This window comes from Bradysia coprophila, unplaced genomic scaffold (assembly GCF_014529535.1).
Source record: "Bradysia coprophila strain Holo2 unplaced genomic scaffold, BU_Bcop_v1 contig_94, whole genome shotgun sequence".
NCBI classification, from domain to species: Eukaryota; Metazoa; Arthropoda; class Insecta; order Diptera; family Sciaridae; genus Bradysia; species Bradysia coprophila.
Genome location: NW_023504022.1, coordinates 656,742 through 800,920, shown reverse-complemented (window position 1 = coordinate 800,920; position 144,179 = coordinate 656,742). Strand labels below are relative to the sequence as shown.

At 38.1% G+C, this 144,179-nt stretch overlaps 8 protein-coding genes and 4 long non-coding RNA genes across 13 annotated transcripts; 7 read left to right on the top strand and 5 right to left on the bottom strand.

Moving 5' to 3' along the window:
• Positions 1–2,128: 2,128 nt before the first annotated feature.
• LOC119085540 lies at positions 2,129–21,073 on the top strand. The gene is made up of 3 exons (XR_005089311.1): positions 2,129–2,140; positions 4,379–4,387; positions 20,990–21,073. It is a non-coding gene; the product is annotated as an uncharacterized LOC119085540 (long non-coding RNA).
• LOC119085535 lies at positions 17,895–18,557 on the bottom strand. Its single transcript, XM_037195951.1, has 2 exons — positions 18,382–18,557; positions 17,895–18,309 (listed from the first exon to the last, which is right to left on the bottom strand). The coding sequence occupies exons 1-2, from the start codon at positions 18,511–18,513 to the stop codon at positions 17,905–17,907; spliced, it is 537 nt and encodes a 178-aa protein (XP_037051846.1). The 5' UTR covers positions 18,514–18,557; the 3' UTR covers positions 17,895–17,904.
• Positions 21,074–25,377: 4,304 nt separating the features above from the next.
• Positions 25,378–26,531, top strand: LOC119085537. 2 transcript variants are annotated; one of them, XR_005089308.1, is made up of 4 exons: positions 25,378–25,435; positions 25,493–25,635; positions 25,830–26,007; positions 26,074–26,531. It is a non-coding gene; the product is annotated as an uncharacterized LOC119085537 (long non-coding RNA). The 2 variants fall into 2 exon arrangements; XR_005089307.1 differs by lacking the exon at positions 25,378–25,435 and having other exon boundaries at positions 25,482–25,635.
• Positions 26,532–39,050: 12,519 nt separating this feature from the next.
• Positions 39,051–58,386, top strand: LOC119085534. Its single transcript, XM_037195950.1, has 6 exons — positions 39,051–39,162; positions 39,220–39,363; positions 39,590–39,767; positions 39,834–40,215; positions 41,795–41,797; positions 58,376–58,386. Coding segments are annotated over exons 1-5 (747 nt in total). The 5' UTR covers positions 39,051–39,120; the 3' UTR covers positions 41,796–41,797; positions 58,376–58,386.
• LOC119085533 (probable cytochrome P450 6a13) lies at positions 40,842–46,001 on the bottom strand. Its single transcript, XM_037195949.1, has 7 exons — positions 45,396–46,001; positions 42,634–42,821; positions 42,444–42,571; positions 42,154–42,375; positions 41,316–41,460; positions 41,164–41,253; positions 40,842–41,105 (listed from the first exon to the last, which is right to left on the bottom strand). The coding sequence occupies exons 1-7, from the start codon at positions 45,903–45,905 to the stop codon at positions 40,904–40,906; spliced, it is 1,485 nt and encodes a 494-aa protein (XP_037051844.1). The 5' UTR covers positions 45,906–46,001; the 3' UTR covers positions 40,842–40,903.
• Positions 58,387–69,019: 10,633 nt separating the features above from the next.
• On the bottom strand, positions 69,020–80,421 carry LOC119085530. The gene is made up of 3 exons (XM_037195945.1): positions 79,809–80,421; positions 69,273–71,081; positions 69,020–69,199 (listed from the first exon to the last, which is right to left on the bottom strand). Exons 1-2 carry the CDS (start codon positions 80,202–80,204, stop codon positions 69,345–69,347), a joined length of 2,133 nt encoding a protein of 710 aa, XP_037051840.1. The 5' UTR covers positions 80,205–80,421; the 3' UTR covers positions 69,020–69,199; positions 69,273–69,344.
• On the top strand, positions 71,343–72,065 carry LOC119085539. The gene is made up of 3 exons (XR_005089310.1): positions 71,343–71,602; positions 71,653–71,814; positions 71,874–72,065. It is a non-coding gene; the product is annotated as an uncharacterized LOC119085539 (long non-coding RNA).
• LOC119085538 lies at positions 77,431–77,949 on the top strand. Its single transcript, XR_005089309.1, has 2 exons — positions 77,431–77,634; positions 77,710–77,949. It is a non-coding gene; the product is annotated as an uncharacterized LOC119085538 (long non-coding RNA).
• Positions 80,422–86,218: 5,797 nt separating the features above from the next.
• LOC119085531 (sphingomyelin phosphodiesterase-like) lies at positions 86,219–88,741 on the top strand. The gene is made up of 9 exons (XM_037195946.1): positions 86,219–86,518; positions 86,587–87,041; positions 87,105–87,154; positions 87,217–87,433; positions 87,531–87,546; positions 87,608–87,848; positions 87,907–88,088; positions 88,150–88,279; positions 88,343–88,741. The coding sequence occupies exons 1-9, from the start codon at positions 86,268–86,270 to the stop codon at positions 88,679–88,681; spliced, it is 1,881 nt and encodes a 626-aa protein (XP_037051841.1). The 5' UTR covers positions 86,219–86,267; the 3' UTR covers positions 88,682–88,741.
• A 21,824-nt stretch (positions 88,742–110,565) lies between these two features.
• Positions 110,566–114,328, bottom strand: LOC119085560. The gene is made up of 2 exons (XM_037195989.1): positions 113,685–114,328; positions 110,566–112,490 (listed from the first exon to the last, which is right to left on the bottom strand). The coding sequence occupies exons 1-2, from the start codon at positions 114,078–114,080 to the stop codon at positions 110,760–110,762; spliced, it is 2,127 nt and encodes a 708-aa protein (XP_037051884.1). The 5' UTR covers positions 114,081–114,328; the 3' UTR covers positions 110,566–110,759.
• A 7,298-nt stretch (positions 114,329–121,626) lies between these two features.
• LOC119085470 lies at positions 121,627–123,628 on the bottom strand. The gene is made up of 2 exons (XM_037195887.1): positions 122,573–123,628; positions 121,627–122,501 (listed from the first exon to the last, which is right to left on the bottom strand). The coding sequence occupies exons 1-2, from the start codon at positions 123,615–123,617 to the stop codon at positions 121,681–121,683; spliced, it is 1,866 nt and encodes a 621-aa protein (XP_037051782.1). The 5' UTR covers positions 123,618–123,628; the 3' UTR covers positions 121,627–121,680.
• Positions 123,629–138,017: 14,389 nt separating this feature from the next.
• Positions 138,018–142,002, top strand: LOC119085484 (transient receptor potential cation channel protein painless-like; the record flags this gene model as incomplete). The annotated part of the gene is made up of 3 exons (XM_037195900.1): positions 138,018–138,767; positions 139,497–140,083; positions 141,756–142,002. Coding segments are annotated over 3 exons (1,584 nt in total), but the record flags the coding sequence as incomplete, so codon positions are not given.
• Positions 142,003–144,179: the final 2,177 nt, after the last annotated feature.

Genomic DNA, 144,179 nt, shown 5'->3' with positions numbered 1-144,179 from the left:
TCACTCACCGATAGCCATTCGGGAGGAGTGTCGCCTGGCTGAGCTTGTCGTAATTGTTGAAGCTTTGTACTAATGTTATCAGCAAACGTCTCCGCTATCCGTGTATCCTTTAATTTCTCCACCGCAAAACGCCTCACAGTTTCACTACGTCCATTATGAAACCGGGCTAGATGTGCTCTCAACGTTGACACAACCAGATAATGATCAGAGTCGACATTTGCTTTCCAACATGATTTGACGTCAATGACGTCGGTGAGGTGCCGCCCGCTAATCAGTAGATGGTCAATCTGATTTGCTGGCAAATTGTCATTGGGATGCTTCCAGGTAGCCAGGTGTCTGCTTTTATGTTTATGGAAAGTACTTTTCACAACCAGGTTCCTTTCGGCAGCGAAGAAAATCATACGCTGACCGTTCTCATTCGTATTTTCATGCAGACTGTACCTTCCTATTGTTGGTCTGTACACTTCCTCCTTGCCTACTTTGGCGTTGAAATCTCCTATAACGATTTTAATATCGTGTGCCGGTAATTCATCGTAGGCTCTTGCAAGCGCTTCATAATAATCGTCCTTATCACCCTCCACCGATTCATTATGAGGTGCGTGTACGTTTATCACGGAGTAGTTTTTGAAACGGCCTTTCAGACGTAACACGCATAGGCGCTCGTTGACCTTTCGGAAGTCCAGTACCAGATGTTCCTTTTTTGTGGCTACCATGAAGGCAGTACCAAGTACATGGTCTCGACTGTTGCTGCTATGAAATGTGGTATAGCCATTGAAGCGGGAAGTTTGTGCATTTTGATTGTAACCGCTCTCTTGAATAGCAGCAATGTCGACTTTGGCTTTCTTCAGTTCATTTGTCAGTTTCATCAATCCTCCTGGCCTGTAAGTCTGACATCTTACATTCCAGGATCCAATTCTCATGTCCTTTAGGCGTTTCCGGGTCGTTACCGAAAGCCTCGAGCAATCTGAATGAGGCTGTGTTGCTCCGCTTTCGCTTTTTTCTCTTCCTTTCGTTGCAATCGTTTTTCCACAATCGCTCGCAGTCATGTGTCTCAGAGCCAGGTCGCAAGCCTCGGCTCAAACCCCCTCTTCATCGGAGGACCAATTTGTTTTTGATGGTAATCCAACTGACTAGGATTGTGTATGCTGCCGTTGTCTCTTGCTGTTGAGATCATCCGCCACCATACTAGGCCGCTATCCCATCTTGATAGTGCCCAGCTGTCTCCGGCCCTATCTATACGTAGCGTTAAGATACTACCCGAAGACAGCCCCCCTCATCCTTATGCTAAGTGACCCACACTACTACATCAGGGTTGGTTACCTGATCGTTCATGGGGTTGCTCACTATAACAGGTGTCACCACGGGTAGGATAGGATGTAGGAGTTGGTGAACAGAGGCTATGGTACATAAGGAGTACTACGATGCGCGTGAAACACCCTTTGACACCCTACTTCTCTACTTTGACATTCTCTACTGACAAGCTATTCGCCCTTTAAAATCACTTACATTATCTTTCTTTGCCTTGTTAGCATACACAAATAAATTGCCGGAGGCAATATAGACAGATCCGTTCGAAGTCAACTTTCATAAATTCCTATTTAAACAGCTATATACCGCTATATTTACCTATATTTTCCTATAAATAAACATTTCACAGATGAATATGCTATTATATAGCTCTATATGCCTGTATATAGCTTAATATAGGCGAATATAGATATATATAGATGTCCATATATGGAATGCCTGAAACACCCCACACACATACCAAATTATTTCCATGTTAACAGAAACACTCTAAGTACCATTTTTCCCAATATATATCACTTTTATTAAAATCCAATATGGCCACCGGCAGCCATTTTGTTAGGAAAATACTCCACGTTCACTGTACGGCCGAGTAGCCAGATAAGAGCTCACTCCAAGAGACCTAGCTCACGCTCCGGAGAACATAATTTCAAAAACTTTTTTTCCCTGATTGGTACGGTCAATACCTATCTAATAAAGCTAAAACAGTCGAGATCCGTTCAAATGTGGCCGACCTACAAGCAAAACCTGCTTGCCGCCCTGTGCCTGTTTCACACCACACCAAGGGGTCTAACTCACGAGTCGGTCATCCGATTTTCATAAATTTTTTTTTGTCGATCGGTATTGTAAATACCTTTTAATTGACGTATCAGTTACAAGTGTAACGTTTGAATGTCCGGAGATATCTTCGAAAAACCGTAAAGCACTTATTGGGCCACAGCTCGGGAGGGGTCGATCCAAAATCACTCATCTTCGAACTTAGCCTGTCTTTTGACATTACCAAACGGGAAAAAAAAGAATTTTCAAAATCGGATGCGTTTTACTCAAGTTATCGTGCAGACGGACAGACGGACAGACGGACATTTTTTTTCACTGATTTGGCATCTCTAGACAACCACAATAGGTTTCCCCTTACTCAGGGAGTCCAATTCGACGTGTTACAAACGTATGCGTAAACCTATAAGACCCCAGTACTTCGTACGGGTCTAAAAATGGTTTCTGAGGTATCAGGGCGGCATGTGACTTACTTTTCTCACTAATTCTGACTTTTTTTTAAAGAAGCGATAGTGACTTACTTTTTCTTGATTTTTTTACTTTTCTCACTATTTCCAACTATTTTGGAAAAAGTATTGGAAATCGGAACCATTTCTTGTTCCAACTTAATATTTATTACAAAAAGACATCATAAAATTTGTCTGCGGCGCAAAGATGTACGTAGTATATGAAAATTTTCCGATTTTCCTACGTATTAGGGCAACTCAGTTTTTCACTTTTTTAGTCGTACAGTAGGTTACGGTTTATGTGAAAATAAAATCCGCAGAGATTTTTTGTTTAGTCGAACAGAAAGTAGCCTAAGGTAGCTGTATTCTGGGACTAGTAAGACGACCAGTATTCTACAGATGTTTCTGCAAAGGATTTATTCTGAACGCAATCTAGAGGTCCCCATAGGACATTCAAACAATAAAAGAATTGACAAAAAATATTAAGAAGCAGAAATTTAAAATATTTTAAGTTTTTGTGTTGACAAGGTTCAAAAATAGGGTGAATATACAGGAATGGAGAAAATCAACTCCTGGAAAACCTCCAGCTGATGCGATTTTTTGACATAAATTCAATTGTGAGTATTTAACAAAAAACACATTTAATACAGTGAAAATCAGCTTTTGGGAGCGATTTTTTTTATGCTTAAAAATGATCAAAGGTTCGCCCCTATTTTTGGACCTTGACAATACAAAAACTTAGTTTCTGCTTCCAATGCTTCTATTACTACATAAGGAATTGACCTCTCAAATGAGCTATTTTCTGCTGGTGCCAGCTACGGCTCTTCTCGTAAGTTTTCGGAATAAAATTAAAGCAAAATAAACTGATCGAGTCCACTTTTTGACAATTGAATTTCGACTGTCAAAAACCAGATTTGATCATTTTATTTTGCTTTTACCCGCACAAGCTTCGACTAAAAAAGTGTCTCTACGGATATATAAACTAAAAGTGGAAAACCGATGTACGTATCACAATTGAAAAACCTAATCTATCGAGGTCCTCGATTCGAGGAATCATGTTCAAAAAAGGAACGTGAGGTAAAATTAACTTTAAATTTTAAATCAAGTTTTTGAGTAAAATACCTTACTTGGCATTGCCAAGTTGACAATGGAACAAATGGTGGAAATGGCAATTCTTGTGTTTCGGCTACGATTCAATCGCCAAAATCCACACAAGCAGTGCCATTTCCAGCATTTGTTCCATTGGTAAGTAATTTACTATTTGAATCAAGCGAAGGTGAACAATTTTAAAGGATTAGTCACTCTTGTTTTTAGCAATCTTTCAGTTTGATGAAACGAGAAATAACTTCGATATTTTACTTTTCCTATAAACAATTATAAATTTTTATCACCTTCCTTTACTGTCCTTTATGGTACATTCAGATATTATAGATTTAATAAAAGTGTCTTTTTAAACATGTGCCGTTGAGTGTTAAGTATTATGGAGTTCTTTTGATAACTCATCGTCTCGTAGATATATTTGCTCTAAAAAAACGTTTGTAAAAATAAAATTTCATTTTGTTTGAGTCATGTCAGTTTAAGGGACAAAAACAAGTAATCAGATGACAATAAGTTCTTAGGGCCTTCAAATCGCCAAAACTAAGTTTATTATTATTTTCTGATCTCCCAATCACACATGGTGATATAGAAAAAGGCTTTGTCTCAATAAAGTAACCAATAAATCATAATCGAATTTCGTGCTCCTTTTTCAAGATTTTAAAACCTCCCGCACGCTGCCAACAAGCGCTAAAGTGTACTTTACTTTTTTTAGTAGAAAGCGAAAGTGTGTGCTTCAAATTAACGATTTAGAGTTGGTTTTTGTTCACTATTCGGTCACTTTTTATAAATCAATCAATAGTGAGAATACCAACTATTTTCGGAAAATTTGATCACTTTTTCACTATTTTCTGAAGAAAAATCACATGCCGCCCTGCAGGTATTAGTTTCACTGAGAATGTCTTGGACCGCTTTTTGTCAAAACAAGAAATTGAATATTTAGCGCCGTATAGCGCCGATTTTCGCGCCGAAATGCGCCGCCGCCGGTTAAAAATTGTATTACGCCGAAGCGAGCCGCCGAAAAAAAAAAACTTCAGTCGATTCACGCCGCCGCCAATACTCTGAAAAATGTTTACAGCCGCCGCCGAACAAAAGTTGACCGGCGCACACCTCTAGGCACGACACCTGGGTTCTAAGCTTATCACTGTGGACTAGATTTATCACTGAGGTTCTAAGTGAGGAGCCTTTCACTAGAAAGCTAAATCTTTCACTGGAGTGATAAATTTCCTTACAACAAGAAATTTGCGTCACAATAGGCAGATGATTCGGTTTTCTTTCGTTTAAATTCTTTCAGTACATTTTTCAACCATTTTTCTAACAATACGTTCCTCAACATCTGCCACCTGTGACGCAAATTTCTTGTTGTAAGATTTTCTTTCACAAATTTTTTGAGTCAATTTTTTGTTGATGAAACTTTTGCGTACGACGAACAATGCGTCACCCTCAGCGATATCAGTTATTTTGTAAGTAAGATAAAAAGGACTTGCGTCACATTTACCCTTTAAGGGTTTTTTGACTGATATCACCACTTTTGTAGGTATGTCATTTTTAAAACATCAAAAAACCTTATGGAAATTAAAAAATGCTAGAGAAATCAGTCTGAATCCCAAAATCCGATGGAAGTTAGGAAGTACTAGAGGAATCACCTGTCATCCCAAAATTTAGGAACCAACCTTCGAACACCTCACTCATGTCGAAAATAACACAAATTCATCAAAAAATCCGATGGAAGTTACGTAGTGCCAGAGTAATCATCTGTCATCCCAAAATTTATAGAACCAACCTTGAAACACTTCACTAATCTCGAATCCCAAATCCATCGAAAAATCCGATGGAAGTTAGGTAGTGCCAGAGGAGCTGTCATCCCAAAATTTAGGAACCGACCTAGTGAAAGTTAATACTTAGTGATCCCAACAATTCCCAACAAGAAATACATCCCAAAACAACACCACGGTGAGGCTTAAAATTTTTAAATAAACGTGTAAGTTAACATCCAGGTTTTTTTCATAAGTGAGTTGGGGGAGGGAAGCACTTAAAGTAAATTCAAGTAAACAAGTTTTAGCAAAATCCCCTTAGCTGTTCCTGAGAACCAGCACCAGCGTCAGCCAGGGCTTGTGGAACAGTGAGGACTTAAGATTTACATTGGAATTGGTAGAGGGACAAATTCTAAGATTTACAGTGTAAAAATTATGGCTCTCGATAATTTCTACATTGGGCAATAGTAGCTAAAAGTTAAAATTTCACCATTTTAAAAGACTGATATCTCCTTTGTGAAGCAACCGAGGAAGCTTTTGAATGGTGATCAAAGTGATCAAAGTGAATCAAAGTTTTCTGTTACATTTTCAGAAATTGCACTTTTAGGCTACCCTCGGTGAACTTTGGACGCTTCAATACCTTACTAGTATAAGTATTTTCCGTCAACGTGGTTGCTTATATGGTAGGTTAGAGTCTCAGCATGCCATACTTTATCCTGTACAAGAAATATTGATGAAAAAGTTTTGCATCGAGGTTGTTCTACTCGCAAATCAAATAGGAAGAATCGAGAAAATATTCCTCCTTCGTGATGCAACTTGTAGAATTCTAGAATTTTCAGAGATTTACCGTTTTCTCCGGTTTCCTTCTGGACTTTTGGGATTAATAAGGTAGTTGATTCCAATAATTTCATCACTGTCACTGTCGATGGTATACCATCTTTCCAGTATTAGAACTGAAGTATTGAAGTGGACCAAAACGGTCAAAAACTGAAGCACTGCACGCCAAACTTCCCCCCCCCCCTCTTTTCTCGAAAACTGACAAGATTTCAGTCTGGCGCCCCAACTTTTCGTAATCTGGGTATAAAGAGCTTTCCAAATCACCCAAGACATCCCCTGCACCTTTCATGGACATGGGATGTTCTATGGCTACTGCATTATTATCTTGAGCAGCGCAGCAGCTCAGCACTGTTCATGATAAACATGATTTATACGTGAACGGCGTTATCCACTAACCGTACTTAAGATCTTTTCTACGCCGTTCACATATATGATGTATGCAATGCGCGTTCATTATTAATTTGAGAGAGATATCTAAGTGAATAACTTCCACTGTCTGTGTGTGTTCAAACTACACTGGGCACAGGCTCAGGCTATTATATGTCAATGGGCTGTTGTCAGAGAAAATTGATAGATGTCGCGTCGCTTTGGTAAAGAACTTTGTGCGTGGTATTCGTACGTAAGCTGTGTTTAGATGTCGCTACAGAATCTCAGCGAGGAGAATAGCTTTAATCAAACCTTTACCCAACCGTATCTAAGGTCGCATGAATTCAAAGATGGTTTGTTGACAATAGAATTCAACTTGAGAAAAGTGAACAGCATCAATTCGAATTGTTCCTCCTTTCGTTCTCCGCTCCAGTTTTCCAGTTATCAATCCAGCAATCTAGTCGTAGTTCTTCCGTTTACATGCAGCAGATACCAGATACTAATAACATTTTGCGAGATAATCAAGCGAATGTTGTCGTTCCTTAAACTTTATTCGAATAAAATGAAAAATCTGAAAAATGATATGTTTCCGGCAACAAAAATGTTGTCCGACGTTGTCTTCTCTATTCCGTATCGGTGGAATCCAATGCGTTCGCTTCGGCAGCTCCACATGTTATGCAACATCGTTGACAACTTCCATTCGAACACGAGCATCCAGTGTCCCATAATATGCTGCGATAGCCGGATGGACACTGTAGACCATATGGGGCGCAATACGTGTTACCGTTGGGACATTGACTTTGGCAATGGATTGCCGTCCGTACCACAGACACAAAGCACATCAGTGCTAGGACAACCAATAATTGTTTCTTGATGGCCATTTCGTTTGTTTTTATTTTTGTTTTAATTTATTTTAACTTTTGAACAAATGTGAGCAGAATTGATGAGAATTGTATAACTGATGCCTAACCACTGCCTCGACCACTGGCTTATATACTCCATCACCGCTATCTTTTAAAACGAAATCAATGCATCACGTAGAGTTCGTATCTTACAGCAGCGATAAATAAAATTCGACAAACGAGGAAATTGTTTTTGTCAAATTATCTTCTTATCACACCAATGAAAGTACACATTTCATTAATTCAAAAAGAAAATCAAATAAATTCGAAAACACTTAAAGGTCAATTCTCTTGTCACCGTAAAGTCAAGATTCTACCCACGACAGATTAAGTTAAGCCAGGCACGAGTCCTCAATTAGACTAAGGATCTGAATTATCTAGTAGCCTTATAAGTTGCGGACAAATCGCTTACGACGAGTTCGCCCCAGACGATATTGATTAAGATTGGCTCTCCTAGTTCGTGTTTATTACGTAGATTGAAGCATGGGGTTTCAGGGGGTTTAACAAAAAATTTTCTCAGTTTTCTCAGGGCTGGTGAAACTGCTACAACCAAAATTCAGGGATTCCACGCACTCACTTTTCTCACTTTTTCCAACTATTTTCAACATCTAAAAAAGTGAGGAACTATTTGCTTGATTTCTCGCTTTTTCCAACTATTTTCAAATTCTTTACTCACTTTTTTATAAATCAATCAAAGAAGAGTAAAAAACAGGTTAGAATTGTAAAATTTCGCCTGCGGCGCTAGAAAATTCCTCCTAAAAGTTTCTAGTGTAGTATAGTGCATTGCAAAAACATTTTACAAATCTATTCTCCTATTTTAGTGCATCACCTTTTAACTATGGTTTCAACATTTATATTTTGAGTGGCTTTCACTCTAATGCGAAAAATATAGCTTCCAATGGGTCGACCGGCTAAACAGGGGCTGCAATGTTGTTCGACCTGAAAGTTCAAATCTGTACAGGTAGAGTATGGTTTCGCTCAAACCTGTCAGGTCAAGTTTCAGGTAACCTGAAACATCCGTACAAGCTTTCCAGCTCAGGTCAAGTGAAAGTTGCGATATGACTTTAAAAAATACCTGAGCCCTAAAAATGGTTAGTTTATTGAAATTTCTTTTAATATGCCGTTTTGGAATCCTTATCAAGGAGGATGAAAATCTTCTATACAATACAGTGGATAGTAGAGAGATAGCCAACTGAAAGAGTTAAAACTGTATGGTATAGTGCATATCCTTTTAATTTTACTAGAAGGATTGCACAAATGACTTAGTCGAAGTTATAAGTTAGGTGCTGCCTATAAGTTTTAAGTCAGGCTCTTAAGGTTAAAACATCTAAAAACTTTGATTAACCTCAACATTTTGGATATTTTTTAAGTTTTCAAAAATTTGGTTGTAATTTTTGAGGGAAGGGGTACATTTTTTTTGGAAATTCTCATCCAGATTTTTGAGTTACCGCTTAACGTATAACTTACACGAAAGACGAAAGTCTTTGAAATAGTGTTAACATCATTTTGCAGATAGATTTAAAAACAAAAATAGAATTGACAAAAATTACACGAACAAAACCTCATCCCAGGCATGATTCTGAAAACGAAAATTCCGTCGACCTAGCCTCTCCCGTGGCGCCGAAACTTTTTCTACAATTTCCGCCAGAAGTTTTAACCTCCCACGTATTCAAGACAGTAACAAAAATGCAAGAAGAATGACGGTGGTGAAGCTCTGTGTGCTCTTTGTTTGCCGATGACCTGAAGGTTTATCGCGAGGTGAAATCTCTCAGAGATTGTTTAGCTCTTCAACGTGATCTATCTGCGATTGATCGGTGGTGCAGAAGGAACTCTCTCGTGCTGAGTATCGAAAAGTGTCTAACTATGTCGTTCTTCCGTATACGCAACCCGATTCGATTTCGTTATGTGTTTGGTGAATGCGTGCTGGAAAGAGTAACAGAGATTCGAGATCTTGGCGTCACGTCCACGGAGGATTTGTCTTTCGTCAGGCACATAGAGCTTATGTTCGCTAAAGCATACTCGATGCTTGGTTTTGTGAAGAGAATTTGTCGTGACTTTCGTAACGTCGAAGCGCTCAAGAGTGTGTATTTTGCGCCTTGAGTATGCGTCTGTAGTTTGGTCGCCGTATTACCAGAGTCACAGCAATGAGGTTGAATCTGTTCAGAAGAACTTCCTGTTGTATACCTTGAGGAGGTCTGCTAGGAGGGATTCTAACTTCAGGCTTCCGTCCCGCGAGAGCAGATGCTCGTCGATCGGTATTGAAAGATTGACACGAAGACGCTTTAATCTGGGAGCGATGTTCGCTTACGACATCCTGACTGGCCGTATCGATTCCTCTGGTTTGGTTTCGAAATTTGAGGTGAATGTGCCGATTAGGACGCTTAGGGAGACGAGTTTTATGTTGCTGGCAAGACATCGCTCAAATTATGGGCTCTTTGAGCCGGTGAATAATTTGTCGAGGGTGTTCAATGTGTCTCGCAGTGTTTTGGCGTCTCTGTCTCTCGGAACGTTTTTCGTGCTTTGGTGAGGGAATTTGTACTCACTGATTCGGTTATGAAAAAGCACGGGTTTTTGCTATCGCATCGGCGGGCTGACAATTGTATATATGTTCCTTAGTCCCTAAATTTTTTTTAAATTTTTTTGTAGTGTGGACTTGCGTCACGCCTGCTTACTAACGTGCAGGCATGATGTTGGCCGAATCTGATGGGTAAGTAAATTCGTTTGTCTTAATGCCTTTTCTGCGTTAAACGAGAATTCAGGGCAAGTTTAACTTTTCCTAACTTTTTGATATTTTTGCATTGTAACAAACCCTTAAGTACTCGTTGTACTGGCTGCTTTCAAACTCAATATAGTAACAATCACAATACTACGCACCAAGATGCCAATGCAATGTTCACTGGTTAAGTGGGCAGAGGTTTGATAAACATTTCCCGGAATTTCATTGCCAGTAGGTCAATGGTAAATTTTGAAAAACAATTCTCACCGGTGTAGATAATAACACATTTCGACTGTTCATAACAAATGAGTCAAGGTCGTAAAATTTTCCTTACGGAATTGCACAAGAGGGAAATGTCAATCCCCACTTCAACAGTTACGCGAATGGAAGATAATTTCACACACAAAAAATCGTTACCTCAAATATGCGAATTTGTTTTCGTCGCATCTGTTATCATTGTAATCATTCGCACTGCGTTGTAAGATTAATTTCATTAGTAACACTCGACTGAAATGAGTAGTGAATCATACATAAGCAATGGAACCCACTGTTTTACACAGAATCACCGAACTTTTATGATTTATATGAAGTTTTATCAGCTGCAAGATATGAGCATATATGCATCTTTTTGTTGTTTCGGAAGAAAGCAGTATGCGGTTGCGGTATATTAGGGACGTTTGATAAGTGCGTCCACTTTTGACACAGTCAAGTCGAAGCACAGCAAAATGGGGTTCATTTGAAAGCCACTGAAATTACCTTTCGATTGATACTAAGCACGATATAATTCATGGGTGGTCTCACAAATGGGGATGTTTTTCGTATTTTCGAAATATTTTTTGACTTTGGGCCAGTGCTGACGCCATGACATGAGCGGTATGGGACTTCTTCGTACTCTATCTTATACTTACATCTATCTTTGCGCAACAAAAAAATTATCACCACCCCTATTGATCACAAAGTCCAGTGGGCGTTAAGAAGCACCCGTGCTTTGCTGAAAAGCATACATTTGGGAGTTTTTTAAAAAGTGGATTTAAGTTTACTTCTGATGATATCTCCCCACCAGAATCCTTTTTCAAAAATGTACGACCGCAATAACGACCACGAATTTGGTAGCTTTAAATAAAAATTAATTTTCAGGGATTCCACGCAAAATTGAAAGTCAAAAAGTGGAAAAGTGAGTAAAAATAACGAATTGTAGATAACTTTATTTTAACGGATTAGTTTTTGACGACTTAGCAAAATATTTTCCAATAAAGGAAAGAGTGCATCCAATGAATTCCATAGACTATTATCAAGCGTGGGAGAGGAGGCAGGAGGATACGTCCAACTGATACTTTATTTATTTATTACAGTAAAGCCAACTGCTTCCGCTTACTGGCTTAATAATGAGCATAAACCGGAGGCGAGTGCCGTCCCAGTCGACCGGAGACGACCCTAGCCATTGCCCAAGTCCAAATTACAAAATTACATTTCATTTCATTTAACTTCATTGACTAACGTATGTACGATGGATCGCGCCTGTGATTGGATAGTGTACGCAAGGTGCAATGATGTGAGCAGGTGTAAAAGCGTGCGTATTATGTGGCAGTGCGTGCATGAAATTGAAAACGTATGCATAGCAGGATAACGCGGTCGTACGCAAATGGTGGCAGTGTCATGAAAATAGATTGAACAAAGAATGAATTAGCGTGACGTCAACTATAGTTCCTTAAATAAACGGATACCGAAATTGTCAGCCCGCCGATAGCAAAAACCCGTGCTTTTTCATAACCGAATCAGTGAGTACAAATTCCCTCACCGAAGCACGAAAAACGTTCCGAGAGACAGAGACGCCAAAACACTGCGAGACACATTGAACACCCTCGACAAATTATTCACCGGCTCAAAGAGCCCATAATTTGAGCGATGTCTTGCCAGCAACATAAAACTCGTCTCCCTAAGCGTCCTAATCGGCACATTCACCTCAAATTTCGAAACCAAACCAGAGGAATCGATACGGCCAGTCAGGATGTCGTAAGCGAACATCGCTCCCAGATTAAAGCGTCTTCGTGTCAATCTTTCAATACCGATCGACGAGCATCTGCTCTCGCGGGACGGAAGCCTGAAGTTAGAATCCCTCCTAGCAGACCTCCTCAAGGTATACAACAGGAAGTTCTTCTGAACAGATTCAACCTCATTGCTGTGACTCTGGTAATACGGCGACCAAACTACAGACGCATACTCAAGGCGCAAAATACACACTCTTGAGCGCTTCGACGTTACGAAAGTCACGACAAATTCTCTTCACAAAACCAAGCATCGAGTATGCTTTAGCGAACATAAGCTCTATGTGCCTGACGAAAGACAAATCCTCCGTGAACGTGACGCCAAGATCTCGAATCTCTGTTACTCTTTCCAGCACGCATTCACCAAACACATAACGAAATCGAATCGGGTTGCGTATACGGAAGAACGACATAGTTAGACACTTTTCGATACTCAGCACGAGAGAGTTCCTTCTGCACCACCGATCAATCGCAGATAGATCACGTTGAAGAGCTAAACAATCTCTGAGAGATTTCACCTCGCGATAAACCTTCAGGTCATCGGCAAACAAAGAGCACACAGAGCTTCACCACCGTCATTCTTCTTGCATTTTTGTTACTGTCTTGAATACGTGGGAGGTTAAAACTTCTGGCGGAAATTGTAGAAAAAGTTTCGGCGCCACGGGAGAGGCTAGGTCGACGGAATTTTCGTTTTCAGAATCATGCCTGGGATGAGGTTTTGTTCGTGTAATTTTTGTCAATTCTATTTTTGTTTTTAAATCTATCTGCAAAATGATGTTAACACTATTTCAAAGACTTTCGTCTTTCGTGTAAGTTATACGTTAAGCGGTAACTCAAAAATCTGGATGAGAATTTCCAAAAAAAATGTACCCCTTCCCTCAAAAATTACAACCAAATTTTTGAAAACTTAAAAAATATCCAAAATGTTGAGGTTAATCAAAGTTTTTAGATGTTTTAACCTTAAGAGCCTGACTTAAAACTTATAGGCAGCACCTAACTTATAACTTCGACTAAGTCATTTGTGCAATCCTTCTAGTAAAATTAAAAAGATATGCACTATACCATACAGTTTTAACTCTTTCAGTTGGCTATCTCTCTACTATCCACTGTATTGTATAGAAGATTTTCATCCTCCTTGATAAGGATTCCAAAACGGCATATTAAAAGAAATTTCAATAAACTAACCATTTTTAGGGCTCAGGTATTTTTTAAAGTCATATCGCAACTTTCACTTGACCTGAGCTGGAAAGCTTGTACGGATGTTTCAGGTTACCTGAAACTTGACCTGACAGGTTTGAGCGAAACCATACTCTACCTGTACAGATTTGAACTTTCAGGTCGAACAACATTGCAGCCCCTGTTTAGCCGGTCGACCCATTGGAAGCTATATTTTTCGCATTAGAGTGAAAGCCACTCAAAATATAAATGTTGAAACCATAGTTAAAAGGTGATGCACTAAAATAGGAGAATAGATTTGTAAAATGTTTTTGCAATGCACTATACTACACTAGAAACTTTTAGGAGGAATTTTCTAGCGCCGCAGGCGAAATTTTACAATTCTAACCTGTTTTTTACTCTTCTTTGATTGATTTATAAAAAAGTGAGTAAAGAATTTGAAAATAGTTGGAAAAAGCGAGAAATCAAGCAAATAGTTCCTCACTTTTTTAGATGTTGAAAATAGTTGGAAAAAGTGAGAAAAGTGAGTGCGTGGAATCCCTGAATTTTGGTTGTAGCAGTTTCACCAGCCCTGAGAAAACTGAGAAAATTTTTTGTTAAACCCCCTGAAACCCCATGCTTCAATCTACGTAATAAACACGAACTAGGAGAGCCAATCTTAATCAATATCGTCTGGGGCGAACTCGTCGTAAGCGATTTGTCCGCAACTTATAAGGCTACTAGATAATTCAGATCCTTAGTCTAATTGAGGACTCGTGCCTGGCTTAACTTAATCTGTCGTGGGTAGAATCTTGACTTTACGGTGACAAGAGAATTGACCTTTAAGTGTTTTCGAATTTATTTGATTTTCTTTTTGAATTAATGAAATGTGTACTTTCATTGGTGTGATAAGAAGATAATTTGACAAAAACAATTTCCTCGTTTGTCGAATTTTATTTATCGCTGCTGTAAGATACGAACTCTACGTGATGCATTGATTTCGTTTTAAAAGATAGCGGTGATGGAGTATATAAGCCAGTGGTCGAGGCAGTGGTTAGGCATCAGTTATACAATTCTCATCAATTCTGCTCACATTTGTTCAAAAGTTAAAATAAATTAAAACAAAAATAAAAACAAACGAAATGGCCATCAAGAAACAATTATTGGTTGTCCTAGCACTGATGTGCTTTGTGTCTGTGGTACGGACGGCAATCCATTGCCAAAGTCAATGTCCCAACGGTAACACGTATTGCGCCCCATATGGTCTACAGTGTCCATCCGGCTATCGCAGCATATTATGGGACACTGGATGCTCGTGTTCGAATGGAAGTTGTCAACGATGTTGCATAACATGTGGAGCTGCCGAAGCGAACGCATTGGATTCCACCGATACGGAATAGAGAAGACAACGTCGGACAACATTTTTGTTGCCGGAAACATATCATTTTTCAGATTTTTCATTTTATTCGAATAAAGTTTAAGGAACGACAACATTCGCTTGATTATTTCGCAAAATGTTATTAGTATCTGGTATCTGCTGCATGTAAACGGAAGAACTACGACTAGATTGCTGGATTGATAACTGGACAACTGGAGCGGAGAACGAAAGGAGGAACAATTCGAATTGATGCTGTTCACTTTTCTCAAGTTGAATTCTATTGTCAACAAACCATCTTTGAATTCATGCGACCTTAGATACGGTTGGGTAAAGGTTTGATTAAAGCTATTCTCCTCGCTGAGATTCTGTAGCGACATCTAAACACAGCTTACGTACGGATACCACGCACAAAGTTCTTTACCAAAGCGACGCGACATCTATCAATTTTCTCTGACAACAGCCCATTGACATATAATAGCCTGAGCCTGTGCCCAGTGTAGTTTGAACACACACAGACAGTGGAAGTTATTCACTTAGATATCTCTCTCAAATTAATAATGAACGCGCATTGCATACATCATATATGTGAACGGCGTAGAAAAGATCTTAAGTACGGTTAGTGGATAACGCCGTTCACGTATAAATCATGTTTATCATGAACAGTGCTGAGCTGCTGCGCTGCTCAAGATAATAATGCAGTAGCCATAGAACATCCCATGTCCATGAAAGGTGCAGGGGATGTCTTGGGTGATTTGGAAAGCTCTTTATACCCAGATTACGAAAAGTTGGGGCGCCAGACTGAAATCTTGTCAGTTTTCGAGAAAAGAGGGGGGGGGGGGAAGTTTGGCGTGCAGTGCTTCAGTTTTTGACCGTTTTGGTCCACTTCAATACTTCAGTTCTAATACTGGAAAGATGGTATACCATCGACAGTGACAGTGATGAAATTATTGGAATCAACTACCTTATTAATCCCAAAAGTCCAGAAGGAAACCGGAGAAAACGGTAAATCTCTGAAAATTCTAGAATTCTACAAGTTGCATCACGAAGGAGGAATATTTTCTCGATTCTTCCTATTTGATTTGCGAGTAGAACAACCTCGATGCAAAACTTTTTCATCAATATTTCTTGTACAGGATAAAGTATGGCATGCTGAGACTCTAACCTACCATATAAGCAACCACGTTGACGGAAAATACTTATACTAGTAAGGTATTGAAGCGTCCAAAGTTCACCGAGGGTAGCCTAAAAGTGCAATTTCTGAAAATGTAACAGAAAACTTTGATTCACTTTGATCACTTTGATCACCATTCAAAAGCTTCCTCGGTTGCTTCACAAAGGAGATATCAGTCTTTTAAAATGGTGAAATTTTAACTTTTAGCTACTATTGCCCAATGTAGAAATTATCGAGAGCCATAATTTTTACACTGTAAATCTTAGAATTTGTCCCTCTACCAATTCCAATGTAAATCTTAAGTCCTCACTGTTCCACAATCCCTGGCTGACGCTGGTGCTGGTTCTCAGGAACAGCTAAGGGGATTTTGCTAAAACTTGTTTACTTGAATTTACTTTAAGTGCTTCCCTCCCCCAACTCACTTATGAAAAAAACCTGGATGTTAACTTACACGTTTATTTAAAAATTTTAAGCCTCACCGTGGTGTTGTTTTGGGATGTATTTCTTGTTGGGAATTGTTGGGACCACTAAGTATTAACTTTCACTAGGTCGGTTCCTAAATTTTGGGATGACAGCTCCTCTGGCACTACCTAACTTCCATCGGATTTTTCGATGGATTTGGGATTCGAGATTAGTGAAGTGTTTCAAGGTTGGTTCAACAAATTTTGGGATGACAGATGATTACTCTGGCACTACGTAACTTCCATCGGATTTTTTGATGAATTTGTGTTATTTTCGACATGAGTGAGGTGTTCCAAGGTTGGTTCCTAAATTTTGGGATGACAGGTGATTCCTCTAGCACTTCCATCGGATTTGGGTTATTTTCAATATAATTGAGGTGTACCAAGATTGGTTTCTAGATTTTGGGATTCAGACTGATTTCTCTAGCATTTTTTAATTTCCATAAGGTTTTTTGATGTTGTCAAAATGACATACCTACAAAAGTGGTGATATCAGTCAAAAAACCCTTAAAGGGTAAATGTGACGCAAGTCCTTTATCTTACTTACAAAATAACTGATATCGCTGAGGGTGACGCATTGTGCGTCGTACGCAAAAGTTTCATCAACAAAAAATTGACTCAAAAAATTTGTGAAAGAAAATCTTACAGCAAGAAATTTGCGTCACAGGTGGCAGATGTTGTATTGTTAGAAAAATGGTTGAAAAATGTACTGAAAGAATTTAAACGAAAGAAAACCGAATCATCTGCCTATTGTGACGCAAATTTCTTGTTGTAAGATTTTCTTTCACAAATTTTTTGAGTCAATTTTTTGTTGATGAAACTTTTGCGTACGACGCACAATGCGTCACCCTCAGCGATATCAGTTATTTTGTAAGTAAGATAAAGGACTTGCGTCACATTTACCCTTTAAGGATTTTTTTAATTATTGAACTATACCTGCATGCCGAATATTGACTAAATGGTCCTATCGAACTATACGCAGGTCATGTAAACATAATTTTTTTAAGATGAAATAAATGAAATAAAATAAAATGAAATGAAATACCTGCATGCTGAATATTGACTAAATGAATAAAGTCGTCTGTATTTAGAATGGGATATGCAACAATAAATTTATTGTTGTTATATATACATTTATTCTCAAAAGAACAACACTGTCACTGTGTTCAGGTCAATTGACCCTCTTGTTCAAGAGTTGCCACCATCTAGTTTGAACTCTGCTTGGTGGAAGGCCAGATCCGTTCCTCAGCATGGTCTAACCTGAACCTAAACTAATTCCAGTTTGATCAACTGGTTTTTTACAAGTCCATCAGATTCTGCTGAGCATTTCTGATAGCAGTCAGCAGTCTTGTGACCCTTTTTTATGTGATTCAGCAATAATCAGCTATCGAACTCAATCCATTCTCATGATTAAGATTCATCCAACTATCACTTTTGGGTCTAAGTAACTTGAAGTCAGACTCAAGCGGAGTCAACAACGTATATCTTACGCAAACTTACACAAATGTTTCCTCTTCACCCGTTTCGTCCATTAGACGTTCAACTGATTCCAAATTGGCGATGTGTTCGTCGAAAATGAACAGTTTCACGTCGATTCCAATTTCCGACAACACCTCATCGATCCTGTCATATAAATTAGCTTCGCAGAAAAGAGCAACTGGCTGAATTTGAATCAAAATCCGTGCGATTTCATCCTTTGATAGCATCGGATGCAGTGGTACAATTGGACATATCAAACAAATCGATGCGACAAGAGCAGGGATTAGATGATCGTTGTTGTAAATCATAAAACAGAACTTTTGCCGAGGCTTAAATCCCATTTTCAGTAGATTTTGCGCGGCACGAATTGTATTTAACCAGAGTTCATGGTAGGTTACTTGAACGCCGGTGTCATCATTAATCTAATGAAATAAATCGAACGGGAAAAGTGAGTGGAAGCTACCAATCCGATTGATTTCATATTCGGACAATACCTGAGCTAGTTTTGAACCCCGTGACGACAGCCAATTTAAAATTACATGACCCAATGAGTGTTGTTTGGATTCTGATAGTCGTCGATCTGCAGCTGTCCATAGTTTTGTTTGTTCATCGTAGAGAGCACACATTATTTGACCAAAATGACCTCCTCCGCTGTTATTAGGGATTCCTGAAAGGAATGTTGCTGTCAAAATTCGAAAATCCATGCAGTAGCTCGCAAGTGATATCTCAACTCCCAAGGTAGCTAAGGAAATTTATCACTCCAGTGAAAGATTTAGCTTTCTAGTGAAAGGCTCCTCACTTAGAACCTCAGTGATAAATCTAGTCCACAGTGATAAGCTTAGAACCCAGGTGTCGTGCCTAGAGGTGTGCGCCGGTCAACTTTTGTTCGGAGGCGGCTGTAAACTTTTTTCAGAGTATCGGCGGCGGCGTGAATCGACTGAAGTTTTTTTTTCGGCGGCTCGCTTCGGCGTAATACAATTTTTAACCGGCGGCGAAAATCGGCGCTATATGGCGAATTGTTATTTCTTTTCGGAAAAGTTTTTTCGCTTCACTCTAGATTTATAATATTTCATTTGAAGACCATTCCTAAATATTCAATTTCCTGTTTTGACAAAAAGCGGTCCAAGACATTCTCAGTGAAACTAATACCTCAGAAACCATTTTTAGACCCGTACGAAGTACTGGGGTATTATAGGTTTACGCATACGTTTGTATCACGTCGAATTGGACTCCCTGAGTAAGGAAACCTATTGTGGTTGTCTAGAGATGCCAAATCAGTAAAAAAAATGTCCGTCTGTCCGTCTGCACGATAACTTGAGTAAAACGCATCCGATTTTGAAAATTCTTTTTTTCCCGTTTGGTAATGTCAAAAGACAGGCTAAGTTCGAAGATGAGTGATTTTGGATCGACCCCTCCCGAGCTGTGGCCCAATAAGTGCTTTACGGTTTTTCGAAGATGTCTCCGGACATTTAAACGTTACACTTGTTTTTTCTGCTGGCAACACTGCAAACGTCAACAAGTGTTTTGTTTCTGTGTCTGAAATTAATTATACTTTTTGTAGTCAGAACTGACCAGAAAAACGTTTCTGTTGGCTAAATCTCGGTTATGAAGTGCCATGGTCGCCGGTAAAGTTGGAGTTCTCGCATAATCATCCAATAAACCAACGTTTTCGTGCGGCTAATGATACGGTGCATAACCTCACAATGTGTACGCGTACCGGTGAAAAAATAGTGACAGCTGGAACCAACAGAAATTCACGACGAATATTTCGAGAACATACTTCGGTGAATTTTAGGACGCTGTGAGCGGAATTTCTTTGCGAGGAGACATTAGGAAGGCTTGGCGAGATTGGTACTCTTCTCAGTGGTGTGTCACTGCCAGGACTCTTAGTTGCTTTGTCTCACTCGCCAGCTTTAGCTCTCAGTTGGTTCATGGTCTAAAAGTTTACTCACTGATGTGGCTGGGTCCTATTTTGCTTCTATATGAGTAAAATGATCCGGACTATTCATAGAGCTTAGGCTTTCGGGCTATAGAGTGGACAAGGTCGACGGATGGATTGGTGGTGTTATGCCGCTGAAAGATGCTAGTTTTTCCTGGTTTTTAATTTGATTCCTCGCAAAGACAACGTACACTCGATCAGGGTACATCTCTCTGAATTTATATTCGAGGAATGTATTCCATGTCGTGCAAAACTCTTTGCAAAGGGACGATATGGTCGCCGTGTCGGGTCGTTGTGCTATTCGTCTGGAAACGCTGTCATTTCGCTTTTTGCACCGAAGGTCCTCGTCTCAAAGGTGGCTCGTCCGTCAGTCAAATTGGAAGTAAGGGCTTTTGGGCTACATAGTGGTAAAGTTTGGCGGTTGACCTTTTGCTGGTGCGCTGCTGAGTGACGCTTCTGCCTGGCTCGGCTTTCATATTGGCCCACTGCAGAGAAAGCTTACGTTCGAACGGGCTGGTCTTATAAAATATGAGACTGGACCAGGTCAATATCGAGCGGAATGTAAATCACAGGCTTTATCAATCCCAATGACAAGGACTGTGATTCGGGCGACAATGTTGCCTTACTCGCTGTCATTAGTGTAAGGCCTAAAGGGGGAGACACAGCTGTCCTCCCAGTGGCTTTCTAGAATTTACAATCTAATGAAACGAGGTTGACGCCAGTCACTCTCTGCTTTCTGCCCTAAGGATTAGCTATCATTTTGGGACCTAATCATAGGGATCAGTTTGCTCGCCTGGAGTGATTCGTGTAGAGCGTAAGGCAATAGGTTGAGAAGGAGATGAGGTCCTGAAAAGGGCTTCAAGATTTTCATGATGACAGGGTAGCACAAAGGATCCCATGATCTGTGTGCATTGATCAGAAATGATCACCCTAACTGATTAAATCTAATCTACACTTGTAAGTGATACGTCAAATAAAAGATATTTACAATACCGATCGACAAAAAAAAAGTTTATGGAAATCGGATGACCGACTCGTGAGTTAGACCCCTTGGTGTGAAACAGGCACAGGGCGGCAAGCAGTTTTTGCTTGTAGGTCGTCCACATTTGAACATATTTCGTCGGTTTTAGGTTTATTAGATAGGTATTGACCGTACCAATCAGGGATGCACAGGAACGGTCAGAAGTTCACCGAAATAATCAAACTTTTACCCATACTTTCAACTGCTCGTAACTCCTCAGGAGTGCCTTTTTCCCCCAAGATAGATTATTAGCTCTGAAAGTACATGCATTTACCTTTCTAATGACACCTCACACGACCTTGTACGTTTCGTGTAGCCGGAGAAATTTCCATTTTAAAAGAGCATGTTTTCGGTTTTCGATCACCTCTCGCTATCCACACAAGCATCGATGAATTTTCAAAAAAAAATATTTGGCTTCTAGGGACCAATACCTATCGAGGCACATATAAAAAAGTCCATTGGAAAATGCGTCCGATTTCGGCAGGTCGTTTTTCGAAAGAATCCCTCACAGTAACTTTTTACTATTAGCGTCTAGCGTCAAGGTTGCAGCGTATCACTATTGAAAATTTCGCTATTTCGCTAATAGCGTAGCAGCCATAGAGCGCATTATAATGAAGTATCGACTTGAAACATGTGCTTTAGTTCGCAGATCATAGATGTAGCTGTTAATCATAATTGTGACGTAATAGTATGTATTGTATTGTAATGTCTCAAGTTGAGACTCTCAACACTAATTAATGTCTATCAGCGAACACTTAATAGAAAAGTCAGTTTGGATTGTTCACCACGGGGATCGAACCCTCGATCATTGTATGAGTCCAACGTTCCCGACAGCGATCATGACTGTTTTTGTTTACGTGACAGTTCGTTAAAACAATAGAAAAAAGGCAGACTTTTCATTGTCTAAACAAACTGTCATGTAAAGTTTATATAGTTGTTGGAATTGTAATAGATTATGAATCGGAGCATACATATTGTATCACCACCACTATAGTCGTGTCAGTAAATAGAACGTATATTATCATTGTGATTGGCAATAATGTTCTCTTTCACTGTGTGACCACTTAACAGCACACTTTGATCCCAACAATAGTTAACGGATAAGTTCTTGAGACCCTAAGTTTTTAGCCCCGCACGAAGTAGTGTAGGAATATATTGGTACTTCGTACGGGCTTTCTTGATCGTGCTATGCGCAATTTTTAAGATGAACACTTTCATTAAAATTGCACATGCCGCACTTGGGCTAGGTGGGCAATAATGTCAAGAACGCGATAGGGTTACGGAAGAATTATGGATGCATAAGGACTACGGACGGATTAGGGTTACGGACGGATTAGGGTTACGGACGTACTAGGGGTCTTACGGGACTCAGTCGCAGCAAACACTCCGACTGTTCTGACGGCTTGTTTTTCTTCAAGTTGTTACAGATAGAATGTTTGCAGCTCGTATAGGCTGAAAGTCTATAACATTGGAAAGAATGGTATTTGTTTTGACGATACCGCCTTTATCTTCCGTTAATATCATCTGTAATTCGCGATATTTACTTTACTAGTCCAGTCAACTCACCATATCCGACTACCTCGCACATTTCTTTATGGCTAACCAACCCTCCAGGAAAATGCAATTGGTACCAAAGGAGGTGTGTCTTGCACTCAGGACAATTATTCCACCATCTACATACAGTACACAAAACCTGTGTTGCCCAGAATTATCACTTGAACCGAACTTTCAGAGAGATTGCCATTCACTGGACTACTAAAGAGACACCATATACGGAACTTCGGCATTTTACTGTTAGCAAATAAACCGAATTGTATTATTTCACGCACTTGATCTTTCCAGGAAACTGTTTACTCTTCTTGTGTATACTATAGTGCAGTCGTTTAGTGCTGATCACACAGACAGATTTGAGCCGATTGTCAGATTTAAAGATATAAATACAAAACCGGTCCAATCGGTTCAAGTCCAGTGAAAATGTGTGTAGAGCATTTTCGCATGGCCTACTGGCAATAGCATTGCTAGGAGGCGCTACTAGAGTCCTATACTACTTTCATTCCCAATAGGTTGTCCTATAAATGAAATTCGACAAAGTAAGCTCAGAAAACCACTTAAATAGAATCGCTTGAGAAACATTGCAGAATAAACTCAGCAGTTGAACAGTCGACATGCCCCAATAAAGGCTCGTTTTTGAGCTACTGATTTTGAGATTGACCTCAGCGAGAAGGGTCAATGTTCGTAAAGTTCTTTAAAGATGACATTACTTCGTCCAATTAAGTCCAGCATAGCCTAGCAACTGACTCAACTTTCTGAAGATTGTACCGCTGGTTTCCACATTGCTCTCAATGTTGATGAATAGAGCTGCCAATACATCGCTATTCTAACCAAATTTGCATAGCCTTCCAAAAACTTTTTCATATGCCCTTTCAAAATCTACAAACAAATGTTGCAAAGTAACATTGAACTCTCCGCAATTCTCCATGATCTGCCTGATGCAAACAACTGAACTGACGCCATGAGACACTGCCGTAAAATATCCGCAAACATCCGGTACACTGTGTGTTCAATAGATTAATTCCTCTGCAGTTCCTACATTCCAATCAGTAAAATAAACCTAAACCCCAAAGGGTGGGGTGAAAGAGACGCAAGTCCTTGTGTCTACATATAACTGATATAGGGTTCCCATTCGTCCTCTTTTTAGAGGACATGTCCTCTTTTTTCATCTCGTTCTTTGTCGTCTTTGTCCTGTTTTTTTGAACTCTTCTTTTTATTTAAGTAAATTTGATGCAGCTCATACCTAAAGAACGAAAAAATTTCGCTGCGCGGATTTAACTAATAATCTTCTCTGTCAGAAAATCTCTGAACGGTAATACGACGAAATCTTCATAACAAAAAAAAAATTCGCTCGCTCCACTCGCATTCTTTACCACCTCGTTTTCGTAAATTACACAATAGTTGCACAAAGAGCATGTACAGTTGCTGTAATTCCGTGTCAGAGATTCACTTTTAGTCCTCTTTTTTCAATGTCAAGGCGTCCTCTTTTGTCCTCTTCTTTGATGCCGAAATGTCCTCTTTTTCAAAATTGAAGAATGGTAACCCTAAACTGATATCACTGAGGGATACGCAATCTGCGCCTGTACGCAACAGTTTTATTAACAAAAAATTGACTCACATATTTTTGATCTTCCATACTTGGCTATTTGTAAGTGGCCAAAAGTCGAAATATGGGTATCGGTGTTCAACTGAGGTCCTCCCTCCACATTCATAATAAATAATAATTTAATCACATAATTGCATTAGTCGAGGCATTAGTGAGGTCACAGCTCTCATCAAAGTTCACCGAGGTTCTCTAGTTTCTGAGAAATTTTCCAGATGTCATATTTTCGGCCGTTTATCATCAAATTTTATGAAGTTAATATTTGCCCCTGTAGTACTCGACATCAGCTTTCCAACGAACCCATACACGCCCATGTCCACGCCACCTTACGGAAATGAAATCCGGACTACGAAACCCCATTTTTCGACTTTTGGCAACTTACAAACAGATGGAAAGATCAAAAATATCTGAGACCGGTTTTGGGGCCTAGGCACCAAGGCGTAACTCGGCATATATAAAAAAGTCCCGGAATAAATAGCGCCGATTTCGGTCAGTCGAAATTCAAAAGAATCCTCATCAGGATTAGCAGGCTGTCACATCAATGCAAGACTAGTGAATGCGTGTTTGTCTCGTACAAAAAGATACGAGATGAAATGTATGGCCACATATCGAAATTGCTCAGATCGAAAGGAGTCTCAGAAAATCTACACATCCTGATTATGAGTCTTCTGTCCAACAAATTTGTCGTTTTGTCCATTGGCAATGAATCATCGAAACCAATTTAAATCAATACAGGCGTTCCCCAAGGTGCAGCGTTATCTCCGATCTTGTTCAATATCGCAATTAACTACTTGTATGAAGAACTGTGTGAACCACAATAGGCACAGACCAATGGATTTAGTCTAACCGACAATTACGACCGGTTATGCCTAACAGGATTTGCAGACGATCAAGCAGTGACTTCAACGTTTAAAAGCAATGCGATAAGTAGTACGTACGACAGAATTGGTGAAGAATTTGTTGTTAAATCTCGAATTGAATATCAACGCGGCCAAGAGTCAAGCAATCATCATCAAGGCTGGCAAACTGATGACTAATCACATCAAGACGATGGGTTTGTAAATTTATAAAAGTGATTTTGAGATTTCTTCAACACTAACTGAATTGTCCATCCGGTCGGAATGAAAACAAAACATTTCATCTTTTCTCTATCTATAAGAAGATCGTAGGTAGCCAGAGGTTATTGCATTGTAAAAACGTTTGCACACTCTACTCGCATTTCGGGTCCCGCAACCTACTCTACTTTTATGTGCTTGCTAAGCTAAAATTGAGATGATGATGATGATGCAACAGATAAAAAATCTGTTGAGCAAACATTTGTCGACTTTGTTCCGTTGCGAAGATATAAAAGCAACGATCCTCGACTCTGGCATAATGAGTTGGTGGAAAAATATGTTCGTCTCGATTTTGATTTTTGCATTGTTGGTGGTGGTGGTGAGGATAAAGTATTTTTTGCGTTAAAGTGAATGGCTGCGAGTAATCCAAATTTAGTGTCCGTCAATAGCAATCACACTACCAAATGGATTCACGTTCAATGAAACAAAGTATTTGGACTTGAAATCAAGGCTAATTATGCACTGGAGAAATGCGAAGATGCTACAGCCGGATGTTCCAACGATTGTTCAGCAAAATTGGTAAAATATTGTTTAGGCCGAAAACGGAAGAGATCGCGTTGCTTCATTGTGTTCGGTCTGCTATAAATCGGATTGCCATAGGAAACGCAGCCAAACTGTCGGTCTTAGCAGCGCAAAATTGATCTTACACGTTTTCAGCCTTAAAATCTCAATCCGAGGAAAAGTAACGTTTTATTTGAATTAATCGAAAATAGATCTGCGATGGACGCTACAACGCCATTGACGCTTACCCGTGTGATTCGTTTAAACCCTACTGTGTGCAAAATGTTACCGACACACCGCTTTGTTTCGGCAACTTTCCAATGAGTAATCCAGCATGTGTAACACGAGCCATAAACAATTTCGTCTGCACAGAAGACGGACAGTTCCCTGGTAAAGTTTGCGAATTTTATTGCAGCAACAGAAATTCGAATAATTTCCTTTTCTCTCCGCAAAAAGATCCGACTGACTGCTCCAAATACCATGTGTGCAAAGGCAGTTCTCATTCTATCGAAGAGTGCCCAGCCAGTCATCATTTTATCTCAGACGGAAACATGGAAGATATGCACTTGAACCCCGGCAGTGGTCAATTTAGTTGTCGATTTAGAAATGAGAACGATGTTTGTTTGTGCCACCGATTTGAATGCGAAGCAGCACCAAACACATACGTCCTCCGTCCCGACGACTATTTCAATTACGCTTACTGTCTCCAAATTGGAACGACCAGCAAAGTTGTGATGTTTAAATGTCCGAGTGGAAGCAGACACCGTGGCTGGGACTGGAACTCACCAACGCCAGCTGTGGCTTCTGTTGAGTGTTTTCCACTTGGTACACAGGTCTAATTCGGCTCGTCCGAATAAATCACCAATTTCAGTTTTGGCGCGTAATTCAAGTTTATAGATGACAATAAAGATAGAGAAATCAACTCACGACACGTTGAAAAATATTTTTATCACTGAGACAGTCGAAGTTATTTACCATTCCTGGTATACTGCTGGGGGGAGGTGAGTTTTTCTTACGTGTAACGTCAATGTCGCGTCGCTCATATTAAGTATGTTCTGTTCCCATTGCCTTCTAGTGCGTGCTTAACTCTATTGCCTGCAAAGTCCCAGTGCGTCATTGACGTCACAACTAAAAATGAGATTAGATTAAGGGTGGGTGGGTGTTTGGTTGGGTGGACCCAAAGCATATAAATACCTTTTTGGATGGGGAACCGTTGGGTCTGTAGTGCTTGTCTAAGCGTTGTCAGATTCTTTCAGTGTTATTCATATAATGTAGGATGTACTTTGGGAAGGTGTTGTGGTGTACAGAATATAGCTAAATATCTAGCCATAGTGTTGTGTGACTGTTTAAGTTACAGTTACTCCGTGAGGTCTGCTGACCTTTTTAAATTTTTGTCTACTTAACGATTGGTCGTATTTTGTACGTATTTTGTTACTTATTCGGTTGACCATGTTTATCTTGGTAGGCTGAAGGAGGTCCACCGTCTTTGAAATATGGCAGCTCGTTCCGTCTTCCCAGTTGTTGGTCTTCAGGATTTTTAGGATTTTTTTGAGTTCCCTTCTGGACTCATTCCTACAATTGTATCACTCCGCATAGTTCATCAGCTTCCTATTTCGAGAAATTTATTAATTTAATGAATTTTTCATGTCTTTTTTGCGTTGGATTTTTGGGTTCACCTGATAAGAGTGATAAGGGGTCGTTCATAAAGTATGTCACGCTAAAATCTTGTCTTGAGCAATAATTAAGCCAGATTGAGTTACGGCGTACGCCTATTAAAGCTTGCTTCACTTGCTAATTCCACAAATTAAGTGTACTTCACTTGCTGATTATCCTTTTAAGCCTATGAAGGTGCCGATCTTTGCGAATTGAGTGTAGCGAGTCATTCTTTGTAAATAGAGTTTCAACGATGCTCTCATAAATGATGTTTCCAGCGAGGATTGGATAGTAAGGTGATCGTTTTGCTGAAGCATGAGTTCATTGTTGTTGAACGAATTTTCGACGTTTCTGTTGAATGTTTTTGAACGGAGATTGTGTTTTTGCTGCGTTTGGGTGTTTTCATTGCAGACTTCCCATTTTATTCTCGAATTTCCCATCAAGCTATGGCAATTTAATATGGAAATTTTATAGCTGTCTTGTTTAAGTTCTTCTAGCGGAAACAACTGAAGATAGTCACTCTGACACTCTTACACTCTGTTTGTTCCTATTTTTATTTTATTTTTAGTCCCGTACGAAGTACTGGGGGCTTATAACATGTGGAATTCGAAGCAGACGGTAAGGGCAAAGCATTTGTCTATGATTATAGATGACGAATCCACAATAAAAAAAATGTCTGTCTGTCTGTCCGTCCGTCCGTCCGTCCGTCTATCTGTGTACACGATAACTTGAGTAAAACTCAGCCGATTTCAAAAATTATTTTTTTCCGTGATAGGTAATGACAATGGCAAGACCCCATATGAAAATGGTCATATTCGGGTCGACCACTCATGAGCTGGGGTCCAATAAGTGTTTTAGAGTTTTTCGAAGATATCTACGGCATTTTAAACGCTACACTTGTAAGTGATATGTCATCAATGTAATGAAAGGTATTTACAATACCAATCGACAAAAAAAAAGTTCATGGAAATTGGATGACCGACTCGTGAGCCCATGATGTGAACCAGGTATAGGGCGCCAAGCAGTTTTTGCTTGTAGGTTGGCCAAATTTGAGCAGATCTCGACTGTTTTTGCTTTATTAGATAGGTATACCCAAAAATTCCCAAATATTTCCAAAAATTCCCAAATATTCCCAAAATTCCCAAATTTTCGACTGTTCTGACGGCTTGTTTAGCTTCATTCTAATGGGCGTTTAAGCTGTGGAATGAACGCCAGCTCGCTTTGATTCACTTAAGGTTATACAATTTACTGAGTTATATAGAAGTAAAGGACGGATTAGGCTTCCAACCACAAATGTATTGCAGCAAAAGAATAAAATCGATTAGGTCTTTGTCTCCCCTTGTCGTCTTCTGTGAAAATATGCATATTAGAGTTTGTCCTTCCTGTTAAAGTTTTATAGGATAGATACTATGTCCAAGGAGTTTTTTTTGTACGTGCGAGTCTATTTAATTTTGTTCATACTCAATTGATTGATTATGAAAAGTATGAGTGAAATACACGTCCGGATAAAGGATATTTAGAGATTGAACTTAACAGTTCAATGTCCGGGAGTATGTTCATACTCAAACGATTGATTATGATGTGATATGATGCTTGTACATGATAATGATATGAAATTTCTATACATTCAGATCGCATGTAAGAATTATTATATGCGCGCGCATATTCATGCTCGCGCATGCCCAATGCATTAACGATTTCGTACATCCAGGTGAATTCACTGGAAAATTATTATTTTTCTTGGAATGATAACATCCCTCGCAGTTTTGTATAATTATGTGAATTATGTATAATAGAATTGTTATACCTGAATCATATACGCGACATTATAACCGAATGTAAAGAATTATATGCGCGAATGTAAACATTGCAATCATTAACGTGTAATATGATATGCATTACGCGAAATATGTAGTAAAAGGATGCTAAATGATTTATGGTATACATTTCTTGGAAATGTTTATAATAAATTGTCATTCTTGAAACATTTATTCCAAATACTTTTGGAATAAATGTATTAACCAAATTGTGGAAAAGGATGAACGTCACATCCGGTGCATTGCTTAATTACTATGTGAACCAAGCGTTAGAATACTTCCCATGATAATTATAAGTGATTGTAATTATAACAATAAGTTCTTTGTTTAGATTAAGTATAAATACTGCATTCATTCAATGAATAAAGAGAGAGTTTAATCTGCACTTGAAGAGTGAACAAGTAAAACTTAGTTCCTGGCAGGCTTCTCTAATGCCTGACCAGGAACATACATAACTATTGAATATAAGTTGATTGTTAAATAGTACTTAAAAGTGATAAATAAAATGTTAATAAAAGCAATACAATAAGTGTTTATAAAATATAAAAATATCCTCTAAGGAGGTATGTTAAGAAAAAGCTCTTAATGGTTAAAAAATTGGTGACCCCGAACGCTTGAAATGAGCGCGAGTAAAAATTAAAAGTTAAATGTATCAGAAAGAATTGAACATAAAACAAAGGAAAATCAATCGCAGACTGCAGCCGTTGATTTATTAAACAATTAAAAAGTGTAAGGGTATTACGCAAAAAGTGCACTTAAATCAACACGATGTGTTAAAATAAAATAAAAAACAAATAACACGGTGTGTTATAAAAAATAAAAACTTAAGTTAAATCCTCAAGCAGCACGGTTTGTTAGAGGAAAAATAAAGTGACACGGTGTGTTGCAAAAATAAAAAGTTGAATTCAAAATCCACAAACGGCACTGGCTGTTAAAGTAGAAGTGGGAATTCTTAACAAAAAATAACGCGGCGCGTTAAAATAAAAATAAAGTAGCCTTGGAAACTACATATAGACATAGGTTGTCACAAAAAGTGAGAGTCCAAGCTATAATAGAAATAGAACTGAGACCCACAATAAAAAAAGAAAGAAAGAAAGTAGCCTTGCAAACTACGTATCGGCGCGGTGTGTCGAAAATGTTAAAAAATTATTGGTGGTCTAGCTAGAAAAGCCACAAATAAAGAAAAAACATAATAAATACTTGAGTACTACATCCAAAAAAAAAGGGGGAGTGCACAAGAAGAAATAACGCGGTGCGTTAATTTCACAAGTAACACAGGTTGTTACAAACAAAGCAAGAGGTTAAATCTATGAAAAATTAGAATTTGACTCTGCAAAATAACGCGGTGCGTTAAAAAATCGGTTAGTTGCGCAACAGAACCGATTTAAGCAGTATGTATTCAAAAACAACAGTTATGTTAAAGAATCAGATATGCAAAACCGAACGTACATTGATCGTAGTCGGAATAACAGGATAAAGGATCCTAAAACAAAAAGACTCAAGATGTCAAAAAATATGCATTGTGATCATGCTTATTCGCATAAGAAACAAGCGTATGCAACTGCGTTGAAAGCGAAAAAGGTCATAGGCGACAGGATTCACTTAAGATTGACCAATCATCAATTAACGGCTATTGACACGAAAATTATCAATATGTCCAGTAATTGAAACAAAAACCATGCATAGTGTGAACTGCAAGCTGCGGATCCAGAGTTGAATTCGGCAACCCTTACCATATGAATTATAAAGAAAAATGGTTAGGAAATTCAACTTAATACATCAGCCGTATTAAAATCCGATTTCTGGAAATGGCAAAAACTACAGCACCAGTCTGAGAAATGGACAGTAATAACAGAAAAATGGAAAAGTTTAACAAGCAAACGGAAACAACCATCGTAGGACGATGAGCACAATGACTCAACAAGTCATGCGTCATTGATGAAGTCAACATGGAAACCAGCTAATGAATATCTACACTCTTGCTGTATTTTGGACGCAGCTAAGTAACAAACCACATTGACAGTTTCGACAAGTGCATTGTGATATCTGATAATGCATTTCTAATATGATTAGTGAATATCTACACTCTTGCTGTATTTTGGACGCAAAATGGAGTAAGAAGATCGCAGGCATATTGGACGCAATATGTCGGATCAGTGGATGTTCGGTGGTCGTAAAAGAAATAGCACGATCTAGAATAAGCAATCACAAACAAGATTTTAATAAATGGCAAATCAGCTGACCAGTAGAGCGGTCGTTATAGTCGTTTATGGAACATTAGGATCTGGTATTCAACATATTTTGATTTTGGGGACAAGGCATCTGGCGTTAAAGGGATAGTAGAGCAGCCTTAATATTTGCTTTTCGTTCGATGTTAACTGACGTTCAATGGTAGTCTTGGTATTCATTTTTTGTACAATGGACGTGTTTAACAACATTGACATCTATAAATGAGACCATGGCAGCCAAGTTTCAAGAAACAAACAGCCTTGTAACCCATGCATAGTACAATCCTGACATTAGGAGTAGAATTGCGACAAGCATAAACCAAAAATGGTGAGTTGAAAAGAATTGTTATTTAAGGATTTATTGTAAACCGAAGTGACTATTGATATACCAACTAATGTGCCAGATGAGAAATTAAAATGTATTATTGCAAACTACGAATAAATGTTCATGAAAAAGATTGCATCAGAAAGAATTCCATAAAATTTAAATGTGACCTTAAAATTTTGTTATTCCTGTTCTTAATCGCTGCTGATTTCTATAGCGGAAACTTAATTGAAATGACCAAAGAAATGCATAAAATTAAAAACTTTCGGAATGAAACAATTGAGCAATATTATAATAATTACATTTGATCTTTCTGATGCATTCTAGGAACCAAGTAAATAACTTGTTTGAAGTTGAAAATATATGAAAATTGCCATTGTTGCAGTTTGCAAAGAAATATTCAATTATCAATCATTAATCAATATGAACACCGTGGATGGGTTCATTACAAACCTTTAACAAGAAACAGTAGTAATCACAATTTAGAACCCGGAAGTGTCTTTCGATATCTATCATTGCAATCAGAAAAGGATTTTATCTTTTATTCCGAAGTCAGGCAATTGAAAAACCGCACGAAAAATTGAAAGAAAATTGGCTGTTTAATGTCATTTGATTCCTAAGCGCGACTGTTTAGGAAATGAAAATGAAAAAAGTTTAAAAGAATAATTGATGGGGCAGCACGATATTTTTCGTGTATAAGGACTCTCCAATTTAAAATACGAATAAAAATTATAGAATATTTTGGAATAATTGATTAAATCTATTTGGATTTAACGGCCAGGAGTATCTTGCAGTTCTTTGTAAATAATCACTACAAAAAGATTTATTTTCGATAAAAAATAACCGCAAAGCGCTTCCACGCTTCCAACTGACCAATTCAAGAACTTAACAATTGTAAGAAGTGACCGAATTGACTCATAATATGACATGATTTAAGTATTGCTCTTCTTTTAATTCGGTAATGAACGTCGTCGAAATGAATTATTTGGATAATTAATTATTATAGTTTTTGATACTTTGAAGCACTTGTCTCAATTCGATGAAGTTATGAATGATATCTTAAACAGAAGCAATTTGAAATTCAAACTTATTCCTTGCATGAGTAAGGTTATATTTGTTTGTAAAAAAGGGTCGAATTATAATGTATTTCTGCAATTCATATGGAAAGTGCGTTGAAATTCAGTTCTTGCAATTTTTTCAAATCAATAAGCTTATTACTTTGAGAAAATATTGGGATAGTAAAATTTTAAAATTTCTACATTTTCTAAAAAATGGAAAAACTCACAAATAATTCATATGACGGACGTGTATCTTTGCAAATGAGAGACGCTAAAGATAATAAATTATGTCGTCTCAGTAACATACTGTAACATACAGAACGATATTCTCGTTTATTGTGTTCGGCGATTGGGAAAGAATTCCACATTAATGTGATGGGGATAATAGATTAAGATTGACTTGTTCGGTATGTGTTTTGTATGTAGATAGAAGCACGGGGTTTCGGTGGGTTTTGAAATTCAGTCTCTTTATGTTGTCCGCATTGCAATGTCAAACATATGTGCAAGGTCTTTAATTTGTGCTAGGTGAAGTCATTTTTCACCAAGCGACCAGCGTAACCTCCCAATAAAAATATCTTGAAATTGTCAATAACGTGTGGCAACATATAAAAGAGAAAAACCAAAACCCACAAGAAACCGGTGGCGAATCTACTTGTCAGCGGACAATACATAAACAAATTCCTTAATCTATTCTATGTAAAATTAAATTTTTTATATTTAATTTTGTCCGGGAGGATTTACCGTTCCTTATCAAACCATTGCCAAATACGGTAAGGTTTAGAACTCCGTTTTGATTGACATGAAAGATCTAATTAGAAGGCAGCGATCGAATTTTGAAGTCACAAACTTTTCAATGTCAGCATTGATAAAAACTCGTTTTTAAACACCTGCAATTTGTGCAGTTAATTAAAATGAAATTACATCATTCAAAATTACAAACTAGAGACAGTGGAATGATCTCATGATGATCTTTATTCCTACGAATGTAAAAATTACGTGATGGATAAAGTAACTTCACACATTTGCTCCTTATCATTATTAACAAGAATTTCCAAAATTGACAAAATAGAAATTCAATCAGTAAATCACAAAAGTTTGATTTTTAATAGAAATTTGTGTATGTTTATTGGAATTATGGTAAAGAATGTTTTTGCTTGCCACACGAAAATGACGTTAGATGACAATTTAATTGAATTGAAATAATACATTAAGTACATAATATGTGTTGAAATTGTAACAAGTCTAAGTAATTCAATTATCAATAGTACTCAATGACTGAATTTTCTTCTTGACAAAAGAATTTCAAAGGATTTTGTGTTTACTGATATTGCGAAAGAAAAGTTGTACACAATTTTAAATTAAAATCGAAAATTTCTCTAATCACAGAGAATACGATTAACATGAGAAAAAATAATGATCGTAACATGAAAACAATGTTTTTAATTTCCAATATTAAATAGATGAGATAGTGTCATAAAGAAAAAGGGCATTTTTCAATACATTTACAGTTCCGTAGTAGATTAATGGAAAGTAAAGATCACACCATTACTTACATTGAGTCAAAATGATTTAGTTGTTAAAAACATTTGTCAATCAGATACTTTGAAAGATTAATTAACTTGAATTATATAAACTCACAAAATGAGACAAAAATTTATTTCCCAAATAAAGGGCAAAAATGCTCAAAGACAAAAAAGATTATGATAAAATAATATAATGTAACAAAATGTATGATAATTGTTGAACATTGGTGGAAGCATTTGAAAAATGTGTGACGCAATGTCACATTAATGGCTAGCTCCTGCTAAAATAATGGCGAAATAAATTTATCTACCTATCGCTATAGCTGTTCCAAATATTGTTGTAAATGTGATAGAATAGATGTGACATATCGTTAAAAGAATGAGGATATCATGGGATTGACCTTAATAGATCAATGTCCGGGAGTATGTTCATACTCAATTGATTGATTATGAAAAGTATGAGTGAAATACACGTCCGGATAAAGGATATTTAGAGATTGAACTTAACAGTTCAATGTCCGGGAGTATGTTCATACTCAAACGATTGATTATGATGTGATATGATGCTTGTACATGATAATGATATGAAATTTCTATACATTCAGATCGCATGTAAGAATTATTATATGCGCGCGCATATTCATGCTCGCGCATGCCCAATGCATTAACGATTTCGTACATCCAGGTGAATTCACTGGAAAATTATTATTTTTCTTGGAATGATAACATCCCTCGCAGTTTTGTATAATTATGTGAATTATGTATAATAGAATTGTTATACCTGAATCATATACGCGACATTATAACCGAATGTAAAGAATTATATGCGCGAATGTAAACATTGCAATCATTAACGTGTAATATGATATGCATTACGCGAAATATGTAGTAAAAGGATGCTAAATGATTTATGGTATACATTTCTTGGAAATGTTTATAATAAATTGTCATTCTTGAAACATTTATTCCAAATACTTTTGGAATAAATGTATTAACCAAATTGTGGAAAAGGATGAACGTCACATCCGGTGCATTGCTTAATTACTATGTGAACCAAGCGTTAGAATACTTCCCATGATAATTATAAGTGATTGTAATTATAACAATAAGTTCTTTGTTTAGATTAAGTATAAATACTGCATTCATTCAATGAATAAAGAGAGAGTTTAATCTGCACTTGAAGAGTGAACAAGTAAAACTTAGTTCCTGGCAGGCTTCTCTAATGCCTGACCAGGAACATACATAACTATTGAATATAAGTTGATTGTTAAATAGTACTTAAAAGTGATAAATAAAATGTTAATAAAAGCAATACAATAAGTGTTTATAAAATATAAAAATATCCTCTAAGGAGGTATGTTAAGAAAAAGCTCTTAATGGTTAAAACAAATTTAACCAGCTGTTTGCCATTACGTCCTAATTAATTTTAAATCAAATACTTGGCAGCATGCACTCTAAACCTTGGGATGCATGCGCGAACAATATATATTTACAGTAGCTCATTACAGTGCTAAACGAAGCAATGTATTTCGCAACGCTTGAAACTGATAACAAAGTTTCTGAAATGTTGATAGTAGATGTAACAACACACGTATATCATTGAAGTGGTTTGTAAACCAGATGGAAATTTTTGTAGAGACTCCGCACTCTCATTATTTAAAATATGTACTAATCGGCAAAAAAAAGTTTATAAAATTAGGGTGACCGACGCGTGACTTAATGCCCTTGGTGTGAACCAGGCAAAGGGCACCAAGCTGTTTTTCTACATAGGTCAGCCAAATTTGAACATATTTCGATTATTTTTGCTTTATTATGTATTGACCGTATTAATCAGGGAAAAAAAAGTTTATGAAATTCGGTTCACCATAGGTCCCTTATATGTGGCTATTCGGCCGTACAGTGAAGGTGATGTTTTTTGCCAATATCTCCAGTAAACTTTGACCGAATTTCATGATTTTTTTTGTTTAATAGTATATTACTTCCGAGGTTCCAAGTTGTGTATTTGATAAGTGGGGTGTTACAGCCCGACCCAAAAGGGGAGGGCTGTATTCCCCACTTGTCAAATAACAACTTGGAACCTTGAAAGTACAATGCTTTACGTGATTAGGCAATGTAAATGAAAATGAAACATGCCGTAACACGTAAAAGGTATTAACGAATGCAAAGCGGTCGTACTATTTCCGTCTACTACGAACAAAATGGCTGCCGGCGGTCATATTGGATTTTATTAAAAACGATATAAATCGGTAAAAATTAAGTAAAATTCATACGATTTCTCCTATTTTTGTTCAATCTGACAGGTACTTGCACACCGAATAGCGTGTTGTAGAAAAAGTTCTAGAATTAGGTCATTGGGCTAAGGCTGCTACTGGGCCTTAAGTGTTTTTTGCACATAAATCGAGTAAATCTCATCCGATTTTGCTAGTTTTTACTTAATTTGAAAGGTAATTGAATAATAGGAAATTGGCAAAAAATTTGGGTTCCTGAAATTACGTCGTAAATTTTTGTTTTACTTGAGAGGTACTTCGTACGGGCTTTCGTAATTGCGCTAAGCGCAATTTTAAAGATGAAGATTTTTAAAGATCAGTAAATTTGCACATGCCGCACTTGGGCTAGGCGAGCAATAATGTGAAGTACTCAATAGGCTTACGGAAGCATTTTGGAAAGGGACGCATAAGGGTTACAGAAGTGTTAGGGTTACGGGCGTATTAGGGCTACGGGACGTAGTATAGCTACGGACGAAATAGGATTACGGGTCGTACGGGGCTCAGTCGAAGCAAACGCTTCGACTGTTCTGATGCCTTGTTTTATTCAATATTTTGTAGTTTGCAACTGCGTCACGGCTTGGTGCTAATCAAGTTATTACAGATATAATGTTTGCAGCTCGCATAGGCTGAAAGTCAATAACATTGGAAAGAATGGTATTTGTTTTGACGATAACGCCTTTATCTTCCGTTAATATCATCTGTAATTCGCGATATTTACTTTACTAGTCCAGTCAATTCACCATGTCTGACTACCACACCGACCATGCACTTTTTGATTTCGACCAGCCCTCCAGGAAGGCATAATTGGTACAAACGGGGATATGCATGCCACCATCTACTCTACATACATACAGTACAAAACCTGTATTGCCCAGGGTTATCACTTGAACCGATCGACAGGTATGTAAATATCGAGAGATTTCGATTCACTGGACTACTAAAGAGACACCATATACGGAACTTCGGCATTTTACTGTTAGCAAATAAACCGAATTGTATTATTTCACGCACTTGATCTTTCCAGGAAACTGTTTACTCTTCTTGTGTATACTATAGTGTGGTCGTTTTGTGCTGATCACACAGACATGTAACAACTCAATAGAGCGCTTGTTAATATTCAATGAACGTCAACACAAGGTATGGTCGAATGTTAAACTTTGTACGGAGCGATTTCATATAATATAAACAAACTCACCACTCACGAGATTTATATGAAATCGCCATGCCCTCCGGTTTGTATGAACAGATCATACCTGGTTTGTACATTCATGGTTAATATTAACTCGTCTGCTTTCGATTACTCGATTGAGCGTAGCAGTGGGAATGAAATTCAACCGCAGACATATTTGAACACACAAAAACCGGTTGAATCGGTTCTGGTCCGGTGAAATTGAGTGCTTTCTGGCAAAAGCGTAGCTAGGAGGCACCGATTTTGAAGTCTGATGTTAGTTTCATTTCCAATCCTGTAAATCAAATTCGACCAAGCGGGAAGGCCCTTAAATAGAATCGCTTACTGACTTTGCACTCTTCCCGTCAGGACGTCCGCGGTTTTTCTGGAATTTTAGACCCCCTCCCCCCTTGTCCGCACTTTTCCACTACACAAATGTATGGCGGTCACGCTTTGCCGAACACCCCTCGACCCCCTCACCCCTTTAATGCGGACGTCCTTCATGGATGGCCCCTCAATGTTCGTGAAATTCTTTAAAGATGTCATTTATCCGTACAATTAATTTCTATTGCTATACAAAGAGGCAATGCGGCATGTATTCTTGGAACTTTAGGAAGTAATAGAGCGGATGATTTTTATTTATTGTAATATTTGTTGATTGAAAAGATCGTTTTTTTATTGACTGCGCCGTATGCGAGCAGTCTTTTTTTTCGCTTTGAATAAATAAATAGATTTTAAAATTAAGTCTGGGTCGTCAGCACAGTCTAGCAACTGACTCAACTTTTTCAAGATTGCACCGCATTGCTTTTCATCTTCTCAAGAACAATGTTGAAGAATAGAGCTGCGAGTCCATCGTCATTCTAGCCAAATGTATCATTTTTTTGGGTACGCAAGTTCTACCACCGCACCAAACAGCTTTGTTCAAAGAAACTTTGTCATACTGCCGTAAAATATACGCAAATGTCTTGTATGCAGCAGTCAATAGATTAATTCCTCTGTAGTTGCCACATTCCAATTTGTCACCCTTGTACAATACGGGACAAATGATTGGCTGTGCATTCCAATTGTTGACCGACATATCTTTCTCTTTCAACTTTTCCATTGTCTGCGTAACCTCTTCATGCATACAACGGTCGCTATTAGTGGGTTGCTAAGGTTGATTTTTACATAGACGTGAAATGAACACTAACTGAATTGTCCATCCGGTTGATGACAAAACCTTTCACCATTCCTCTATCTTTAATAAGATCCTGGGTAGGCTGAGGTTACACACTCTACTCTATTAGAGCACACTCTACTCAATCCGTAACCTACTCTACTTTTATGTGCTTGCTAAGCAAAAATTGAGATGATGATGATGCAACAGATAAAAAATCTGTTGAGCAAACAATTGTCGACTTTGTTTCGTTGCGAAGATATAAAAGCAGCGATCTTTGACTCTGGCATAATGAGTTGGTGAAAAAAATGTTCGTCTCGATTTTGATTTCTGCATTGTTGGTGGTGGTGGTGAGGATAAAGTATTTTTTGCGTTAAAGTGAATGGCTGCGTCTAATCTAAATGTAGTGTCCGTCAATAGCAATCACACTTCCAAATGGATTCACGTTCGATGAAACAAAGTATTTGGACTTGAAATCAAGGGCTAATTATGCACTGGAGAAATGCGAAGATGCTACAGCCGGATGTTCAAACGATTGTTCAGCTCAATTGGTAAAATATTGTTTAGGCCGAACTCTACATAAAGCAACGCGAAAGAGACCTAATTCAAATTAATTCTTTTGTTCTACTGTCAACTTTGATAGAAGAACAAAAGAAAAATTTGAATTAAATACCTTTCGCGTTGCTACGTGTAGCTCTAGAGGAAGACACAAGCGCAATTTTGCGTTCCTGAGCTCGAAAATTACCGTAACGTTTTATTTGAATTAATCGAAAATAGACCTGCGATGGGCGATACAACGTTATTGACTCATACCCGTGCCAATCCTTTCAACCCTACTGCGTGCAAAATGTTACCGACACACCGCTTTGTTACGGGAATTTTCCAATAAGTAATCCAGCATGTGTAACACGAGCCATAAACAATTTCGTCTGCACAGAAGACGGACAGTTCCCTGGTAATGTCTGCAAATTTTATTGCAGCAACAGAAATTCGAATAATTTCCTTTTATCTCCGCAAAAAGATCCGACTGACTGCTCCAAATACCATGTGTGCAAAGGCAGTTTTCATTCTATCGAAGAGTGCCCAGCCAGTCATCATTTTATCTCAGACGGAAACAGGGAAGATATGTACATGAACCCCGGCAGTGGTCAATTTAGTTGTCGATTTAGAAATGAGAACGAGGCTTGTATATGCGACCGATTCGACTGCAATGGAAAACCAAATGCATTTGTTTTCCGTTACGCCGACTATTTCAATTACGCTTATTGCCTCCAAATCGGAACGACCAGCAAAGTTGTGATGTTTAAATGTCCGAGTGGAAGCAGACACCGTGGCTGGAACTGGAACTCACCAGCGCCAACGGCTGCTTCTGTTGAGTGTGTTCCATTTGGTACACAGGTCTAGTTCTAGAGCGTGTCCGAACAAATCACCAGTTTTCGATTTGGCGCGTTACTGAAAATTTTGTGTGTCAACTATGTGAATAACTGCAGAAATAAAGATAGAGAAACACGAGACGTTGAAAAATATTTTTATCACAGAGACAATCGAAGTTGCCATGCCTGATGATATACTATACTATCATATACCTATTAGGTAGATGAGTTTTTCTTACGTGTTACTTTATGTGAAAGTATAACTTGTCAAAGCCACAAAACTTTCGCCAAGTTAGATTTTCATACAAACAAACCAAGTGTCCCAGTCCCAGTGACAGTTCTGCGAACATTAAGTTACATTAAAGTAGGAAATTGTGTACTTTCAAAACGTTCTATTGCTCAAATCTCAGCGCCGTTATTGCTCCAGCGCCCTGGGCTCAGCCCACTTAGCCCATGAGTTAATACAGCCCTGGTTGGGCCAAATTTAACTAGATTCTTTCAGTGTTTTTGATATACTGAAGGAATCCTTGGTTGTTTTGGGTTCCCTTCTCGATTTTTGTGACTATTAACTTGTTAGTGGTGTCACCGAGGGGAGGGTCTCACAAATGTTGTAGAAGAATCAAATATCGCTTCCAAAACTACAAAAATCAGGTGAATAGTAGGTAAAATTTATTTTCATTTATTTTATGTTGCCCTTATAACTGGAATCAATCTCAAATCAGACCGTCTTCCGCGGAGTTAAAGTTAATTTGATTCCATTCATCGGAATGTTGAAGAACGACATCGGATGCATTTCGAACGGTTCATTATTCGGATGCAGTTTAACATCGAAACGACGAATGATTTGAAACAATCCCATTTTGAAGTTAAACATTGCCAGGTGCATACCGATGCACATCCGTGGACCGTCACTGAAGGGCCTGATAATAAAAAATCAAAATGAATCATCCCTGAACGATCAGTATCCACTTGGCTTACATGTAAGCGGATTTGAGACGTTGAGCCCTTTGCTCAGCTGAGAAACGCTCCGGATCGAATAAATCGGGATCGGGATAGTGTACTGGATCCCTGAGACAAAAACATTCATAAAGGCAAAGTTGAGTCAATTCCCCTGACTCGGAAACACTCACTGTTGCACTGCGTTGAACGGTATAACAACTGGCGTTCCAACTGGTATGGTTACTGGCTCAGTTTGTCCTGGAAGCAATGGCATTCGAAACGGTTTGGTGCAAAGTTTTTGAACGCCAAAGAATGTTGTCTGAATTCGCATGCATTCTAAATGGAATAAAATTTGTTCAGCGATCAGTGTCACTTCACATCGATTTTAGACCACCTACACCCATGTCTGTTTTCTTATACCATCCCCCTCCCCCGGAAAACAGACGTGATATTCGCTGACATGCCAAAGTTGTATTGAAACATGTAAGATTGAATTATAACCACTGAGCTTACGAACAACACTTTTAACACGCAATCAACAATATAAAAGTACCTTCTTTGAACATTTATAATGAAAAAAAATGATTTAAAAGAAGTTGTAAGGTTGCGTACAGTAAACATTTATCTAAACGTTGACATATAAATCGTCACAATATGGACGATGATGAAGAAAGTTCAATTGAAACGCGGCTGAGGCTCGAAAAAAAGTGAGCTGCCATATAACATATGTTTTTATGTAATACCCCCCTACCACCCCGTCGGCTTTCGTCTGATTTTCATTACCACCTCTCCGCACATTGAATGCTGACGTCATATATGGACGACCCCTAAGAGAACTCCCCCTGTCAACCGGGTTGACTCAACCCCACCCCAAATTATTTGTTTGTTTGTTTGTGGACAAGGAACGACAGGTTGTCATACCCTTTTGCATGTACAATTTCATCGAATCTTCAGTGTAATGAAAATAAGAATTTCGACGTATGTACCTATACCTATAGTCTCGAAATATTTTTACCGGAGTATTCTTACCGAATGCAACCTTTTCGAGGTATTCATGTTTGTGGATCAAGTCATAGGTAATTTCGTTGTCATTTGCAACGAATGACTCCTGAATGCGACGCGCTAATTCCTCTTGGATGTGATGATGTTTGGCCAAATTGTACAATGCCAGCGATAAAGTGTTTGCCGATGTTTCATATGCCTCAATGAAGAACACGGTACAGGTACCAATTATTTGAGTTTCGGTCATTTCTACAGACAAGACATAGTCAGGTGAGGTGGAGGTATAAGTATAATGTGCGTCGCAATGTTATACATACCAAATTTCTTGCGACTATTGAGTACAAACTGAAGCACATCTTCACAGTATACAGCTCCTGAGTCACGAATTTTCATTTGTTCTCGAACGATGTCCGTGAAGCGTTTAGCTAACAGTTTTGGGACTGTGCTGAAGGCAGTAAGAAAGAGTTAATGAAACTTGGCCGTCGTTGTGTGTTTCAGACAGCTTACGAAACTTTTATGAACTTTTGAAGACTGGGAACTAGGAACACAAACATTGATTTCATAGCCGTGATCATGTCGGGATTGAAAACCGATTTCCCCATGTCTAAAAATTCGGTTCGGTGGCTTTCGAATGATTTCCCATCGATGCTGAATGTACATCTCAACATTGTTTCGGTGGTGAATCGCGAGCAAATCTGTGTAAAGATTTTACTTTTAAATTATTCCTTTCTCTCGAACCCTGAATCGGTTTGCGATGCAACACAACTCAATTTCGGGTTCGACCGAATATGACCTACACCTGAATTTTTACTTTCGGGTTTTGACCTAAGCCTGATATTTTTCAGTTCATATAAAGTCATGTTCGGGTCAACAGAAACTTTTGCACCAAAACCACCCAAAACTTCAGTTTACCAGAATCCTGATCGGCATGGGCACGCTCACGCGTGTGCGAGATTCCCTCCTTAAGGGGGAATCTCGCACATGTGCGAGATTCCCTTATAGAGGGAAATCTCGCACACAAATTTTTGTGTTTAGTGTGCAAATGGTAAAAAGTGTGCGAGTTTATGGAAGTGGTGTGCGAGTTCGTGGAAGTTGTGTGCGAGTTCGTGGAAGTTGTGTGCGAGTTTATAGAAGTGGTGTGCGAGTTCATAGAAGTGTTGTGCGAGTTCAGAGAAGTGGTGTGCAAGTTCAGAGAAGTTGTGAGCGAGTTTATAGAAGTTGTGTGCGAGTTCGTGGAAGTTGTGTGCGAGTTTATAGAAGTGGTGTGCGAGTTCATAGAAGTGTTGTGCGAGTTCAGAGAAGTGGTGTGCGAGTTCAGAGAAGTTGTGAGCGAGTTTATAGAAGTGGTGTGCGAGTTTATTGAAGATGTGTGTGAGTTCATAGAAGTGGTGTGCGAGTTCATATAAGTTGTGTGCGAGTTCATATAAGTGGTGTCTGTACAAGTGGGGTGTCGACCGACTAAGTCGATTGTTCAATCAACTAAACGTTTGCACAATAGATTAATTAATCACCTGAACGTTTGCACAATCGAATGAATATATTGCGCAATCACTTAAACATTTGCACAATCGACTAAGAGGATTGTGCAGTCACTTAAACGTGTGTACAATAGACTAACTGGATCGTGCAATCACTTAAACGTTTGCTCAATCGACTAAGAGGATTGTGCAGTTATTTAACGTGTCCACAATAGACTAACTGGATAGTTCAATCACCTAAGCGTTTGCACAATCAATAAAACGTTTTGTTCAATCACTTAAACGTTTGCACAATCGACTAGGTACATTGTGCAATCAACAAAGTTGATTGTGCAATCACGTAAACGTTTTCTCAATCGACTAAGTGGATTGTGCAGTCACTTAAGCGTATGTATAGTAGACTATCTGGATTGTGCAATCACCTAAACTTTAGCACAACCGGATGAATATGTTGCACAATCACTTAAGCATTTGCACAATCGACTAAGAGGATTGTACAGTCACTTAAACGTGTGTACAATAGAGTAACTGGATTATACAATCACTGAAACGTTTCCACAATCGGCTGAGTGGATTGTACAATCACTTAAGCGTTTCCACAATCGACTAACGGGATTGTGCAATCACTTAAACGTTTGCTCAATCGACTAAGAGGATTGTGCAGTCACTTAAACGTGTGCACAAAAGACTAACTGGATTGTGCAATCACCTTAACGTTTGCACAATCGAGTTAGCACATTGAACTTTTACTTCAATGATAAATGCACAAAAAACTTCAAAATACAAAGACTTTATTGTATACTTAGTTGTTTGTCCAAAATCGATTAATTTAACCAGTTGAAGTGATTGCACAATCCTATTAGTCGATTGATAAAACGTTTAAGGGATTGCACAATGCTCTTAGTCTATTGTGCACACGTTTAGGTGATTACACAATCCAGTAAGTCGATTTTGCAAACGTTTAAGTGATTGCACAATCCAATCAGTCGATTGTGCAAACGTTTAGGTGATTGCTAAATGAGTGCACATTCGAAAACTCACTCACCGCTTCCAGACACTCGCAAAACACTTCAAAAAACTCGCACACCACTTATATAAACTCGCACACCATTTTCATAAACTCGCACACCACTTCCATAAACTCGCACACCATTTCCATAAACGCGCACACGGAATAGTTTTTGTGCGAGATTCTCATCTAGAGGGAAATTCGCACTGTGCGAGATTCCCTTCTTAGGGGGAATCTCGCACACAGTACAAAAGATCAGTGTGCGAGATTCCCCGTACTCTCCTGATCTGACCTGACAAATTTCAGGTTCAGGTAGAACCATTTATATTCAGGTCGAACCTGTTCAGATTCAGTATGAAATATTACAGCTCTGGGTCGAACCAGCAGGTAAAAAATTTCAGGTTCTTGTCGAACCGTTTCAGTTTCAGGTTCAAAGCGAACCGTTTCAGCTTCAAGTCGAAGCATTTCAGGCTCAGATCTAACAAATCGAACAGTTTCAGATTCAGTTCAAACCGCCTCAGGTTCAGGTCAAACCGTTTCAGGTTCAGGTCGAATAATTTCAGGTTCAGATTGAACAATTTCTGGTGCAGGTTAAATCATTTCTCATTCAGGTCCAACCGTTTAATGTTCAGGTTGAACCATTTTATATTCAGGTCGAACTGTTTCAATTTCAGGTCGAACCATTTCACGATCAAGGTCGAACCTGAAATCGTAAATTCAGGTTCAAGCCTGGTCAACACGAACATGTTCCGTCAACCTATCAGCACATCCTCCACACTTACATCCTTAGCGTCGACTTCAGCATTTTCCCCTAGCGTGCGAACATACTGTTCCCATTCGTTACCCACTGTTAGCATGGCTGGAAACACTGCCTTGGTTTTGTTGGCCGATAGGAAGGTGGAAAACAGTGCTCTTCCATGACGCCATTCTTCTCCTGTTACAAAAAATGGATTCGATTTCAGCAATTCATCCCCATCGGAGACAGTTACGTCATTCGTTTGGAAATTCGTGAATGCCTTAACGAGCATTTCTCGCTGCAATTCCGGATCGCGTATCATAACGGCCGGTTGCAATAATTTATAGAATCCGACGTATGAAGCATTGTTGTATGTGTTGTACCACCGTTGATAAGCAAGACCAATGTGCTCGCGAAACGTTAGTTGCTTCAATAAATTGCCGAACAGGAACACTGGCTTTGGTCCGCGTACTTTGCGCCGGTCCCAATATGAGTATCGATTGCGTAGCCATACGTAGCTCAGACTCAATAACGCAAGCACAAAGACAAGGAACATTTTCTTTTTGTCCCGATATTTTTAGATTAAAACTAACGTTCGATGATAGAGCAATAGTAACGAGAGAATGATTGCACTCAGTGGAAAATAAACTACGCGACTCGAAGCATTTAATATCTTGGAATTGCAAAGAAAAAGTGTTCGTTATCAATAAAATCTGTTGATTTATCACTTCAATTCACAAATATTTCTCGATTTTCAATGATTCCATTTGTGATTTAAGTGGATAATAACGGTATTATGCGAAAAGTCTTAGGTAAATAATAAATATTTAGATTCGCTCCATAAATGCTATCTGATGTGATAGCCTTGCTGAAGCGAATCGATTGTGTTGTCTTTCAGACGGACAGTCTATCTGTCACAAAATCTTTAAAAGTTGAATGTGACGCAGGTCCATTCGTCTCAACTTATAAAATGTCTTTTGTCACTACGAGACCTACAAGAATCACAAGAACAGTAAAGGGTATTTTATGTTCGAGAAATGGTATTTGCCATTTCGAGAACATAAAACACCCTTACAGTTCTTGTAGCATAAATAGTTTTATATATTGAGCGCTTAAACACGCATTTTACGAACAAAGCACATCACATTTCAACCATACAAATCTAGTGCGACCGTCAATTTTAAATCATAATTTGAAACGTTTGACCGTACCAATTGATTGGAACTTGTTTTGCTTGGAATCGAATTTTGAGTGATAATTTAAAACGTTTGATTGAATACATACGTAATGCGTACATTGTTTTTACTTGATTTCCATTTTCTTATAACATGAGTTTCCCTACTTAGGTTGGGAAAACATTTTCCCTCCCTAGGTAAGTTACGCGTTTTCCTTCGCAGTTTATCTTGTTAAAAATGTCCCAAAATATCCCTACCTGATATACATGCTTTCCATAGGGGGTAAGCTCACTTTCCGGAGGGTATAGGCAACAAAATAATCATATTCCTTATTGAATGAAACAAGTTTACCAAAATTTCCATTTCAATTAGGGATTGCAAACCGGTTTAAACCGAACTGGTTAAGTGTGCAATTTTAGCCAAATCGAAACCGCGGTTTTTGAGCATAAAAACCGGGGTTTTCGGTTTTTAAAAGTCTCTCCGAAAGTCCAAAATTTAGTTCAAAGAGTACTATGGCAAGCTTGTATTTTGCGCCTCTGTAGTATTATTGGAGTTATTCTTGTATCCTAATTATGACATGAGGAATGTGTGATATGAGGTGCAAAACATTGGTCTCGGAATTTTGTCATTTTTAAAAATAAACATAAAAAACTTCAAAAAATCGAAGCCGGCGTTGTGGTCCTTGCATAAAAACTCCTCATGACATGTGGAATGTGTAGTAGATAAATAAAAGCACCGAAGGCACGAATAAGGCGGAAAACAGAAGTTAGCGACAGTACTCATTCATGGTAGACAAATGGTAGTCGCGACATCGAAAATGTTATTAAACACAAGATGGCTGTGTTTGAGGACAGAATCTAGAGACTGTTTATCAGCATTTCTTATGTGTTGACAGTGTTGACGCTGAGACAACATTTTCGAATGCTGGACTTTTATGTACAAAATTACGTTCTAGATTAAGTGATACGAAAAGAATGTCAAGTAACATATCTGCGCCGAAGTCACGAGATGCAATCCTCAGAGAGGATAAACAGTTTTTCTGCAGAAACTTAAGATATTTTATGTCTCGATGCTGATGCAAAGAAAAACCCAAATTCCCTCTCCAAACAGATAGTAAACAAATTCATTTCATTTCATTGAATGAAATACTGCGTCATAAACGCGAAAAAAGTACTAAAACTGTTAAATTTAGAGAAAAAAAAGTTTTTTATCTTAGCGTTGAAAAAACCGCGGTTAACCGGTTAACCGCGGTTTTCGGTGAAAAAAAAAACCAAAACCGCGGTTTTTGAATTCGAGTTCGGTTTGCAATCCCTAATTTCAATCAAGTACTCAGTTTGTGAATAAATTTTAATTTTTGAAACGTCAATTTCTCTTTCACTTGTGCAGACGTACGTAATTCTGTTGAATTCTTACAATGGAAAGGGGTAATTATTTGAAATTTTTTGTTGTCCAACGCGATTTTGTCTTAAATATGTTCGATTAAAATTGAAATTCCTTCACAGTTTTATCTAAATTTTTGTCTATCAAACTCAAGCAGTGTTTCTTACGTAGATATCGAGGAAAACAATTCGAAGAAGTTTTGAAGTTCCATATCTGGGAAAGTGCTGCAGATGTTTCAACGCCACCTAAACACCGAATCCGGATTCGAAATTTGATTTCAATATCTGGATTCCATTGAGTGAAAATGACGTATACGAATCTCTGAACTATCAGTTGGTGTTTGGTAATTAAATCTTCTAAACTTTTCTTCTTATTTTTTCGAAAAATAAATGAATTACAGCAAACAAAAGGCGCTCCGATTTCGCGTTTCCTTTAAGTCTATGAAGAACATGTTTAATTTCCATATCGTTGATGTCAGTGGTGAAATTACCGTAAAGTCATTTCCAAACGAAACGATAAAACATTCGAAGTGACTATTTGCACTTAAGTGCAAATAGTGTATAAAAAGACTATTCGCACTTAAGGGCAATTAGTGTTCTAATAGACTATTTGCACTTAAGTGCCAATAGTCTTCCTATACACTATTTGCACTGAAGTGCAAATAGTGTCTTAATGGACTATTTGCACTTATATGTTTTTGAGAAAATGAAAATATAAGTGGAAAGTAGTACTGTTTTTTCCGCGAAATGACTAAAGGCAGTCAACTTCCGTTACAATATAAGTGCAGTTTCAAACAGTTAGACGCACAAACTAATTTTTTTAATGAAATTTGAAAAAAAAAACCTACAAAAACAAGTTCAGATTAGGTTTAATACGCCATCTAACGGTTAACGGTCGGCAACATAAGCTTACCAAACAGCTCGTAAACGGTTTGTTTCGAAATAACTATTTTGGAAATAGTCTTCTAATAACTTGATCGTCTGCTGAGAGTAGAAAGATTAGAGAAAATTAGTACAAACTTTAACATTTCAAATGTCTCACTGTCATTTTTTTCATAGAATGTCATTGAGAATTCGCAACGACACAATGAAATTCTCTGAAAATTTTGATAGTGAGACATTTGAAATGTTAAAGATTGTAGATTAACGCCGATATTAACCTTAATTTTCCTTATGCAAATAGCCACGAGCAAGAGTGTTCCATCGACAAAACTTGATTTTTGCTTCCACAAATGGTCAGAAAGAAGAGTTTTACATCGGCAACACTTGATTCTTACTTCTACCAACGCACTCCAAAACAGGCACGACAACACATTTAATATAAGAGGCCTACTCGACGCAGTAGTCAGAATTTTTCATATAAATTTAGTTTTTTATGTTGGTACCAAAATAAGAGGCTTTTTGACCGTTAAAAAAATCTGCTCTTGTGCTTGTTCTTGGAGTGCGTTGCTTCTACGAATGTCCAAAAGGAAGAGTCCAATTGAAAGACTAACTACTGTTCCGGAGTTCTGAGGTCATTTGCTATACGCTAACACTTTATTTGACTAAAATCCTCCGAGAACAATTTGATAATTTTTCTCTTGATATTACTAACATTGGATCTGACATATTCGTGACATATCGAAGCGTTTTTCTATTGATAAGGTAAAACAATAGTAGACGATAAAGAATGACTGCCATAGTACCGTTCCAGATGCTGTTCCAGCTGTAGAGCCCTCAGAAAGAAGAAAAAAATCTGCATTTTGGCACCAACTTTTTTTCTAACACTTCTGTGGGCTTGCAGCACAAAAGTACTGGGCTCATTTATGTGTGGAACGATAGTGGGTGAGGCCAGCTACAACACCCCATACTTAGTTCCGTGGAACAACGAAGCTGCAGAGAAGCAGTACTCTCCGAACATTCACTATATTTTAAGTCATAGCTCTCGTGGATCAACTAGCACCATGCAGTGCGTATACTCTATCTGTAGGTCTTTCCAAGGCCGACAATCGTACAACATTACAACAATTTAAAATAATTTTTTCTTGAGTTATTGCCGAAAAACTGTTTTCGGTACTCTCTGACATGTGATCACTTTTGAACACTTTTCACAGAAAACAATTTTTTTTTAGAAAAAGTGAAAGATACGTGTTTCCTAGAATTGAAAGACGAATCCAACGAGCTATCACTCATTAAAATCGGAGTCGGCTTGTTCCCCAATCACCTGAAGTCTTGGCGATATGACTCTTAAGAGTCATATCGCCAAAACTTTAGGTGATTTTCTTAACTTTGAGAACAAGTGGTCTTCGATTTTAATGAGTGATAGCTCGTTGGATTCGACTTTCAATTCTAGGAAACACGTATCTTTCACTTTTTCGAGAAAAAAAATTATATTCTGTGAAAAGCGCTCAAAAGTAGAGACATGTCAGAGGGTACCGAAAACAGTTTTTTGGCAATAACTCAAGAAAAAGTTATTTTAGATTGTTGTAATGTTGTTGTACTAATGTCGGCCTTGAAAAGACCTTCAGGTAGAGTATACGCACTGGCTGGTGCGAGTACATCCACGAGAGTTATTTTTAATAATATAGTGAATCTTCGGAGAGTCCGCCTTCCCTGCAGCTTCGACGTTCCACGGAACTGAGTATGGGGTGTTGTAGCTGGCCTCACCCACTATCGTTCCACATATAAATGAACCCAGTACTTTTGTGCTGCTAGCCTACAGAAGTCTTGGAAAAAACGTTGGTGCCAAAATCCTTCTTTCTGGAGGCTCCACAGCTGGAACAGCATCTGGAACGGTACTAAAGCAGTCATTTTTTGTCGCCTACTATTCTTTTACCTTATCAATAAAAAGGCGCTTCGCTATGTCGCGAATATATGTCGTTAAAACAGATCCAAAGTTAGCAATATCAAGAGAAAAAATGTTACATTTTTCTCGGATGATTTTAGTAAAATAAAGTGTTAGCGTATAGCAAATGACCTCAGGACTCCGGAACAGTAATTAGTTTCTCAATTGGACCAACATTTGCTACGCGACAGGAGTTTGGAAAAAATCACATCAAAAAAATCTAAGCAATGAGGGAGGTACAAAAGAAAATTTTTTTCCAATTTTTTAACGTTTTCTTGAAGAATTCGGAAAATAAAAGGACCCGTGTTTTTGTCTTTTTTGATTCTAGCAATAGTGCTCTCTAAAGGACACTTTATACTTCCCATGTAGATGACGATTACAACAACAATTTGTATGGCGGGTGTGATCGGGTGCGAAAATTTTTTCACCTTCAAACAGTGATAATTTTTGGAATTTTGTCTTTTTCGAGAGAAGAAAAAACACGGGTCCCTTTATTTTTCAAGAAAATCAACTAAAAAGTATATGCGGTACCTCAATGGAGAGAATCGTAAGGATACGTACTTTTCGGTCATGTGACATTTGAAGGAACTTTCAAATTGTTGAAATTGAAAATTAAGAAGTTTATTTCTTCCCATACTTTAATTGAAGTTAATTATAATGTTCACTATTTGCACACAAAGACTATTTGCCCTTACACAGGTTAGCAGTCGCTATGTAACACGATTTTGCGCAGCGCAAAATCGTGTTACATAGCGACTGCTAACCTGTGTAAGGGCAAATAGTCTTTGTGCTAATTTAACTTAAGTGCAAATAGTGTATTAGAAGACTAATTGCACTTAAGTGCAAATAGCGTATTAGAATACTATTTGCACTTAAGTGCAAATAGTGTATAAGACTAATTGCACTTAAGTGCAAATAGTGTATAAGAAGACTATTTGCACTTAAGGGCAAATAGCACGCGCCTAAAACATTTTAATGCAACTGAGGTTAGCATGACCGGTAGTTTTATAATTCTATTTTGTTAAATATTTCTATTTAATCAGTGCTATGAAATGGTAAATTTCAACATAAAGATACAGTCTGACGCTTTTCCAGTCTTTGTCTTAAAAATTGATGATGAGAGACTATTCCAGAAATATTTTCAATTTCGTCAAAGTTGACCAGCTGCAATCTTTGGATACAAAGTCTAAATGCGGGTGACTCCATTCTAATTTTTCCTTATTTTCGATTTCAAAATTCTTTTTTGCAGATTTGGTCGTAATAATCGCTAAAAATTGTTGTGTTGAAGTCGTTGGCGACGGCATTAACTAAGTTCGAGCTGACAATAACTGATCGGTCAAAGGAGTGCGTTGTTCTCAGTTTATGGGGAGAAACATATGAAAATTTTGTGTCTGAAGGCAATGCCGTCGTAATTCGTAACGGTATCATCAACGAACATGCTGGCGTCAAATCGGTCAACTGCAGTCCCAACTCTTTGTTTTGGAATAATCCGAACTCGAAAATCACTACTGAGCTGAAGGAGTGTAACTGGGTTATGTTTGAAGTTTGAAAGAGACTCCTTGTAAACCATCTGCTTTACTATAAATTGTATTATAAGCGTCTCTATGTTTGTCATGTTTCATGTTGTACGCTCTATCGTCTCCAGCAAGTTTTATTTGTTTGCCAAAGAAACTCAGGCGTCCGCTGATAGGTGATTTTTCAGATTTTGAAAATTTACCATGAGTTATAGCGAACCGCCGAGTTATATAGGAAAAATTTAAAGCTTTCATAATATGGCTCTTTACAATTTCTAAGATGAATACTTCCTGCAAAAAATATACTTTTTTCGCGCTGAGGCTTTGCAGCATGCATGCGTAAGATCAGGAGGTTTACGCGCGAAATAAGTCTGACATTATCTCTTTCACTACATATTGACAAAAGTACACCTCATTTCGCAAATAGCTATCACATTGTTATGGTAGGTTAAAACAAACCGTTTTTGTAATTGGAGCCATCGAAACTGTTATGATTAGTCATTATTCACTAGACACCACCGCCATGAATGTTGTCCTCAACATGTCAAGAGCCGGTATAACTGTATACTATTCCACAGTAGATCATGAACGGTTGAAGCTCTTACAGTTTAAATTCTTAAAATTTATTTGTCTAAAATCTTATCTATTGTTCTACTTGCTGTTGGTTAATCATAAGAATTGATTTTGCATTGCTTTACAACGAAATTTCTTAATGCTGATAGCAAATTAATTTACTTGTAACAACACAGCGATAACGGCAATTTCGATAAATTTTAATTATTTCAATTGGAAATGATGAAATGACGGGCGAGTGCCAATCACTGGGGCCGTAGCGCCAAAAAAACATGGCGGACATCTGTAACTCTAGCAGCATTTCAACTGAGCTTGCGTCCCAGTGATCGGCGTAACCTCCTCATAGAAAGCCGTGGGCCGGGCTGCCACCAAAAATTTGTCTCGTACAACGTATTTGGTGCTTATAGGACTGCTATGCCGGCTATGCCGCTTGTAACATGTCAAGTCGAATAAGTTCGGAGATATGGTGACAAAAGTGCTATCTTGGAGGGCTGGTCAAGTTTTGTCGCATGTATTTATGGAAGTATAGAGTGTTTATTGATGAGGCAAATGAGAGGCATTGACAGCAATATCAAACCATTTTCGGTTCACTGGATCATGAGATGAAGCCCTCAGAGTCAGAGTGAGTATAAATCTTGCTACTCGGCCGTAGAAAGGTTTTTGCATGCATCTGAAGGAAAACACAGAGTTTCATATAATATGTTTCAGCTTTTGAAATTATTGAGGTGGTATTTGTGTTGGTTCCCAAATTCAACTATATAGCACATCATCTTCCATCCATGATCTTCTGTCCACTTGTCTGAATTCAAGGAATTTTTAGAGATTTTTGAGTTTTTTTTTTGGGATCCCTTCATGAATTTCGGTATTGTTGAGGTGGCCATGAGTTGGTTACCAAAATTCGAACAGAGCACATGTTCTACAATCTTCCCAGTTAGGGAGTTCAAGGATTGGTGAGCTATCTGGACTTTGGATATGGCTGAGGTGGCAGTATGTTGGTTCTCAAAAATCGAGTAGGCTGGTTCCTATGATTTCACATACATTTTTGGACGTAGCACGATCAGGTACGTCATAGGGATACTGGGACACTGGGGTTACGTGTACGCAATAAGTATTCGGGTTTGTACGGGGCTTACGTTTCGTCTGCCACATTCTACACTCGTTTCGTTATCTAGCATTTAAAATATGTAATTGCTGCGAATCTAAAACGAAAATCAGTTTTTCTTCGCGCTTCAATTGAACAAGTGATTCCGGCGGTGAATTATAATGGAATGAGTATTCACAATCAAAGTGCTAGCTAAAATCTACTTGTTAAACAAAAGAACGCTTATGGATGATTGAGCAGAACGTTACTAAAGAACGTTGGAGTGAGAAAATAAAGTCTAAATGAAATGAGAAATAATCGTCAGAGAATCCTGAGCGTGCGACAGCAGCGACTCGTCGTCTTTTTCATAATTATTCTAAGTTTCCTTCTTTTTTACCTTTTCTTCTTATCACCAGTTGATAATATTCAACCGGCTTATCGACTACTACAACCGGATACGGACTATGAAAAGCTAGCTAAATTATATCCAAATATTGAACCCATTTATCCAAATCTCGTTCCCGACATTGTTCACTACATGCAATTTCTCCATTCGGACGTGGATTTCTTCTTCTATTTGTCCGTGAAATCGGTTATGAAATATCATAATCCAGCCCTAATTATGATACATTGCGATTGCGACAATATGACAGGTAACATATAATTGTTTATAGCCGTTCGCCTAGCGAATTGACCTGTAGAGGCGCCACATCTTCGTTCGTAGTACTTAGTAGTATTTTCTGTATGTATTAGAATTTGGAATCAAGCAATTTAGCCACAGCCAAGTACGTAGAAATCAAGAAGAATTGCTCGGACGACTCATCTCGTATTGTTCAGAACAATTTAATAGTACATTACTGCTATAAGGTTGTATATAAGACTCTTATAATTAGAGACGTGTACGTATAAGAGCGCTTGCGCGAGTATTAGTACGAGTCTCATATATACAGCCTTACATCAATGAGGTATTTTATCGCAGTAGGCTAACTTCTCTTCTTCTAGTGATATAATTTTGCTTGCAAAACCTTTAGCTCTCTAGGGTAAATCTGTTTACTCTTATGTACGTCGTGTATATAGCGCACAATTCACACACACCGTAGGCGATAATAGTTATTTGTGTATCTGTTTTGGACAGATACTCAAAAAAATTTTCATGTAAGGGGTCGAAAACCAGAGAAAAATCTCAAAACTCCCTCATTTTCGGCCCCGACACATGAAAAATTTATTTAAAGTCTCCGTTCAGTGTTCTTTTCGGTTTTATCGGTTTTTGGTCGAATTCCAGTTGAAATGGAAAACACTTAAAATGTAAAGTTTCTGTAGAAATACAAGGCTGTAAACTTTGGGGAGGTCACGCAGATACAGATACGCGGGTGACACACACAAAATTTGACATTTTCATAGAAGATGGATTCTCAAATTGGACAATTTCATAGTAGGTGAATTCTATTTTGTGTGTTCCCGCATATCTAATAAAATGGCGGTCGGCGTGACTTCACCAACAATATAAATAGCCTTGAAGAAATAGGCAAATGCCTAAAAATTCGTCTTACAGTCAGAGGCAGTAAAATGTCAGCATGAATCTGCTTCAGCTGTTTTTCAGATGATTCACACATACAATCAAAACAGTACCACTGTGACAGAGAAATGTAGAACGACTGTTACACAGTTACTGATACTATGCAATATTGCGAGAAGAAGGATCTTCCATACAATATTGCGAGAAGAAGGATCTTCCATACAATATTGCGAGAAGAAGGATCTTCCATACAATATTGCGAGAAGAATTTTCTAGGATTTTTTTTTATTGGATTTTCTAAGATTTTATGTTTAACTTGTTTAACTGTATAAAGACGTACAAAGAGCGATGATTGTTTGTGTAGCTCAGATGAAAAATAGCTGAAGCAAAGGTATGGTGAAATTTCACTGTCTATAAGTGTATCAATATTATAAATAAACAAAAGCTCTTAAAAACTCCTAAAACGTGAAACTAAAAACCTCCTAAACCTCCTAAATTTTAGGACACAAAATAAGAATTTTAACCGGGGGATGTCTAGCCCCATTTTTCTGTCAGAAAGGGCTCAGAAAGCGGAGTTTGAGTTTTTAACAGAAAATGAAATTAGACTTTTAGACTTTTCACTACTAATTTCCTTAATTTTTGAAAAAAATCCTAAATTATTAAAGAAAACTTTGAAAAAACTCAGAGGATTTCAAGGAAATTTCTTAAAATGAAGCCTTTGGGGAGAAGCTAAGAAGGATTGATATTTGAGACTATCATTGAACTGAAAATGCTGAAGAAATGAAGAAACACTCAAGAAGTTAAAGAAACTTAAAAAAATTGATAAAAGTAATTCCTTGAAAAAACATTAGTCCTGAGTTTTAGATCATGTATACCTTTACCTTCATCTTGAGCTGACATTTTCAAAAAATCGACCATTTGCGTTTCTAACGCTGACCGAGCCGGGATCTTTATCGATAAAGGTGTAATCGTTTTACAAGAAACCCACATCCATAGTCGAAGAGTGTTCGGTTTTTACGAGCTGATGTTTTCATATGACTCACCACGGAAAATCAGCAATAAATGTTCCCGACCATGCTTTTTTCCTTGCAATTTTCGTATGACAATAAAACCACGCCGCAACGTCTGAGCTGATCCCTTCACATAAAACATTTTTTGAATTTCGATTTTTTTAAGAATTTTGTATGGATTTTCACGGCAGTCATCAATAGTGGGAATCCAGAATCGTATTGGAAAATAAAAGTTTCGAGAAAGTTGGCGGACCCCGGGGAAAACGAACCTATATGACCCACTGATAAAAAATGTATATGGGGCCGATGTGATCCGAGTTGATTTATGGGTCGCTCAAGGACGAAATATGTGAAAAACCACGAAAATGAGGGTTAAAGAAAAATTGAACGTAACTAACAGATGCTGAGGTCACTTCTTAAGGTGAGTTGGATTATTTCACTTCAGAATAATCCAAAGAGACCGATTTGTAAGTGCATTCGCATCTCCTAAGTCAGTCAAAGTTTCCCAATCTGTTCACCCAGTCTTTGGGTTCTTCCAAAACATTTATGGGATGTGCATCGGATATATTCATATCTAATGAGAGCTTATGGCATAAACTTTCATTTCAAAAAAGAAATTTTTTCGAAAACAATTTTTTGAAGCTATATAGAAATCGATTTTGGTGCAAAAATGTCAGGGTCGTGAACTCAGACAATTTTCAAATGACTGTTACGTCAAGACACCAACTTGAAACTTATTGTGTGTGGGCTCGTTAGAAAGCCACTGTCATTACCTTTACAACGACACCTAACACTTAATTTTAAGAGTGACTTCGCCTGACTTTGTATTACTTGGAAATTATCTGTCGATTTTTGTATATATCAATATTGTTAGGTGTGCCCAGACGGTATAAAAATTCCAAAAAATGAAAACGACGCATTTTTGTTGCTCTTGCATCTAATCTAAGTTGTCTGGACCAAAAAGTTTGATATTGTTGCAAAAAAATTTTTTCCATAGAAAGTAATGGAAAAAATGTATGGAAAATCACAGCGTTTTTTCACATATTTCGTCCTTGAGCTACCCATAAACCTCGGGGTCCGCCAACTTCATCGACACTTTGATTTTCTGGACCCAGTCATCAAGCTTTAAAAAAATATTTTGAAATGGACTCCTCCAAAAAAGAGGACTCAGAAAGCCCGTTCCACTATATCTGAGCTAGTCCTTCGAAAAAACTTTTTCTCACTTGAGGGCTACCGTGACTCATGATCTAACCATTCGTGCTTTCAACGCTAGCGTATCACCATTACAATCGGAAACGGGTATTGGTTTTACTTTCAGTCAAGCTTTGAGCAAAAATACGAAAATTTGGTTCAGCTCTTTATTTAGAAATAATTTTTGATTTTGACCTTCTTCATCAACTGAGAAATCGAGTACACTGCCATTAGTGAACTTATGGTAAACGTAAACAACTTGAACTTCGTTAGATTAAAGTTTTGTTTTCGGGGATTTGTGGGAGTTTTAAAAACCGGGGGGGGATTGAAAGGGGACTGCTAGCTTATATGTCACTTTTGGCCCTGCAAAATATGAGGATTTTTAAAGTGTGTGAGGCTCTCAAACGCAAAAGTAAGCATATGCTACGCTGAACCGTACAAGATCGTTTTAAAAGCCTCTCAATTATTCATCTGGTCTTTTATTCATCTCCTCTTTTCGTCAACGTCTCTCTCTTTTATAGAATCTCTTCTACACCTCCTCTCCTCCGTTTCATTTACATTTCGTTAAAGTTACCTCAGGCTCAGGATGATGGGCTGGAGAAAAAAGTTTCTTCGGTAAAAAACTCGAAAAACTTTTTTGCTCGTCCGCAGCTCTATAGCGCATAGCGGGGAAGTTTTATCGCCTTAACCTCCTCTGAAGCATATCAAAAGTTTTTTTAACACCATGTGGCAATTTTTTGAGGCCTGGCAGCCATTTTGTTAGGTTCTACAAATTAGCTACCAACAAATCATAGGTGTTCTCCAATCACTCCTGACAGTTGTAAGTGTCTACGTATTTAACGGCTGTCGGCCATTTTGTTAGGGAACTGAAAACAGAAGTCGAACGCAAATCTATAAGAACTTGTACTTCGTACGGGTCTAAAAACACTTTGGGTTTCATAGCCTTCCACTCCTAGGACCCTAAATTGTTTACCAGTGCCGAGCCGGCACATACAGCGAAATGGGACAAAACTGGACGGGGTGGAGGATATAGAGGGGGACGGGCGTCCAAAACCGAACGTTTAGTAGGAACTACTATATCTGACACATTTAAAAGTCAATGTAGAGTACGCAACAATTCAAAAGGAAAAGATCGTCTTGTGCCTTGGAACGTTTTCAAGTACTATCAACGAACATTGTGGGGCGAAAATAGCTACTTTCACCCCGCTAAAGAATATAAATCAACTTTCGCCAACCTCGGCATGAAAAGTTCGAGGAAAGAGTTTTCTTTTCTTTAATTCAAAATGAACTTACAGGAAAATACTGGGACATGCTACTGTCCGAAAACATAAACTTTGCTATCAATAGAGTTACGATGGTCACAGAAATAGGTGGCCAGAAAATAAATGAAGGCTGGCTCGGTCCACAGAACAAAGACTACCAAATCAATTCAATTTTCATCGAATACGGAGGATTTTTTATAGACCAAGACATTTTCTTTTTCAATTCGTACCAGCAATTCAGGCAGTACAACTTTTCGTTGAAGGTGAGTTTTGGCACTGCGTGGCAATTTTGTTCTCGCTAAATTTGACCGAATTATCTAGGTTGATTCTCCCGATGTGTTCGGTTGCAATTTGATTATGACTGCTAGGAACTTATCGTTTCACAAACTGCTGCTTGAAGAGTGGAACAACGACTACCAGTAACCCAACTTTAATTTAATATTCTCGGCAAAATATTCAAAATTTGCATCTTTATTTATCAATAGTGTGGATGGATGGACGTATAACTGTGCTGTTGTGTCCAGTCAAATAGTAAACAGATATCCAGCAATGTATCCGTTCAACCTACGCAGCAAACCGGAATTCGTTGACAACTTTGAATGTGACAGCATTGCAAATCTATTATTCAGAAGTACCGCTGATTTGGACGAGGTGTACAAGTTTTATTCGGTTCATTTGTGTCACAGTTTCTTGAAAAGTTTCTACATGGAAGAGTTGCAGAAGATGGATGATATCGATCACATTTGGGAATGTGATGAGACGTTCTGCAAGTTAGCGAGATTTATTTTGCAATAAAAGCATTTGATTGAGACGTGTGCCTAACGGTTTGTTTGTCGGCAACAGTCAACTTTGTTCCCAGTCTAGGCCCAGTAAGTACGACGTAGTCCTAGTACGGGTGACGTAGCCCTATTGCCATACGGAAATATCTTATACCCACCCTGCGGATGCCTTTATGTAGTCTATCACATAATTAATCATAAAAACTAAGCTACACGGAAAATTCGGCAAATTCGACATTTGTTGTGCGCTGCATATATTTGCTGCAGACTGAATAATGTTCCCGTGTGTTGTATTACAATAAACATGTAATATGAATATTTTCAAAATATAGTTCCGGCAACAATATTATTCAGCTCGTAGGAATATTGTGAGGTTCCCAGGTATATATTTGCTGTGTGCTGAATTATATCTTCAAATTAGTTGTGGGATGTATTACTTAACTTTACCTGCATGCCGAATATTGACTAAATGGTACTATCGAACTATACCTGCATGCTGAATATTGACTAAATGAATAAAGTCGTCTGTATTTAGAATGGACTATGCAACAATAAATTTATTGTTTTAATGAAATAAAAGGAAGATCTCAAGAACATACGCATAAAGATGATTATCAAATCTAATTTTATTCCTTCATTTAAAGTTATTTCTATTTTTACCGAATTAATATGTAATGATAATGTTACATTTATGTATTTCAATAGACATTTTGACGAACGAACTTTTAAATCCATTTTCGGTGTTAAAGGCTTTTGAAATGTTAACAGAAATAGTTGGTGGTATTCAGCAATAAATGATGGAATTTGTTAATGTACTGTCCGTTTGACAAGAGGATCGCCACGGTTGAGCAGGGGGTTTTGAACATTTGTTTTTTACACGTTGGCACACGTGCTCTTGTCAGATTCAAGATTCTTTTTATACTTTGTGAAAAAGGCCAATACCTTGCAAATATGTCACATCTTGGACAGAATTTGACACTGCAATATCTGCAACATGAAAAAACTAAATGTTCGAAACCCCCTGAAACCCCGTGCTTCCACCTACGTTACATACACAAACTAGGTGAGCCAATCTTAATTTATTAATTCGCGTAATAGATGCTCACTATTAATGTGAACAGTTTTTTTGTAGAACGATTGAAAAAACCTCTAATTCAGAACCAGGCTCAAAATTAAAATAATAATATCCGATGACATTGCTTAGTAGGGAGAAGTACTACATTTCATAGAAAATAAATTCAACTAAATGTTGTTGCATAACCCATTCTAAATACGGACGACTTTATTCATTTAGTCAATATTCAGCATGCAGGTATAAATATGCCTGTGTGCTGCATAAAGCAAAGTAACAACGGTTCGAAATAAGACTGCCACTATATGCAAGCAGTATAGCAGCAGTGGTAAAGTCGTTGGCAGTCAGAAACTGAGGTTAAGCATCGATGGTCGCGGTCCGTACTTGGGTGGGTGACCGGAAAAAACGTAAGCAAAAAAAAAATCTGTTAGCAATTTAATATGATGAATTTAAATATAAATCTACGGCTAATAATAAATAATAATAATAAAATTGAAAATAAAAAAAATAAAATTTTGAAAAAGTTTTTTTGTTTTTTTTTGCTAACGCAAATAAAATTGATAAAGTTAATTAAATCAATTTCTTCTATTAAACGATAGATTAGGTTGTTTATTGAATTGAAAAAAATGGCGTCATTTTATATTATAAAACAGGCATACAGCTAAGACCTGCACACTGAAAAATAATATCCAGCACACAACAACAATATTCATTAGGCGGGCATTGTATGATCCTCAGATCAATATGCAGCACACAACTAATGTTCTATAATTGTGAAGCTGTTCCCGATTTCTTCGTCTGGGGTGCATATATGAGTTTTCCGTGTATGAGGTAACACCTACACGAAAAATGTGAACATTTTTCTAAAGAAAAAGAAATTTACTCGAGGTGTCACCACTACGTTTTTGTGTGTTCGGAAGCACCCTGTGGCCGCTAACCGATGTGAAACACGTTGTATCGATATAGAATTTTCCGGACTTCAAAACCGTAGAACATTTATTCTGCATAAAATATTTTTTTCAGGTTCAAAAATGCAAAAAACAGTGAAAAAATCGGTACTCGAAAATATTTTTTGACTTTGGGGATATTTTACAACCACCCTGTGATGTCTCAAAAATCGGAAAAAGTTCTATAATATAGGAAATTTATTCCCTATCGATTCCAATTATAATTTGACTAGATATTTTGTTTTATCTGGCCGAAAAGACTCGAAAACCAAAGTGCTGCACCCTGTACTTCCCCCCTCTTTTCTCGAAAACGACCAGGAATCCAGCCTGGGACCCGAGCTTTTCGTAATCAGGGCATCGAACTCTACTAGAAACCGTCAAGACATTTTGCGCCGCTCTCGTGGACACAGAATGTTCTGTGGCCCCTCGAATTTATCACCTAACCAATCCCAAAAGACCAGAAAGGAATCCTAAAAATCATGCCCGCACGTTAGTATAAGCGGGCGTGACGCAAGTCCACTACCAAAAATGTTTTAACAAAATTTTTTTGAGGACGGCGGAGAATATTTACAGCAACTTTTTTAGTTCTCCCTCTTAACTCCAACGACCCCCAAACTTAGATATTTGGATTTAGATATCTGGGCATCAATACGAGTTCAACGAGCTATCACACGTTACTGCAGCTTCAAAATTGGTCGAGATATTGAACTTCGAAATATTGATTTTTGTATGAAAATAAGCAAAATTTCGAATTTTCAGATAACTGAAATCGCCTACGTTAGTTAGTTAGTTAGTTAGTTAGTTCCAGGATCCAGGAACTCCTAAACGTTTCTATAGATTTTCCTGAAATTTTGGTTATAGGCTAATAATGGCCCAAAAATAAGAATGGAATTTTCAAAAGTTGGAAAAAACCCATATCTTGGGAGCTGGAGCTCCCCAAAGTCTCCATACAAATGCCATATAAAAGCCAATTTGTATATGTGTGTGTGTGTTTTGTATATTTTGGCACATAAAATTGATGGCCATGTGTGTTGTTTTGGGATGTGTTTCTTGTTGGAAATTGTGTGGTATGGTTGGGCAGCTGGAAAAATTTAGTCAATTTCGGTGTATGTTGGGCAGCGGGAAAAATTTGGTCACTATCAGTTTTTAGAATTATCTCGGGAACTGAGGCAGATGGAAGGTTGGTTTCTTCGGCAAAGTCTCAGAGTTTTGGGAGTAGAATAGAGCAGTATGTACAAAAATTGTTAAAATTTGGTCACTATCAGTTTTCAGACTTATCTCGGGAACTGTGGCAGATGGACGGTTGGATTCTTCGGCAAAGTCTCAGAGTTTTGGGAGTAGAATACGGGCGAAATGACCAAAATTTGAAAACTGTTTCAATTTTAAGGTTGGTGTCTTCGACAAAGTCTCAGTGTTTTAGAAGCAGAAAACGGTGGCAAATATGAAAATTGTCGGGTAGTTGGATTCTCCTGTTTCAAATGTGGTTTTGGTATTATCTTTTGGCATGTAATTAAAGTGATAGCTATTTAATAAGAAATGATCACAAGAAAATAGGAAATGATCACTAGAAAAAGAGAAATGATCACAATTTTTTTATGATAGCAATAAAAATAGAATTTGATCACCAAAAAATAAGAATTTGATCACTAAATATATGCAATTTTACCACTAACATATGATCGTCTCGAAATAAGAAATGATCTACAATTATACGAATTTGATTACAAAAAATAAAGAAATGATCGTGCAAAATAAAAAATTTGATTGCAAGAAATAAGGATATTATTCTGTTTGATTATTAGACGATGCAAGAGAAAAAAAAATTAACACCTAAGTTACCAACACCGTTCCGGCGCCCGGCTCGCATTGCGGCCCTCCGCTTCGCTACGGGGCAATGGGCCGGATCGCTCGGCGTGTTAAAACGCTTTTTATGTGCAATGAATTACACAGACTAATTATTAGACGATGCGAGAGAAAAAAAATTAACTCCTAAGTTACCAACACCGTTCCGGCGCCCGGCTCGCATTGCGGCCCTCCGCTTCGCTCCGGGGCAATGGGCCGGATCGCTCGGCGTGTTAAAACGCTTTTTATGTGTATTCGTTCGGACTTTTAGTGATCAAATTCTTTATTTTTAGTGATCAAATTCTTTATTTTTAGTGATCACATTTGATTTAGCGGGTGGTAGGTACTACTTGTGATCACTTCTTATTTTAGGTTGATAGAATCTTATTTCGTAGTGTTATATTTGAAAAACTGGTTGTGATCACATTCTTATTTTCCTGCAATCATTTTTATTTTCAAGTGATCAATTCTTATTTTAGATTTATCGCTTTTATTTCTTCCCTTATCTTTTGTGTTACGGGTCGTATAAAATTGCTTTCGTCGTCTCTAAAAAAAAACATAGCTAACGCCGACCCGTACGAAACACCTATTCGTATCAAGAGCCTTCTTCTCTGCTGAAAAACTATTCTCCCTTTAAAATCAGTTACATTATCCACTCTTTGCCTTGTTATCATATACAACTAAATTGCCGGAGGCAATATAGACAGCCCCGTACGAAGTCAAATTTCAAAAATTCCTATTTAAACAGCTATGTACCGCTATATTTAACTATATTTCACTATAAATAAACATTTCACAGATAAATATATGCTATTATATAGCTCTATATGCCTGTATATAGCTCAATATAGCTGTATATAGGTATATATAGATGTCCATAAATGAATTCCTGAAACCGCACACACATAAATAATTATTTCCATGTTAACAGAAACTATCTAAGTACAAATTTTACCACTTTATATCGTTTTTACTAAAATCCAATATGGCCGCCGGCAGCCATTTTATTAGGAGACCGGAAATAGTACCGACGCTTTACATTCGTTAATACCTTTCAAACAAAAAAAAAATTCAAGAAATTCGGTCAAAATTTACTCGAGATATTCTCAAAATACACCACGTTCACTGTACTTCCGAGTAGCCAGATAAGAGCTCACTTCAAGAGACCTAGCTCACGCTCCGGAGAACATAATTTCATGAACTTTTTTTTCCCTGATTGGTACGGTCAATACCTATCTAATAAAGTGAAAACAGACGAAATATGTTCAAATTTGGCCGACCTACAAGCAAAAAATGCTTCCCGCCCTGTGCCTGTTTCACACCAAGGGGTCTAACTCACGAGTCGGTCATCCGATTTCCATAAACTTTTTTTTTGTCGATCGGTATTGTAAATACCTTTTTTTTGACGTATCACTTACAAGTTTAACGTTTAAATGTCCGGAGATATCTTCGAAAAACCGTAAAGCACTTATTGGGCCACAGCTCGGGAGGGGTCGATCTAAAATCACTCATCTTCGAACTTAGCCTGTCTTTTGACATTACCAAACAGGGAAAAAAAGAATTTTCAAAATCGGATGCGTTTTACTCAAGTAATCGTGCAGACAGACAGACGGACAGATGGACATTTTTTTTCGCGGATTTGGCATCTCTAGACAACCACAATCGGTTTCCCCTTACTCAGGTAGTCCAATTCGACGTGTTACAAACGTATGTACAAAAGTTTTATCAACAAAAAATTGACTCAAAAAATTTGTGAAAGAAAGTTTTACTAAAAGAAATTTGCGTCACAAGTGGCAGATGTTGAGGAAACTATTGTTAGAAAAATGGTTAAAAAATGTACTGAAAGAATTTACACGGAAGAAAGCCGAATCATCTGCAACTTGTGACTCAAATTTCTTTTAGTAAAACTTTCTTTCACAAATTTTTTGAGTCAATTTTTTGTTGATAAAACTTTTGCGTATGACGCACAATGCGTCACCCTCAGCGATATCAGTTATTTTGTAAGTAAGACAAAAGACTTGCGTCACATTTACCTTTAAGGGTTTTTTGACTGATTTCAAAAATCCTCCAAATTCCTTGAATTCCATAATTAAGAAGATGGTGGACCATATGAGGTTCTGCATTTCTGATGTTCTACAACAGACCACCTCAATCGTTCCAAAATCTTGAAAACATCAAGGAAAACGCTAGGAACGAGATAGAGACCTCATTTCTTTACAGAAAGACATGGAATTGAACAAAGAGTAACTCAAAATGTTGAAGACGTCACTAGTGCTTGTGGAGGGTCCAGGATATTCCACCAAAGTCAGGGAATAGTAGATTCCTTGGAATTCCTGATGAATCTCAAGGATTTATAGTCTGGTCATCTGTTTTTTTTTTTAATGGAAGAGATGAAGAGAATCATTACAGAAGTACTATGACGAAAGTCATTCATATTGGTTCATTCCTTGGTTGTTACTGGGGGTCTTCTATACATAGCTAGGACGTATTTGTGTCCCCACCCGAGCATTTTTCTGGCTGTTTCCAGAGTAGTTATAATGTTTCTGGGCTGTTTTTGGGAGTATCTTTTATATTTCTATAGATTTCATGGGATTAGGTCTACTTCCATTGAGTTTTTTACATGCAGGAGACTAGTAAGAACATAATGGAGTTGACCATAGGTGAATTCCACATCTGAGCATTCTTCCGTGGCTGTTTCTGGTATTCTCATGTATATATCTACAGAATTCTAGGGATTAGGTCTACTCTAGGGATTAGGGCGAGTCGGTGAAGTGCAGCATGGAAGTTGCACCTCACCCACTGGAAATACAGCGATGAAGTGTTTGAGCAATTACTCAACACTGGCGAAGATTCTTGACATCAACGAAGATCTTGTTAAGTGTTTGTGGTACATTTGTTTAGCATTCCGACAAAAGGAAGGAGTTAACATGGTGAGCCTCGAGCAATATTGTACAGAAACGTACAAACTTTACTTCAAAACGTATGACTGGGCAAAAATGAACTACTCGGTTCACAAGATGCTTCGGCATGGGGTGGCTTATTTCGCGGAGGACGCTGCAGAGTCGATGCACAAATATTATCGGAAAAACAGCATCGCTCATGCTAGGCAGAGCAACAGAGAGCATCGACTACTGGACGTTTTCAACCGATCCGTTGATTTATCGGATCCAGCTGTTCCTCTGATACTTATAAATGACAGAGTTAAACGATCACACGAAGATCCTCCTTCTGAGTCCAAGGAATTGTTTGGAATGAATTAATATTAGATTTGTTATGATTTGCAAGATTTGTCTTTCAAAGCTTGAACCTTAAAAATTAAATTAATTGTATTGGCTCGATTGTATGTACTACAAAATTGTCAATTAATTTGAATACGAAGTATGCTAACTGGCAAAATGGTTTTTTTATCAATCTCGTTTTCAACCGACTAATTCTAAATGACCAAATTATGTACTCGATCAGTCTATTTATAGTCTGAGCGGTCAGTGTTACCATACAGAATTTTCGAAAATTGCTGGATCTGGAGGTGCAGAAAGTAGGGTAAGTACCGTGTTCGGTAAACATCACAGGATCTAACCGAAGGAAGTGATACCCAAATTTCCTCATAAAAGATTAGATCGCTTACAAAGCTTATTCATGAATTAATGAGACCTCCCTTCTCTTAGCCGAAAATCTAGTATTCTTTAAAAATTAGAATCATCCTCGGCAACGCTGTGAAAAAATGCTCAGATATGGATCACACACAACTTCATAATGTTCTTCCTAGTCTCTTGAACGTAAAAAAACCCAATGGAAGTAGACCTAATCCCTATATTCTGCAGATATATAAATGCGAATACCAGAAACAGCCACGGAAGAATGCTCAGGTGTGGAATTCACCTATGGTCAACTCCATTATGTTCTTACTAGTCTCTTGAACATAAAAAACCCAATGGAAGTAGACCTAATACCAAGAATTCTATAGAAATGTACAGGGGACTACCAGAAACAGCCATGGAAAGAAACTCAGGTGTGGAACCCACATGCTATCAACTCCATTATGTTCTTGCTAGTCTACTGCATGTAAAAAAACTCAATGGAAGTAGACCTAATCCCATGAATTCTATAGAAATATAAAAGATACTCCCAAAAACAGCCCAGAAACATTATAACTACTCTGGAAGCAGCCAGAAAAATGCTCGGGTGGGGACCCTCATCGGATTAACACAATTACGTCCTAGCTCGTCCCTTCAACAGAAAAAACCCAATCGAAGTAGACCTATTCTCCAGAATTCTCTAGCTATGCATGTAAGACCCTTAGTAACAACAAAGGAATATTCCAATGTGAATGACTTTCGTCATAGTACTTCTGTAATGACTCTCTTCAACTCTTCCATTAAAAAAAAAACAGATGACCAGACTATAAATCCTTGAGATTCATCAGGAATTCCAAGGAATCTACTATTTTCTGACTTTGGTGGAATATCCTGGACGCTCCACAAGCACTAGAAACGTCTTCAACATTTTGAGTCTCTCTCTGTTCAATTCCATGTCTTTCTGTAAAGAAATGAGGCCTCTATCTCGTTCCTAACCTTTTATTAGTCGATTGGTATCGTCAGTACCTATCATTTGGACTCATAATGAGGGTCTGAACCCAAAAGCCCGGAATCTCATAATTATGATTTCCTTTCAGGGAAAAAATACATTTCAAAATCGGATTACATTTACTCAATTTATCGTGCACTCTGACAGACAGGCGTTGATATTCGTTGATATTATGGTCACATCTGTCGAAATGAAACACTGACTTTCACCGGCACATATTTAAAATGTAAATACCTTGTAAATACCTTTCATTTGATGTATCAAGTGTAGCGATAAATGCCAGGAGATATCTAAGAATATCCCGGTGCCAATAGTCTCTTCCTTTAAAATTTGGTCAACAACATTTTATTGGATCTTCAACTAAAACAAAAATTAGGAAAATCTGATGAAATTTACTCGAGTTATATGCAAAATACACTTAGGACCGAGGAGCGGCCTTAGTCCTAGGACCGACATCTGAAACTTTTTTCTCACCGCATTCTATTCGGTATCCAATTACCTTCCATATAAGACAAAAACTAGCAAAATTGGATGAGATTTACTCGAGTTATATACAAAATAACTCACGGTCCACTCACCCGAATTTAATAAACTTTTCTGGATCGGTATCGACAATACCTATCTTTTGCCGTTTCATTTACATTTCCATCGTTTATTTTGCCGTAAATATCCATAAAAGACCTCCTTAAAACGCTTAGGCGGCTCTAACTCACGAAGGGTTGACCCGAATATGCTTTTGAAAAATATAATTCAGAGAACGGTGCTGAGTGCTGAGCCAAAATATGCAGCCGACACTCTTTTCGCTTTTCTAGTGTGGTCCCACAAAGACCAACTAAGTATCAATCTAGCAACACAATCCTGAAGGTCACGCACGTTGTTCGTGATGAACTGTTAAATGTAAGAGCCAGGCCAAAACCAATGTTTCCGATTATTACAATCCACATTTAATATTCTTTGATTCATTCATTCCATTCATTTGTTTTCATTTAAAGTCGACTTAATATTAATTTAGGATTAAGGATTTAGGACACGAATAAAATTTATTGGACACTTTGGAGCACACTACTACCACTAATTTTCGATGATGTGGCGTTGGTTTTGTGTTTAGGCAGAGTAAAATAAACTCTGTCGTGTTTTGTGTTATTTGTGTGAACCACTTATCCGCTATCACGTAAGACATGAAGTCTGGAGAAAATTACCATTGCGCTCCACTGAGAACGGATGAATGGTGCTGCTTTTCCGGTCTTTAAATAATTTTGCTGGTAAGACACTCGTTGGCCACAATTTTGTTATGAATCATCTTCAAATGGTTGCGCAAATTCCCCTTGAAACTGAATCGCTTCAAACAGACCGAACATTCGTACTTATCGCTAGCGTGCACTCTTCGGTGTGATTTGAACGATGTTCGCCACTTAAATGTCTTTCCGCAGCCTTTAAAGTCGCACTTGAACCGGCGCTCCTCCGTATGACGTGCCACACAATGATCGTTCAACGCGGCAGCCGTAACAAATTTCATTTTGCACAAATGACAGTCATGACCATGAATCGGGTGTTTCTGTTTCATGTGATATTGCAGCAAAACTGGAACCGCAAATCCTTCACCGCATGTGTCGCACAGATATGTCTTCAGCTGAGTGTGCCTGGTCAATATGTGCACACTGAGGTATTGCTTCGATGCGAATCTTTTACCGCAAATATCACAGCCGTGGCTACAACCGCGGTGCACTTCTTTTTGGTGTTTTCTGAGGAGCGTTTGCGTAGCGAATTCCTGCCAACACAGACCGCAAATGGTGCGGTTCAAATTGGAAAGATTGAAGTGGACAGTTTCCATGTGCGAATTGAGCAGACGTGGCACGTAGAATTTATGGCACACGCTGCATTCGCCCGTTCGTTTTCGTATGTCGTCGGACAGCCACCCTGTCTCCTCTTCCGTTGGCACTGTTGGTAAACCAAAGCCAATGTCGTCACAGTCATCGGCAATCGTTTCGGCAGCGGAATCGTCAAGTGCGTATAACTCATCAACTGCAATGGAGTCGTCGACTGCGATCGGATCCGAGATGAGCGGACGGTCGCACTTTTCCAATTTTATGACGGGCTCGAATAGTGCTTCGAATTGGGAATTTGTTGCCGGATCGGGAGCACTCGTTGACGTTAATGTGTTGTCCAGTCTGTCAACAAGCCCCAGCACCGTATGTCTCGACTCGTGATAGTATTGTTCGCTTGTTGACTTGTCCAGATCGAATGCATCGCCGAGGATTTCGAACTCTTCATCCAGATGAAGCTTACGCAGTGTCAGCAGCAATTTCAATTCGGGAAAGTTCCATTCGTCGGCCAATTTTTGCAGACGCACAAAACGACTCGTCTGCATTCCCGTGTACAGAAGCGGTTTCCGTTTTATCAAAGAAACCGTTCCCTGTAACATCGGTATGATTGGTCTATGGCTCTGATGTTCATCTAGCTTCGTTATCCTATAAAGTATGCCGCCAGAGACAGTCGGTAGTTCGTCACGTTCAGATTTAATGACTACGTTGTCCAGCTTTGTACCGTTATCGGCCATTCGCTCAGACGCATCTGACGACGTCTCATTAAACAGATTCGACAGCGGTCGAAGGCGTTTCTTCCCGGCATTGGGCGGTTGAAAGCTGTGTCCGGTGTACGATTTGTAGTCGTCTAAGTTGAGGAACTTCGCGATTTCTTTCGGCACAATCAATATCCTCTTTCTGGCGATCACTTGATTCTCACACTCTCCTTGACTGTATTTCAGGAAGAATCGGTCTGTCGTCGTTTCAGCCGGTCGCAGCTGCATATATTTGCGCACGAATTTCGCATAGTCGCCGGTGATTACGAATAATTTGGCGGTGTTCTTCTTCGGATCCGGAATGTTGACGATTATTTCATTCCCGTAATCCGTCAAATAATCAATTTTGACTGCCAATAAGTCAAAGCCTCTGCATCCACCAGTCACGCCGAATATCATCATTGTCTGCAATGAAACGAGAGTCAATATGAATACACATAGGGCAGAGTCCAAGGACCAAAACTTCAAAGTTTTTTCAACAACATTCTATTCGTTCTTCGACTACCTTACAAATAAAACGAAAATTAGGAAAATCGGATCAAATTTACTCGAGTTATATGCAAAATACAGTTAGGGCTGAGGAGCGTCCTTAGTCCTAGGAACCAAATTTAAAATGTTTTTCCTCCACATTCCATTCGGTATTCAACATAGAGTTACACTCGAAAGTTGGCGAGATGGCGTTTTGTCGTTTTATCATCTACCCTTGTGGCCTATACCTGGACAACCCTATATATGTAATATTTATTGACCCTGTCATACGTCAAACTGTCAAATTAAAAATACGCCGAGCACATGTAATTTGTTTACATTCGAATTCTAATAAGATTTAAGATGCCAGGGGCAAAGTGCTGCATTAATGGATGCCAATCCACATATTATGTGCGTGTTGATGAACAAATTGTGCAAAGCAACATTTCCTTTCGCCGGTATAGGCAATTGTGATCATAATATCTTGATTAGTAAATTGTTATTTTAGTTTTCCGAAGGACGAAGCAAAACGAAACAAATGGATTTCAAATATCAAAATGTTTAACAAACAAACTGTTATTTGGCAAAGCGATGCACGGATTTGCAGTTTACATTTCGATGAGTTTGATGATCCAGTATATTTTCCTGCTATGACGTCGCCAGGATCGACGTAAGTTACAAATTTAAGTTAACCTATCAGCACCTTAGTACCAAAAATACATGTTTTAGGCGTAAATTGGAGTATTTAGTCTCTGATTGTGATGAAGATGAAGATCTTTACAAAGAAAACAGAGAGCCTCACCCTCCGAAAAGCGCAATACGATATCCAGGAGATATAAAAACCAAATCTGTTGAAGTTGATGTACTCAAACGAGCCCTACATCAAAAACAAAATCAAATTAAACATCTTAAAGCAGAGGTCCAACGATTGAAGAAACAAAATGATACGTATGGGAATGGTCTATAAAGTGTTGGACTCTCTTGTCAACAAAAAATACCTTGGATCGGAAATGGTGAACATGATCAAAGTAAGTTTGAGGACACTTTGCAGTGAAGGAGTAATCATTTTGCTATGTAATGCAAGAGTACCTGATACGTCTTACACAGAAGTTTTCACCAACTGGGATTCTACATTTACAGTGAGTTTAAAGATTAGGCTTTAGGATTGAGTACAGGTGCTAGCAGATGCACGCATTCATTTGTATAGATAACTAATAGGTTGTGGCTGGCTGATATTCCTCGATGCATTATTAATTTTATAAGTGGTGTTGGGGATAATATTTTTAGTTTACCTGAAAATACTAATGTCTTTCACTATTTCTATGTACAATCAAAGCATGATAAGTTACTGCGTTAACACAAAGACTTCGTAAATATTCTAGATTTCTAAATTTTGGAATCGGATCATGTCCGCACGTTAGTTAGCGGGCGTGACGCAAGTCCACTATCAAAAATGTTTTAAAAAAAAAATTGGGGACGGCGGAGCATATTTACAGCAACTTTTTGACTTCTCCCCCTTAACTCCAACGACCCCCAAACTAGGATATCTGGAATCCATACGAGTTCAACGAGCTATCACACGTTACTGCAGCTTCAAAATTGGCCGAGATATTGAACTTCGAAATATTGATGTTTGTATGAAAATAAGCAAAATTTCGTTTTTTCAGATAACTGAAATCGCCTACGTTAGTTAGTTAGTTACTTAGTTAGTTAGTTAGTTCCAGGATTCCGGGATCCAGGAACTCCTAAACGTTTCTATAGATTTTCCTGAAATTTTGGTTATAGGCTAATAATGACCCAAAAATAAGAATGGAATTTTCAAAAGTTGGAAAAAGCTCATATCTTGGGAGCTAGGGCTCCCGGAAGTTTCCATACCTGTCAACGCGTTTACAATTGTGTAGCGGCTGTTTTAAATGCTACAGAGGCGTGCGATACATCAAATGAAAGGTATGGACGGTACGAATCAAAGAAAAAAAAGTTTATGAGCTACTCCAACGTACAGCGATCGGTGATGATTTTGAGTTTATCTCGGTTGCTTTGAAAGTTGGACACTTGGTTTCTTCGGCAAAGTTGTTCGGTATAGAAAGAGTGGTTGTGTGTAAGTGACCACAGTGTACGCTTTTATGTATTAGTGACCACCCCCTCGATTTTTATAACTTTTTGTGTGAAGCAGATGGAAAGTTGGTTTCTTCGGCAAAGTTGTTGGCTATCGATAAAGTTGTCGTCTGAAAGTGACCACAGTGTACGCTTTTATGTATTAGTGACCACCCCTTAGATTTTTATAACTTTTTGTGTGAAGCAGATGGAAAGTTGGTTTCTTCGGCAAAGTTGTTGGTTATCGAAAGTGTTGTCGTCTGAAAGTGACCACAGTGTACGCTTTTATGTAATAGTGACCATCCCCTCGATTTTTGTAACTTTTTGTGTGAAGTAGATGGAAAGTTGGTTTCTTCGGCAAAGTTGTTGGTTATCGAAAGTGTTGTCGTCTGAAAGTGACCACAGTGTACGCTTTTATGTAATAGTGACCAACCTCTAGATTTTCGTAACTTTGTATGAAGCAGGTGGGAAGTTCCTCTGGCACTTTCTAACTTCCAATGGATTTTTCGATAGATTTGGGTTATTTTCGATATAATTGAGTTGTTCCAAGGTTGGTTCCTAAATTTTGGGATGACAGATGATTCCTCTGGCACTTCCTAACTTCCATCGGATTTTTTGATGGATTTAGTTTATTTTCTATATAAGGGCAGATTTTGCCAATAACGGTCTGTTGCGTTACAATTTTTAAGACTGAAAACTCTAGTTTCAAGAAAAAATCGTAGTTTCAGGCATTAGACTGATCCTTCCTCTATTGCCTCAAAGTGTTAAAAATTTGATCTGAGGTAACTGGTCATACAAAACTATTGCAATTGGCGGAGGTCTGCATTTTCAAACCCATATTCTACGGCGATCTCCGCTATCAAAATTTTTTCTCCGCCAACAACGGATTTGTTCCATTTGTCTCCACCAAGTTTTATTCGTTTACCATAGAAACTCAGGCGTCCGCTGATAGACGATTTTACAGATTCTGAAAATTTACTATCAGCGAACCGCCGAGTTATGTGGGAGGACAACCAAAACTTTCGGGGATGGAAAGAGCCGGAAAAACTGTGGAACAAATCCGTTATTGGCGGAGAAAAAATTTTGATAGCGGAGAATTGACGAGGCTTTAAAGTTCAAATTCAACAAAATATGCCCATAAGTGAAGTGGTCCAAGGTTGGTTCCTAAATTTTGGGATAACAGTTGATTCCTCTGGCAATACCTATCTTCCGTCGGATTTTTTGAAGGATTTGAGCTGTAGTCGACGTGAGATGCTTACAAAACTAGTGACCCTTACCCCTAAACTTCCAAAAGAACTGATATCCCCCAAAAAACCCAGAAGGGTAAATGTGACGCAAGTCCTTTATCTTACTTACAAAATAACTGATATCGGTGAGGGTGACGCATTCTGCGCCTGTACGCAAACGTTTTATCAACATAAAAGTGACCCAAAAAGTTTCAAAAAGAAAATTTTACCAAAAAAAAAATTGCGTCACAAGTGGCAGATGTTGAGGAAACCATGGCTATGAAAATAATTAAAATAGGACAAAATCCGTCGTGAAATAATGGAATTTAAACGGAAGAAGGCCGAATCATCTGCCACTTTGTGACGCAATTTTTTTTTTGGTAAAATTTTCTTTCTGAAACTTTTTGGGTCACTTTTATGTTGATAAAACGTTTGCGTACAGGCGCAGAATGCGTCACCCTCAGCGATATCAGTTATTTTGTAAGTAAGATAAAGGACTTGCGTCACATTTACCCTTCTGGGTTTTTTGGGGGATTTGATTTACTCAAGATATCGATGTGACGGACAGACATAATTTTTATTGAGGATTAGTCATCTATGAACATATGCAAACACTTTGCCCTTACCGTCTGCTTCGAATTCCATCAATTACACACGGGATCGTGATCCTATAAGTCCCTTTGTACTTCGTACAGAGCTAAAAATTTCCACATTCCTTGATTTCTAAAGTGAGAAGATAAGAGCCTCAAAAATTCATCAAAATTCTAGAATTGGGAAGATGGTGGACCATGAGCAGTGCTGCAACTTTCATTTCATTTATTTTCATAACTTTGGGAACGGACAGACCACCTTAATAATTTCAAAAGCTGAAAAAGATAATGAAAATCGGTTTCGTCTATAGTTACATGCAAATTCCATCTCCTACGGCTGGTTGTGAAGATTTGGGAACGTGAAGAAATGCCAGAAGAATGGGAACCCGGAATCATTTGTCCAGTGTATAAGAAGGGTGACAAATTGGATTGTAGCAACTACAGAGGAATTAATCTATTGAACATAGATTAAAATACGCCCATATCTTTTTGGTGCCTCTTTGACAGCCTTACAAAAAAAAACTGGAGGTATAAGACCCATCGCCGTCGGAAACACATGGAGAAGAATTACCGCTAAAATCGCATGTCGCAGAGTTGCTTCGGTTTTGACAAACTTATATCTCCCACATCAATTGGGAGTAGGAATTAAAATTAAAATTTTACTTCAAAACATAAGTCAGTTCGTGTCTTCTTGAAAGTCGATGTGAAAAACGCCTTTAATGAACCTAGGCGAGACATTTTATTGCAAAAAGTTAAGGCAACGATACCAGAAATCTATAAGTTTGGAGAGCTGTGTTACAGAGATCCAACAAATGTATATTGTAGAGAACATGTAATTTTATCTCAAAGAGGAGTACAACAAGGTGATCCTCTTGGACCCGCTCTATTTAGCCTTGTTCTTTAAGATATTGTCATGTCTTTACAAAATCTAGATCTCAACATTTGGTATCTTGATGATGTTACAATTGGAGGTGCACCAGATGATGTTTTCAACGCATTACAAGACATTATCGAGAAAGCGAAAGACATAGGCCTAGAATTAAATTATGAAAAGTGCGAAATTTCTGTTTTAGGTACAGAATCAGATGAATGCAAAAACGAAATATACGGACGTTTCAATTTACATCTTACAGAAAAGGCCTGGAGAAAATTGACAAGGCCCGTTTGCTGGCAAATTCATCCGAAGAATCGGGTGTTTGGCTTCAAGCTTTACCATCACCGCAGCTTGGTACTCATTTAAACAACGACGAACTTAGAGTAGCTATCGCATTACGTCTTGGTTTGCCAATAGTACAGCCCCATAAATGTGTATGTGGATCGAAAGTAGACAAATACGGTAGACATGGTTTATCTTGCTCCAAAGCTTCAGGAACACAACCACGACATCGAAACTTCAACGAGGGATTCTTTTGAAAAACAGCCTACCGAAATCGGGCGTGTTTTCTAGTGGAACTTTTTATATGTGCCTAGAAAGGACTTCGACCCTAGAACCCAAAACCACTTTCAAAAAAATTCTTCGCAGCTTTTGTTACTGGTGAAAAGTGATCAAAAACCGAAAACTTGCACTTTTCTTACCAAAATTTCTCCAGTTACACGAGCCGTACATGGTCGTGTGGGGTGTCATTAGAAAGGTAATCACATGTACTATTGAGCCGAATAGAGACTCATTGGTTTTAAAATTAATCCACACTGAAATATGTGCAGTTGAAGTTTTCAACAGAAAACTTGCACTTTTCTTACCAATATTTCTACAGTTACACGAGCCGTACATGGTGGTGTGTGATATCATTTGAAAGGTAATTTTATGTGCTTTTGGGCCAGATAGGGTCTTATGGGGGTTTGAAAGCATATAGGATGAAATATGAGAAGTTGAAATGTTTAAGTGCCCATATTTCATCGCATATGCATCCAAACCCCATAAGACCCTATTTGGCCCAAAAGCACATAAAATTACCTTTCAAATGATACCCCACACCACCATGTACGGCTCGTGTAACTAGAGAAATATTGGTAAGAAATGTGCAAGTTTTCTGTTGAAAACTTCAACTGCACATATTTCAGTGTGGATTAATTTTAAAACCAATGAGTCTCTATTCGGCTCAATAGTACATGTGATTACCTTTCTAATGACACCCCACACGACCATGTACGGCTCGTGTAACTGGAGAAATTTTGGTAAGAAAAGTGCAAGTTTTCGGTTTTTGATCACCTTTCACCAGTCACAAAAGCTTCGAAGAATTTTTTTGAAAGTGGTTTTGGGTTCCAGGGTCGAAGTCCTTTCTAGGCACATAAAAAAGTCCACTGGAAAATGCGTCCGATTTCGGTAGGCTGTTTTTCAAAAGAATCCCTCTACAACTTAATGCAACGAGGATTGAAATCAGCAGAAGTTTTTTGTTTACTCGAACCACCAGGATGTTCCAGACCAGATGGGAAGAAACCTGATGGCCTCAGTCTCTTACCTTGGACCAAAGGAAAATCACTGTTATGGGACTATACTTGTGCTGATACTTTTGCATCATCGTATATAAATCGAACTTCAAAAGAATTAGGTTGGGCTGCAAAACACGCGGAAGAAAAGAAGTACGAACGAAGAAAAGAAGTACGAACACTACGTCGATTTGCGAGAACAATTAATTTTCATTCCAGTCGCCACAGAGACGTCCGGTGTTTTTGGCAAAGAAGCAATTAAACTAATAAAAGCAATTGGAAGTAAGATCGCTGAAGTTACTCATGAGAAAAGAGCGACGAGTTTTATGTTCCAGCGGTTAGCACTCTCAATTCAGCGTGGAAATGTTGCATCGATTCTTGGTACAATTCCACCTTCCAAGAACTTGGCAGAATTATTTTTTTTATAAATACTGTAAAATGCTGTTAAATATATTCAGGAATCTATTGAACACAGCGTACAAAATATTTGCGGATATTTTACGGCAGCGTCTCATGACGTATTCGGAACCAACAACCGGTGAATACCAGGGTGGATTCCGCAACGATCGCTCAACAACAGACCAGTTGTTTAGCATCAGGCAGATCATGGAGAAATGCAGAGAGTTCACTGTTGCTCTACACCATTTGTTTGTTGATTTTGAAACGGCATATGACAGGGTTTTTTCGGAGGAAACTATGGAATGCGATGGTGGAACTTGGTTACCCCAAAAAACTTATTCATTTGGCTAGAATGACTCTGTCACATCTGAGAGCCAAGGTCAGAACTTGGAACAATCTATCTGATACCTTCGAAGCCTTGGAAGCACTTAGACAAGGCGATGGACTGGTAGCTCTGTTCTTCAACATTGTTCTTGAGAAGGTGATAAGAGAGAGCGACGTGGAAACCAGCGGTACAATCTTCAGAAAGTTGAGTCAGTTGTTAGGATATGCTGACGACCTAGACTTAATTGGACGGAACATTGACATCGTTAAAGAGAATTTCACGAAAATTGAAGATAGGGGTGCTGAGTTCGGTCTCAAGGTCAGTGAGAGAAAACCAAGTACATGACAACTTCATTGTCTGATGGCAGACCAACGGACCATACGCTGGAGGTGAATGGAAAACACTTCGAGACTGTCGACAGCTTTATTCACCTTGGGTCGCTGGTCAATAGTGATATTAGCATCGGAGAGGAAATACGAAGAAGGGTAACGCTACAGTTACTACAGTCTTCAAAAACTCATCCGGTCAAAAACACTCAACCGCAACCTTAAGTGCGAATTGTACAGATAGCTGATTCGACCAGTTGTAGCATATGGATCAGAAGCTTGGTGCATGACACAAAGTGACGAACAGACACTTTTGGTTTTTGAAAGGAGAATTCTTCGATCAATTTTTGGAGGTGTCAATGTGAACGGCAACTGGAGAAGAAGATACAACCATGAGCTGTATCAGCTTTACAAGGAGTCTGATATAGTCAAATTCATCAAAATCAATCGATAAGATGGCTCGGTCATGTACAAAGAATGAACGAGGAACGTGTACCACTGAAACTGCTAAATAGAAATCCCGATGGAAGGCACAGCCCAGGATAACCAAGAGCGAGATGGAAAGATGCAATTGAGTCTGATCTAAAAGTACTAAGAGTGAACGACTGGAGAACGTTGGCGCGGAATAGGTCCGATTGGAGAAGATTGCTGGAAGAGGCCAAAACCAATAGTAGGTTGTAGTGCCCGCCTAAGTAAGTAAGCTTTTCTATGGTTTTCTTGTGTTACATTCTGGACTTTCGGTAATATTGAGGTGGTCGCACGTTAGTTCCCAAAATTCCAGCACCCCGCATGGTCCACACTCTTCCCAGTAACCGGAGTCGCATAAGAAGTGTGGTAGGAGCGATTACTGGACGTTGTGGGCTGGTTCGGCACATGAACAAGCTGAGATGTTCCTGCGATCTAGAAGAAGAAACGGGTGCACATCTAATATGAGACTGCTACGAATTTCTTCGATCAAAACGCGGGATGCTGAGAGACTATGAGGTGGTTCCTTCAGAAATTGTCGCAATATGACCTGACGTTCTAGACAGGTTCCTAGCGCCAACGGAAAGGCTACATGATGACATTTACATTTACATGATGACCAGGAATGAAATGGAAGGATCAACAGATCTGTGTTTCGATATCTCTACTGGATTCCGGACACACGGAGGTCGCACACAATTGCAATAGGTATACTAGATCACATGGGATCAACTGCGGATCGGGTTCTATGTTCTTCACTTCTTTTACCGATCTAACAAACAAACCGAATTGAGTATCTAACATACGCTTACCTTCATCGCCAAATAATCGTCATCCGGAGCTTCCATTAAAAATCGACTAATTTCTTCGGCACTGAAAACTTTGCCCCTCTTGCGGTCGAATCCAATCGATTTCTCCTTCAAGAAACCGAGCAGTCGCTTGTACGTTGACATGTCGACCTTATTGTAGATGCCAAGCGTCCTCTTCAGCAAGGAATACATGTGCCACAATGAGGAAGATTTTAAAGTTTTCGCTAACTCGTCGAAATACGTCAGCAGAACGTCCTCGTCGAACGATGAGATCCCATTCGATTCCTTCCATTTGATGAATGTGTCGTATACTTTTTGGTATCTGTAGTCGTTTTTGTTCAGTTTTTGTGCCCCGAGCTTGGGTACATTGAATGATGCCAGATTGGCGGAACTTTCCATTTGTTTGTTTTGAAATGAACGTTCGGCTATACCAGGTTAAAAATTGTTGATTCGTCCAAATGTTCAGTGTTAATGCAAGAAATTGAATTGTTCGGTCAAAATATATTGACAACATTGCAGTCTACCGACAATTTTCATTTATTTTTAGTTGTTTCTACACAAACGGCATCAAAATTATCCAAAAAAGAAACTGTTTTGTTGTTGAACGGCGATGATTCTATGTGTTTGACAGTAGTTAATGTCAAGTTCATTTTGAGTATGCGCCGGTGCGTGTCATGAGAGGCGATCGAGGCGATGTATGTTGTGTATGTACAAATCCAGTGGTCGACGACAGATGGTACTTTTGTATGGTTTTTAAATCGAAATAAAGAGTGCGAATTCTCGAAGTTTCCAAACACGAACGAACAAAATTAAGAGTAATAACTGAACTAGATCTTACATTGACGAACTTTGAACCGAGTAAAGTCGAAATTGAAAGATGTCAGAATCCGATTGTAGCCGAAGATGACCATCATCCAGCATTAATGGTAAGTTTGAACGTAAGTCCAATTAAATATTTGGATGAGACAGACAGAATTTTTGGCGTGCGAATTACGCTGAGTTGAATGGTCGTTTGCTCGATGTAGAATGGGATTTGGAATTAAGTGGATTGGGTGTAAATGATGCTGTTAGCCGATTCTATGAACTATTGGAACCGATCATTGACAGTATACCGAAAGTTCGTACCTCTTCGAGAGAATACCCAGTCTTCTACACTCCGAAATTAATTAAATTGATCAAGAAGAAATTAAGAGCGAAAGACAAGTTGAAACCGCAATGAGAACTATGTGAATTTTTCAAATCTTAGGAAGCAAGTAAAGAGTCAGATAAAGATCTGTTTTTCAAATTATGTCAGTGATTGTGAGAGTAAAGTCAAGTCCAACACTAAATGCTTTTTTTCAATGACCAAGTCGCTGAGAAAGACCAACTCATTGCCTAACTATATGGATTATGGTGATCAAGTAGCTAGCGATAGGTACTCTATCTGCAATCTGTTTTCGTCGTTTTTTCAGTCAGTATTTCTGAGAGATGGAGCTGAAAGTGTTGTTGTCGATGTGGATGCAGAGTACGGTATGGGCGATGCTGAAGCTGATATCATTTTCAGTACTGATGATGTCAAGAACGTGCTGAAAGGTTTCGATAAAAATAAAGTATCGAGTCCGGATGATATCCCGACGATGTTTTACAAGAATTTGTCGGAATCGCTGTCATTACCGCTGAAGATATTGTTCAACAAATCTTTGAAAGAACGAGTTTTTCCAGATAAATGGAAAACGAGTTTTATTACGCCAATATTTAAGGAGGGTGATAAGTTTGATATCACTAATTATCGGGCTGTGTCTATATTGTGCGCTGTGTCAAAGGTATTTGAGAAGCTCGTATTCACGGTGCTTTTTGAGAAGTTCAAATATCTGATCCATCCGTCTCAACACGGATTTTTCGCCAAACGTTCAACGCAGACAAACTTGATGGAATTCGTCACATCGGTATCCCAATCGATGGCAAATGGTGGCCAAGTGGACGTGTTGTACACTGATTTTTCAAAAGCATTTGATCGTATTGACCACAGAATTTTATTGAAAAAAGTGGCAGCATTCGGATTTGATAATTCTTTAATAAAATGGTTTCAATCTTATCTATCATACAGGTCACAATTTGTATCAATCGGATGTGGAAGATCAGAGAAAATTACACCAACTTCCGTTGTACCTCAGGGCTCTGTGTTGGGACCGTTTCTATTCATAATATTCATCAACGATCTGTTACAATCGTTGCACACAGTGCCTTTTATAAGGATTTTTCACTGGGGTGCACAACTTTCCGAAGGGCCCAATTTTTTTCTCGAAAGGGCCCTCACAAAAAAGCCGACGTTTATCATAAAATTTACATTTTTTGTTTTCTGTTTCCGGCACCTCTTCAGCGCCCTGGGCTTCGTATTACAGCTACCATTTCCAGCACCCCATTTCTTATTCCCAGCGCCCTTGGCTTAGCACATAAGCTAAGCCGGCACTGTCGTTAACAGCTGTGAAGGTAGGTCAGACATCCCACTGAATTTTTCGGACAATTTTCATTAAAATTTCAGACATTTTCTACGAAGATTTCGGACTAATAGTGCGCTTGGGTATGGGTAATTGGTGGGCATAATTTGATAATCGATAGCAAATTCAATCGGACGCGATGATTTTTATTTGAGTCGTTGTTTCTAACGTGATTTGAAGGGTCGCATCATTGGTCGATGTATGCGCCGAGGTGCGCTTTGTGAATTCGAATAATGAAACTTTTGGATTACAGCGAATGAAAATTTTGAATCGCAGCGCAAAGTTTTAAGAAACGATGTGGCAGTGACAATTAAGTTCACTGGACGGATTTATAAAAAGTGGGGTGCACTGGGGTGCACTGGGGTGCATTTATCAAAAGTGTGGTGCACTGATAGGGGACTGGGGTGCACTTTTCCTCCGACTTTGTATGTTAAAAAAGGCTCTGGTTGCACACGTCATTTGGCTTTGCTGATGATCTGAAGGTTTTGAGAAAAGTCTTCACTGGCAGCGACTGCTATGCTTTTCAACTGGAAATGAACCTTATACAAGGATGGAGCTCATTGAACAAACTTGATCTGAATGTGAAGAAATGTGGCGTCATGTCGTTTACACACAAACAAAGCGGAAGCAAATCGCATTGAGTATCAATATCGGATTTCTAATGAGGGATTCTTTTGAAAAACGGCCTACCGAATAGGGTGTAGGGTTTTGACGAAAGTATTTTGTTTTTTAAGGCCTGCGGGTAGGTTCGATGGAGAATGGTCCACTGAACACGAAAATACCACAAAAAAAATTTTGAAGTTCGAAGCTCCTATGCGCACTTCTGAAAACCGACTTTTTCGGTCTCAAAGCCATAGTGAGATTAGTTCTGCCGGCTGTGTGGAAAAATATATCTTAAGTGTATATGATAATTAATCGTAGAGACCGTGGCTTCAATTTGGCATACTTTAAAATTTTAAAAAAATTGAGTCACCGTTGAACAATTACAAAAAGTGCTCCCGACCATGACTTTTTCAGAATTTTTTTGGATTTAAAGCTTTCTAAAATATATGACTGGAAAGGAATATAGTCGTGTCACAGCTCATTTTAAAGGGAATTTCAATAGCTTTCAAACGAATATAGACTCGACGTAAAGATTCATCGGGTTGCAGATTCGATGACCTTCTAGTGTGTAGAAAATGGTACGAGAAAAACCATATTTTTTTAATTTTTCACAGAATTTATGCAAAAAAGGTTCAAAATTGTTTTCAGTATTGCTGGCGTTAATAATGCAGCAATTCTGGGAAAAAATAGCCGACTTTTGGGGTAGCGTTAACTCGTATCTTTATGATAATCGAAAAATCATCAAACTGACCATTTTTTTGTAAATTTCTCCTTACATCGCTCATTTCTTCCCAGGATTGCTGCTCTATTAACGTATGACACAATTGAATTAGTTGGATTTTTTTTTTCAAATTTTTTAAATCCTGAGCAAAATTTCCCGAAGCGTAAGGTGGCAGTAACTCCAGCCCTGACTTAAAATTGTCTCATACGTCAGAAAAATAAAAATAGAGGCGAAAAAAATTAGAATTCTACAGAATTTTTGAGTTAGTCCACTTCAATCAAAATTGAAGCTCAACGAAAGTCGTGCCGCGGTAGGTTCATGGTGTCATGGATAGTAGATGTCACTACCTACGCAACGATACCCATATCTTCCAAGTCTATCATTGTAATTTTTTTTAAACACTCTCCAAAAGTTGGAATTTTTTTCCACTAAAATAGCTACTGCACCACATACACGAAAAAATTTCTATATTTTTTAAAGGTCAACATATGCGTCCTCAACACCTCTGCCTACCACCATAATTTCACATCAATGCGTTACACATTGTTGGTGATATGCAACAAAAACTATTTTGGTCACCCTCACTCAGTACAATTTTTCATGATTTCTGGCGTGAAAACACAATTACTTCTAGGGTTTTTTTTTGCAAATGACTCAGGAGGGTCCCTGATTCAATTACTGTATACCCTTCAAAAATCGCCGATGGCTTGTTTCCATGTTTCATACAACTTGGTCGAAGTTTTGGCAAATTGACTCTTAAATGCAAGTCAAGTTGGGCATGGTCAAATTTACTGAAAGTGTTCATTTTTTAAATTGCGCATAGCGCAATTACGAAAGCCCGTACGAAGTACCTCTCAAATAAATCCAACAATTTACAATATTATTTTAGAAACCCAAAATTTTTTGCCAACTTTCCATTGGGTATTCAATTATCTCTTAAATGAAACTAAAACTAGCAAAATCGGTTGATATTTACTCGATTTATGTGCAAAAAACACTGAGGGCCGAGTAGCGGCCTCAGTCCAAGGACCTAATTCTAGAAATTTTTCCACAACACGCTATTTAGTGTGCAAGTACATCTCAGATTTTACAAAAATTGGCAAAAACGGATGGATTTCACTTAATTTTTACCGATTTATATCGTTTTTAATAAAATCCAATATGGCCGCCGGTAGCTTTGCACTAACCGTCTGCTTCTAATTCGACATGTTACAAACGGCATATTAAACCTATAAGCCCCCAGGACTTCGTACATTTAAACTTGTAAACGATACGTCAAATGAAAGGTATTTACAATACTAATCGGCAAAAAAAGTTTATAAAATTCGGATGTTCGACGCGTGACTTAGAGCCCTTGGTGTGAACCAGCAGAGGGCGCCAGCAGTTTTTCCACATAGGTCAGCCAAACTTGCCAGCCAAATAAATTGCTTGCTGTAGAAAAATTTCTAGAATTAGATCCTTGGACTGAGGCCGCTACTCGGCCGTAAGTGCATTTTGCACATAAATCGAGTAAATCTCATCCGATTTTGCTAGTTTTTGTTTCATTTGAGAGGTAGTTGAATACCCAATGGAAAGCGCAATTTTAAAAATGAACACTTTCAGTAAATTTGACCACGACCAACTTGACTAGGTGGGCAATAATGTCAAGCATTCGCGTCAGGGACGCATTTTGGTAACAGACGCATTAGAGGGTTGTAGACGTATTAGGGTTGCGGGCGTATTACGGCTACGGACGTATTATGGTTACGGACGAAATAGTATTACAGGTCTTATGGGGCTCAGTCGTAGCAAACGCTCCGATTGTTCTGATGCCTTGTTTTTATTGTGTATTAGTCATCTATAATCATAGGCAAATGCTTTGCCCTTACAGTCTGCTTCGAATTCCACATTTTACAAACGGCATGGTGTTTGTATAAACCCCCAGTACTTCGTACGGGGCTAAAAATTATGAAAATCGGATATCCGTAGATATCCCCAAAAGACCTTAAAACACTGGGCGGCCCTAACTCACAAAAGACCGACCCGAATACGCCCATCTTCGAAATCAGCCTCACTATTTCAACTTCCTTCCAGGGAAATCGGATTTGATTTACTCAAGATATCGACGTGACAGACAGACGGACAGACAAAATTTTTTTTTGCGGATTCGTCATCTATGAACATAGGCAAACACTTTGCCCTTACCGTCTGCTTCGAATTCCATCAATTACACACGGCATCGTAATCCTATAAGTCCCTTTGTACTTCGTACGGGGTCAAAAAGTTTTCACCTATCACCCAACCATTAAATGTTGTTCCTTATCACCCAAATTAACGTTGAAGCCCGTTCCATCTGATATCTCTGCCCCACAAAGTTAAAAACATTACCTCCAAAAATGAAGAAAGAATTCGGTGTCTTTCCGATATATTAAATACGATTTTTTCGCTTTACACGACAAACTAACTATATGTTCATAATTGCCCGATTAGAAGTGAATTTATTGTTATTACTGACGACGGTGGTAGTGCTTCATCAAATCGAGCTTAAAACAAAAGCTCAAATGATGCATGGGTATGTCGTTATCTTGATTCACTTCAAAAATGTCTCATTATATAAATGACCGTCGAATCAATTGAACACTTCAGTTATCCATTGCAAGTTGGTGAAGTTACAAATAAGAAATGGTTTCGGTAATTCAAGTAGCAGTTTTGCTGCTCAGTGTGTTCTACTCATCTGACGGATTAATACGTTCCGAGGAACACAAACACAACCAAAAAAATGCCCTAATGTTTCTGGACATAATGGAAGAAACGCTCATCACAGAAATAAGGAATTTCTCTGCAACCGGTTATCGTTCTCCATTGTTCGATTTGTGGTCGAAACATGTACCGTATACCGTTGAAATGACCCAAGATGAAGTCGATGATTATCCGTTAGTATTGCATCCTATTTTTCACCATTTTTGATAAAATAAATTCGTAAAATTCCTTAACTTAATAGACCCGAGCTGGCTATCATTGGATGCTTAGCTTGTCGAACATATTTTGCTTCATTAATTCGAGACGTACGAGCTGGAGTGCCTCCGCAGCAAGTGGCAGATTCAGCAGTTGGCATCTGCCAGTTACTAATGCCATTCGAAAGTGTCGTGTGCAGAAACATAGTTGACCTGAATGTTGATAGTCTCTACTACATCATACAAAATAGACCAGCGATAGGCACCAACGAATTTTGTGGTTTGATATTGCAAGGAGAGTGTGGAGCAGTTGATCCAATGTTTAATTTTGCTGTTAATGTAAGTCCTCACAACCCCATTACCGCACCGAAAACGGTAACTTCTCCCCGAACTCCTGATGAGCTACGAATCATTCACATCACGGACATTCATTACGATGAAAACTATTTGACTGGTGGAATAAATAATTGTCCAAATCCAACTTGCTGTCGAAGATCAGCAGGTGATATTGAACTCTGAGCTCTCTCCATCATCAATTTTATTTTGTGTTTTTGTTCTAACACAGGTGTTGCACCGGATCCAGCAAATCGTGCAGGTCCGTGGGGTGATTACAACGTAAGAATCAATCTTTTGTTGCATTGTAGACCATTTTCAGAATATATTCATTCTGCTTGCAGTGTAATCAGCCGTGGCAAGCTTTTGAAAATACACTTCAACGCATCCGAAGCCAACATCCACAAATCGATATCATTTATCACACTGGTGATATGGTCGACCATGGCATTTGGGAGACAAGTCAGGCTGGCAACCGAAGAGTCATTGGAAGAATTTTCGACCTATTCCGGCAAATCTTTCCGAATGTACCAGTTTTTTCTACGATAGGCAATCATGAAGGTGTGTGCTTCGTAAATTTTTCTAATCCTTAAATTCTGTAAAAATTGACGCTGGTATCCCATTTAAATTCACTGATCTTTCGTTTAAATATTTTCAGCTCATCCAACAAACTTGTAAGATTTTTTCAGCTTCTCGCATGTGAAATTGTATTCTTGGAACAATTTGTAACTATAGGTTCGCTCCATCTACTATTGGTAACCCTGCTTGGTCCACGAGATGGCTGTACGATCTCTTAGCTAGTACGTGGCAAAATCATGGATGGATAAATGCAGCTGCAGCTAATACAGTAAGAGCCGGAGGATATTATACTCAGTTGGTACGTCCAGGTTTCCGTTTGGTTGTACTGAACAACAATGACTGCTACATTTACAATTGGTGGGTAATGTACAGTCGTACAGAGATTGCTGGTGCTTTGGTGAGATAATGCAAATCCATCTTCTCGGTGGAACTCCTCAATATATTTCCCTATTTAGCAATGGTTCCACAACACACTGCTTGACGCAGAACGAAACAACGAAAGAGTGCATGTGCTGGCGCATATCCCGACAGGTGGCGGTAGCTGTTTCCAATTCTGGTCTCGTCAGTACAGGAGAATTCTGGACAGATTCCACAATATTATCGGAGCTCAATTCAACGGCCATTCGCACAGAGACGAGTAAAAGTTTTTATTAAAAGAAATTGCGACCGTTTCAGGATCTCGAATTTTTTTTGGTTAGGTTCGAAGTAAACTATGATGTTGCAAGCGGTCAACATGCCATCAATGTAGCATGGAATGGAGGATCATCTACAGCCCGTACAAATGTAAATCCCAACTACAGACTGTACTATGTAGATCGCACCCATTACGTAAGAGAAATGTGGAAAAATTTGATTTTTGGCGGTCTTACAGTTTTGATTCTACATAAACAGCAAGTCAACGAAGCGGAATCCTACATCTACAGCATCTCTGAGGCCCGAAACAATCCATCTGTTCCTCCACGCTGGCATCTTCACTATTCGTTCCGTCAAGCCTTTGGAATAACCAATTTCTCACCAGCCGGTATCGATCAATTAGCCTTCAACATCTCAAGGAATCGGAATTTGGGAAGAAACTTGTACAGATTCAGAGTCAAAAATGGGGATCCACGAATGCAGACTGGTTGCAATGACGATTGTCTACGAAGTCAAGTTTGTAGACTTGTAACGAATGAGCATGCCGATAATCGACGGTGCAATCAAATTCTTGCCGTATTCGGAACAGTTGCTTAAATTGCAATGTTTCAATTGATGGTTTTGGGGATTTATTAAATATTCCGTGCAATTTGAGTTGAATTTTTTCTTTCTTTTTTTACAGTTAACCAATTATATTATGACTAGGGCTGTAGGATGCATTACTATTACATCCTACACACTTCCCACATTCAATTGAACCAACGAATTCAATTTCATTTTTGATTATGTGGATTGACATCATTGACATACAAGTGGTTAGTTCTCATTATCTGCACCATATATTTTGCGTGCCCAAGGAGTTAAAGAAGCACTGGGTAGCGTCAATGAAATTAGCTCACATCTGACTTGATCACAAAGGCAGTAACCAAATTGGAAGAGATTTTTTTGTGTACTATATGAATTTTACGTGCTACATTCGTCGAAAACCAAACTTTTCATGTTTCACACACGACTTTTGACGCCCAAAGCATGTAACATGCATTACATAACTCGGGATAAAACGATGTAATGTCTCGTTTTTGTGAGTTTATTGACCTCAAGAAATGTAAAATACAAATGCTTTTCTGATCTTTCAAACGTGAGAAGCAAGTTCGTGTGAAATGGGAGAAATGTAAAACGCTAAAGAAATGCATGTAGAATGAATGGAACGAATTGGATGAAAAAAATCAACAAAAGCGGTAAAAACGTATGTGGATTTCTGAGTTTGAATTTAGAGAAAATAGCACACCTATAAAAAAAATATTTGGGTATGGTACCCGTGCAGTTCTTTTTACTACACAGCTGAACATTAGTTTTCAGCATATCTGTATATTGTACGTAATTGCTGAATTTTGAACGTAATGACAGTACTATGTACAGCTAAGATGTACTACTGTTCTGTTACGTTAACAAACATACTGCTACGTTAACAAATGTACTTGTCCCGAATTTGTACAGCAGAGCAGTACATGATTTGTGACAGATTCAAAGTACCATTCAGATGGACAATGTACACTATAGCTGAATGAATGCCAGTTTGAATGTAGTGGTCGTGAACTTCCATAATGTTAAATGAGACTAAACACTGCACGAACTTTCGAGACAATTCAGGAATTATTTGTAATTATGTAATTAGTAGAGGGGCATTTGGTTTCTAGCCATCCTAAATTATTAACGAAAATGTTTTGATGTTTTTGACTAATTAGAAATTTTTTAGGTCGCGGATCAACAAGGTTTTTTTAACAAACAAAATTTCGACCGCCAATATAAAATCGGCGGTACAATATAAACAATCAGTTTCTTCGGCGACATTCCATGATTTTCAACAGAGATTGTATATAAAATATAAAATTAATTGAATAACGCGACACTTACGTGGAATCCGAAATATGAACGTTCGCGAGCTTTGTTAACGTAAGTACAAGATGCACTTAATGACGATTCTTCTTCTTCTTCTATACGTCGGTTCTTCATTCATGCGTGCATTTGTACATACGAATAAAGAACCGACGTATATGTAGAAGAAGAAGAAGAATCGTTTTTTCGAATCTAGTACCTACGTTAACAAAGTACGCGAAAGTTTAATTTTCGATGATGATTCCACGTAAATGTCGTGTTGTTTAATTAATTTTATATTTTATACACAATCTCCGTTGAAAATAATGGAAGAAATGAAGTGTTTATATTGTACCGCTGATTTTATATTGGCGGGTGAAATTTTGTTTGTTAAAAAAAACCTTGTTGACCTTGAATTTTTCTAATTACAATCGCTAAACCGAACTGGTGTGCATACGTTATTTTGCACCAGCTGGTCCCATTTGGAATTGTATGTGACCAGCTGGTGCAAAATAACGTATGCACACCAGTTCGGTTTAGCGATTGTAGTGTTTTTTTGACTACTAATAATACTCAAAATAATCCCATCAAAACATTTTTTATAAAATCCATAGGAAGGCAAATCACTTTTTTTGACGAAATGCCCCCTACTAAATTCAGAAATTCAAGTTTTGAATAATAACGTATTTGAATAATGAAGGCTCAAGAAATTTTTTTAATAAATGACTTGGTAAATGATTTTGTTACACTATAAACCTATTTTTTGACATTCGTAAATATCAATCTTTCTCTTCTGTTCGAAAGTTAGCACTTAAGGAGCACACGTTATTCCACGAATTTTGTCATAAATGTAGCCGGCGAAAGAACTCAGCCTCGATGCTTGTGAGAAAAAGGCACTGATTAAGTAAATCCACGCAATCGATTCTTAACACATTTTCAAACAGTTTGCTCAAAAAAATGAATAAACAGCTTTTCCTAAGAAAAATTTCTCACTTTTAGTTTTCATTCGCATACAAAATCATGAAATGAAAAAACTGAAGTCTGCAAACAAAGGATAACAAATTTGACGTACACATGTGTAGTACTAGTTGCGTTTTAACCGCTTTTGAGCGAGACAGTAATGACGTATTAGTAAAATTGACTATGTTGCTACCCTTAATTTTAATAAACTTCTGTCAGACTGTTGGGTGTCTAAATAATATGTGACAAAAGCCCATCTGCCGGAAACTTAACTTCTTCTTTCAAAATATTTATTCTTAGAATTATAGAATAGGAGAAGAAGACTTAAGTCTTACAATTTCCTAACAAATAATTTACAGAAAAAAAACTTCCTTCTTGAACATTTGGAAATTACATTACCACACAACAGTATTAAAATACGAGAACTTTTAAAGTTCAATTTCACAATACTGATCAACTAAACATTAATGTTCAGCAAGACAGTACAGTGGAGACGTACGATGTTATAAGATAGCTTTCCCATAATGTCTTCCAAACACAAGTACTGAGTTGGGACATGGGTAAGGTGGTGGACTGGAGTGTCGGAGGTCCCGAGTTCGAATCGCACGGACGGCAGTTTTTTTTTTTATTAAATAAGTTGACGTAAATAAACGTACTAAATAGTTTAAAGATGAAAATTTATGAACTCTGAATAATATTTTCTGTACAACTTTTATTTTTCGATGAGACAACCAATGTTCGCCCAACTGCACATTGATACAGCTGTACTGTAAATATTACTGCTACGTTAACATAATGTACTTGTCCCGAATTTGTACAGTACATTCGTACAACGACTACAGCTGAGCTGGACAAAATTTTTACAGGTGCAATAGTACATTGAATGACAAGGGACAAACTTGGGCACAGGGACAAGGGCACAGGTTGATTTTTTTTACTTTTGCCCCGAGTCGTTCATACTATTTTTTTTTGATACCAACATCGAAAGTTGATAAGTATCGCAAACAGCAGAAAAAAATGTAGAAATATGAAGGCATTTAGCGGGAAAAATTTAATTATTTAGCCATCACAACAATAACACACACAAAAAATAACAAATAACTACAAATCATTCAGCAACAAAAAGTATCAACTTCGTATGTTAATTTCAATAAGAGCACTGGCGCCCGCTTTATTTCAATTTTGATCGCAGTACACTTATTGACAAGAGTTGACTATTACATCAGGGCCTATTTTTGAGAAATTGATTTTCCAAATTTGCCAAAATTTTCCAAATTTGCCAAAATTTTCCAAATTTTCCAAAATTTTCAAAATTTTCCTAACTAAGTCAGAATACTCACGTAGTGTGGAAGAATCGTTTTTAAATATTTTTAAAGTACACAAAACCATATACTCCTACAAATTCGATTGCAGAGACGTAATTTTATTATCAGCGAGTTCTTAAAATTCAATAATTGGCTGAATTGTAGTTCTTCTTTGGACATTTGTTGCTTCAGTAAAAACATCGTTGAACCATTCCTGTTCTTTTGTTTTTCCACTGATGATAGGTCGTCTTTTTTTTTGCGCATCCACAAGGTAGTTGCTGCCGTGGGGTCAAACTCTTCCAAGCAGGTCATGTTACATTTAATGTACAAATAGTTTGATAGAGTTAGTTGGGAAAGAGAAGAACGATCAGGATTCTTAAACATGTTGTAGGTGCCTGATTAGAATTTGTTTCAAATGATTATCCGCATAACGTTCATTCCAAATATGGTAAGCTTACTGATAAGTCTTTCGACGTCCGCCGAATGAGGTTTCGCTGAAGCTCTGGCCAAAGCAATTTTTATAGTACGGAGGTTGTTGGGGTTAGGAGCAAGCTCTACAATTTTTTCCAAACATTCGAGCGTGTTTTTACAAGGAACGTCAATTAACAATGACGCAGCTTCATAATAATCAGAATAAAATTTGTTTTGGTCCAGATCACATACGAAAGCTTCATGGCAAATTTTCAAGTCGTCTGTAGATGTTGATGAATCTACTTTCTCGAGTGGCTTCATAGCGGCCAATAAGCTATTATCAATGGCCAACCTCGTACTCAAATTTTGTATTAGCTTGTTGACGATGAATTGTTTGTCATTTGCGGTGAATGGTCGTAAGTTGAAATTTTGGGTTTTCAATTCAATGTCGTGAAGGTATATTTGGTTACCTCGTTTTACACATTTTTGTTGCAAAGCTTCCTCCCAACCACCCTCAATCTGAGTATTGCTGCATTGTTGTAATTTGTGGATGAGCTTATTTTTATGTCGTGTGACATCTGAGAGCGTGATGTTGTCAGCTTGGCAAGCTTTTTGAAAAATTTTGAGTGAGTACAATACATTGGTTAGAAAATCGAAATAGCGAAGGGTGTCGTATTGAAGCCAGAACTTTAACTGTTGGACATCTTGGACAGATTCAAAATACTTTATTGATGCACGCCAGTTCCGTAATATAGCATTGAACAACTGGTAAACGTACTCAGTCCATCGTACTGCAAAAAACGGTGGATATCGCAGAGGTTTTTTTAGATTATTCTCAACAGCCTTATCCTCAAGTGCCTTCGTACGTTTACCAGATCCACGAAAGAATTTCGACAGTTTTCTTGCCCGAGCAATTAATTTAGCAATGACGTTGATTTTGCTGACTGAAGTCCAAGATAAATTGGTTCGGTGGGGTACACACCATATTGAAAACAATGGGGACTTAACCCCATCATCATTTCCTCAACGAAACACTGAAGGACTATTTTGGAGTGTATGCCAAGTGCAAAAGTAAATTCAAGTTTCTGGCCGGACAGGAGATGTTACTGGATGTCATAAGCGATTTTTGTAAGAAAGGTGTACCGACACCAACCACGGATTCTGTGGAAACTGTGCAAGCGATATGCGATGATAATTGTCCGGACATATCCAATAAGGAAGAACATTTGAGTGATCTTGGCCGTTCGCTGTCGAATTGGTTCTTCAACCAGAAAGAGCTTGAACACGTAAGTCGACTTAAACAAACATTTTGAAAGCAGTGCACCAACCAACTGATCAATTTTTTTTTAAAGATTCGTGAAGATGAATTCAGTTTCAAGATCGTTCGAAATTCATACCAAATAAAGCCTGATGGCTCAATTTCGTGCCGCGTAAAATGCCCTTTACGAAAATGTAAAGAGCCATTTACCGTTTCCTTCAAGAGCTACAAACGCTATCATAAGACTAAGAAACCAAGAGATTCTTCGGAACGTGCGGCGCCTAAATGGTATTTATCATCACTACAACATCATATATTACGGCAGTGCCCGCATATGATAATTGATTTGGAGAACAGTGACGGTGCTGGAAATCAGGCCGATCCGATCGATGTAGCTGTCGATGAGCAGATGATTATTAAGTCTACAGCTATAAACAGGCCCCCCAAAAGCGAATCTCGAAAAGAAGACACTGTATCGATGTAAAACCACCGAATTTGAAGAAACAAAAATTGAAATAACTTCAGAAAAATTGTGTTTAATTTATCGTCTTGGAAAATTTTATCTTATAATATCTTATTTATTCATGTATTTCTTTTCAAGTGAAATTTCCCAAAATTTTCCAAATTTTCCAAAATTCGCCAAATTTGCTAAATTTCCAAAATTTTCCAAAATTTGCTAAATTTCTTAATGAAATTTCCAAAAATAGGCCCTGTATTACATTATGTTTGTGATCAAGTCAGATGTGAGCTAAACTGTCCTTTCAGAATTTTCATTGATGCTACCTAGTGCTTCTTTAACTCTTTGGACACTCAAAATATATGGTGCAGATAATGAGAACTAACCACTTGTATGTTATGTCAATGATGTCAATCCACATAATCAAAAATGAAATTGAATTCGTTGGTTCAATTGAATGTGGGAAGTGTGTAGGATGTAAAAGTAATGCATCCTACAGCCCTAGTCATAATGTAATTGGTTAACTGTAAATGATATTGAGACCCCATTAGACCATTCCGTTTTCAAATTTCTTTTTTGCTTGTCCCCTTAATAGACTCGAAAGGAATCTGTATAACCGGACGGTAGACATAGTTGTTGCCGTCGTGTTTTGTCAATAGATAGTCATAAATCAATCGTAAACTTTTCTTAAAAATGACGTTTTAAATTTGAGGTTAAAGTTAAATATTTTTTGAAATTTGTTCACAACATGTTTTTTTTTCTTCACTATTATCGTTTAGCATCCAATTACCAAAGTTTTTACAAACAAAAAGTATTTGGATGTTCTGCAATAGACCGTGTGCAGTATAAATAATTTATTTTTAATTGATGTAGATTATTATTCTGTAGAACAAAAGTGTAAACAGAATATCTGAAAAATGTCTGCTTGATTTTATATCTCACTTTAAAAGCCGTAATTTGAATGAAACTAAAAGGATATCCGAACCATTCTAATTCATTCTAATTGGATTCTTACTAAGATTCTAATAAGTGGGATGGCATCGGGATGGCAACATTATTTTTCAATAATTTCTTTAAAAAAATTTAATATTTTTTTGAATGGTTTTCATGGTAAATCTTCTTTTTGTTGAAATATGAAACTTTTTTCTTCAAATCGCACACGCTCTATTGTAGCACCTATCGTAAATTTTCATCAAAAATTTGTACCCTTTTTTCGTAACTTTTAATATTTTTTATTTAGGTGTGATAGTTGTTGGGTTGGCTCAGAGTGACTCAAAAATGAAAGAAAACAAGTTTTTATTTTTTTTTTTTAAAAGATTCGGGCCTCAAATTTGGCTAAAATATTCATATTTTCCACCCTCCTTGGCGAACTTTGTCGAACATTACAACCAGCAAATCGTATCTCGAAATTGTTTCCGAATTAAGGAATTAAGGAGTGTAACTCTATGGACTGAGCACCCCGCGAAAATAGAGTTTACCTGTCGATAGAGTCACGCAAATATCCCTCATGTAATCCATCATTTTCGCAGGGGCCAAATTGATATGTAAGAATCAATTTTCGCATGGGGCAAGCAATCAATAAATTTAATACCATTTTTAACAGAAAACTGTTTCTATATCTCACGAATTCTTCAACTAAATGGAAGGGCCACTTGGTTGAAATAGTGACGCTAAGTTCGAAAATGGTTATATTCGGGTCGGCGCTTCGTGAGTTAGGGCTGTCTAGGTTTTTTAAAGTCTTTTGGGGATATCTACGGCAGAATAGGCGATGAAAGTGTAAGTGAAACGGCAAAAGATAGGTACACCTGACGAACTAATTTTAGAAATTATTTTCTGTTTTCAACGTTATTCAATCCACAAATACAATCCATATGAAATCACATTGAAACTAGCTCGAATACGCAAACACTTACGCGCGATACAGCAGTATCAGTATGAATGTGCGTAACATGTACGAAGTCTTATATGTAATTGAGAAAGTGTGGTATTGTACTTGGTATTGTAAGTAAAGGGAATAAAAATTTCTAAGCTAAAATTGATTGCTGTATTGTCGATACCGATCCAGGAAAATATTCAAATCGGATGAGTGGGCCGTAAGTTAGGGCCCCAGAAGTGAGAGGCTAATAGGCCCTAAACGTATTTTATATATAAATCAAGTAAATTTCATCCGATTTTCCTAATTTTTGTTTCATTTGTAAGGTAATCGAACACCGAATAGAATGTTGTTGACAAAATTTCGAATTTGAGTCCTTGGATTTAGACCCTTGTTTAGACCGCTACTAGGTCAATTTGAAATTTATGTTACATTTCAAAGGAACGTCGGACGGGGCTTCGTAATTGCGCAATTTCTAAGATGCACACATTTCATAATAATTTTACTTTAACTACGTTTACGGGCTAGATATACGGGTTAGTATGGAGCTCAGTCGCAGAAAACGCTCCGACTGTTCTGGTCGCTCGTTTCTTCGTCTTCTAAGCTCGTTGTTCCAAAAAGACTGATTTCCATAAAAGAGCGACAACATTCTATTCGGCCTTCGATTACCTTCCAAATCAAACAAAAATTACGAAAAACGAATGAAATTTACTCGAGTTCTATGTAAAATACACATAGAGCCCTAGTAGCATTTCACTTCTAAGGCCCTAACTCACGGTCCACTCACCCGATTTAAAAAAACTTTTTTTTCCTGGATTGGTATTGACAATACCTATCATTTGCCGTGTCATTAGCCCCGTATGAAGTACGATGCCGTGTGTAATTGATGGAATTCGAAGTCAAAATAGTGAGGCTAAGTTCGAAGATGGGCGATTTTGGGTCGACCCCTCCCGAGCTGGGGCCCCATAAGTGATTTAACGTTTTCCGAAGATATCTCTGGCCATTTAAAGGCTACACTTGTAAGTGATACGTCAAATGAAAGGTATTTACAATACCGATCGACGAAAAAAAAGTTTATGGAAATTGGATGACCGACTCGTGAGTTAGACCCCTTGGTGTGGAACAGGCACAGGGCGGCAACCCGTTTTTGCTTGAACGTTGGCCAAATTTGAACGGATTTAGATAGATTTTGCTTTATTAGATAGGTATTGACCGTACCAATCAGGGAAAAAAAGTTCATGAAATTCGGTTCACCGGAGCGTGAGCTAGGTCTCTTGGAGTGAGCTTATATGAGGCTACTCGGCCGTAGAGTGAAGGTGGTGTTTTTAGCCCCGTACGAAGTACGAAGGGGCTTATAGGATTACGATGCCGTGTGTAATTGATGGAATTCGAAGCAGACGGTAAGGGCAAAGTGTTTGCCTATGTTCATAGATGACGAATCCGCAATAAAAATTTGGTCCGTCTGTCCGTCTGTCTGTCACGTCGATATCTTGAGTAAATCAAATCCGATTAAAATTTTTTTTTCCCTGAAAGATAGTCAAAATAGTGAGGCTAAGTTCGAAGATGGGCATATTCGGGTCGGCCCTTCGTGAGTTAGGGCCACCTAAGTGATTTAAGGTCTTTTGGTGATATTTATGGCAAAATAAACGATGGAAATGTAAATGACACGGCAAATGATAGGTATTGTCAATATCAATCCAGGAAAAAAAAGTTTTTTAAAATCGGGTGTGTGGACCGTGAGTTAGGGCCTTAGAAGTGAAAAGCTACTAGGGCCCTATGTGTATTTTACATAGAACTCAAGTAAATTTCAATCGTTTTTCGTAATTTTTGTGTCATTTGGAAGGTAATCAAAGGCCGCATAGAATGTTGTTGAAAAAAAAAATTTGGGTCCTCGGACTAAGGCCGCTACTAGGGCCCTATGCGTATTTTACATACAACTCGAGTAAATTTCATCCGTTTTTCGTAATTTTTGTTCCATTTGATAGATAATCGAACACCGAACAGAATGTTGTTGAAAAAAAATTAAATTTGGGTCCTTGGACTAAGGCCGCTACTAGGGCCCTATGTGTATTTTACATATAACTCGAGCAAATTTCATCCGTTTTTCGTAATTTTTGTTTCATTTGGAAGGTAATCAAAGGCCGAATAGAATGTTGTTCAAAAAAAATTAAATTTGGGTCCTTGGACTAAGGCCACTACTAGGGCCCTATGTGTATTTTACATTGAACTCGAGTAAATTTCATTCGTTTTTCGTAATTTTTGTGTCATTTGTAAGGTAATCAAAGGCCGAATAGAATGTTGTTGAAAAAAAAAAAAATTTGGGTCCTCGGACTAAGGCCGCTACTAGGGCTCTATGCGTATTCTACATACAACTCGAGTAAATTTCATCCGTTTTTCGTAATTTTTGTTTCATTTGAAAGATAATCGAACACCGAATAGAATGTTGTTGAAAAAAAAATTAAATTTGGGTCCTTGGACTAAGGCCGCTACTAGGGCCCTATGTGTATTTTACATATAACTCGAGCAAATTTCATCCGTTTTTCGTAATTTTTGTTTCATTTGGAAGGTAATCAAAGGCCGAATAGAATGTTGTTGAAAAAAAATTAAATTTGGGTCCTCGGACTAAGGCCGCTACTAGGGCCCTATGTGTATTTTACATATAACTCGAGCAAATTTCATCCGTTTTCCGTATTTTTTGTTTCATTTGGAAGGTAATCAAAGGCCGAATAGAATGTAGTTGAAAAAAAAAAATTGGATCCTCGGACTGAGGCCGATACTAGGCCCTATGTGTATTTATACTCAATAAATTAAAATTTTATGGCTATTTGAAATTTTCGTTTTATTTGAAAGGAACGTCGTACGGGGCTTCGTAATTGCGCTATGTGCAATTTCTAAGATGTACAAATTACATAATAATTTTACTTTAACTACTTTAACCGGCGCATAGGCTTACGGTCAAAGTAGGGTGACAGACGCACTAGGGTCACGTACGCAATAGATATACGGGTTTGTACGGGGCTCAGTCGCAGCAAACGCTCCGACTGTTCTGATGGCTCGTTTGTTAATATCTCGAGTAAACTTTGACCGAATTTCATGATTTTTTTTTTGTTTGAAAGGTACTAACGAATGTAAAGCAGCCGTACTACTTTCCACCTCCTAACAAAATGGACGCCGGACTCCGGCCGCCATTTTGGATTTTTGTAAAATCAATATAAATCGGTGAAAATGATACTTACAAAGTCACTGCTCAGTGGGAAGTGAGTGGTTACGTGTGTGGGGTGTTTCAAGGATCCCAAATATGGATATCTATATATAAATATATATAGCTAGATTGAGCTATATAACGGTATAGATAGTTATTTTGAGCTATATACTAGCATATTTATCAGTAAATTGTTTATTTATAGGTAAATATAGGTTAATATAGGACTGAGGAAAGTGTAGGTCAACTTGAAATTTGTGTTACGTTTGAAAGGAACATCGTACGGGGCTTCGTAATTGCGCTCTGCGCAATTTTTAAGACGTACAGATTTCATAAGAATTTTACTTTAGCGACGTTTACGGGAAGAGTAGGGCTACGGACGACCTAGGGTCACGTGCGCAATAGATGTACGGGATCGTACGGGGCTCAGTCGCAGCAAACGCTCCGACTGTTCTGACGGCTCGTTTACATTTCCATCGTTTATTTTGCCATAAATATCACCAAAAGTCCTTAAATCACTTCGGTGGCCCTAACTCACGAAGGGCCGACCCGAACATGCCCATTTTCGAACTTAGCCTCACTATTTCGACTATCTTTCAGGGGAAAAAAAATAATTTTGAATTCGGATTTGATTTACTCAAGATATCGACGTGACGGACAGACGGACAGACAAAATTTTTATTGCAGATTCGTCATCTATGAACATAGGCAAACACTTTGCCCGTACCGTCTGCTTCGAATTCCATCAATTACACACGGCATCGTAATCCTATAAGCCCCTTTGTACTTCGTACTGGGCTAAAAACACACACACAGTCGAATTGAAGCTCTCTTATGGACGGTGGATAAGTAATGGCTTTATAAGTATGCTGTCTCAAACTCCATCAACTAATAATGCAGTTAATATATTCACCAAAATTACTCGACTACCAATTAACGCCGACTTGAAGTCAGGAGGCTTGTTATAATTTAGGTGAAAACATCCTAAATGCTTGTTCCATTCACGTAAAGAATCACATCACGATATCACATTTAATCTTGCAACTGAATCAAAAACGTCTCACACCCACGAACCACTCTTTTTATCACACAAAATATTGACTAAAAATAAGCACATGCCACCGAAATGAAAACAGGAAGATTTACAACTTAATTGCAATTGCCTGATTAGGAAACAAAAGTAGCGAGAATTTATTGTCATACCATTGGTCTTTGTGTCTAAATTTATGTATACTAAATATCCAAATTTTATCAATTCGAGCTTAAAACAAAAGCTCAAATAATGATGCATGGGTACGCCGTTATCTTGAGTCCATTCGAATTACCACATTATCACGCCCGCACGTTAGTTAGTATTAGACTGTGATAACATTGATTTTATGGAACTCAGCATCATAATGTTCGAAAATTGCGAAATTTAGATACCTCTGTTGCATGAAACGTTGTATAAATCTCGGTGTAAAGTACTTTATTAGGCTCACGATATGTATTATGACACACGACCATCTAATGCAGTAGCCACAGATCAAACGTGTACGTACATGGAAGTTGCAGTGGATGTCTTGGGTGATTTGGAAAGCTCTTGATACCAAGATTACGAAAAGTTCGGGTACCAGGCTGAAATCCTGTCAGTTTTCGAGAAAAGAGGGGGGGGGGGGGGGGTTTGGAGTGCAGTGGTTCAGTTTTTGACCGTTTTGGACCACTTCAAACCAAATTAGGGCAAATATTAATAATGGAATCGACAGAAAATTAAATTTGCTACATCTAGGAATTTTTTTCAGATTTCTAGATTTCACAGAGTGGGCAAAAAATGCGGTCAAAGCCAGAAAATATTTTTAAATATCAATATTTTCATAGTTTTTTTCACCTTTCAGGTAGAAATAATATTTTTAGCCCCGTACGAAGTACAAAGGGGCTTATAGGATTACGATGCCGTGTGTAATTGATGGAATTCGAAGCAGACGGTAAGGGCAAAGTGTTTGCCTATGTTCATAGATGACGAATCCGCAATAAAAATTTTGTCTGTCCGTCTGTCCTTCTGTCCATCTGTCCGTCACGTCGATATCTTGAGTAAATCAAATCCGATTTCAAAAAAAAAACATAGCTAACGCCGACCCGTACGAAACACTTATTCGTATCAAAAGCCTTTAATGTGAAACTCTTCATTTTCTTCTCTGCTGAAAAACTATTCTCCCTTTAAAATCACTTACATTATCCACTCTTTGCCTTGTTATCATATACAACTAAATTGCCGGAGGCAATATAGACAGCCCCGTACGAAGACAAATTTCATAAATTCCTATTTAAACAGCTATATACCGCTATATTTAACTATATTTCACTATAAATAAACATTTCACAGATAAATATATGCTATTATATAGCTCTATATGCCTGTATATAGCTCAATATAGCTGTATATAGGTATATATAGATGTCCGTATATGGAATCCCTGAAACCCCACACACATAACAAATTATTTCCATGTTAACAGAAACTCTCTAAGTATCATTTTTCCCAAGATATTTCTATTTTACTAAAATCCAATATGGCCGCCGGCAGCCATTTTGTTAGGAGACCGGAAATAGTACCGACGCTTTACATTCGTTAATACCTTTCAAACAAAAAAAATTCATGAAATTCGGTCAAAATTTACTCGAGATATTGTCAAAATACACCACGTTCACTGTACTTCCGAGTAGCCAGATAAGAGCTCACTCCAAGAGACCTAGCGCACGCTCCGGAGAACATAATTTCATAAACTTTTTTTCCCTGATTGGTACGGTCAATACCTATCTATTAAAGCGAAAGTAGTCGAAATCAGTTCAAATTTGGCCGACCTACAAGCAAAAACTGCTTGCCGCCCTGTGCCTGTTCCACACCAAGGGGTCTAACTCACGAGTCGGTCATCCGATTTCCATAAACTTTTTTTTTGTCGATCGGTATTGTAAATACCTTTTATTTAACGTATCACTTACAAGTTTAACGTTTAAATGTCCGGAGATATCTTCGAAAAACCGTGAAGCACTTATTGGGCCACAGCTCGGGAGGGGTCGATCCAAAATCACTCATCTTCGAACTTAGCCTGTCTTTTGACATTACCAAACGGGAAAAAAAAGAATTTTCAAAATCGGATGCGTTTTACTCAAGTTATCGTGCAGACAGACAGACGGACAGACGGACATTTTTTTTTCGCGGATTTGGCATCTCTAGACAACCACAATAGGTTTCCCCTTACTCAGTGAGTCCAATTCGACGTGTTACAAACGTATGCGTAAACCTATAAGACCCCAGTACTTCGTACGGGTCTAAAAATTTCAATGATAGATAGCCTCACTAAGTTCGAAGATGGGCATATTTAGGTCGGCCCTTCGTGAGTTAGGGCCGCCTAAGTGCTTTAAGGTCTTTTGGGGATATTTACGGCAAAAAAAACGTTGCAAATGTAAATGAAACGGCAAAAGATAGGTAATGTTGATACCGATCCAGGAAAAAAAAGTTTATTAAAATCGGGTGAATGGCCCGTGAGTTAGGGCCATAGAAGTGAAAGGGTACTCGGCCCTAAGTGTATTTTGCATATAACTCGAGTAAATTTCATCCTTTTTTCGTGATTTTTGTTTCATTTGAAAGGTAATCGAACACCAAATAGAATGTTGTTGGAAAAAAAAATAAATTTGGGTCCTTGGACTAAGCCCGCTACACGGCCCTAAGTGTATTTTGCATATATCTCGAGTAAATTTCATCCGATTTTCCTAATTTTTGTTTCATTTGGAAGGTAATCGAAGGCCGAATATAATGATGTTGAAAAAAAATTAAATTTGGGTCGTTGGACTAAGGCCGTAACTAGGCCTTAGGCCTCTCAATAAATTAAAATTTTAGGTCAACTTGTTTGTGTTACATTTGATAGGAACGTCGTACGGGGCTTCGTAATTGCGCTATGCGCAATTTGTAAGATGTACACATTTCATAATAATTTGACTTCAACTAGGGTGACAGACGCACTAGGGTCACGTGCGCAATAGATGTACGGGTTCGTACGGGGCTACATTATTGTTGCCCGGAAAATTCTCTATGAATATGGGGTGTTTAAAATGCAATAAAAGTTACAGGGTGGTTTTGAATATGGTATATAGTGTGTTTACTGAGGAACAGTGATTTTTATTTCTAACACATTTTATGACAGTTTTATGTAATGACGATAATGGAACTATATTTGTGCTGATAAGTAATTAGTAACGAATTGCTAGTGGCATCTAAGAAAAATCTTTTCGTAGGGAAATACTCAAAAAAACTTCGAAGTCTCATCAGTCTGATCACTTTTTTCTCCTATATGTTTTTTTTTATTTATTTGATAGCGCCGATATTTCTTATAAGTATAAGCATTCCTGAAGCTTTTTTGATAGTACAGGGTGTACCGTAAACTACGTCAACAACGAAATAAAACGAGAAGTCAGAACAGTCGGAGCGTTTGCTGCGACTGAGCCTCGTACGAACCCGTACATCTACTGCGCACGTGACCCTAGTTCGTCCATAGTCCTACTCTTACCGTAAGTCTACTGCGCCCGTAAACGTCGGTAAAGTAAAATTCTTATGAAATTTGTACGTCTTAAAAATTGCGCATAGCACAATTACGAAGACCCGTACGATGTTCCTTCCAAACGTAACACAAATTTAAAATCAACCTATTTCCTCAGTCCTATATTAACCTATATTTACCTATAAATAGCTCAAAATAACCATCTATACCGTTATATAGCTCAATATAGCTATATATATTTATATATAGATATCCATATTTGGGATCCTTAAAACACCCAACACACGTAACTACTCACTTCCCACTGATCAGTGACTTTGTAAGTATCATTTTCACCGATTTATATTGATTTTACAAAAATCCAAAATGGCGGCCGACGGCCATTTTGTTAGGAGGTGGAGGTGCTAGGAGGTGTTAGGAGGTGGAAAGTAGTACGGCTGCTTTACATTCGTTAGTAACTTTCAAACAAAAAAAAGTCATGAAATTCGGTCAAAGTTTACTCGAGATATTAATAAAAAACACCACCTTCACTGTATGGCCGAGTTGCCGGATATGAGCTCACTCCAAGGGACCTAGCTCACGCTCCGGTCAACCTAACTTCATAAACTTTTATTCCCTGATTGGTACGGTCAATGCCTATCTAATAAAGCAAAATCCATCAAAATCCGTTCAAATTTGGCCAACCTACAATCAAAAACGGCTTGCCGCCCTGTACCTAGTTCACACCAAGGGGTCTAACTTACGAGTCGGTCATCCAATTTCCATAAACGTTTTTTTTGTCGATCGGTATTGTAAATACCTTTCATTTGATGTATCACTTACCAGGGTAGCCTTTAAGTGGCTAGAGAAATCTTTGGAAACGTTAAAGCAATTATGGGGCCACAACTCGGGAGGGGTCGACCCAAAATCACCCATCTTCGAACTTAGCCTCACAATTTCAACTACCTTTCAGGGAATTTTTTTTTTGAAATAGGATTTGATTTACTCAAGATATCGACGTGACAGACGGACAGACAAAATTTTTATTGCGGATTCGTCATCTATGAACATAGGCAAACACTTTGCCCTTACCGCCTGCTTCGAATTCCATCAATTACACACGGCACCATAATCCTATAAGCCCCTTCGTACTTCGTACGGGGCTAAAAAAATAATTTTTTCGTGTTGTTAAATGAAGTAATGTCGATAGAAAGATGTTTTCTGATATCAGTGTTGAATTACTGAATGTTTCAATACTAAAGCTATTATAGAGTATTTTCGGGTCAGATTTAGAGGGAATATATCGAAATTTCACAAATTAGCTGGGATGTCCCTAAGACTATGTAGTGTCTTGAATAGGAATGATGTAGAAATGGGTGGATACTGGTTGAAATTCTGGTTTAATATCTAATGAATAAGGAACAATGACAGAAAGTATATAGTTGACAAAGAAATCAAAAGGAAAGGGTGGGATGTGGCTATTGCGTTCTTAAAGCAAAAAAAAGCATATGTACCGAAAGTATCTGAAGCACTCACTAGACAAATCAAATCCTTTTTTCCGGAAGTAACCGTTGCCAACAAGCCTGAGCAAAAACTGGATCGATACTATTCCAAGCAAAAAGATAATCTAGATGACGACCAACTGTCTGGCGTTGTCTATGAAGTAGACTGTCTCGATTGCGACACCAAATACATCGGTGAAACTGGCCAGAAGAAAGGCACGAGAAGACGACAGCATAAAAATTCCACAACCGATACTAACCTAGCGAAACCCAAAAAACACATCGCATCGCTTTGATTTCGAGAATATGAAAACCCTCGAACGAAATTCCAACAAAAAGAAACTACAGATCGTCGAAGTCAATCACATCATAATGAATATCGAGCGCACATGCAACTACAAAAATGACACGGCCAACATCAGTCCATCATACTTCAATCTGCTAAGAAAACACGCAGGTAAAGATAACCGAATAATCCAAACTAATAGGCAAAGCCAGTCCACCCTACTGAATACACACGATCGGTCCACCCTGCAGAATCGGACAATCCCAGTTGTTTGACACTCAGTGACATAATCTACGAGAGTGACTAGACAAGAGTGTGTGACTCAGTGCCATGTATTTGTTGTTTTTGTTTATCCCAGTTTGTTATCAACGTAAAATCCACTAAATAAGTTGACGAATTTTTGAAATCTAAATCTAACGAAAATAGGTAACACAGTTTTCCTATAGAATTGTAATGATTTGTGAACAAAACGATTTATTTTTTCTTGAATAAAGCTTTTTCCTGATGATGACCATGGAAACAGGTCAAAACGTTGAGAAATGAAAAGTAGCTTTTTCTAAAGCTAATTCAAAAACAATTGGCATATCACCCCAGCAATACAACGCTACTAGAATTATGATAACACATGCCAGCAATACAACAACCTGTTAACTAATCCATTTCATTTCATTGTTTTTTATAATTTAATATTCGAATGGATAATTCAAAGTGAATTTCATTTTTTTATTTCTTGTTCGTACCAAGTCATCATGTCTTGTGCAAGTTTGAACTCTGGACTTGTAACGAACAAAGTATTCGGTGAACAAATAAATGCTTTCGTCCCATTGATCAGCACAGGTGTCCCTTCAGATGCTGAAGTTTATAATCAAAATCGTTGTATGCAGTGCCCCACAAAGTCAAGAGAATGCATTGTTTTGAGAAATCAGTGATGGTGAAATCGCGGTTGGGTTTGTTTTGTTGTGTACCAAAATGGGATCAAAAATGACCGATCGAAATGACTCGTACGTTCAGTATTGTATGTACAATTTGAGGAACAAATGGTCAACTTTGCGGAAGTTATGATGAACACCATTTCCGAAAAAGATAGAAAATCTCACGTCCACAACATCGAAGAACGTTTCCGTTTGCTGAGGAAATACAGTGACTTGAGCTTCTAGATAACCATCCATCGCATGAAAGACAAACATGTCTCTATTTTTAGTGGGCCGTTTTTCTGACTTAAATGACACACGGAATGTTACTGGACGGTTGTAGCTGTTAACATATTTACTTAAAGATTTTTGATAGTAATTACGTACCTCGCGCCTACCGATAACTCTGACAATTGAGTTGGTGATTTATCACTTGTCTTTTCAGACAGACTTATTCCAGTTATTGTAATCGTAGTTGCTGGAACTTGATGTTGGCGTTTCCGTTGCTTTGATTGGTTGGTTGTTCCACGGATCAAACTTGACTTTCTGATTGTCGTTTTGATTGTTATTATCTTGATAAAGAACACAAGACGCTCTTAAATTGTTTCACAATATTAAAAAAGTACCTTGCTTGCGTTTCGGCGGCATCTTCAGATTTTTTACGAGATCGCTGATCTTAAGCTAGAATTAAATATTTTCTTTGAAGGAAGAAAATTGAATGATGTTCTTGAAAAGCTTGCTAAGAGAAGAATGAATGAAATTCCATTGTGCCACTTGTGACGCAAATTTTTTTTGAAATTTTTGCGTTTCGTTTTGCGAGTCGAAGCTGTAAGCGTCACCCCCACCGATTCATTTGACTTTTTCATTCTAACAAAAAATTACCAAATTTGGGCTTCGAAAACAGAGAACCCGTGAGTTTTTAGCCCCGTACGAAGTACTGGGGGCTTATAGGTTTAATATGCCGTTTGTAACATGTCGAATTAGAAGCAGACGGTTAGTGCAAAGCATTTGCCTATGTTCATAGATAACGAATCCATAATAAAAAAATGTCCGTCTGTCCGTCTGTGACCCCTGCTGTAAATCAAAACTTTTTTTGATAATTGTTTTTTTTTTCCGTTTGGTAGTGTCAAAAGAAAGGCTATTTTTATTTTTTTTATTAAAAATAGCTGGCCTAGTAGGACATGCACGGAGGCCACCATCGGGCCCATTGTGCCTACTATTGTTTTTTGCAGCACTATGTTGTTTCGACGAATCTTCCTGTAATACTGATGCGGTTATGAAAGCAGGACAGTAGCACAAGTAGTGCTCAGCTGTGTCCTTAGGATCGCTGCATTGTTCGCAGCCATTGTTTGCAGCTAGCATCCTCTCGTTTGCCGATAGTGGTTAGATGATTGTTAAAGCCAAAGTGTCCCGTCATTACCCCTGTATAGTTTTTGAGTCTCGTTATACTGATGTTCAATAAAAACTTCGAGTTCTTTCTGCTGATTTTTATGAAATTTTTGGCTTGTCTACAGTTCGGATTGTCTGTCCAGAACTTAATGAATTTGGTGTTATGGACTCCGTAATACGGAGTGATGTTATTTTTTGTCTACTACAATTGTATGGAGTACCCATTACAGGTTCGGGACCTATGAAATCTGTTTGTGCACCATTTTTCGCTAAAATGTCCGCTTCTTCATTTCCTTTAATTCCAGAGTGTCCTGGCACCCATATTAGTTTTACTGTATTACACTCAAAGTATATAAACACTGAAGGTAATGCAGACCCTCAGCGGATCAGAGAAATTACGGATCCAAACTTTCAGGTGAATTCATTTTCGTATGTTGTCTAACTTAGACTTGTGCAACATGACGGCCCTAAATCCTTACAATTCACCACTAGATACAACTTGGCGCAAACAAATTTTATAAATGTGCAACATAACGCCACTAAATCGTTCCAAATTTATCACTAGATGCAACTTGACGCAAACGAATTCAATACGTGTGCAACATGACAAAGCTAAAATTCACCTGAAAGTTTGGATCCGTGTGTAACTGTGGAGTGGATTTGCATTACCTTCAGTGTTTATATACTTTGATTACACTCAGCTAACTTATTTAGTAAGTTAAAGCATTCAAGAGTGATAGCAGATTTTATAACAGGCGAGCGTAACGCTTTTAAGACTGCTTGACTATATGTGAAGATACATATATCGTCATTAGTGTTACAATGTGCCTTAAAGAAGTAATATGTTTCTATAATAGCTCTCATCTCCGCCATGTAGATAGATTTACAATACCAATCGGCAAAAAAAGCTTTTAAAATTCAAATGACCGACTCGTGAGTTATCGTCAGACTGATCCGAATGGCTGTCGTCTGATTGATCCTTCATCAACGACGTGTTGGCAGATCCGGATTCAAGTAAGTAAAATCTTTTGGCACCGGAATTTTCAGTATCGACTGATAACGACAACTTTGAAAATCCCTCTTGTTTCACCGTTTCTTCTATCGTTGTCATTAATCTACTACCGATTCGCCTGTTTCGCTTGTTGTTGTCCACTTCTAAGCATTCAATAAAGAATTCAGTCCGGTCAAGTTTGTAGCCAACAACAACACCTACAGGACTGTTGTCCACAAAGGCGATGAATCCTGAGCATTCACAAGTAATTAATTTAATCGTTTCATATAGGCTTTCGTTGCTTTCCACCGATTTCATTAATTCGGCAGTTGAAGTGAATTTTCTTATTTCTAATGTATCCATCTTTCAGATAATTGTATCAAAAACCCACGTACGCTCACCTCAACTGCCAAACAACAACTGAATGTCTGCACACATTGACGACTCAATATATACTGACATTTGTACCAACATAAAATGTTTTATACAGCGTTCGGTGCACTGTGAGACATTGGAACGCGCAATTATTTTGAGTAAAAAAAAATGTTACAAAAATCCAATTTTCCAATGCAAGCACATAAGTAGAATGCACAATATGAGTCCAATTTCTAAAAAATCACAACTTACAAAAGAGCTGATACCACTCAAAACCAGTTACAGTGGAGGTGTGACGCAAGTCCTGTTATCCACTTTCAAAAAACTGATATCGGTGAAGGTGACACTTACAGATTCGACACGCCAAAAGATATGCAGCTGATGAGGAAAGCACGCGAAAGTTTAATCAACAACAGTTTTACCCGAAAAATTTTAGAAAGAAAATTATAAAAAAAAAAATTGCGTCATAACTGGCAGATGTTGAGGAAGGAAAATTTTTATCATTGTGAAATATATTGCTTTAAAGAATGGAATTCAAATGGAAGAAAGCCGAATCATCTGCCACTTTTTGACGCAATTTTTTTTATCATAATTTTCTTCCTAAAATTTTTCGACTAAAATTTTTGTTGATTAAACTTTTGCGTGCTTTTCTCATCAGCTGCCATTTGTGACGCATATCTGTAAGCGTCTTTTGCGTCACACCTCCACTGTAAGTGGTTTTGGGCGATTTATAATAAGTCGCGTATTATTATTTATACTAAATTTAGTAAGTTTAGAAAAGTATCAAGCACCGCAAACGAATTTTACAATTCTAATGTGGTTTTTAACTTATTTTAATTGATTTTAAGAAAAGTGAGTGAAGGGTCTGAAAATAGTTGAAAAAAGTGAGAAATCGAGCAAATAGTTCAACACTTTTTCAAATGTTGAAAATAGTTGGAAAAAGTGAGAAAAGTGAGTCCGTGGAATCGATCATTTCGATCTAATTTCGGACATGTGGGATGACTGGAGTACGCGTAACGAGATGTGTAACTCGTGATACTCGTAAGAGTAGTACCTACTTACCATAAACTTTATCTTACTCGATTTCAACTCGGATGAATCGTTTGAAGTCACAGAAGTTGGGTGCGTTATTACTGATGAACTGTAGAATGTAAGAGCAGGCCAAAAACAACGTTCCGATTACAATCCACATTTAATATTCTTTGATTAAAATTTATTGGACACATTGCATTGGAGCACACCATTACCGCTAATTTTGATGATGTGGCAAAGAGTGCACCACTTGAATCCCTGCTATCACGTAAGACATGAAGTCTGGAGAAAATTAACTTTGCGCTCCACTGAGAACGGATGAATGGTGCCGGTCTCTAAATAATTTTGCTGGTAAGGCACTCGTTCTCCACAATTTGGTTATGGATGGTCTTCAAATGGTTGCGTAAATTCCCCTTGAAACTGAATCGCTTCAAACAAACCGAACATTCGTACTTATCGCTAGCGTGCACTCTTCGGTGCGATTTGAACGATGATCGCCACTTAAACGTCTTTCCGCAGCCCTTAAAATCGCAAGTGAACCTGCGCTCGTCCGTATGGCGTGCCACAAAGTGATCGTTCAGCGCGGCAGCCGTAACAAATTTCATTTTGCACAGATGACAGTCATGACCGCGAATCATGTGCTTCCGTTTCACGTGATCTTGTAGCGAAAATGGAACCGGAAATCCTTCACCACATGTGTCGCACAGATACGTCTTCAGCTGAGTGTGCCTGGACAATATATGCACACTGAGGTACCGCTTCGATGCGAATACTTTTCCGCAAATATCACAGCCGTGGCTACCACCGTGATGCACTTCTTTTTGGTGTGCTCTTAGCAGCCTTTCCGTAGCGAATTCCTGCCAACACAGACCGCAAATGGTGCGATTCAAATTGGCAAGATTGAAGTGGACACTCTCCATGTGTGAATTGAGCAGACGTGGCACGTAGAATTTATGGCACACGCTGCATTCGGCCGTTCGTTTCCGTATGTCATCAGACAGCCACCCCTTCTCCTCTTCCTTTGGCACTGTTGGTAAACCAAAGTCAATGTCGTCATAGTCATCGGCATTCATTTCGGCAGCGGAATCGTCAAGGGCGTCTAACTCATCAAATGTCATGGAGTCGTCGACTCCGATTGGATCCGAGATGAACGGACTGTCACACTTCTCGATTTTGATGATGGGCTCGAATATTGCATCAAAGTGAGAATTTGTTGTGGGATCGGGAGCGCTTGTTGTCGTGGTATCCAGTCTGTCAACAAGCCCCAGCACCGTATGTCTCGACTCGTGATAGTATCGTTCGCTCGTTGACTTGTCCAAATCAAATGCATCGCCGAGGATTTCGAACTCTTCATCCAAATGAAGCTTACGCAGTGTCAGCAGCAATTTCAATTCGGGAAAGTTCCATTCCTCGGCCAATTTTTGCAGACGCACAAAACGACTCGTCTGCATTCCCGTATACAGAAGCGGTTTCCGTTTCATCAAAGCAACCGTTCCCTGTAACATAGGTATGATTGGTCGGTGACTCTGGTGTTCGTCTAGCTTCGTTATCTCATAAAATATGCCGCCCGAAACATTCGGCGGATCGTCACGTTCGGATTTAACGACTACGTTGTCCAGGCTAGCACTATTGTCGGCCACTAGTTTCGACGCATTTGACGACGTCAAATTAAAAACATTCGCCTGGCGTCGACGACGTTTGGTACCGAAATTGGGTGGTTGAAAACTGTGTCCGGTGTACGATTTGTAGTCGTCTAAGTTAAGGAACTTGGCTATTTCTTTCGGTACAATCGATATTTTGTTTTTGCCGATTACTTGATTCTCACACTCTCCTTGACTGTACTTCAGGAAAAATCGGTCTGTCGTCACTCTAGCTGGTCGCAGCTGCATATATTTGCGCACGAATTTCGCATACTCGCCGCTGATTACGAATAATTTGGCGATGTTCTTCCTCGGCTCTGGAATGTTGACGATAATTTCGGTCCCGTAATCCGTCAAATAATCAATTTTTACAGCTGTTAATTCTTCGCCTCTGCATCCGCCAGTCACGCCGAATACCAACATTGTCTGCAATGAAATGGGAGCAATTAGAATTGGACGGAATCGATTAATTTAGTCAAACAATGTCGTCGTAGGCTCAAACAATGAGCGAGGCTATTGGGTTTGTCGTAGGGAACTAAGACGATTAAGAGACTGTTTGCATGTTACTGAAGAAGAATAGATTTTTACTTTTTCAGCTTTTGGAATTATAGTGTTGGGGCTCAAGATTCCACCTCCCCATGGTCTACTTCTCCTATCTCCTATCTATTGAAAGGATTTACTAGTTCTTTTGGGTTCCCTTATGGACTTTTGAGATTTTTAAGTTAGTCATAAATTAGTTCTCCGAAATCCATCACCCCGCATGGTCCACCATCCACCCAAGTATTAATTAATTTCAAAGATTTGTGAGGTTTTTTTGGTTTTCTTCGAAACGTTTGAGAGTTTTGAGGTGGTAGAATGTTGGTTCATACAGCTCCAGCACCCACTCGGTCTACCATCTTCCCAGTTCTAGAATTCGAGTGATTTAGAGGATTTGTTTGAGGTTTTTATGAGTTCCCTTCTGTACTTTCGGGATTTTCAAGGTGGTAGTAGGTTGGTTCCCCAAATTCCATCACACCACATGATCCACCCAATTCACCGATTATTCAAGGAATTTGAAAGATTTCTGAGATTATTTTGTGTTCCCTGCTAGAACTTTGAGATTATTGAGGTGGCAGTAGGGTTTGTGTGATCTTTACGTGTCTACAATATGTTACGTTCTCCATTTGTTTACTGTGCCAGTCGTGCGCTGAGCGACATACCCAGTGGAAACTATGGACGTACTGGGAGCAAAACTCATGCGAATCTGACAATCTTTTCAAATCTGCCTGCGGTTGAGCAACAACTCAGATTATTCATCCATCAATTAGTGGAATTCGATCTTGGCAGTGGTTTGCAGGGAAAACGTATAGTGACCACCAGTCTTTGTTAAATGCTGTCCTTACCCGTTTCTACTAGGAGTCTGATTTTTTGTAAATGAAAAATTCCGGTTATGTGCGACATCGGTTAGTGTACTGTTGTCGACACTCCCTCATCTAAAATTGTCTTTTCCCGATCTGCCTTGAGTATATCAATCCCGTTCCGTGTGGGGGAGGTATAAAAACATGCAAGAGATCTAACAAGGTGAGATCGAAAATTCGGCAAAAAATTAGGACGGGATTTATGGACCTGACGTCCGCTTACCTTCATCGCCAAATAATCGTCATCCGGAGCTTCCATTAAAAATCGACTAATTTCTTCGGCACTGAAAACTTTGCACTTCTTGCGATCGTACGCAATCGATTTCTCCTTCAAGAAAGCGAGCAGTCGCTTGTACGCTGATATGTCGACGTTATTGTAACGGCCAAGCGTCTTCTTCAGCATCGAGTACATGCTCCACAAAGACGAACATTTTAACGTTTTCGATGATTCGTCGAAGTACGTCAGCAGAATGTCCTCGTCGAACGATGAGATTCCATTCGACTCCTTCCATTTGATGAATGTTTCGTATGTTTTTTGGTATCTGTAGTCAGTTTTGTGCGGTTGTTGTACGTCTAGCTGGGCTACGTTGAACGATTCCAGATTGACGGAACTTTCCATTTGTTTGTTTTGAAATGAACGTTCGGTCACACCAATTTAGAAACCGTAGATTTGTCCAGATATTCAGTCCGAATGCAAGAAATTGAATTGTTCGGTCAAAATATTTTGACAACGTTGCACTGTACGGTCGATTATCATTTATTTTTAGTTTTTTCTACACAAACGGCATCAAAATTATTCGGAAAGAAAATGTTTTGTTATTCACAGAACGGCGATGTTTTTATGTCTTTTTGACAGTTGTTAATGTCAGATTCAATTTGAATATGCGCCGATGCGAGTACGGTAACAATCCAGTGGTGAACGAAAGGTGGCGCTTTTGTATGGCTTTTAAATTTGAAATAAATAAAGGGATTTCCCAAGGTTTTGAAAGAAGATGTCATATGAGTGATCATGAAGGCGGTCTCAACAAAATTTTATCAATTGACTCGAAGGGGAACCCCAAAGCTGTGGCGATGCTACACATAATAGAGTTCTTAAGTGATAGAGATGGAGAAACGACAACCTATTGTTACATCTCGGGATCTGCTGTCAGATTCTTTTGTATTATCGATGACAGCAGACCCCGAGTTGATTTTCCATCTCGCGTTACTTAAACAAGTCAAAATTTCAGCATCCCTCAGTTCTAGAATGCAAAGAATTTGAAGAATTTCTGAGGCTTATCTTTTCGAATCTTGGGATTATTGATGTGGCAATGTGTTGGTTCCTAAAATTCCAGCACCGCACCGCCATGGTCCACCGACTTTCCTTTTATAGAAATTTGATGGTTTAAAGGATTTACGATTGTTTTTTGGGATTCCTTCTGTACTTTTGGGATTGTTAAGTTGGCAGCGTCTGCTAAGTCTTATGGGGTTTGGATGCACATGCGGTGAAATATGGGCACTTAAATCTTTCAATTTCTACATGTAAAAGGTACATATAAAAGTTTCCAATAGAAAATGCGTCCGATTTCGCTGGGCTGTTTTTCAAACGACCGAATTTTCTCATTTTCACCTGGGCTCTTCATTCCGTTCAAAGTATTGGAATCAAATCGGTCAATTTGTATGGCAATTCCATGGGTTCAAAGATTTATGTCGACGGTCAAATGACCACCAATTTTGAGGCTAATAACATAAAGAACGTCAGCGATTTTTCTGTAATTTAAGACCCCCTCCACCCTTTTCCGCACTTTTCCACTACACAAATGTATGACGGTCAAACTTTGGCTAACCCCCAGGCCTCTCACACCTCCTTATTTCCTTGATTTTCCTTATTTGTATGAAAACCTCCTTATTCCTCCTTATTTTGATTTAAAAAAATCCTTATTTTCCTTATTTTTCGCAAATTTTACTGACAGAAAATCAAAAATTAATAAAAAAAAATTCGCTGCGCGGCAAATATTGATTTTAAAATTACTTTTATTATTTAACACAAAGAACTCTAATAGAAAAGTAAAGTGGTAGCGCATTGTCATTCCAATATGATTGATTTACTGGACTTCTCGAGTATCAATTATAAGACAAAGGTTTTTAAAATGGAATGGAATGACTCATTTATGCGCCTTTCAATTCTAAAAGACATTGTTTCACATTTTTTTTAAATTTCTTATTTTTGGACTTATAGAGGCTAAGCCAAAGTAAATGGCATTCCCTCAAAAAGGGGTTGCAAAATTATTATTTTTTGATATAATTGAAGCAAGAGACACAAATGTTGGTTATGATCACCGGTTAGTACCGATTAACCTTAGGAACTTATATTCGAAAATAAGGTCGATCTTCAATCGAAATTGGAGGCTTGCAATAAAAGAGTTCTGCGTAACTTACCCATAACAAAAAAAAGTGGACAATCGCATCATATGGAAATAAAACCCCATGACTGTTTGTTCTATTGCAAGCTTAGTAGCATAATGCCTACTGAGTTTTCCATTACAATAAGTAACTCAAGTAAGCTTTCAGCAGGATTTCTTAGATAAAAATCCGCTGAACGTATTCAGTTAAGATCCCTTCAGAAGGTGTCGGACGAAATATATAAAAAAAAATTGTGCACCCCGTGAAACAGTTCGAACCTAAAGCCTCTGCTAATCAAATTGGTATGTGCAAATATTGATTGCAATCTTTAGTCTATAGACTACTAAACTTTCGAACGATACCATACACACCTTATTTGGTTCGATAAATATCAATTTTCGTTGGCCGAAGTCGAGTAAACTCGGTACACTTCAAAAAACATGAAAAACCGATTTTGTACTTTTCGAACAGACACTTACAGTCAATACCCTCTCTAGCAAACAAACTGCTTTTATTAAGGTGGTGAAAGAATCCAGTCGCCTTTGGAATTTACATTTAGATTACAGCGTAGTCAGTCAAAATGTAGAATAGTGTTTGTAGAATACAAAGAAATAAGGTGTGAATTTGACACAGAGAGCTGAGAGTTTGGTTGCTAGAGAGAGTATTGTTACAGTTCATGACAAATTCGTTAAATTTGTAAAATAGCGAAAATTTTAAGTTGAAACAATTGTATTTTTCTCCTTATTTTTCCTTAATTTCAATTAAAACTTTCCTTATTTCTCCTTATTTTTGAGCTGAATAAGGAGTCCGGAATTAGAGTGAGAGGCCTGCTAACCCCTCACCCACGGGTATCAAAGTACATGTCATTATACATGCAATAATTTTTTATAGCTGTGCTACTCAAATGTAACATAACAACAAACTTCTCTTTTTACATATTAGCAGCAATACGTACCTGCATGAAGTTGTAGCATAATATCATCGAAGTAAAATTTGAATAAAAGGCGGGACGACTTCAATATTTTTTTCGATTTTAATTTTCATATTCTTATATTTCAATGAACATTTACATGAGCGTATTCAATACCCTCGATATGTTTTACGTGCCAAATCAATTTTTGCTAGGCTCGTATTAAGCGATCTAGTTGGGGTAAAACGAAATAACAAATCTCGTAAAATTCTCCAAAATCGCCGGAGCTAGCTGACTCAAAAACATTTTTATTTCATTTCGAACTAGAAAAGTTTTAGAAAACAAATTTTTATTGAGACGAATTTTGCAACTAAAATTAGAATTTGACAATATTTCTCCGGTTTTACATTGTTGTCAAGACATGACCTCTTACATCCAAAAGTTTTTAGCAATACAAAAATCTGTATAACCAATACTCTCTCTAGCATCCAAACTCTCTCAAAAAATCGCTTTAGGGGGGAAAATAAGTTTGAGAAACGCTGATTTTTAATATGGCTTCAAAACAACAACAACAACACGAGCAAACAAAGTAGCAGTGATTCATAAACGTATTTACCACCTTAATAATTGTAGTTTGGTTGCTAGGGAGGGTATTGGTATAACGGAATGACAACCTAAATGCAAAAATTTTGATTTCTAAATTCCAGTGCTATTTTCAGCACAACAAACAAATTATTATCAAAGTACGGTTCAACGCATTTCCGAGCATTTGTTCGGCAAAGATCAATTTTGAGCATTATTTTGCGGTGGGACAAATTTCCCAATGTGCTTACCCTTCGTTCTAAATTCCAGTGCTTTTTTCTCGACGACATTTGTGGCTACGGTACTTTTGCCGCTTAATATTTGATTGACTTTCTGTTGGAATCTCTCAATTACAAATTTTGCAGTAATTTTTAGCCCCGTACGAAGTACGAAGGGGCTTATAGGATTACGATGCCGTGTGTAATTGATGGAATTCGAAGCAGACGGTAAGGGCAAAGTGTTTGCCTATGTTCATAGATAACGAATCCGCAATAAAAATTTTGTCTGTCTGTCTGCCCGTCTGTCACGTCGATATCTTGAGTAAATCAAATCCGATTTCAAAAAATTTTTTTTTCCCTGAAAGATAGTCGAAATAGTGAGGCTAAGTTCGAAGATGGGCATATTCGGGTCGGCCCTTCGTGAGTTAGGGCCACCTAAGTGATTTAAGGTCTTTTGGTGATATTTATGGCAAAATAAACGATGGAAATGTAAATGACACGGCAAATGGTAGGTATTGTCAATACCAATAAAGGGAAAAAAAGTTTTTTTAAATCGGGTGAGTGGACCGTGAGTTAGGGCCTTAGAAGTGAAATGCTACTAGGGCCCTATGTGTATTTTACATAGAACTCGAGTAAATTTCATTCGTTTTTCGTAATTTTTGTTTCATTTGGAAGGTAATCCAATGCCGAATAGAATGTTGTTGAAACAAAAATTAAATTTGGGTCCTTGGCCTAAGGCCGCTACTAGGGCCCTATGTGTATTTCACATATAACTCGAGTAAATTTCATCCGTTTTTCGTAATTTTTGTTTCATTTGGAAGGTAATCAAAGGCCGAATAGAATGTTGTTGAAAAAAAATTAAATTTGGGTCCTCGGACTGAGGCCGATACTAGGGCCCTATGTGTATTTTACATATAACTCGAGCAAATTTCATCCGTTTTTCGTAATTTGTGTTTCATTTGGAAGGTAATCAAAGGCCGAATAAAATGTTGTTGAAAAAAAATTAAATTTGGGTCCTTGGACTAAGGCCACTACTAGGGCCCTATGTGTATTTTACATATAACTCGAGCAAATTTCATCCGTTTTTCGTAATTTTTATTTCATTTGGGAGGTAATCAAAGGCCGAATAGAATGTAGTTGAAAAAAATTTTAAATTTGGGTCCTCGGACTGAGGCCGATACTAGGCCCTTCAAAAAAATTAAATTTTAGGGCGATTTGAAATTTTTGTTTCATTTGAAAGGAACGTCGTACTATACGGGGCTTCGTAATTGCGCTATGCGCAATTTGTAAGATGTACATATTACATAATAATTTTACTTTAACTACATTAACCGGCGCAATAGGCTTACGGTCAAAGTAGGGTGACAGACGCACTAGGGTCACGTACGCAATAGATATACGGGTTTGTACGGGGCTCAGTCGCAGCAAACTCTCCGACTGTTCTGATGGCTCGTTTGTTAATATCTCGAGTAAAATTTAACCGAATTTCATGAATTTTTTTTTGTTTGAAAGGTACTAACGAATGTAAAGCAGCCGTTGTACTTTCCACCTCCTAACAAAATGGCCGTCGGCCGCCATTTTGGATTTTTGTAAAATCAATATAAATAGGTGAAAATGATAATTCCAAAATCACTGATCAGTGGGAAGTGTAGTTTGTGTTACTTTTGAAAGGAACGTCGTACGGGGCTTCGTAATTGATAAGACGTACACATTACATAAGAATTTTACGACGTTTACGGGCGCAATAGGCTTACGGTAAGAGTAGGGCGACGGACGAAGTAGGGTCACGTGCGCAATAGATGTACGGGTTTGTACGGGGCTCAGTCGCAGCAAACGCTCCGACTGTTCTGACGGCTCGTTTTCATTTCAGTGACAAATTGACTCGAATGAAGATCACAACCGAACATTTCATCATTATTCAATGACAACCCTAAATTATAATAAAAGAAATGAAATTACAGGAGAAATATCTAGACAAAATCTCAAATTTAAGTTGAACCCGCAAACTATTAATTTAGGAATTTGAAGAACAATAAATAAAATTGTAGAATTTATGGGACAGACAAAATAATAGTTTGGATCCCGGTACTTTGATTCATCTGGATAGTATAGTAATTTGCCATTAACAAACATTAGCCTAAGACATAAAATACCTGAAAGCAACTTCTGCGTAAGATCTGTTTCGGCACACAAAACTGGTAGTTTATCTTGAACTTTTGAGACTATAGTTTTGATACCATTAATAAAACCAACTTTCGGCAGTATTTTCTCATCCGGACATGTAGACTGTTTGCGCATTATGTCATGTTGAAGAAGTTTTCCTTTTTTAGCGGTGGTTACGATGACAGTGGTGGTGCAACAATCACATTTGATTCGTTGTAAAATTTGCTTACAAACTTTTCCAGAAATGCAATTCAAAGCCTCGTCTTCGGGAAAGGAGACGACGGTAGATTGCGTTTTATTTGCTGTCTCGGATTTCGTATCGTCAGTTGATTTTTTACTTTTTGTGTGGCCGTCTGATGATTGCAAAAAAAGCGTTTGTAAACTTTGTATCATATACTGATCGTTATCAGCTTCACAGTTTGCATTGGCGGAATGACTGACGGATAATTGACTATTCACGATGGACGTCGTATATAGGATCAGGCAAGGCCGTAGCCTAATAAAACATCCGACTTTTCTCAACGTAAACGAATCAAATTTTATTTAAATCTTTCTTCATCTACGGTTCGCCTGAAACTGATTAACAATCATACTCTCTCATGTCAACAACTGTTCTAGTTAACAAAAGGATATCTGCATTCGAATAGTTAATTGACCTGTGCCAACTACTCGGTTCCCACACAACCCCCTCTTAACAAAACATTTGACCTCAAATGTGTTCAACCACACAGCCCTCTTTACAAATATAACGAATGGTAAATTCACAAATGTAACGAATGATAAATCCAAACACTTTTGCCATATTCATCGCCATTGCAACGTTTCATGTTCACATCAAAATCGTCCACATTCCTCGTATATTCGAAACTCAAAATTATCCAAGTCGTCGCATCGTATGATCCGAAAATTATACAACCAGCCTTGCCGCACGATTCCGATTTACCAACCAAATCGAAGTTCAACATATTAGCGACAATTGTACTGCAAGTCACTGTTCGATCTGTTTTTTGTTGTTGTCTCGCCGACCTGCTTATTGTTTCGAATTGTATACACCACGGTGCTGTCGATTCGATGTTTCTGGAACTTTTAAAGTTCGTATGCCAACTTTAAAATTACTTTTTCGTCGCGTTGCGTGTTCGTTTTCTTTCCAGCTTCTTTTCGTCCCATCTCATTCTTTACTTCTTAGCAGTTGTTTGTTATCTTCATTTCGATTTGTTCGGCGTAAATTCACTCAGCATTCACCCGGACTCTTTGCGATTTGTTCGGCGTAAATCCACTCAGCATTCACCCGGACTCTTTGCGATTTGTTCGGCGTAAATTCACTCAGCATTCACCCGGACTCTTTGCGATTTGTTCGGCGTAAATCCACTCAGCATTCACCCGGACTCTTTGCGATTTGTTCGGCGTAAATCCACTCAGCATTCACCCAGGCTCTTCGCGATTAGTTTGGCGTAAATCCACTCAGCATTCACCCGGACTCTTTGCGATTTGTTCGGCATAAATCTACTCAGCATTCACCCGGACTCTTTGTGATTCTTTTCTCCACGTGCTTCTTTTCATTTACTTTCGGTTTTCTATTGTTCAAAATCGTCTTTACACAATTCACTTTGCAAACTTTAAATGGATTTTCTCAATTGTCTTTTAATTTTTCTCACAATTTACATCCCTTAAAGGTCCAAAAGCGGTTGAGCCTCCATATAGGATCAGGCAAGGCCGTAGCCTAATAAAACATCCGACTTTTCTCAACGTAAACGAATCAAATTTTATTTAAATCTTTCTTCATCTACGGTTCGCCTGAAACTGATTAACAATCATACTCTCTCATGTCAACAACTGTTCTAGTTAACAAAAGGATATCTGCATTCGAATAGTTAATTGACCTGTGCCAACTACTCGGTTCCCACATATGCATTTCGGAAATCTCTTGTGTTCGGCCGGGGATTTGAGCCGCAATTGTTACGAATTTAAAAAAAATGATTTTCCAGACCATCCTGGTTTAGACGTCGCAGTCCAATAGACTCCACCCCCAATTCTAACAAATGTTTGGAAATGCATCGTAAGCCTTTTAATGATGAAATCCAATGTTGACAAACATGGCTCTGGTTCGGTTTTCCGGTTGTTAAATTTTCAGTGAATTTCATACCGTCCAGCATTCGTATAGCATAACCCCAAAACGTGAAGTGATTCGATGTCATTGTAACCGACCCTTTAAGTTGGTCTGGGATCGGAGTGACATCACCGTTAACGCTATCAAACAGCTCGTTGAAAAAAAGCAGCACAGCAGCTGTTCCGATGCAGTTGTTTTTGAATTGTTTTCGTTTCCAGCAGATGTACATATTGCGACCACAAGTTCCACTGAATACCTGAGTTGCGAGACTTACTTTCATTTTTCGTCGCGTAGGAGTTATGTGCTCGTCAGTAACATTTGGAATTAGATTGAACAGTCCGCTCTCACAGTCGTTGTTGAATTTAAAAAAATCCGATACATCGATCCAAGATGCTGTTTTCTGCTGTTTGCTTTTGTAGTTCCAATTGATTGTGCCGTCAGTTCTGAATTTCGCTTCATTGAACGAAACAGTGTGAAGCAGATTTTTCAGCAACAAATTGTTTCGCACCGATTTAATTAAGTGAGGGGGATCGAAAAAGTGCCAAATTTTGCAACCGTTGATGTAATACTCCAGAAGCTGTCCTGTTGTGCTTTGCTTAGGCTTAACACCCATCAGTTTATTGACTGCAGCAAGGTTTGTGTTGACAGCATCACACACCGATCCGATAACGTTTAAACCTTTATGAAGTGCAAAAAATTGTTATTCTAAGAGATACAGGCATATCGATATAAGCATGTTCACAAATTACCAGTATCCATTACCGCAGAGGTGACCAGTAGGACCAATTCTGCTAGTTCAGTAGAATTCAAGTTGGCCGTAAGAAAATATGAAATCGGCTGCTTGAACGCTGATGTGATACCTCTGGCCATGAATACCAACGCATGTGTTGCGAAATTATCTGTTCGTTTCGATTCAGTGTCCTCAAAGCCATCAATATAGTCCTTGATTTGATCGAAGTGATGGCTCGAAGTCAGTGACATCTCGTCCCAGCCGACAGTGCACAATTTGTCCAGTTGTTCCATTTTCGAAACGGCTTCTTTGATGAAACTCATTAAATTTTGATTGATTCCTTGCTTAAATCGAACAGTAGCAGAATGCACGATGAGTGTTTGTCTGGTCGGGAGATTACAAATCTTGCGTAGGCCTTGATAACGTTTTGGAATTTGTTTATAAATAACCAATGCCAGCATCTTTTCCTCGAACGTAAACCGGTTTCCTTTCTTCGCTTTTCCAGTGTTTTTGAGTTGGAGCTTAATGAAATCGAACTGTGCTGCAGGTACCTCCGTAGACAATGTTTTCAGTACGGAGTCGATCTTCTTCTTGACCTTCGACTTGATATTTGCTGACTGACTCTCCTTCAACTTTTTCGCCAAAGATTTATTTCGTTCGGTTAGGTACCGCAACTTTCGGGCAACAGGATCGTAGGCTCCGGATGGCTTAGGCTTATTTTGATCTTTTACGCTTACAGAGGATTGATCATTGAACTTGTGGGGCTTTTGATTGTTGATCGAATTTTGGACGGCATACCTCTCCCCCATTTGCTCGGTCTCTCGATTTGAATTCGGTTGATTTAAAGTCAACATCTCGGCATTCGATTCGATAATTTTTCTGGCTTGTTCTACAACTTTCGAGCTGCTACTTTTCTCCGATCTGTCAACTGTCATACCGCATTCGTGTGTATCGCACCCAACGTTTTCTTCGCACACACGATCGTCAAAGTCATTCTGATTCAACTGAGCCTGCATTGGAAGTTGGCATTCGATAATTGGGCTCACTTCTTCGACGATCTCCATCGACTGATCTTCGATCAATGGCCCTCTTGAATACAGGGGCGCCGACTTGTGTTTTGGTTGTTGGGTGCGAGATCTCTGTACAGTGATTTTCACGATAGCGAATCTAGCAACTTAATTTAATATCAAGAGAAAGTGCAAGACCTGGTTCTCAGTGATTTGTAAATCTAACAGAGAAATATGTATTCTCCCATCGTAATATAGTAATATAGTAATAATATAGTCGAGAAAGCTAAGAACAAACTATAACAAAAGGGCGCATGAGTGCGTACAGAGGTTTTCCTTTAAGAAATTGCCTGTCTAAACCGAACCAAAAACTCAAGTTTTCCAGCAGAACGTCATAAAATAAGGCTACATTCGTCGAAATAGATAGGGTTCGCCAAAAAACTAAAATGAAGTGATCGTATTGCAATCAAGATTGAGTCAATAATGTCTAAGTCGTACTTGTAGAACATGCTTCTTCATGAAAATATTACGGAATAACTACATTCACTTACTTTTGTTCAAGCCTTCTTTTGACAATCTAGCTTCATTTTACATAATATTTTGGTGGAAAATTTGAGTTGAAATTTCCGGTTTTTCATCTCTATTCTGGACATGTATATCGACATTAGAGAAAAATTGCTCGTATGCATGTTTTCCATTTTTTATACAACTGTCGTCTAATGGTCGGAGTGGTTCAGGTAAAGTAAAACTTGAATCGGAATCTCATTTACCTGATCTTAACAGGGTGGCTTCCGGTTAAAGAAAATGAAACTGACCTGAAAAAATCAGGGGCTCGAAAGTAGTTTCAGGTTGACTTCCATTTTGACAACAAGTCAAAAAGTTAACATTTCAGGTTTCAGCTTATACTTACAAGTCGTACTCGTACCCAATCCAGGTCGCCCTCGCCCTGACCAAAAGTCCTGACATACTATTTCTTTTTCATGCTTGCTATGGGAACCGAAAGTAAAAATGTCAATTTTGAGGGGCGAAAGTAAACATTTTTCTACTTTCGGTTCCCATAGCAAGCATGAAAAACTCAATACGTCACATGGAAAAGTACTTTCGGGCCTTTGTCCTTGTGACGTAAATGACTATTTCTACAAAAGTATTCTTCATAGCCTTTGTCATATTCCTCGTATGATTTTATTTTTAAACATATCGTCTGTAATATGGATGACTATTTCTGCACATTTCTTCTCGGTTCTACATTAGGAAAGTGCTGAAGTGGAACACCAAGCTAAGACAAAACTAATACAAAAACTACAATTCCAGACAACTCACACAGAAACGTTATTATTATTGCTTGCGAAGGTCCGAAAAATGTCTGAAGGCTTTTTTTGTTTCAATTCAGAAACAGTGGCAATAATGTTAGTTTATTTAATTAAGAAAAATATCAAATATCTGTTACCAACGATAATACCAAATACCCAACGAATCTTGGTGTCGGGTGCTTGAGCACCCAACGCCACCTAGAAGTCGGCGCCCCTGCTTGAATTGAATCCATCAGAATTGCCTGGACTCACGTCTTCGATAATCTCCATCGATTGGCTGCAATCACAAACGAATCCATCACAGCGATCGAATTTCTAGCACAATAATTATGCTCCATGGTTATCGAATGAGGTAACCACTGACTTGGTACCACGTCTTTTTTCAACAAATTGCCATTTCGTAAATCTTCTTCCCGGAAATGTTTCCGGCAAACTTTGTGATGAGTATTCCATGTAGTTCCAGCGTTTAAGAAAAAGGTACATGTTGATAAAATCCATTTTTTGCATTGATCTTGGTTTTTAGGAAATGAATGAAGATTTCTGTTTCCCTTCGCACCACATCCGAGCGATTGTTTCGATTGAAATGAAAGGAAGACTCACTTTCACGATTGAAAACTATTTTCAACCTTGTTTTCAACGACCATAACAAACAACGTGAATTCTCTTTTGTGTTATGAAGTTGGTTGCAATATACAGCATAGCCAACTCCGATCACAAATTAAAAAAAAATCTAATGCACAACTACATTGACATTGTGGCTGTGTCAGAAAAATATGGAGAGTTTGACACCCGTGCCCTCACCCCTATAGTGCGGACGTCCTTTATGGACGGCCCCAATTGTTAGCTGAGCTAGTATATGGGTGCCACCTGTAACAAATGGGTAGAATTCCTCAGTCTACAATAAAAATATATTTTTTTCTTGTGATAAGTCTTGCGTCACGCGCGCTTAAGCTAACCCATGATATCATTAACGAAACTAACGAACGATGACCGAAAAGACCGGTAGATAGTTCTAAAAAAAATCAATATCTGGGTGAGATCAGCACTTCACCATTACAGCATAGTAACTGGAGTAAACCAGAAGCACAAAAAATAATTTCTTTATTTCGTTCAAAAGTGTTTTCAGTTTAAATTGTAAAATATGGAGGAACTTGGTGGAACGAACTCATTGAATGGTTTAATTGATAACAAGCAGAAAATTGAAGTGAGCCAAATTGCAATTGATTTAAGTGAATATTTTGCATAAAACTATTTCCTCATCACACAGCAATTGAAAGAATCATTCAAATGGAACGATATCAAAAAATTTCGTCAAATCTTAGCTGGTATTGATGGTTCCGAACGCGTAAACTGTTTACAACCTCCTGATGCTTGTAGCCACGAGTCGATATTTGAATGGATCTGTGCCACAGCAGATTGTTCGAAATTTATTCGGGAATGCATTTCAGTCGGATGTGACACTAACAAAGTGAGTGAACAAAGATCCATTTTCAAAGTTATTTTAACATGAGGCAACCGGCTACGTTCAACATATAGACAAACATTGTAGGTCCCGTGTTTTTAGTGACGAAGTGACTACTCAATTGACACACTACTCGCACGCGTGTGTGAATAGTCAATTCTCAATTGACACACTATTCGCCCACAGGTGCGAATAGCCATAGCCAAGTGACGCACTATTCGCACACGAAATAAGAAAATCTATCAAAAATGATTGCAGAAAAACTGTAATTTTCAAAGTGGTTATACCAAAAAAAAGAGGATAAGAGCGAGAAAATTAGATGTAACCTGTGCAGAAATGGACCAATGTCTTTGTACGGTCAGTAAAATTTGCTATTTATAAAATCTATTTTATTTGTTTTCTGCTTGGAAATAGCACAAAAAGTGACACCGAAAGCTTATGCTTCCTTTAACCAAATGTAACTCAAGGAGCCTATGATGGTGAGCTGTCAGAAGTTTTTTTTTTTAGTTTTTGATATAATAAGATTATAGTTTCCTGCGAGCAATTTTCAATAATTTTCTTCCTTTGCGTGTAAATAGTGAGTTTATTGATTACTTGCACGCGTGTGTGCGAAGAGTGTGTCAATTGACTATTCGCACACTCTTGCGATAAGCAACGGCCTTTTTTTGATCTGCTTTGAGTCTGTGTTACCTCAGATAAACATGATATATGATATTGACGATTTTCACGTTCAATAAGTGACACTGTGCTTTCTATATTGAAAAAATTCAGTTGAAATTTACAACATGGCATGTTTATGTAACTGCATCGATGTATTGTAAATCTACCACAAATTCACCTTAAACTAGGGTCCTGTGAGCTTTTATTGAACTTTCTAGAAATGTATTCGACCCTAGAATAGGGAGACACCCTGATAGGTAATTTCATGCACTTTCGGGACTAATAGGGTTTCATAGAGGTTTAGACGCGTCTACGAAGAGATATGAACAGTTGAATTTTTCAACTTAAAACATGCTTGGAAACTTTTCCAGGAACACAAAACGTACAAGTCCACAGTACCTGGAGAAATTTCAGTCCGAAAAGTGTATTCAGTTTTAGATCACTTCACACAGAAGCGTCGAGGTATTTTTTGGAAAGTGGTTTTGGCTTCTAGGGTGGAGTACCTCTCTAGGCATATTATAAACAAGGCATGAGAACAGTCGGAGCGTTTGATGCGACTGAGCCCCGTACGACCCGTAAACCTATTTTGTTCGAAACCATTATACGTTCGTAACCCTAATAAGCCCGTAACCCTTATTCGTCCGTTATCAAAATGCTTCCGTAACCTCATTGCGTACTTGACATTATTGCCTATTTTTGCAAATTAACTGAAAGTGTTCATCTTTAAAAGATTCATTCGATTTATGTGCAAAAAACACTTACAGCCGAGTAGCGGCCTTAGTCCAAGGGCCCAAATTTAAAACGTTATTGTCACCATTCTATTCGGCATTCACTTATCACTCAACTGGAACAAAAACTAGCAAAATCGGATGAGATTTACTCGATTTATGTGAAAAAAAAAACACTTAGGACCGAAGAGAATTTTACTTGAGTTATAGTAGAAACATAGCTAACGCCGACCCGTACGAAACACCTATTCGTATCAAAAGCCTTTAATGTGAAACTCTTCATTTCTCTTACTTCATTTTCTTCTCTGCTGAAAAACTATTCTCCCTTTAAAATCACTTACATTATCCACTCTTTGCCTTGTTATCATATACAACTAAATTGCCGGAGGCAATATAGACAGCCCTGTACGAAGTCAAATTTCATAAATTCCTATTTAAACAGCTATATACCGCTATATTTAACTATATTTCACTATAAATAAACATTTCACAGATAAATATATGCTATTATATAGCTCTATATGCCTGTATATAGCTCAATATAGCTGTATATAGGTATATATAGATGTCCGTATATGGAATCCCTGAAACCCCACACACATAACAAATTATTTCCATGTTAACAGAAACTCTCTAAGTATCATTTTTCCCAAGATATTTCTATTTTACTAAAATCCAATATGGCCGCCGGCAGCCATTTTGTTAGGAGACCGGAAATAGTACCGACGCTTTACATTCGTTAATACCTTTCAAACAAAAAAAAATTCATGAAATTCGGTCAAAATTTACTCGAGATATTGACAAAATACACCACGTTCACTGTACTTCCGAGTAGCCAGATAAGAGCTCACTCCAAGAGACCTAGCTCACGCTCCGGAGAACATAATTTCATAAAAAAAAATTTCCCTGATTGGTACGGTCAATACCTATCTAATAAAGCTAAAACAGACGAAATATGTTCAAATGTGGCCGACCTACAAGCAAAAACTGCTTGCCGCCCTGTGCCTGTTCCACACCAAGGGGTCTAACTCCGATTTCCATAAACTTTTTTTTTGTCGATCGGTATTGTAAATACCTTTTATTTGACGTATCACTTACAAGTTTAACGTTTAAAGCACTTATTGGGCCACAGCTCGGGAGGGGTCGATCCAAAATCACTCATCTTCGAACTTAGCCTGTCTTTTGACATTACCAAACGGGAAAAAAAAGAATTTTCAAAATCGGATGCGTTTTACTCAAGTTATCGTGCAGACAGACGGACAGACGGACATTTTTTTTTTTGCGGATCTGGCATCTCTAGACAACCACAATAGGTTTCCCCTTACTCAGGGAGTCCAATTCGACGTGTTACAAACGTATGCGTAAACCCATAAGACCCCAGTACTTCGTACGGGTCTAAAAACACTTAGGGCCGAGTAACAGCCTTTGAGCCCTCCCAACAAGCCCACGTTGTATCCTACCCAAAAATAATGTTCGCAACTTTGTTCGTCAACACCTTTCGTTTGATATGATCACAAGCAGCTATTGCGTGCGTATTTCTGCAGTTATCGTCGAAAGACTGAAAAACACCTATAGGGCTCTAGCTCTGGAAGGGCCGGCCATACCACGGCCATTTTCGAACTTGACCTTATTTTTGTCAATACCAATCAGGGAAAAAAATTGAAAATCGGACACGTTTTACTCAAGTTATAAGGGTCAGAGACAGACAGACGGACGGTCATTTTTAGACCCGTACGAAGTACTGGGGTCTTATAGGTTTACGCATACGTTTGTAACACGTCGAATTGGACTCCCTGAGTAAGGGGAAACCTATTGTGGTTGTCCAGAGATGCCAAATCAGTGAAAAAAAAAATGTCCGTCTGTCTGTCCGTTCTCTAACTTGAGTAAAACACATCCGATTTCTAAAATTCTTTTTTTTCCCATTTGGTATTATCAAAAGACAGGCTAAGTTCGAAGATGGGTGATTTCGGATAGACCTCTCCGGAGCTGGGGCCCAATAAGTGCCTAAGTGTTTTTCGACGATATCTCTGGACAATTCAACGTTACACTTGTAAGTGATACGTCAAATAAAAGGTATTTACAATACCGATCGAAAAAAGAAAAGTTTATGGAAATCTGATGACCGACTCGTGAGCCCTTGGTGTGAGACAGGCACAGGCCGGCGGCCATATTGGATTTTATTAAAAGTGATATATCTTGGGAAAAATGGTACTTAGAGAGTTTCTGTTAACATGGAAATAATTTGTTATGTGTGTGTGGGGTGTTTCAGGCATTCCATATATGGACATCTATATATACTTATATACAGCTATATTGAGCTATATACAGGCATATAGAGCTTTATACAGGCATATAGAGCTACATTACAGCATATTCATCTGTGAAATGTTTATTTATATGTAAATATAGCGGTATATAGCTGTTTAAATAGGAATTTATGAAATTTGACTTCGTACGGGGCTGTCTATATTGCCTCCGACAATTTATTTGTGTATGATAACAAGAAAAAGACTGGGTAATGTAAGTGAAAATTACCTAACATCGAACATAGCTTTTCAGTAGAGAATGAAGTGAAAGAAATGAAGAGTTTCACAGTAAAGGCTTTTGATACGAATAGGTGTTTCGTACGGGTCGGCGTTAGCTATGTTTTTTATTGCGGATTCGTCGTCCTTTGCTTTGCCCTTAATGTCTGCTTCAAATTCGACATGTTACAAACGGCATATTAATCTTATAAGCCCCCAGTACTTCGTACGGGGCTACAAAGTCCAATTTTAAAATGCGATGGATGAACCACTCTTTTTTTTCGAAGGATTATTTGGTATTATTTGGGCTATTTGGTGATTATTTGGGTACAAATCTAAAAATAATATTTCAAAATTTACATAACAAGTGATAAGTCTAAAAGTCCTGTTTTCGTGTAAAGTTGGTTGATAAGAGGCGAAGCTCAGGTCAATAATCACACGAAATTTGATCTTTCAATTTTTTGACGTATTTTACACGCTGTAATCTCCAAATAACTTCTTTGGTTACCCTAGTGGTGTTGGTGTAATACGTTAATTTGGACTGTGAGGAAAAACTCGGAGCAAAAAAGAAAATATATTTCGTGATTATTTCGGGGATTTTTTAGTGATTATTTGAGATTTTTTTGAGGACGTTTGAGTCACTCTTGAGGCTACTACACGCTTAAAAACTTGTCATTATTCATTTGTTCGTCATATTATGGAAGTGGCCTCGAAACTGGACATTTTGGATGGTATTTGCTAAATGACTAGTTGATTATTTTGATTATTTGGTTTATTTGGTGATTATTTCAGAGTGATTCACCCCTCGTTAAAATTCGTCCGATTTCGGTAGGCTGTTTTTCAAAAGAATCTCTCTGTTTACATGAGCGATTTCCAATGAAGTGTGCGACACAGCGGATACGGTCACCAAGAAGTAAAAATTGCACATTGCACAAATTGTGGTAAAAATGCGTAGCGGAAACAATGTCGTTACTAAGGCATACAAATCATACGTAGAAATCACTGACACCTGTTGATTGTGAAAGTCGATAATATTTTGTCCACGTGTTACATATGCTGGGCAACCTCAGGGACCACCTGGCTAGGCTACGGACGAAATGTATTAACACTATTAATACACTTCGTCCGTGGTTCCAAATTGTTATTTTGACAAGTGAGGATGTTATAGCCCGACCCGAAGGGGAATGTGATATTCTTACTCGTCAAAAACAATAATTTGTTACCACGTCCGTGCTTTACGCGATTAGACAATATAAATGCATATTTCATATCGATTTTATGAACGTTTACGTGAACGTTTAATACTCGAACCGTCACCCACTAAAATTTATTCAATTCAAAACAAAATTTGAGGAGTGACTGAAATTGCTTTTATTCCCTTGACTGAAAGTCGGTGTATTACACCGGAAAATATCGTAAAATGCCTGTGGTGGACACTAAGTGTTCATCATGATGATTGTTATGAAATGTGTCGTGTATGGCAATGTGTGGCAATGTTTCGTTGTTACGTTACAACGATACCTTGAGTAATTTTTAACCGATTTAATAGTTATTTTCATCATAAGGAGAGAAACCACGAAATTACAGTATACGTGTGAATTCGTATGCCGAGAGAATTATTTTGCATAAGTATGTATGTTTCGTCGAGACGAAGTCGAAATGCAAAATTCTCGTGGGATACGAATTCACACACATACTGTGATTGAGTGTGTTCTCTCCATATGATGAACACAATTTTATACGCTTTTTGATACGAAAAACAGAAAAAACAAAAAGAGCAAAGTGAGAGAGTTAGCTCCGCCTTCGTATACATCAATTCAAAACAGGTCGCATGCGAGTAAAACATCATCAATATCCCTAGACCTGTTTACAAGGTCTGCTCAGAGAGAACTAAAAAACTGTGGTTTCCGATAACTTTCGGCGCGTGATTTTGTCTGTTTTCGTATCATGAAGCGTGTAAAAGATTTTTTTTTTATAAAATGTGAAAGGGTCGGTATACATGCATTCACAAAGAACAAACGCCTCTAATATTGTTGTCTATCATTCTATGCAGGAAAAAATGTTGTCAAACCTTTATCGTTGATACCACACCAAAAAAAGCGTTCCCAACGCCCTTAAATATGAGTTTTTAGTAACATATTCGCAACAACGTCATCAACGTTAGCAATTTCGCATATTTTGCATGTAATTTGGTGAATTTCCAATGAAAGGTGAGTTCATTTATATGAAATCGCTATGTCATCCGGTTTGTGTGGACATACAATCGCCCAAAACCACTTACAGTGGAAGTGTGACGCAAGTCCTGTTCTGTTATCCACTTACAAAAAAAATGATATCGGTGTAGGTGACGCTTACAGATTCGACACGCAAAAAGGCATGCGTCACAAATGGCAGTTGATGAGGAAAGCACGCGAAAGTTTGATCAACAAAAAGTTTACCCGAAAAATTTTAGAAAGAAAATTATTTAAAAAAAAATTGCGACACAAGTGGAAGGAAATTTTTTGAAATTGTGAAATATATTGCTTTAAAGAATGGAATTCAAATGGAAGACAGCCGAATCAACTGCCACTTTTCGACGCAATTTTTTTCGTTATAATTTTCTTTCTAAAAAGATTCTAAAAGAGTCGACTAGAACGTGAAACTCTACAAAATTGTCTTTTAAACGAACTTTCTATCTGCCATATTTTGAATTATGGATCCTATAGCTCAATAGCTTAAAACGCTCATAGCTCCGAAATTATAAGCTTTTATGAAAATTCCTTCAAATTAGTTTCTTAGAATTACGGCCTTGACATACCCTGAAAATTTCAGCCAAATCCACCTATTAATTCAGAAGTTTCGTTGTAACAAAGTAACAGAAAGACAAAGGTTGGTAAAATTTATGAATTTCGAAACATGAAAATCTATTTCTTCATACAAATTTCTACAAAATTCCAATTTTTGAAAATTAATATCTCGGCCAAATCTTAACCTTATGTGTCATGTGATAGCTCGTTGAACTCGTATGGACGCCCAGATTGCGAATAGTTTGGGGGTAGTAGGAGCAATGGGGAGGGGGGTCGTGTATATCTGTTCCTTAGTCCTGCGGAATTTTTTTTTCAAATTTTTTAGTGTGAAGTGACTTGCGTCACGGCTCTTCACAAACGTAGGGCTATGATACCTGGTTTATACTCTCATATTGACAATAACAATCGATAAGTGCGAGAAGACATCGAACCGAATTGTATCTACATACCAACAAAATTAGATTCGAGAACGTTCTACTGTGGTAGCTACAATAAAACAACATTGCAGTATTAACGTCAAAAGTTTTTATTATCAATACCCTCTCTAGCAAACAAACTAGGACATTTAGAATGGTAAAACTACTCTCGTACACAATTTGTGTTTTTCGCCGTCGTTTTGGTGTGTCAAATTGGTCGAAATAAAGTGGTATTCTGATTGCGTCGAAGCTATTGGTTGCTAGAGAGGGTATTGTTTGCGTGTAAAACCATTAGCCCACTAAAGTGACAGAGTCGTGTGACAGATTTTGTATATTGTTAATATTTGTTTACACGAATATGTCACTGCGGTGCGTTTTAAGCAACAGCCTTTGGTGCTGGTGCTGGTTCTCAGAAACAACTCAGGGGGATACGCTAAAACTTGTTTACTACATTAGTACTTCCCTCCTCCAACTAACTTATGAAAAAAAAACGAGATGGATGGCCGTGGACATATATATAATTATTTATTTATTCAAAGCGAATAAAAAGACTGCTCGCATACGGCGCAGTCAGTAAAAGAACGATCTTTTCAATCAACAAATATTACAATAAATAAAAATCATCCGCTCTATTACTTCCTAAAGTTCCAAGAATACATGCCGCATTGCCTCTTTGTATAGCAATAGAAATTTTCTGCAACAGATAATCTTTGGAACGTGGCTCCCCTGATGCTCTCTTCATCAACGATCCCAACTTGTCAATAAATTTCTTTGTTTCTGGACCCATGCAACCTAATGATTCAAAGGCAAGGGGGGTAAATAAGGGGTAGGGTAATCTCGCACACCACACAAATTCATGGTGTGCGAGATTCACATCTAAGTGGTGAATCTCGCACAGTCATGACTTTTCGTTACATGTCGTAAAAGGACGCATACTATGATCGCGTGTGCGAGATTCCCCGACACCGTAAATAAATAGTTTTCTTTAAGACGTATATAATGATTATGCTTAAATCTCTCCGCTTTATCTGCAATAGACCCTGCTTTCATAGAGGATTCACTGATGTATGAAGGAGCCAAAGTATCACGTATTGTTACATCCCATAAAAGTGATTTTCCATGACTCCACGGAACTACTGTCATACCATCAGGTCTTTTACCGTCGTCTCTAGAAATACCAGGTGGTTGCAAAATATTGGGAAATCCTGCAGAGGAAAATACATGACCAAAAACATTATTGACAGAATCGTGTTTAGCAATAATCCCTATCTTTAATTTGCACGATAAACCATGCAAACCGTCCTTCTTAACCACATTACCACAATTACACTTGTACTCTTCACACAACTGGGATCCTAAACGAAGACCAACAGCAATTCTCGCTGCATTGTTATCTAATAGTAAACCTAGTTGACTCGATGGGACAACCTGCAGCCACTTTGAAGATTCTTTGGTAGATGACGCAAGTAGTCTAGCACGAGTAACAGGTTCACTAGAATCTAACATCTCGCTAAAACTGCTCCTAACCACCGGTAGGTCCCAGTTTCGTTGCACCTTTCTCATTTCATCATTATCTGGAATAAAATCGTTAAGAATGGTATCTACTATGCTTGAAATGTCATCATCAATTATTCGCAAATTAAATTTACTCAAAATTTCATTCGACAAATCAGATGATGAATACACAGATGACAGATAGGCAGGCATTGCCAAGTCTTCAACTTTCCGAATCCCCAATCCACCAAAAACTAAAGGAAGAGAAGCTTGATCCCAAGCAAAATCTGACAACCTAACATTCGTTATCGCCTCAAGCGTAGAACGGAAAATCTAGTCAACACTTTTCAAACGATCGCGCAGCGAAAAAGTCCTGCATACTTGCAACAAATAATTAAACCTACAGCTCCCCAAAGACTTCCTAAAAATGCACAAAGCCGGATGAACATCCATTAATTTCAAACGGTCGCACATTATTCTCAACGATCCAACCTTGGAAGAAAAAACCCTCTCTAAACCTGACTCAAAAATCGGAGACCCTAATATCTCAAGAAAAGACTCATCAACTCTCCTGATACCTGGCAACAATGCTGATATATCAGCATACATCCTAGCTTCGTCTTCACTCGAAGCATTAACAAAAAAAACCTCACATTTCTTTGTATTTAGCGGTAAACCAGACAAAACACAAAAATCTAAAACTCTCCTAATATCGGCAAGTATCACTGATAATTTATCAGCAATCGTTCCGTCATCTAAATACCAACCATTAAGCCTAGAAGAAAGAGAGTGCGTCATTCTCATAATACCAATACAAAAACCAGGAGGACCCATTGGATCACCCTGTTGGTAACCTCTTCTTGACAGCAAAACCTCATCAAGATAATAGAGATTAGAGAAATGACTATAAGCCTGCTGCAACAAAGGAAGCAATTCTCGGCACACATCCCTAACTTCACCTAACATAAACTTCCTAAACAACATATTAAAAGCATTTCCAAAATCAAACTTAACCAACGCCATAGGTTCTTCATGTTCAGCACCCCCTTTTACACCAAACCCAAACTGAAAAGGCTTAAAACACGCAACTTTACCTGTCAAACGCCTCCAAACGATTCCAACCGCTATAGGTCTCACATCGTCCTCGCCTTTCATAAGCGCGGTCAACGAAGCTAAAAAAAACACCTTAGTTATATCCCTCTGAACCTTACCATACTTAACAACATCAATCAATGAAGCTGTCGCCCTCAACAAACGGTTCGCAGAATCACCACAACTAAAAGAAGTCAAATCTTTTAAATGTCGTGGTCGTAAACCACCTATCCCCCTTGAAGAACTCAACGGAAAGCTTCTAATAGCCTTCACGACATCCTCAACAGAAGTCGGAGTTAAAGAACTCCTCAAATCCGCTTCACCTACTTCCTCAAAAACCTCCCCATCACCATCAGGGTGCTTATCCCTCAGTTTGGAAACTGTTTCCAATGTCTGAGGCGCAACTGAATCAGCCGAACACAGAACCCTAACCGCGCCCCTGATATCACCCTCACCAACCTTCCTAGTTGCAACCTTTATAGCGACACTATCATCACTAGAAGATTTACCTACAGTGAATGGAACACTTGCATCTCGCAACACGTTAGACAGTGCCTCATTCACGTCAGTACAATTTCGAAAAACATTCAAATTAGACCTGATAACATTTATGCCATGTTTTCCTTTCGACTTACTATTCAAAACAACATAAGGAAATGCAAGTAATCTCATCCACGAACCCACATCATTCTTACCCAGCAAACACTCTATCTCTCTACAAAGTTCCTGACATACAGCAATCCTCACAGATTTCTGTAAAATCCGAGTCAACGGAACCGAAACTCTACACCTATTAAGAAGCAATCCGAAATCATTAAGCATTTCTGATACATCTTCTACTACAGCTGACCCACCACTATATATATATATACTATATGTACTATATATACTATATATTATATAGCTTTTTATATAGGAATTTATTAGATTTGAATTTGTACCTCCGTTTTGCCTCCGTGTACGTGACAGTTGATATTTAAATCAATAGAGCACATGATGAACCTATTGTTTGAAATATAAACTGTCATGCACACGGAAAACGGGTGAGATATTTATTTGACCAATGACATATCGATCCAAATATCACAAAGTTCATTAATTAATTAATAAATTACGGATGCGTCTGACGTAACAAGTAATTTTAATGAGATGAAGCATATGGTTAAGTTTAAATGGAGTGATTTAAAGATGCAGTGATGCAGTGTAGTTTCATGATGTATATGACTTTTATGGACAACAAAGGCAAAAGGCTATATTCGTATGGGTCCCACCTTTATCCCACCTCAATCATAGTAGTGAACATTTTCTGACTGACATTTTAGAGTGTTTATCATCCGTAAGACACATGACTTTCAGTTCCATGGAAATTTCCAAATCTTCTGAAAACTTTGTCAGAGACAAACGTCAGTCATGGAATCTGACGAAACCACAAGGTGGAACCTAGCTGTTGCTCTAAAAAAAACGGTTGCCTGTAATGTTCAAGTACGAAGTACAGACGTTCTCATGCAAACTGTTCCAGTCTCCGTCGGACCGGTGTTTTTGGGGGCATTTTGATTATATGTCTAGGCACTATTGACTCTTGGCTATTGAGGCCAGGGGCTGCCTAGGCACATAACCAACAGACTCCAAAAATACCGGACTGACGGAGACTATCGAACTTTCAAAATCCCCCGGACAGCTTCAGTGCGAAGTGTAACAATATTCGAGTCAAAGGAGCTTGCACGCTGTTTACATGAGCACTGTACTAATCTCATGCTGTGAAGCTTTACTGATTTTGTGTACGAATAATAGACAAACTTCCTTCCAGATAAACCAAAAATGCGGTAAACGACCATTGGGTTTTGCGGTTGAAGCGATTTCCAGCACCAATGTGGAAGCGTTGCTGAGTGATACAAGCGTGGGCGTGGACGTGAAACATTCATTGCAATTCCCTTTTACACCAATCAACTACTTCGTGAAGCTGCTTTCAAATAATAATTTTGACAAAATTTACTCGTGTATTGAGTTATTGGTGAAGCATTGCGCTGATGTCAATCTACCAGCCGAAAATGCAAAAACTCCAATTCAGAATGTTTTGGAAAATAACCATTTAGATGTGGACAATAAGATAAAACTTATGCACTGTTTCCTCAGTGATGCCAAATATGTTGACGTGAACGATGTGCGCACCAGGCTGATAAAACTGTTGCCCGATTTTGAACTATCGCCAACACACATTCAAATTGACAAAGAATGGACTGTAGATCGTTTCTTTGAGTGCTTGCATAATGAAAAAGAAATTGAATTTTTACGAGGCATCAGCTTCATTGCTATGAACAACCAAAATCGATTAACTGAACTGTTGACTGTCGTCAACGGTAACATGACACTTTTGACATTGGTCATCGAAAAAGCATGGAAATTTTCTGTCGAAAAAATTATTCGACTGAATGTTGATGTAAACGCGAAAGCTGGCAGCCTTACTCCGGTTGAGTATGCGATCAATGCGGGTCATTGGGAAATTTTGAAGCTGTTGTTGAGTTCATCGAAATTTGATTTCTCTCAATATGAGACGCTTCTACCCACAGCCACAGTCGCACAATACACTGACCGAAAAACGAATAATGAGAAGAATTACGTTAAATGTTTTGAATTGCTTCTGAATCATTCAAAAATCGACGTGAACGCAGTCGATACGCTCGGCTGTACTGCCCTTCATTATGCCATCCAATACAATGATTCGAAAACTATTGTCGATGTGCTGAAGCGTGGAGCCTATATTGGAATTAGAGATTATTTAAAACAGCCGTTGATTCCGAAAATTGATCCACAATTACTTGAAAAGCATTTCGATAGCTGTATCACCACTACAGGCAAACTAAGAGAGGAAGAACTGGTTTTCAATCTGGCAAATTTCATTCCATCGCAACCGAAACTTGATAAAGGTCGGTGCCATTTTCGGAAACGTATCTATGAAACGGAAGTTCTAAAACACGTATCGGAATGCAACGAAATGAAACATTTGGTTCGTCATCCATTAATCGAAGGCCTTTTACACTGGAAATTGGACGGTTTCAATGTGATTTTATTCGCCAATTTATTGTTTTTCGCAATTTTTGCAATCAATACAGTTTGGCTTATTTATTGGTTCAGCACAGAGTGTGCTTCTGAGCACTTTGCGGACTGTCTTGCTTCAAACGGTAAAACGAAACATGACTATACCCAGCCTTGTCCTACAATCACGAATGACTCTTTCTTTATGTATTTCTCATTTTTTTCAATGCTGCTTATATTGTTCATTCGCGAAGTGACCCAATTCATATTTTCTCCGTGGAGTTACTTGAAAAGTCTTGATAATTATTTGGAATTAGCTTTAGTCTATTTTTCTATGAAGATTCTCTTTGATCAGTTCACTATTATACGCTGTTACGCTGGGTCGATTGATAGTAAAAATATGTTGTGGAGCATATGTTTATCGTATATGGAGGTTTTGGAGTTAAATAAGCGACATCATAAAACTTCAGCAGTTATTACAATTTTTCTGATTACCTACGAAATTTTTGGTTTGCTTGGCGCGATTCCATTTTGGTCATTCTCCACTCATTATGTCATGTTGAAAACTGTCACCAAAAATTTCTTCAAATGCTTGTTAATGTACGCTATCATATTAGTCGCATTTACAATGGCGTTTTTCATTTTATTCAATGATGCAAACAATTCGTCAAATCTTTGTCTAACTGCAACCTCTAAAGCCTCTGCAAACTATGTTTCCAATTGCACCAACAAGACCAACCCATTCAGTACGGTTGGTTTGGCCTTATTTAAAGTTTCAACAATGGCAATTGGCGATATTGATGCTGATAGCATAAATTTCAACGAAAATGAGATAAGCTATGCGGTTTTCGCTGGCTTTATTCTATTGATTACAACTATTCTTGCAAATTTATTGAATGGCTTAGCGGTGAGCAACGCCACAGGTATCATTACGGAAGCGAAACAAACTGAACTGATTCAACGTTGCACATCTTTGACTCGCTTTGAAGATGGATTTTTCAATATTGCATATCGAATTGGGTGAGAATTTTTTGTTTCATACGATTATCACGGTGGGTTTAAACAAAATGAAGTGGCGGCTCGTTGCACACCCAAAAAAATGAAATTTTGGATGTACATTAAAATCGCCCAATTTCTACGAGTAACCCGTAGAAAGTACGTTTTGGATGTACAATTTACGGATGAGTAAACCATTGGTCTTATCGTGTTTTTGGAGGTTTTATCCGTATGTTGATTGTTGATGTACACTTTATTCGTACATTGTTGTACATTTAATCCGTACTTATCATGTGACAGTTCAACTGTCACAGTTGCAATTGTGAATTCTATATTTCAACCAATTTGACCTCATTCCGCTCCTCAGATATCTTTTTTGCAATTATTTTCTTAGACAACAATAATTTTTATTTGTGGAATCAAAAAAAATTGAATGAAAATGTTAAAAAAAAAAATCTGATGCGGGTTTGATTCGAAATTACGGAGAGGGCAGCCACATCAAGAATTCCTAACTTTGATCTGATGAGGCCGATCAAGGTGATTGATAAATGTAAGGTTGCTCGTAAAATTTGCAGCTAGTTTGTCTACCATTCCCACTTAGGTTAAAATGTGACTACAGGCTTGAAGCACAACAGACGTAGGAAGTAGAAAAAACTATTTGCTGATGGCGGAAGACTGTCATTTGGCAGGTGATGTTAATGACTGACAAGATGTTATGAATTTTGTCGTGTCAGTTTTTAACATGAACGTCATTTTTTAAAAGATTTTGCCAACTTCGATTTGAAATTATACTTTTTGGATATATAAGTCGGGAAATATTTTAAAACGAAATAAAACTTTTACAAAATCGTCGAATCTGAAACTAAAAAAGCACCACTGTGCCAATCAATTATTTACTTTACTTTTTAACCGTTAATTAGAAGCCGGTCGAAATTCACGTTGATTATCTCAACGGCCTGTTAGCTCAGCAGGAAAGTCTTAGCCTGACGTGTGAGAGGTACCCGGTTCAAATCCAGCTAAACTTGTTTTTTTTTCTTTTATTATTTATGCTTGTGATCCTTTTTCCAAACTAAAAAACAGATGATATGATATGATTGTATCATTACCAATCGTTAATTAGCTTTGATCTATTTTTAAATTGACAAATAAACGTCAAAGTCTGTATGACACTTACTGTACGTTTTAAATGTACATGGTGTACGGATGAGTAAACCATTGGTCTTATCGTGTTTTTGGGCGATTAAAACGTAGAACTTTTTTTGGGTGCATGTTCCGATTTTTCTTCCACATTTTATTTTCTGGTACATGCTAGAATTCGTCACAACGTCACAAGCACGTTTTTGAAAAGCTTTAAATTTGGGTTCTTCGTGGTTTCGAAATGATCAAATTGATCAATTGATGAATTCGCAAAGGTCCTCCATATACGAATCGCGCGGGATTTCGTAATCGCACTCGTACACAATAAATAAACCTTTTCATAGGGGGCTAACCTTGCTAGCGTCTGATTGTTACACTCGTTTTCGCATAAAAAAGTCCGTTGAAATTTTCCAGAAATTGGCGTTTTACTATTTAGTCACATGTATCAGAAAATAAAATCTGTGGAGGGGCGGAATGTCGAATGAGAAAACCCCCGTGATAGCCTTGATTTTTCATTGAATATTTATTTATAGAAACGTATTTTACCTGCTGTTTACAGTCTCACAAAACTCAAATCGAATGTTATTCGAGTGAGGACAAATCAGAATAACCGAATTGTTGGTGAGAATCGAAAGAAATGTTGCGGATCCGCTCGAATGAGTGACAGTGTTGTGAACGAAGCATTCATGCTGCTGAAACGGGTTGAAATGCAAGAGAAAGAAGTAATTGAAAGGAAACGAATTGAGAGACAATTTTTGAACATCGAAACGCTACTTGAAAAATTGTTTCAACAAAGATTGAATTGACACTAAAACACGACCAATTAAGAGCCCTGGTTTTGTTTCTCTTACACACACTGTCGTATTACTCAATTTTCTTTTTATAGCTCGAAATTAGGCTGTAGGTTTCTTCCAATGTGAAATGAAATGTCAAACCGTCATCCATAGAGGCATAACCTCAACACTATTTAAAATGCAATTGTCAAAATAACAAAGAAAAATAAGTTGTGGTTATGGTTCTATGGATGACATCGGTTCGTGTTCGGTTTATTTTGTTTGGCTCAACTATTGGAAGAAATCTATAAGAAATCATTGAAACAATCGGTAAAGGGTGGGGGGCTCTTACTTCAAAAATAACAGATATCGGTAATGGTGACGTTTGAAAGAAAACAAAATTGCGTCCCAAATGTATGATGATTTTGTGATTTCCTTTTTAACCTAAAACATCAAAAAAATTAAATTCTAACACTTCATATACCTTGCACGCGCATAAACACATCTTGTACGGGTACTGGACGCTATGCGGACCCGCCTGGTCTTTATGGTATCTTATCTTTTTTTAAGTTTCTACGTTTCTAAATACCGCTGTATTTACCTACTATAAATGAATATTTTACAGCTAAACATTGTTATTATATAGCTCAAAATAACCTATATAGCTGTATATTATTATGCCTACTACCAAAAATCTTTTTTTTTAAATTTTTTGTGGACGGCGGAGCACATTTACAGCAACTTTTTGACTTCCTCCCCTTAACTCCAAACTTAGATAATATTATTTGGAATCTAGGCACCCATACGAGTTCAACAATCTATCCGACGTTAAAGTAGGTTACGATTGGCTGAGATATTGAATTTCAAAATTTTGGTTTTTGTATGAAAAAAAGCAACATTTCGTTTTTCAAATATCTGAAATCGCCTACGTAAGTTAGTCAGTTACAGCAACTCCTAAACGTTTGCTGAAATTTTGGTTATAGGCTAATAATGGACCAAAAATAAGAATGGAATTTTCAAAGTTAGAAAAAACCCCTATCTGGGGAGCTGGAGCGTGTGTGTTCCAAGGTTGGTTCCTAAATTTTGGGATGACAAATGATCCTTCTAGCACTTCCTAACTTCCGTCTGTTTTTCAATGGATTTGGGTTATTTTCGACATGAGTGAGGTGGTCCAAGGTTGGTTCCTAAATTTGGGTGTGACAGATGATTCCTCTGGCACTTCCTAACTTCCATCGGATTTTTCAATAGATTTTGGTTATTTTCGATATAAGTGAGGTGTTCCAAGATTGGTTTCCAGACTGATTTCTCTAGAATTTGTAAATTTCCATAAGGTTTTTTGATGTTGTCAAAATGACATACTTATAAAAGTGGTGATATCAGTCAAAAAAAAACCCTTAAAAAGTATATGTGACGCAAGTCCTTTATCTTACTTACAACATAACTGATATCGCTGAGGGTGACGCATTGTGCGCCGTACGCAAAAGTTTTAGCAACAAAAAATTGACCCAAAAAATTTGTGAAAGAAAATTTTACAAAAATAAATTTGCGTCACAAGTGGCAGATGTTGAGGAACCTATTGTTAGGAAAATGGTTAAAAAATGTACTGAAAGAATTTAAACGGAAGAAAACCGTATCATATGCCACTTGTGACGCAAATTTATTTTTGTAAAATTTTCTTTCACAAATTTTTTGGGTCAATTTTATGTTGATGAAACTTTTGCGTACGGCGCACAATGCGTCACCGTCAGCGATATCAGTTATTTTGTAAGTAATATAAAGGACTTGCGTCACATTTATCCTTTAAGGGATTTTGACTGATTTTTTCACACCGTTTATTAATGCCATGAGATAGGCTAAGTTCGAAGATGGACGATTTCGAATTGATCCCTCCGGAGCTGAGGCCCAATAAGTGTAACACTTGTAACTGATACGTCAAATGAAATATATTTACAATACCGATCGACAAAAAATAGTTTATGGAAATTGGATCACAGAATCGTGAGTTAAACCCCTTGGTGTGAACCAATTTTATAAACATGCAGCGATTTTTTGATACTAGATACTAGAAATTTGTATATGCCATAAATAGGACGTTCTCTATTCTTTATGAGAAATTAAATCAATACCTCGGAAACAATTAAGAATGAATTTGCGAAATCTTCATCTAGCTTATATGAAAATCAAATTCAAGCCACATCCGATCCGAATGA

Coding starts and splice junctions, on each gene's coding strand:
- LOC119085535 (XM_037195951.1), bottom strand. CDS start 18,513: ATGTGTGCTCTCTACGATGAACAAACAAAACTATGGACAGCTGCAGAT. Junction 18,310..18,381: donor GGGGTTCAAAACTAGCTCAG/GTATTGTCCGAA, acceptor TTATTTCATTAG/ATTAATGATGACACCGGCGT.
- LOC119085534 (XM_037195950.1), top strand. CDS start 39,121: ATGTTCGTCTCGATTTTGATTTCTGCATTGTTGGTGGTGGTG. Junction 39,163..39,219: donor CTGCATTGTTGGTGGTGGTG/GTGAGGATAAAG, acceptor ATCTAAATGTAG/TGTCCGTCAATAGCAATCAC. Junction 39,364..39,589: donor ACGATTGTTCAGCTCAATTG/GTAAAATATTGT, acceptor AATCGAAAATAG/ACCTGCGATGGGCGATACAA.
- LOC119085533 (XM_037195949.1), bottom strand. CDS start 45,905: ATGTTCCTTGTCTTTGTGCTTGCGTTATTGAGTCTGAGCTACGTATGG. Junction 42,822..45,395: donor CTGAAGTCGACGCTAAGGAT/GTAAGTGTGGAG, acceptor ATCTTTACACAG/ATTTGCTCGCGATTCACCAC. Junction 41,254..41,315: donor CCGTTCAACGCAGTGCAACA/GTGAGTGTTTCC, acceptor TTTTTGTCTCAG/GGATCCAGTACACTATCCCG.
- LOC119085530 (XM_037195945.1), bottom strand. CDS start 80,204: ATGGAAAGTTCCGCCAATCTGGCATCATTCAATGTACCCAAGCTCGGG. Junction 71,082..79,808: donor ACGATTATTTGGCGATGAAG/GTAAGCGTATGT, acceptor GTTTCATTGCAG/ACAATGATGATATTCGGCGT.
- LOC119085531 (XM_037195946.1), top strand. CDS start 86,268: ATGGTTTCGGTAATTCAAGTAGCAGTTTTGCTGCTCAGTGTGTTCTAC. Junction 87,849..87,906: donor CAGAGATTGCTGGTGCTTTG/GTGAGATAATGC, acceptor TTCCCTATTTAG/CAATGGTTCCACAACACACT. Junction 88,280..88,342: donor ATGTAGATCGCACCCATTAC/GTAAGAGAAATG, acceptor CTACATAAACAG/CAAGTCAACGAAGCGGAATC.
- LOC119085560 (XM_037195989.1), bottom strand. CDS start 114,080: ATGGAAAGTTCCGTCAATCTGGAATCGTTCAACGTAGCCCAGCTAGAC. Junction 112,491..113,684: donor ACGATTATTTGGCGATGAAG/GTAAGCGGACGT, acceptor ATTTCATTGCAG/ACAATGTTGGTATTCGGCGT.
- LOC119085470 (XM_037195887.1), bottom strand. CDS start 123,617: ATGGAGATCGTCGAAGAAGTGAGCCCAATTATCGAATGCCAACTTCCA. Junction 122,502..122,572: donor CTCTGCGGTAATGGATACTG/GTAATTTGTGAA, acceptor CACTTCATAAAG/GTTTAAACGTTATCGGATCG.